Source organism: Anas acuta, chromosome 2 (assembly GCF_963932015.1).
Source record: "Anas acuta chromosome 2, bAnaAcu1.1, whole genome shotgun sequence".
NCBI classification, from domain to species: Eukaryota; Metazoa; Chordata; class Aves; order Anseriformes; family Anatidae; genus Anas; species Anas acuta.
In genome coordinates, this window is record NC_088980.1 from 143,520,573 (window position 1) to 143,646,714 (window position 126,142).

General features: G+C 40.7%; 2 protein-coding genes and 1 long non-coding RNA gene across 3 annotated transcripts; 2 read left to right on the forward strand and 1 right to left on the reverse strand.

The window, feature by feature from the left end:
* Positions 1 to 3,630: 3,630 nt before the first annotated feature.
* On the reverse strand, positions 3,631 to 86,723 carry EIF3H (eukaryotic translation initiation factor 3 subunit H). Its single transcript, XM_068672537.1, has 8 exons — positions 86,565 to 86,723; positions 66,140 to 66,296; positions 20,167 to 20,334; positions 18,591 to 18,690; positions 17,064 to 17,213; positions 9,077 to 9,197; positions 6,267 to 6,399; positions 3,631 to 3,892 (listed from the first exon to the last, which is right to left on the reverse strand). Exons 1-8 carry the CDS (start codon positions 86,682 to 86,684, stop codon positions 3,795 to 3,797), a joined length of 1,047 nt encoding a protein of 348 aa, XP_068528638.1. The 5' UTR covers positions 86,685 to 86,723; the 3' UTR covers positions 3,631 to 3,794.
* A 6,470-nt stretch (positions 86,724 to 93,193) lies between these two features.
* Positions 93,194 to 94,815, forward strand: LOC137851844 (uncharacterized). Its single transcript, XR_011093532.1, has 3 exons — positions 93,194 to 93,357; positions 93,718 to 93,785; positions 94,472 to 94,815. It is a non-coding gene; the product is annotated as an uncharacterized lncRNA (long non-coding RNA).
* A 2,417-nt stretch (positions 94,816 to 97,232) lies between these two features.
* UTP23 (UTP23 small subunit processome component) lies at positions 97,233 to 101,007 on the forward strand. Its single transcript, XM_068672538.1, has 3 exons — positions 97,233 to 97,465; positions 99,428 to 99,602; positions 100,512 to 101,007. Exons 1-3 carry the CDS (start codon positions 97,278 to 97,280, stop codon positions 100,890 to 100,892), a joined length of 744 nt encoding a protein of 247 aa, XP_068528639.1. The 5' UTR covers positions 97,233 to 97,277; the 3' UTR covers positions 100,893 to 101,007.
* The last annotated feature ends 25,135 nt before the right edge of the window (positions 101,008 to 126,142 follow it).

Consider the following 126,142-nt stretch of genomic DNA (forward strand, 5'->3'; position numbering starts at 1 on the left):
CCTAATGACTTCTTAACAGAGCACCAAGAGTTTTCTCAGTCCTTTGACTATCAAGTGAGAACCATTATAAAGCCTCTTGCTACTTAAAGATGTTTCGGCTTGTCATTGGTGATTTGTCATAGCAAAGTCATCAGAAGGCAAAAAAATCAGGCAAGAATCACTGAGATTAATGAATGACTCCAGGCTCAGGAATTCACACAGCAAAAGAAGCAAAACCAGAAAGATATTAGATGTTGTTTATACGTGTATTGGTCACCACTGCCAACCCCATCCAACACCTTTGCTTGTACAAAATGGGACATCTGCAGCATCCAGTCCTCCTCCACTGCGCACTCCGTGCAGATGCAAACATCCCACAAACGCTACCTGTCCTTAGCTGGTAGTACCTTATAGTAACTCTGTTCAGCTCTGCACAGAAGTCCTAATTTCAACAGGATGCAGAAATGGAGAAATTCAGGTTCTAAAACATTTAGCCATTTGGAAGAATATTGTGTGGAGGTAAGAAGAAAATGGACATGATAACGTGCATAGAATAATTGGGGAAGCCGTGGTTTCCTCCGTGGGAGCAGTCTGCTGCAGAATACTTAAAACTCAGTGGAAGTTGCTCCAAAAGGAGTGTGGAATAACTTGGGAGTGTGGAATACTGCTTCATAACTTGATGTGGAGATAACGGCACACCAACTATGTTTGGATTACAGAAAAGTTCTTCCCCATTCGGTTTAATTTACCTTAAATATTTATGTTAGGGATTTGTCACTGATAACAACTGTGGAATTAACTAAGGAATCGCATGTATTTTCTTAGTTTACCAAAGGATGATCCGAAGTGCAACATCCTTTCCTACTGCCTGTCCTGAAGATAATTTCAGAGCTGTCAATATCATCAGACATTTCAGCACGTTAGAAAGACTCAGTGATTATCCTGCTCCACTCTGTGCTTGTGTCAGAGCAGGAGCACAGAGTCCATTACGTGAGTCCTCGGAGAGGGCGTTACCTCTAACTACAGGAACAGGAACTTTCTATTTATGCAACACCAAACTGCACCCACCCTACCTTACACCAGCAAAACCTTGGGGCCTCGGAGCACACCCCGCTAGCAGGCAGACCCAGCGATGTGACCAAGCTAGAGCTGCCACTTTGGGCGAAGGCACTCCCCACATAGGCTCAATTATGCACAATTAGTGCATCATAACAGCAGCAGTGGGACAGAGGCAGTGAATGTCACAGTAAATTGGGAGAAGAACCCAAATATCAGCCACCCAGAATAAAGATGGCACATTTTGTTCTCCACGTGCATATGCAGTACCTGAAGACGGGGGACGGAGATGGGACCTCTGTGCAGAGGCCTTGCTGGCCAGGTCCACTGATGGAAAAAAAGTCAGTGCTGACAGTAAACAACTCTGTTACTGTCTCTGTGGAACGACCATGTGCAACACAGAGCTGTTCTCCTATGCAGCTCCTCTCTATGTGACTCTATGTTCATAGGTTTCGATGCATATGTGAGCTACTTTATGCAACAGCAAAAAGATTTTGTACTGCAGCTCACTACAGATATTAGAATTCACCATCTTTTCATTATTAATGTGGAGAATTATAGGCAAAGAGAGCAGAGCAGGTACTCTGGGAAAAGAAAGCAGGTGGGTTTGTGTTTTTGTTTTTTTAAAGCCTAAACTCTGTATGACTGCTCAAGAAAAAGAAGTTTTAACTTCTTTAAAGGTGAATTATAAAGATTTTAATGTCACTGCATATTTATTAGTATAAAGAAAAGCCTTCCGCAGCCAAGGATGTGGAAAAATTGTGCTGTGATAATTAGAAATGGGAAGGACATGTCTTACAGAGAATGAGCTGCCAAGCTCACTTTAGGTAGAGAGTGTATAAGAGCCAAGTTCCAGGAATCCAGAGATTGTGGGGAAATCTGACACAGAACCCAGCATGGACACACAGCCCCCTTTAATTCTTAACACCCACAACATTTGTAGACTGACAGCTTCAATTGACTCCACCTCTCTGGCTCAGGTAGACTTCCCCTATTATTTTTTTCACCATGACAAATGACCCAAGTATGATTCGGAAGTCAAATCACCTCCAGAAATCTACTTATGCTTTACCTGCCTTTGTATCTCATTTCCCTACCTGACTCAAATCCCTACCTTGAGAAGCCACAATTCTCTACTTAGGTCTTCCATATTTCTTCGTAGGCTATAACTGACATCAAGCACACTCAGTTTAGCTGTATTAAACTCACTCATCTTGTTAACCCCCAACACAGCAAATTACTGCACTCTCTCACATTTACATCCACAATTAAAGACCTGATTCACACATGTACTTTGTTTTTAACCTATTCCAAGTATTTATTTTGCTAACACCTTTTTGTGTAGACCTAGTATGTATGTTACTGCTGCTTCCTTCTATAGACAGCCACTACAGAGCCAGTCCTTTATTCCCAGTTATCCAGAAGATAGTTTACTTCTATCTCAAATGTCCCATCTTATTCTAATTGTTCCTACTCCTCTTCCCTAGTATTTTTTTTTTGGTCCTTCATAAAACTAGAAAATTAACACTGTTTGAATACTATTTGTATAGGAAACAAAACAATCCCGTGGCACTGCAGCAGGACACTTAACAGATCTTTGTTTTCAGATAAGTTTACTGTGTGAAAGTCAACACAAGGGTGCCCAAAGTTTCCAAGTCAAAAAAAAAAAAAAAAAGAGACTGGAAATTTGCCAGATATTTGAGGGCTGAAAAAAATTTGCATACATATTTACATAAATACCACAATCACTATAGTTAAGACTGACAAAAACAAGGTCCTACTCTAACCCCCAGTTTTCACACATTTCTGACTTTTCAAAACATTCACCTTGGAGGCTGAAATTTCCCATACTGGGTTTGTATTTAGAGGACGTTATTCATTTACAAAGAAAAAAAACCTTCAGCCATTTTAGGCTCTCAGAACTCATCACATCTTGACATGCAAGAACTTTTTTTTTTTTTCAAAACGACAGTAACATGAGAAATTTGCCACATATTAAACCCTTTAATCAATGTTCTTAAAAAGTAAAGTAGCCTGAGTTCAGGAATAAATACACGTGCAAAGGATCAAGTTAATGCAGAGTGGTGTAAATGGACACAATACCTACACTAGCTACTCCAAGTTAGCTAGTTCTACAAATTCTTTCATGAAGACATCAGTAGCATATCACTGGACAACAGTCCAGTTGGTGGTGACAGTGGAAGTGGGAACACAGCCTAGCGTGATATGGTGGGGATCAATCTCCAGGGAATACTAATTTCATATGCTGCAACCGTGAAGCCTATGAAACACTTGCAACATGGAAGATCCAATGTGCCAGACTGTCCAAACAGATTAAAATAAAAACAAGCAACTGTTCCAAGTGACTGGCTTATTATGGCTGTAAGTTCTCACTCAAAACTGGGAAAATGTAAATTTCTTCTGTGAAGTCAGCTATACTGAACATTTGTAATAACTTATTTTTATTTAAGATTCCAAGTTAAACCTGTATTATTTGCTATGACTAAACACGAATAACCGCCAAGCACTTAGCAAACCTGAGTGACCACAGAACATTCCAGCCCAATATGGCCAACAAATAAGGAAATACTAAAATATCATTAAAATTTGCCTTTTATTTTTCTTACAGGAGAGTTCTGCACAAACCAACATGACTGTTTTACAAGACTTTTTTCCCAATATACCAAATTTTCAAAAGGATTATTAACAGTATAAAACTGTAAATAACTTTTTCTGTTGAGGCTCATAGCAAAGTTTCTTCAGTTGTTGTAATCTTGGAGAGCCTGAGCCATGAAAAGCTTGCCCAAGTTCTGTGCATTGAACTCCTTAATATTCTGACAGTAGGTATTAATTTGACCTGTCAAGAGGAAAGAAGAAAAAACTTTTTCAGTTGTGAAATTCCGGAAAGACATCCTAGAACATGATTTTTAAAATGCCCCCCCCCCCCCCAAAAAAAAATCAGTAATTTATTTATGTTATTTATGTTATATTTATTTATGTTATATACAATTTCTGAAAAGACATATGACAGTAAAATGTACAAACATTTTTTGTGGCTGTATTAGAAGCTTAATCACATTAACCAACTGTTCAACTTAGTTGCTCTATAAGTACTATAAAGCTGATTTTCAGTTTTGTTCCTATGCATCTGCTGCCCTATTAAAATACTATAACAAATATTTTCCACTAGCAGATTGAAAGCTGTAGTACTCCTGTTTGGCATTATGCTAGCCTTTTTTTTTCCATCTAATATTTCCCTTTATTAGCTATTTCAAAAATCATCAGGGTATGGAGGCTTGTCAGTGCTATACAAATCAAATGCGCCCATCAAAACATTTTTATACAAGAACTGCTACAAGTTATTTCCCTTGTTAGCTAGGAATAGCAAAACATGAAGCCAGTTTAATCAAAATTAAGACTCTTTAGAAGGCCAATAAACTCTCAATCTAACGCTCTTTTTAAAAAGTTTTTTTAATGCCTCAGAGACAAAAGAGCTAAGTTTCATTCTTTATCCACAAACTTTACTTCATCTGAATTGAAGTGAATCCTTCAATTCTTCCCCTGACTACAGTAAAAGAATAAATGAAGCTTTGGCTGACAACTTTTTTTTTTCCTTGAAGTATAATAGTTTTTAATTCCTTCTCTTCTAGGAGATGATTCATCTGAAACATATCAACACTACCATAACACACGTGTAACACACGTGTGCACACAAACCTGTTTTGTATATTCTAAGCTATGCCAAAGCCAAGTGTGTAAATACGTTACTGCTGCTAGGTTTCATTCACTGTTAAAAACTATCAAGACAATAGTTTTCTGAAAGACTCTGGATTGAATAATAAATCAAGAACATTACTCCTTTTAAAAGCAGCACTTATTAGCAGTGTGAAAAAATATCAATACTAATCTAATTATTATTTTTTTAATGTCAAATTACTTACTCTTTCAATACTCTAAACTACCAGGACTTCTATTTAATTTTCTCTCAGTGCAAACCGATGGTGAAAACTATCTGATCTAAAATGCCTCCTGTAGTTTAAAGAAAGAAAATTGATTTCTCATGACATTTTCCAAACTTAAATTACTTAGCAGGACATCTAAGTTTTCTGCTCTCTGCTCTCTGCTCTCTGTTGCCATTGTGAAATCCCAGCTACTTTTGCTTTTGTAGATGGTAAGGGGCAAACAACAAGTTTTGGAACGAACTGTGGCTACACAATGCAACACACCAGAAAACTGAAGGAATATGGGGGGACAACCAAAAATACTGCTGCTTTGTTCCCGTTTACATCTTCCTTCACCTTGAGGTCTGTAGAGATGGGGGATTGTTTCCCTAGAACTCTGTCCATAAAGATTAAAGAAATTAGCTCAATTCTATGGGAACTTAAAAATATAAATTCTCAGCTTTTGCAACAGCCAGTTCAACACCTAGGGATGTCCGTGGTAACTTAGGGCTGCAGAAAACGAGGCAGAGAACTGCTCTGACTCAATAGTTACAGCCCGAACAGCTTATTCCTGCCTCCCATCTGTACAGCCCCATAGCTTCTGGAGTTGAGGGAGGAGCTGGGCTGAATGCAGAGAGCAGCTTGACTGAAGCAGTCACTACACCCATCTGCACAGAGAGCCACGTTCCGTAGGGCATTTCTCTAGCTCTGCTTTCAAATCCTACTTCACCTTCTCAGAACGGAGCAAGGAAGAGGCTCTTGCTGTTGCTCCTGCCCTTTCCCAGCAACCCATGAAGCACATATGGTCAAGCAGGACCTAGCTACTATGTCTGAGTAAGAAATAAAAGGACCAAGGCTCCATACATCAAGTTTAGAGCTTTACACAGCCATTCTGTTTAAACACGGTGGTCCACTTTTATAAAAACACTTATGTTCTTATCAGTACCTGTAACATGCCTCAGTTACTTCCCTAGATGGTTTAAAATTTTTCTGTGTGGAAGCTCACTTTCTAACAGAGGCAAGGACTTCCTACGAGCAGTAAAGTTATTATTCTTAGCTACCTTTTTTTTTTGTGAATATTTCAGGCACCAGGACTGTGGATCAGTTTATTGAAACCACTGCCTTTGACCAAATGAAATAGCATTTGGAATGCAATCAATGCCAAGTTACCACACCATAATGTCAAAGGTAATGAACAATTAAGATGACTTCTAGGGTAACAACTGCATTTTCCCCCAAGATAACATTCATATACAAAAAGATGATTAAAAGAGCCTTCTTGGACATTACCTGCAATAAGGAGCGATTCCATTCTTGCAGGGGGCTGTGGTGGTTTAAAAAGTTTATTGATGTCCTCTTCAGGAAGAGGGGCTTCCCCTCGACTTTGACGCTGCATGTTTTCTTGCTGACGTCTCTGCTGGTACTGAAAATAAAGCAACAGAAACAGAATGCAACAGGACTTCCGAAGCACTGATAAGTATTTATTTTCAGATGCTTTTTGCCCAACTAGCAAGTGTGTTTTCAAAACTGCATTTATCCATACAGGATAAAGAGTCAAGTGAACTGCAAATACCCCCTTATTTAAGAAACAAAATGACAAAGTGAAAAAGTAGCCCAAGCTCTAAAAGGTAACCCCAAATGCAATTCGGTTTATTTCAATTCACTGGTAACAGGTTTTTGGTTTGTTTTGTATTTTTTAAATGCCTCCCTTTAAATACCACCCTCAAGTCAGCACCTTTAAGAAGTGAGGCACTAGAAAATTATGCAGTGCTGAAGTGGTATGGATTGCTTTTTTTTAAAATGCTTTTTGTAGATGTAAATACTGTATCTGACTGAAAGATTTCAGCATAGTAGACAAAACCTCCCCAAGAAAAAAAAAAAGAAAAAAAAAAGGAAAACTAGGTTAGAATATGAAGATATAAGAAGCCATTACCTCAAATAGTGTTATAAAGATAGAAATTCCCAGTTTTATGCAAGTTAAAGGTCAAAACAATATTGATGTGAAAGGGGAAGAGAACTTGATTAAACAAGGTATTTAAAGACAAAAAATATTAACTCTAAACTAAGAACAAATTCATGGCTGCAACAAAGTAAAATGGTTCATTTTTCCATTTGAGTTATTTAGATATTCTGCCACTTCCGTGTCATTTCTTTGTAGGTTACCACAGGATATACTAAGGAGCAGTTTTTAGAAATTAACCTGCTATTAAAAAATACTGAGATTTGTTTTCAGCACTTCCCTTTTCCATGTAGATTATTCAAACAGATTTTGTGGCAGCTGATCATTTTTTAAGCTATTAGATAAACATTTATTCTTGCAGAAGAACATAAGTTCAAAAACACGTATGTGAGATTTTGTACTGGATGTCAGAGCCAGGAATTAAAGTTGTAAGCTTTGTCCACCAGAGTCCTCATACTCAACACAAAAAAAAAAAATCCTTAAAATAAACAAACCAAATTGTACAGGGTGTTTTCTCTCACTTAAATGTATCTGTGCACAAGAGTTTTGAGAACAGTTCATACTTGGTGGCATACTGAAATGAAGTAATTTTTTTTCCAGTAGTAGTGACAAATACATGTTTTTGGACATTGTTAAAAATAAAATCTTAAATGCCCATATTTGTATGTGAATTTCATGCAGCCTCTTCTTTCTTTGCATTACCCCATTCACTTCTCAGCAGTCTGCCTATTATTCTCTATTGAAATGGCTTGCTCTTAATCACAATTGCTCCGTTTTAAAAATGAAGTTAAGACCACTAACTATGCTGCAATGAGCCACTACTAAAGCAGTTATAGTTAGTAAAGCAACGAACTGGGACACCATGGAACCTACTTAGGTCTGCTTTTCCAAATAAATAGAACCTCTTGTTATTCACAAAGCCTTTGAAGTGTATGCCATCTTTCTACTCAAATTAGGCAGCAAAGGAAAATAAATCTTCTGAAGATAACATGCAGGAAGCTTCTATGTCCTCAGGAATCACGATGCCAGGACAGACCACTGATCAAGTACTGCCTCCTTAAAATACTCCCTATTCAAGCTATATCTAAGTGAAAAAAGCCAATTTTGATTTTAAAGTAGTCAGTGATGAAGCATTTCACATGAACCATAGGTACTCTCTTTAATAATTAGCTACTTTCTACAGCAATACCTGCAATATTTTATCTGCAAACTGGCCTGTCCCAGTTTCAGTTGGCCAATATTGAATCTTGTCATATCTCTGTTAGACTAAAGAGTTCAAATTTATTTTTCACATAGGTACTTCTTGAGTAAGCAGGTCACTTCGTAACTTCACTTATCACATGAAGCAAATTGCATTCATTAAGATCTGCTTTCAAGGCTTTTAAATCATTCCCATAGAGCTTTTTGCCAATTTACCAGCCTTCTTCTATAATTAGACACAGTATTGCTTTATCAAATGCAGCAACAGCAATTAAAGTCTCAAAATCACAGTATGGTTGAAAGCTGGAAGAGACCTCAGGAGGTTATCTGGTCCAACCCTGCTGTTCAAGCAGGGCCACCTAGAACAGATCTCCACACTCAGTATTCCCTAATCAGATTCTTTTGGGTTTTAAACAGCTCTTTTGGCATTAGGAATTAAAAGCCAACATCACCTGATCAGTATCACTGTCTACTGATACAAACACAACTGAAATGTCATTGCTGATAAGAGGACAGTCCGCTGTCTTTTCCGTCCGGGCTGTTTCTTTACTCCCAAATGCATGACTGTATGTGATGGTATTAAAACACAGAGTTTGCTTTAGAACACTTCACTTGAGATGAAAGAACAGGAACTACACTTACTAATCCACTAATCCTCATGTCCACAGCACATTTATCAATGATTTTGTTTATCATACATCACTAACAAACAAGTAAAATAGCAAAGACAAGCCAATCCACACCACATGTCAACAGAACTGAATCCATTTCATGATTCCCCACTGGCTCTAACATTTTATAACTGCATTTAATGGACATGTTTCTTTAAGAATTTTATCTTGCGTAGATCCAGACCCAAACCCATCCGTCTTGGATAATACCCATCAAAACGATCTTTCATGGAAAAAGTCCTTTCATTCAGGTTTTCCGTATTACCAACCTGGTGCTTTTGCTGTTGCTGCTTGCTTACATTCCTCAGGTAGGTATTATATTTAACAATGTCCTGGCTCATCTCATCCACTCTGTCCATCAGCAGCTGCAGACTCTTCCCAAGGTGATTACTAAAATACAAAAAAAACATTCCTAAAAAACTGAATTTATTAAAAAGCACAAAGTATTGAAATTGAACACTCAAGTCACTTGACAAACTTTTCTGCGCTAATGGCAAAGTTTGCAATTTTTATTTATTTATTTTAGTTCCTTGTTATATTTGTTCATATATATATATATGCGCATATATGATATCTTACCTGGTGTCTCCTCCTCTAGTGTCTTTGCCACATTGAAATTATCACATTTAAATGTTTTGGTCTTTGCAAGGAACCTCATAGCTATGAAAAGCCTTGCTTGAATTCACTGATATTACAGATCCATGTTAAATGTTTAAAAGAAAACATCTGACGCTTTTGTGGCGACATGCAACACTGAACGACGTTCCAGGAGATGTTTTATTTCAAGTTATTGTTAGGTTTTGTTTTTTTTTTCCCAATATTTCTGACCCGCAGCAGGGATAGTTAAATATTCTTCTGAGCTCTATCTCGTTCACTAAACTATCAAGCTACGCCTGTAAGTTCAGCAGACACCACTTGATTTTCGCTGTTGAGAGGGAGCGTTGCATCCAGCCCAGCCAACTCCACATTCCATACCATAGGCAACATGGAAGCAGCTAGGCTGGGCGCGTCCAGTTCCAGTTAAGCGATCTACAGCCTTGGCCAGACAAATGCAGTCTGTTAAACAACTTTTATTGTAACCATTTTTAGCAATCGATTCGGTATTTTGCAGGAACTTAAAGGTATAGCTTCCAAGTCTAAGTTTTGGAACTTCTAAGGTTGGTGCCCATGGAGACAGTATTCACCCTAAATTGTGTTTACAGGGTTAGTGCAGTAAAAAGAAGGATACTCACTGCACTGTATTGATCCCTCTGACCAGAACCTAGCTCGTTGGCTCCAGTCTAAGCCTTACCCAGTCCTCCTTGGCTGAAGACCAAGGACTCAAACAGCTAAACTCCATTCTTCTCCTCCTCAACTGAAATCCGCTAGTATTCGTGGAGTTTCTTTCAAATAAAAGCTGTTTGGCGCACTTTTGTCAGAATCCTATCATTCAGTTGTTGCTTTTCCTCATTATCTGAGATTCCTACAGCCTTTTACAATGCATTCCCACCAGCCTACGGACTGGGGAAACTAACTGGAAGAGCCAGTAGGAAATAGGAACATGATGTGAAAGGGAACCACACATGCAATAGTACACACATCCCTTTTCAAGTGCAAATTACTCACCAAGTCCACAAAATTGACAGCTGTAGACAGACATTGGTAATGTACTGAGGCACTAGAGGATACCTGCTGAGAATATAGCTGAGGACACTTCATCTACAAGTACTGGAACAGCTATTTCACTAGCTGAGCTGCCTGTTCACCCAACAAAACGCTGTATCAGTAGTTTCCAAGCACAATTTATTTACAAGCCAGAGTTTTAAACCTCCAGTTGACTACAGGGGCAGATGGTGACGAGGACTTCAGCTACACACAGCAGAAAGGCGCCACTATAATAATTATTTTTAAACTTAGAGTACTTTTTCCTTTCAGTTCAACATTTCAAGTATTATGATATTTAGAACCGTGGAATATTGCCATGGCCATGGGTGTGCATATTTTCAGGTTTTTATAGAGTTTATGTTATAGCGAGTTAGCGTAAGAACTGGATATTATCAGAAATGCCTATGTAGGTACACACAAACGGCCTTGTAGGGTATGTGGACATCAGGAATACGTAATTATTTTACAGATAGTGTCCGTATGAAATATAGCTGGTTACAAAGAATGATTTTATGTGAATCTCTCTGGGACCAGCTTAGTACAGCAGAATACTGAAACAGGGAGTTATTGTTAGACATTGCAGTAATATAGTGTTTGCTCTCATTGCCAGGGAAACAAAAAGCTAAAAACAGATAACTTAAACAGATGTGAACTGAGACATGAAGTGATAAGTATGCTCCAAATACAGGACAAGCTTTTTCCTCAGTTCTCATGTGCTTGATACGATACCCTTTTTCATTCCATCTCTTAAATAATATATAAAAGCAAATAGAAAGTAATTTGTAAAAATCTCTAGGTGCAATGTTTAGGTAAGTTTTATTTAGCAGAAGTTTATTCTGGTGAGATTTAGAAGGTTAAGTTGTGTTGCTCCAGCCCATAAAACTCACCATACACACAGAGCCCAAAAGCTCTTTTAGGCATCTCCCTACCTTCTGCACTCCTATAGAAAAATCTTTTTAAAAAAATATCACACCGCTCAGTACCTAAACTTCTTTAAAGCGATAAAGAAAAAAAGTGCACATAACTGGTGTTCACATAACCATAAAGACTCAACTTTCCTACAAGGCTCTGTGACAGTGAAAGGTAGACAACAGTTCTGCACGTGCATGTGACAAGTTGTTCTGACAGCACTGGTCACACAGAAACTGCATTTCCAATAGATGCAATTCAGTTAGCTGATTTAGTGAGTCAATTCCATCAAGATTAAATTTAGATTAGAAAGAAGTGACCAATAACAGACCTGCAAAGCAAAAACAGCTGGTGCTGAGAAACCAACGTCCATGCTAGATGTGTTTCAGGTGGGATCACCTACCCCTGGTCACCTATCAAACTTCCAGAAATTACCATTTGATACTTATCTGTGTGGTTTGGATGGCATCATCAAAAATGAGGAAAAGAGGCACACACATACAAATTGTCAAAGAGAAGTCTTGTTCTTGTAGGGAAAACAGGCTACAAAACATGGCCTGCAAAGTAATGGTTGGTGCTGTGCACTTCTGTAACAGCCTAATACTCAATAGGGTATTACCCTTCAACAAAAAGGGCCTTGACACACAGATTACTTCCCATTTCTTATTGAAGGATTATCAAAGATCAAATAATTCTGAGGGTGAGAAGCAAAAACCTGTGACTGTACTACCCTAATCCCTATGTAAGTCACAGTTCTTGTTATTCTGGCTGATGAGCACTGCATTTGGCAGTGTCATGGTCCAGCTTCCATGAGGAAGAAAACATCACCTACGTATTAACTGCACTCGTGTATCACTCACTGCATGAGTGCATCCTGTTAGGATACAGATCTGGCTAAAAGACCTGACTGTAAGCTTCCCTCTGCGTGCGGGAATGCTCGTACCACCGGAGCCTCCCTTTATGGATGCATTTTAAAGAGAGCAAAGGTGCGGTTTGCTCTTGCCAGCACAGCCAGTTTAAGAGGTTCCAGCATCAGCATCTTCCTGCCTCTCCCTCTCCCTTTGCCCAAGGATTACAGCACTCTCAGCTGTATGGATTCAGCTGTTTGCGTGGGCACACTTTAAACTGTTTCAGTGAAATAGTCTACTGTAAATGCAAAAACACCCTCTGTTGGGGTTTCAAAAAAAAAAAAAAAAAGAGAGAGAGTGAGAGAGACTGAGGGAAAGGCTGGAAGGGAAGAAGAGTGGGAGCCTGACTTTTTCCACCAGACTATTCCACAAAGCTATTTGTGCAGCCATACTCCAAAACAGATGAGGGAATAAAAATCTTTGAGGGTGGGAGGGTTGTAGAGATGAAATGGGGGTAGTGGGGAGGAATGATGCAAGCAGCTGGGGGCTGGAACCTCAACTGGCTCCGCTTCTGTAGGATTCATAGCGTGGAGCTACACATGAAGCCCACATTTCCCTCAGCATCTTTAATCGAGAAAGGACTTCAGATGTACTTGCTGAAGGCCTGAAACATCCAAAACGCAGCCCTCAAGTCAAACACCAAAGCTTAAAAAATAGGCAGCAATTCCCATTGTTTTCAGCTTCCCATGTCCTGCTCATCATTTCAGCTTTCTCTACACACAGGGCCTGTGGGTCTCATAGTTTGCCTTTCTGGAGAAGCCCGCCTACCTGCACTGGCCCAGGAGGGAGCAGAGGCACACAGCCTCAGGAATCAATAACCATGCTGATCCATGGACCTAATTTTGGACTATGGAAACACTGAAGCTGGAGATATCCAAAAAAAGATGACCCTGCAAAACCACCCACAGTCACCCTAAAATAAAGTAGGTGAGCGGGTCCATTTGTTCTGCTGGCATCCTGGCTAAAGATGATGAGAACAGGGAGCACCAAGAACATGCTGTATCTGCTGCTCTCATTTTCCACTTTCCATCAGTCGTGCTGAGGCTCCTCTCAGTCGCTGCTTTTTGGGAAAGGTGCCACCCTGCACAGCGTTTCTCCTCCTGGGAAGAGCTGCTTTGTGTGGATTAGAGAGGTACTGCTGGGCAAAGCACATCTTTTTGATTAAATATTTCTAAGGAACGTTCCCACTCCACTGCTTAGCAGAAGAACTTGTTTACATCTCAGTGTTTCAGCCTGAATGCAACCTGTGCTCTTTTTAAGAGGATTTTGTTTGAATGAGATATGTAAGTCAGGAGTCTCGAGCTCCATTCCCTTTTCTACTCTGACTTTGATGTGTGCCTTTGGGCAACACATTTACCCTCTCTGTGGCAGCTTCCCCCATCTGCAAATTAGAGATTTTCATAATTATCTTAATAATCCGTTAAGCACACTGCAATTTCTGAATAAGCAGTACAATGTATAAAGGTTATATCGCTTCTGAAAGCCAAAGTAACCCTCCTTATGTCACTTTTGCAAAAATACTGCATCTGATGTTTGAGAAATCTATCTGCCAAGGAGATGTTACTGCAGTAAATGTTCAGCACATGTTTGCTTCTACTGACGCACACTATTAGAAAAATTGCTTGAGACAAATTGAGATATTATAGAACAACCCTATTATGAAGCTAGACCACAAAAAAGCTTTTTTTAATTTAAACTAGATCATCAATAGAATAGGGAAGAGATGGATGAGAATGGGAAAGTTGGTTGTAATTATTTCTCTGAAGATCTGGAACATTATCTGACAGGATTTTAATTCTTGAGTCTCTATCAAAAGACTGGCAGTACTCCAAGGTCTTCAAGACATTTTGGTCCTTAAGGGTAGCAGGAGGATAACAGTTTGAGCAAAAGGCCTTTACTTGCTATTACTTGCTGGCTGTATGCTATTCTGCCTCTAACTTCTCTCCCTAGAATATTCCAGTCAATTCACATTTCAGAAGAGAAACACAGATTTATGCTCAAAAAGTAAACTACTGAACTACTACTATACAATTATCACAAATGTACTTCAAAAGGAAAAAGATATTAAGGTGCAGTCAAAGTACCTCAAATAGGTACAGCTTCAAACTCAGACAAGGTGGGTGGCTGAACATGTGAGAATCGTGATGAAACAAACACTCCAGAGGAGAATAACCATGGGTAAATAATTTCATTGCCAAAACCATTGCTTCAGAAGATTATAAAAGGTTCAGGGATGCTCCCAAAGGACCAAAACTCCCACCCCAAACCCTAAAATAAAGTAGCCTTAAAGTTATTGCCAACTAAATCTACAGTGGCAGCGAAGTTCAGTGAAGACCCATATTGACATTAAAAAAAAAATTGGTATCTGAGATGGTTCAGCCACAACTATCCAAAGACAAAAATAAGGAAATACAAAATGAAAATAAGAACTCCAGAAGTGCAGCGGTTTGAACTCCCCTACTTCAGGCAATATATTCTTTGATAGAGAAATCTTGGTAATTGAATTCAAGTAAAAACGAGTTAAATATTTAGGCAAGCAGTATAAGTCACCCTAACAAGAGTAAATGAGCATTTAAATGTTTCTCATTTGCCAGTTGAGTCATACCAATGTAAGATATCATTGAAGGTAACCTGCGTGGTAACTAAAAGCAGCTACAAGGAATTAAAAAAAAATGCACATACAATAGCCTCCAAACAAACCCACTGGTGTAATTTCCAAAGCTTTAGCCTGCTTCAAATCAAACTAAGCACCTTAAGCTCCTCCAACAGACCAGGTGAGCAAGAAAGAAATGCTGCCAGGAGAGTCCGTTCAAGAGATGTAATTCTGAAAACTGATGAATTGGTTGAACTCCCCGTTATTAGGAAGTTCTAGACTTCGGCAAGCTGAAGAAATTACTGTCAGGATACGGGATAGTAACTGTGTAAGCTCAGAGAAGTACAAAAGGCACTTTCAACCAGATTTATCAATAATCTATTTCCAAGGGTGTCCTTGTCAAGAACAGCAAGAACTGGTCTAAGAAAGCACCTATTGAAAAGAAACTCTGATTCAGTAAGAAAAAGCTCCCCTTTTTTCCCTGTTGAGAAGGATTCCTAAGCACAAATGATGGAGAGTTCCCTCTTTCTCTTCGGCTCACGTTTTTCTCTCTCATCTCTGATGCGTGGACCAACACAAAAGCCTGCCTTGTACCTGCTACAATTCCAACACTGTTATTCCAGAAAGAAAAGTAATCTGTACGGTTACTACCTTCTGACTTGAGTCTGGGTAGCCGTACAGCACAGTTCTACAAAAGGTGACGAGCTGCTGAAAAACGACCTGTGGTTTGTGATCTGTTCAAACTCGTTTCCATTTCCAGGATTGTGTTATGTGACTAGTAGCAGCCTGTGTTAGGACCCAGGTCGCTGGGAATCCCAACTCTTTTCCTTATCCTTTCCTGTTCCCAACAGGAACAAACCCCCAGAAGCAATCAAGTCCAAAACTATCTTGTCACCTGGACACCTGGTGCATGCTCAGCGTGGTCCTCCTTTTGCCTGTAAAGTGGTAGATAGAGCCCACTCATCTCCCACATCTAGCACTCACCGTCTCCTCAGATGGCAAAAGTTTTGTGATCTTTGACAAAGCAAAGAGCCTGATAAAGTCTGGAAGTTGGGCAGTTTGGATATCTCAGCAAAAATACTTTGCCAATCAATTAATTCCAAGGTGCAAAGACGCAACAACTGCACTGAACAAAATTATCAATTAAATATCCTTTGTGACATTAGTAAATTCCCAGGCAGAGTTAGATCTGTTCTCTTGCCCAAGTTCTCTCAGTATCAAACACCTCAAGACGTGCATGTAAGCTCTGGAAAAGGAAACCGAGCAGAAGACTGCTGCCTGAGTTAGCAGTGCATGGGCTGCTAGCAATACCGAACCATTAACAACAGCCTTACGTGGCAAGGTTGCTTGTGTGCTGCTAATCTGGTTGGCAGAGTAAGGAGAGGAGATCAGAACCTTTGCAGATAATACCTTGAGGTAAAAAGTATTACACTCCGAAAACACACTGGTGAATAAATCCAGTTTCTATGCAACAAGATACTGCATCATTTTGTGCATCGGGTTATTTTTATCAGCCCAATAATAACCAAATTAACTATACTGCATCGTGTAAGATTTAAGCACCACCAAATTTCTGATCATACTGCTGGAGGCCACGCCTACCTTGTTATCACAAATAGACTTTTGGAACAAAGTGTTACAAGAACAGAATTATTCTTAGATACAGTTATGAGAAGACCACTCTAAAAACTCTTAATTCCTGACACCATGAATGCTGATCGTCATAAAAATCAAACTGAGCATGTTTGCCAATTTTTCAGACAGATGATTTTTTTTTTTTAAAGTGCAGCCTACAAACTAAAGTAGGACAAATGTGATTTATTTTTTATTAAAATCGTATACAGGATTACCTAAGAAATACTTAATAAATTAAATAATATTTAACAGATTAATTTGCCTTAGTTTTCTGAATGCTGGTATTTTCTTGAAGTGAAGAAATATCCGCCACTGGAAGAAATACACTGTTCAAGTAGTACAGGTAAATAGAGATTGCAGACTGATTTTAGTCCTTGAATTTAATGCTATTGTTTTACCACGCAGCTTTTCCTTCAGCAAAAACATACGAAGGGTAAAGTCTTAACCCCATTAAAGTCAAGGCAAAGCTTCCATGGACTGTAATGAGACTGGGATTTCACCCAAGGTGTTAAACTGTGGTTTGGGAAAGCGAATAAAAATACATCCATTATTGTAACAAGTACTTACCTGCTAGCCAGACTGAGCAATTCATGTCTATCGGCTACTGCGGATTTCTTTTCCAGTTCCCACAACATCACATTGATCAGGTATGAATTCTTAATTACAATGGGCACTTCTTCAAACATGTTTTCATAAGCAATATTTGCTTTTTTCAAGCTGTGAAACAAGTTAAAAATATTTATTAAAATAACCAGTAACTGCCTTGTTCATTTTGTTGAACTGTTGCTCCAGCTACATTAAATAGGCGATTTTGTTAAAACTCACGATTTTCAGAGTTCCATAATCAAGCAAGAGTCGAGTCTTTTGGTAAGAGACGATTTGCATAGCAAAACCTCACGTTTACAAAGACTAGGAAAAGCTGCTCTAGCAAAAATTCTCAGAAGTCAAGCAGCTGCTTTGCTCGCTAATACATTACTTACATGAAAAAGCCTCCAGCAAGACTGCACTGACAGGATTAACTCTGCCCCTTCCAAAATGCTTTTTTGATTTCCCTACCATCAGGGTTTCTTAAATAGAAGTGAACGGTTAGTTACCACATGACACTGAAACAGCTTTAAAGTTGTAACTGCTACGATGTGCATGTAAAACATTTTCCCCAATACCTAAATAATTAAGAATTTTACTGATCAAAATCAGATTGACAGAATAGTATGTTTTGGAACAATTAAATTCTATGATGGATATTAAAACGTAACTTTGTAGAGTATTTTTTAAAAATATATATAAAATACTTTGATTCTTTTACAATGAAGTAGATACTGACAACCTTCCATAAAATCCAGAAATAAAGGCATGATATATAAGTTTCTAAGCAAATATATCCTTAACTTCCGTGTGTGCAGAGGGAATTTTGAAACAAAAACATTTGCCTTTTTTTTTTTTTTATAAGCACCAGATTTGTTTGTTCATTATGCTAATTTTATCTTTAGACATAGAAGAATGAAATGATTTAGTTTCTCCTCAACAAATGAAGTTTAACAAGTGCTTGTGATTTTGCTGTTGAACATCAAGCTGTTTGGGGAAAAAGAAGGCAACTCAGTGCTACTCTACTACAAGCAACTGCTCTTTTGAAACAGAGTAATTATCCTACTTTTACTCCAGAAGATTGTGTCCACATGGGGGAGTTAATTTGGAATAAATATAGAAGACCAGCTATTCCGGAATACCTGTTCAATTTTCCTTCTGGAAAAAAAGAGCTCAAAGACAGACCAGCTATTTCCCCTTCTTCCCCCTTCCCCAATATTTTTTGACTCTGTTCCCATACACAGCTACCTTCACCATGTTCCTTACAGCTGGCCTGCTGGCCATCTCCAAAATCAGTCCAAGTTCCCCCACTTCTGCCTTTAAATGCCCAAAGACAGACTTTCGTTCCTTCTTGGCACACTGTATCACTACACATAATCTATCCAGTTTCCCCAGCACACGCTATTACATGAGATTTTTAAAATACGGTATTTCATCACCCCACGTACCTTCCTGCCTACCAAATAATCCAGGTAAAGCTATGAGAAAACATTCTTCTCAATTACTTACGCTTCTGGAGAGAAGTCTTTTTCCTTGCAAACTTCCATCAGCTTGGGAGTCAGCCTATATGCCTTCAGTGACAAAGACCCTTGGGCAGTCTTAATAGGATCTGTAAACAAAAATGGAGGAAGATTGTTATAAACCCCAGACTGCTTTTTATTTCAGTATATGAATGACAAACAGGAGGAAAAAAATCTAATTCTTATTTTAAAATTCAGACTACACACAATGGAGACTATTGCAAAAGTATTGTACTGAAAGGTAAAATACAGCTGAACTGTATACAATGAGGATAACTGATAAACATAACTTGGCGAACACAGAGGGATATAGACCCATTCTACTCATAACATTATTTCCCCATTAATGGTCTAATTCACGTTTTCTTTTTCCTTAATGTGAACTATCCACATAACTCGTGTAAGAGCTACCCTCATTTAAATATTTTTCCCTCTAGTTATTATGCAGTAAATCAAAATATTCTTTAAGCAGCATTTTACATTAAAAAATTATTTTAGAGTTGCAATAATCCAATTCAGATCAAGTTGCCCCGGTGCTTCACGCACAACAATGTAACCGGTCCATAGAACGATTAATTTTGCCTTGACACACTATACGGAACTTAGGGGGAAATTTTCTAAACAAACTGTTACATTCCTAGGACAAAGAAGCTTAACACTTGCTGCATGATAACGGCTGAAGCATGCCAACATTAGAATAAAAGCTGTGTTAACATTCATGTTGTCTGAAACTTAACACAGTAAAACTTTTAGCAATCGGTGATAAAATGAAAACCAAAATAGACTGAAACAAGTGGAAAATTCATCAAGGTCTGATGATGCAATGTTTCCAGCCAATATAAGTATACTTTAACAACTTGTTCTTTACTGTAATCCAATTGTTAACATACTGAAACAATTTTGGGGCAGCTCATAAGATTGATCGTATTCATTAGTATTTTTTCTGACAGATACTCAGGACGTTACATTTACTTCTCAGCTGGAAACTATATGCAAGTCTGCCAGATATGGCAAACTGTGAGTGTTTGGGGAGGGGGAAGGCTATAAAGCTGTTAAATTGCCTACGGTTCTGATACAGCACAGAACATCTGGTCTGGAGAGCTTGAGGAAACACCATTAAATAGGCAGAAAAGAAAAAAATCTTTGTGCTAAGAAACAGTCCAGGTTTTGTATGCTTCTGTCAGAGGTATAAAAAAACTTGGCAATTCGTGTCATGATTGGTCAGTCACGTACAGAGCCAGACACGCTAGCAATCGGGGTTTGTTAGACATCTGGTCGAGTTCCACCAGCCCCTCCGACGAGGGAGGGGAGATGAAGGAATAAAAATGAAGCAGCTACTCCAGCATTCCAAAACGTACACATCAGGGCTCTGATAGCAAGAAAAATAAACAGAAAGAAGGAAACCCTGTCTAGACTTAGCTGCTGCTGAGGCTGCCGTAGACACAGGGTTGGTATTTACTTGAAAAGGCCTGCCAGGCTACTCTTACAGGCAAAAGACAGAATACAAAAATAGTAGTAATAATATTAAGAGGGGAAAAGAATAATAAAGGAAACCTCATACTAACCGTAAATGAGAACTACAGACTCCTCAATTGCGTGCTGGTAACTGAACTGGGAGTCCAGGAGGGCACGGGTGACAAAAGAGCCATAGTATGTGGACTGGTACCAGCCGACGTGAAGATGATCAATGTTTACGTGGCGAAGGCTTCGCATCATTTCCATCTGGTATTGAACTAGATTAAATACAAAGTACATTTGAAAAGTAAACTTACACAACCCGTACTATTTCTAGAGAGAGTTTAATATTAAATGACTGAACCGTATTTATTTATTTTTTTTCATTGTTGCAACTGCATAGAGGTTTGTTTATTCACTACTGGACTATCTGCAGGAGAGTCCAGAGCTTCCTCAGAGAGTAAGACTAGCCTAAGTAAGCAGACTTGTTCTTTTTTCAGCTGTACTTAATTGTTAACATGATCAACAAACTGTTACGTGTCATTTACACTGTCTATTACCTTGCTCATTCATAAAAGAAATTCAGATACTGGGTTTCATTAAGCAGTAGCAATCTACCATTTTGTAAAAAAAAAAAAAAAAAAAAAAAAAAATCATGAGTTAAGTTATAATGCTGTCAGGGATTAGATAATTTTTAGAATGAAAAGGAAAATCGTTTAATGTATATAAGAAATAGGAGAGAAATCATTTGAGTCTTCACCATAATTGAAAACTGCATTTTCAGTATTGTAGTTTGGGGCACCAGCTATAGTTGTCAGAGAGTTTTGATTCCATTTATTCTCAACTTTTTAACACTGTTTCTTTTTATACACACACACAGAGTATATAAAACACACATCTTAAACAGTAGAGAAATTTCGTTGATTTTTACACCAATAGCTGTAATATTTTATTTTACCAATGAATAAAATTTTGTTTTTATCACATGCCTCATGAAAACAGATTGCCTTGATGGAAGAGCATTCTATGAAGCAATGCTTAACATGATCCTAACAAGCAGATCCACACACCTTATCACTTATCAGACCTTTTAGACACTGTGCCCGCTGATAAGGGAGCAGATTTCTGTGTGCCCATGCTCACAGCCAACTCCTAGGAAATCAGATGCAACACTACAGAATCCTGAAGTTTTGTCTGCAGCTGCAAATTCGCAAATATAAAACCAACTCAATCCTGTGCATTTATTTTTGTTATTTTTTTCCCATGGTTTCTCCTTGCACAGATGAAAATATGATATTCATTATAAAAGAGAGCAACAACTTAATTAGAGGACAGAACGTGCTAAGTGTTCAGACCCCACTTCGTATCATACCCAGGAGAAAAAAAAAACAATTATATTCTTTAAAGATATAAAGAGATTTTTCAAGAATGGCCAAACATTTTCCAACCTATCACAGAAAACATAAACTAAATTCTGCAGCCTGCTAGCTCTTTTACATCGCCATATCTTGTTAATTGTATTTTTAAAGAAATCTACATACATCTACATGATCACTTCCAGACTTTTTCCATCAGCATATGTTGGTGCTTGCATTCTGTTTCATAATCTCAACATACATGACTTACAATTTGTGTTTCACCCGGGACACCAATGATAATCTAGCATCCCAAACTAACATGCAAAACCATCCATGCTACAGTCTGAAACCCCACGTGCTGCATGCAGGGAAAAGGCCTGCACCTCTTGGTGTCAGCAAACCAAGGCAGATGTAAGAATGCCACTACACACCTCTGGACAGACAGAATGGCTTGAATTGATCAAAACAGCTATTCTGAAGTCAGTATGAAAACCTTCCCCCTTGCCAGACTGAAATAAAATAAATTTTAATCCTCCTTTCATCACACAACTTCCAGAAATACTAGCCACTTCCAAAAATCCTCCTTACTCAGCAGCCTGTGCTGCATTAGGTAGTATCTCAAGACATTTCCCACTTTTCTCACAAAAGCAAAGCCAAGATCTAGCTTGTCAGAGAAGCTCCTTCCTTACATTTAAAAGTTTTGTTGTTTTCTCTTGTGTGCACATCAGGGGTGGGGGTGTTAAGTCTACCTTTTAAAATTAGAACTCATTAAACACAAACTTTGCCCAGAACTATAAGATTACTGCAGGGACCATGATTTTGAACAGAAAAAGCATATGATACATTTATTAAAAGTGGAAAATTCAGATGGAATAGGCTTCTTTGGTTAAAAAAAAATGTTTCTTAAAGTTTATTCTGTGTAGAAAGCGAGTAAGACTTGCTTTTGAAATTACTTGCTAGGACATGCTAAGACATGAAATTATGGTTAAATTCTTTCCAGCTAGATGAAATCATGAAAACGAAAAAAAAAAAAGATATGGATTTTCAAAAGCAGTTGGGAGAGAAAAAAAGTTTGAGAATTAAATTTAGTGTGGATTAAATTTAATGTGGATTTTTAGATAGCTGAGTTATACTGCTCCTGGCAGTGGAGTCTCTCCTATAATTGAGGACACTAAGTACAGGTAGCCACATGGTGATATAAAAAAGGTATTTTACATACAGATTCCTGTGAAATCATACGGTCAACACATTCAGATAATTTCTCCCTTAAGAGATCTTGAGGAGATGCTGAAGACCGGGAACACCCTAAGAAAACATCCAAAACTTTAAAAACCTGAATAAGGCATAATCACACTCTTAAAGAAGAGGTAACCTGTAATTAACTTCCAGGACAGCTTCTTTACTAAATGCAGTATAAGCAGCAGCGTGTGACTGAACATAAGTTTGAGAGATATCACGTAGAAGAAAAAGGACTTGCTGAAAAGCATCCAGATTCAAGTCAGCAATTCCTCCTCCGAAGACTGTTAGCAGTTAGATGATAATGAAGGCAATAGCGGAAAAAATCTCAAAGAACCAATAAAGCATCAATAGCTAACATCTCTGCCTTGGGAAAACAACTGCAGAAATTAAAACATGATGCAGTCCCCACCAGAGAGAAATGGAAAAACTCTTTTAACCAAACATATATATTTTGTAACACGTATTAGCTGCTAGATAGCTCCAACAAGCTGCCAACTTGCACAAATGGGTAACAGCTCCCAAGTTGCTTTTGTTGTTATCATTACCACCTTTTCTTTAAATTTTTTTTCCCAATCTACAGAACATCATCTTTCTGCCTACAAGTTAAGCACAGATTAGGCAAGAGGTTTTTTCCTATCCAGTCCCCACTCTGCTAGGACTGGAGAAAGTCATGCATTTCACCAGGGAGTCCTCTGGTTCAACTCACAGGATTTGGAAATGTGGGTGCCCTCCTCCTTCCTGAGCCATGCAAAAGAGGAGCCACCAAAAAGTGCCACCAGGACTGAGAACGCCCAGAACTTACATGAGCAAGGAAAAGGACAGGGGAAGGGTCAACCAGACTAGAAGACTGTTTTCACTTAAACAGTGAAACCTGTGTTTGAAGGAAATTATCTGTTCAGAAGCTTCGTTATGATGAGGCAAGCTATCAGTCACGTTTGCACTTCTCATTGCTTCCTGCATTGAGAACAGGAATACCGTAATGCAGGATGCTGCCTCCATCTCCTGAGCACCTGCAAGGTTGGATTTTTTCAACAGAGCTCTTTTTATTATTATTATTATTATTTTATTTATAGCAAAAAAAAAGTATTCTTCCTCTAAAATTGTATTTTTTGCACATTTGCAAACAAATTTAACAGGTAGGCAGAAGGAAAGAAAAAAAATCAAGGCACCTAGTAAGCATAATTCTAATTCATCTACAGCTGGAAAAGAGAGCACAGAACTGTACAGAATGGGTGCTTTGCTTGAATCTGACTGCTACTTGTGTGGATTTGTACTAACAAAATCCCTTAACTGAACACAGAAACAGAAGAGACTACTGAAGTAGTTTGGTGGGTATTTTTTCCCTGATTTATACTAAGTTTTAACAAACCTGTTGTACAGGATTAAAGAAAATATTAAGATAGCATCAACACTTTCTCCTTTTCCAAAAAATACTGGCAACATTAGAAACTACCTAGGATTTAACATAGAAGAGGTATATCCCCTATGTTAACAATAAGAAAACAACATACCCAAATTTATTATATAAACAGACACACAGCCAAGAACTGAGCACTGATGTGGTGACCCATTTAACACTGTGGACAACTCAGCCATATTCCTTAAATATCTTAAAACATCTTTGGTCAACAATTTCACTATTCAAGCCTAAATTCCGAAGAGGAAAAATTAACTGAGATATTATTACAATCAGTGAGATGCATTCCCAGCTGCCCATCTTCTGACTGCTGGCAAATACCAGATGTGCAATCCTGATCAATACATTTGATGGCACCTTAGATGCACAGGACCTCAACTTCCAAAACGTATTTCAAGTTGTTACATCTTAGGAAGTCTGGTTTGAAGAGTGGCAACCAGAAGAGAACTTTGTACCAGTGCCACATGCTGTGGACTGGTTTGACGCCGCTGCTTGTCCTGCTCTCTGCAGTGCCCACTAAACACCCCTGGCATTACCAAAGAAACTAAAAACCTCAACTGTTAGCATAACCTCTGGGCTGGATTTCACACTTCGGCATCTGTCTTGACTCATATTCAGCAAATTGGTGCTTCAACTACAAATTCAAGCAGCAGAAGTTACATGTGTCTTCACGGGGGCACGTCAAGTGATTTCAGGAACAATTTTGAGACCTTTCCTACACCTTTCACCCCCAAGGGCCTTCTCAAAGACTGCCTGGACTACCTGAGAATGAATATTATTTCCTCGCAGAACCTCGGGAAGTCAAAAGACAGATACAACACTGAAGTCTCTCAAAAGACAGAGGAACTGCCTTCTGCACCAACACGTCTCTGAATTCAACCGACGACATGGGCATGGCCAATTTTAGTTATTCTGGTCAAGCTACATTGAAAACCAGCCAAAACATCCCTTTTGTATCACCGCTTCTAACATGGCTAGTATTTTTCAGGCAATAATTTGTCTCTTTTGAAGTGCTACCATGTGGTAGCGAGCATTCTAAACAAGTGCTATACACTCCACGGTACTTTTTAGCAGCACAAAAAATTCTGGTTTTTCTATGCATATTAAGCTCTGCCAAACCACATGTATGCTTCAGACAGTATCTTCAATGACTAAAACAAGTTAGCAGATGCTAGTTCAAGGAACTAGCGTATGCATTTGAAAAGAAGGAAAATTGATTTATTTAATTTAATTAAGCGCAGAGAATTATGGAGACAACAGATTAATTCATTTCCCTCCACACATACACTCTCAATTAATTGTCCAAAAAACGAAGAATCACACGGACTGCCTCCATCGATAACAACTCGGATTGCGAAAATACGAATGTGTCGCAACAGCCAACTTATTCTGGTGAAAAAAATAAAGAAATAGGAGGGGTTGGCAAAGAAATAAGAAAACAAGAAAACAGTTAATTCCAGCGATGGCAATATTTTACCTGAAAAAGCCTGCAGATACCACTGAAACGTATGTCTTAAGCTTAGGACTACAACACACATGTATGCATGTATTTGCAGATTTTTATCTATATCCAACCCCCAACTTCTCTCAAGACAAATGCGCAAGCTTAGTAACTCAACAATTCACCTATTCAGGGAGAAAAAAAATTAAAAGTAAATATTGCCTTCCTCAATAATATTCATTTCCTCCTCTGAAATATCAAGTCGGTTACAAAACAGTACTCTATTTTATGCATTTTTGCTATAGCAGGCTGAAAGCACCTGATCTCCTCTAGACTTGGAAGCTAAGCAGACCAGGGCCTGTGAATAGCTGGATGGGAAAAAAATCACCTGAAAGCAGGCAAAAGTCCAAGAGTCGTAGTCAATCACAAGACCACAAAAACAAAAGTGAGTCAAAAGACTTAATTCAACTCCACTTCATTTGCTACATTCAGGGATTAAAGAAAGGAGGGCAGAATAAATTTGTCCAAAGTGAATTAAATTTTTTCTTAAGGAATTGTTACATTTTAATAAGTTAGGAATTCTGGTGAAAAAAATGCATGCCCTTGGAAAAGCACGAATGTTTTGGTTTCTTTTATTTTAATAGAGACTATGGGATAAATGGAAACAAATCTGGAGCAATCACCTCCATTTATGACATTGATGTTGCTGCTGTATGAAGAGCAATCCCAGCTGTCTTCTGAGTACATGATCATTTGCTAGTTTCTCAACACTTTTTAAGCCTGAAGACCTTCATTTTATGAGAAAGAAGGGGAGAGGAACAAAAGAGGGAAAACTCAATTAACTATTAATTGTGCAGGCTCAGCAAGCTCATTCATTGTTAAAGCCGATCACAATTCAACCTTAGTTTGACCACAGCGCAGAGTGATGTCAAGTGAGAGCTGTGCAGAAAAAGCGTATGATAGCTAGAGGAGGTACCTTAATCTGTAGGTGAACAGGAACAAGGAACAAGAACGTGATGATGGGAGGCTTGGCAGTACCTGCACACGCAGGGGTGGCTGTCCTGGAGTTTGGGACCACACCAGGAGAGGTGGTGATCCCCAACCACTTGCTCAGTACTCCGAGACGCGGCCCAGCGCAAGGCCGCGCTTCCTACCAGAGAAAGCAAGGCAGGAAGGGACAGCTGCCAGTGGTGGGAATAAAGGAGGATACGGACGAGTTTTCTGAGGAAAGGAGTAAAACAAGGGAATGGGGAACGTGGGGATGTGCGTGACAGGACAACGTAAAGCAGCAAGTGGAAGCACACCACTTCCTGCACATGTGCTGGCACTCGCCCAGTGCTCACTGACAGCAAGCTTGGGGCTCCACTCTAAGCACATAACCACCGAATAAGGAGGCAATCAAACCAATCAAGCTATCGTGGAATTTTATTAAAACATAAGTGAATGCTCAGATAAGCCTTTGGAAAAGCTTAATAAATCTTACTGGCCACAAAACTCCCTACGCAACTCAAGGTAAAGGACACTTGTGCTGTTTCTAAACAAACACCCAAACCTCAAGAGGAGCCTAGAAGAGTTGGGCAAGACCATCAAGATGACTTCCAAAATTGTCTTTTGAAGTATGCAACAGCATTACAAAGGATAAAAGCATAATACTAACACTTCCAGAAATACTAAGACACTCCAGTCCTCTAAAAAACATTTTTTTAATGCAGAAATCCATTCTAAACTAACATTTTGAAGTTGAAGTCAAGCAATACAAATTTTACTAGTTTGTTAACAATGATCTTTAAGAAGGAATTGTCATAAGACAAATGGAACACATTGTGAACGTCTTTTCACTATATATCTGGAATAGTTTTCTTGACATTTATATAGAGAGCTACATCTTCACATACCATACAAACACTCATCACTTAATCCTAAACCTCCTCCTATAAGGCAGGTAAACATATCTGGTATCTAAAATTTCCATTTGGCTTACTACACTACTATTTTTGGCTGTTGGCTGGAGATGCATCTAGTACAATATTGAAATCTCCATCAATAAAAAAAGTTTCAATCAGCACTACATTGTCATGATAGCAGTAAATTATACTACTAAAAACTGCCATCTGGCCAACCTAATTGTTGCTTTCCTTGTAAAAGAGCAAGAAGATGCAATCTGATTTCCTAATAAAAATCAAATTCCTAGGGAAAGCATCAAATGTTTTCTATTAGGAAAGCATTCACATAAATTTCAGCACCTTGAAGCCTTTACTTATACAATTTCAGTCTAGTGAGTATGATTCTAGGTGCTAAAATGCAAAGATTAAAGGCATGAAAGGGAGCCAGTATGGTCAAAACCCAAGCTCAACTGTTGGTACAGTAACTTATTTGATTGAACACCTCCTTTACAAAATAAATTTTAAGAACAGCGTAGTTAAGAGTCCAAATTCCCAAAGAAACTTCTTTAGTTTCTCTACTGGCCATTGATTTTTGCTTGTTTACTCACACAAGGCTATGTTAACAGTCAAAGGAGCTCACTCTTTACAAAATATTGTCAACATACCTACCTTGGTGCTACAAGTTAGAAAGCAATTACACAATAAAACAAGAAAGTGTTGTGAGAATCTAACTCCAAGTACCAAAAAGATTAGCGGATACAATCCAATGGATTTTTATGAAATTGTCTATCACAAAACTGTTCTAAGATCTTATTAAATTATCTGGGGAAAAAATGAAATGTTTGAAGATTAATGAATTACATGACTTTCACTTTTTTTTAATTTAACACAGATTTTCACGTCCAACAGTTTGAAAGCAAAATCAAGACAGACAGCGTAATGGAAACTACTCAGCAATCCACTGCATTTTAAAAATCTGTGGTGTCATGCAGTATACATCACAAGAAGGACTGTCTCATTTCGTTAATACCTTCTCAGTAAGTGAAGAAAATTGATGGTGACTTCACATGAGAGGTTTTCAGGCTTCTAAATCCCCCCACTCCCCCTTGAAAAACAGAAAGATTCTGTTTTTGTAAAACTTGGTAGTTTGTGAAACTTGTACCATTACATGTTTGCATTGCAAAAAGTTGGGAGATACGGGAAATCGGGGCATCTTCAACAGCCAGATCACCCTTCTCATCTTACCCGATACAGTGAAGCAAGGGGTTTTCTTCTGGCTGGGTATTAAGCATCCACACATCTAGTTTTGAAGAATCTCTTGCACTGTTCTCACGTTTCAAGCTCACAAAATGTGGTCCAGGCACTGGGCAGACACCCCACTCACACAACAATTTTCATGGGTTGTTCTTACCGTAAAACAGGATTTATTAAAAAGAAAAACATTGCTACAGACTATTTCTTCAGTTGGAAATTACACAAGCTATTTGTTTTCTGTGACCTCCATCAGCCCATAATGCAGGGATAACACTGTTGAAACATTTGGCAGGGAGAATCAGTCAAGAAAAGTTCTAATTTTTGGCAAAGCTTAGGAAGAATGTGGTTGATACCCCCTTAAGCACGCCTTTTGAATCAAAATTACACAAGTATCTAGCTTTCAAATGTGTTAAGTGCATTGGGGAGGAAAAAAAGAGACAAGCATGTCTTCAGCCTCAGGCTTACAGCATCTTCCACTGGGGCCCTATTCACACAGGGCAGGATCCCACCACGTGCCAGAAGACCAGAAATAGTTACCAGGTACTGCTGCCATCCGGAAAGAAGGAGGGGCCCAGGGGCCCCACACAAATTCCCCCCCAAATTCACGCTACCTTTATAAAGCCTCCTAGTTTTATATGGTCCATGTGCTGTTACTTGCTGATAATACAGTGTTTATTTCTTTTAAATCAGTAAGTAGGAGCTCTGTATAATACCTCAATGAACAGTCACAAGGACATTCCAACCATACCTCTTACAATACCTGACACCCTTGTAATGCATCCCATACAGCATGTAGCCATTCATCTGTCCACCTTGCAGAGAACAACCACGACACCCCATTCAGATGTCTTAAGAGAACGGTGAATAAGAGCCATGAAAGCACCAGAAAAGGTTTTCTTAGTTTGGATCTCAGCTGTACGCTATGAACACTCATCATCTCTACCAGCCAAGCCCTCAAGCCACGCACAACTGCCATCCGCACAAGGTACGAGTCAGCCTGATTCCAAAAAAAGATGCCAAACCACCTCTCCACTATGAGACGTTGGGTCAGCCCCTCACTTTGTCAAGCACTGACTTTCAGATAAAAAATCAACTCTTCCTGCTTGGCATCCCTGCCACAATAAGAACCTTTATTCATCTTTGTACACAGAAAGGTCTGAGAGGGGCTGGTTCAGTTCTCAGACTACAGACCCAACGACTACATGGGAGATGGACACATTCACCTACATTACTTATTACCACTGGACAAAACTTTGATTTAAAGGGGAAAGAAATGCTGATTTTTACTATAAAAATGCTAACAAAAATATCTTAATATGTAGGTTTCTGAAAGGATAACTAACCAACCCTCCAGATACTATTTCTATAGATGAAATGAAAGGCTTGTGCTGCACATGTGGAGGTTGTGGATCCGTACTTAGCTGATGCCTAATGAGAGCCAGAACTGAGAATAAGAAATTTCCTTTTATATATATATATAAAATACAGTAAAATGTTCATAGGGAATATACATTACACTGGTATTTTATTGTAGCATGTTGGTTACCAAGAGCTCTTCGCAGTTCTCTCTTCAGATAGATTTTAGTTTGTGAAACAGTACTAAGGGAATTGTTTGTAGATGGGCTGAACACTCAAAGACCGCAATTAACATGTAGGGAGGTTAAAAAAAAACACAATTTTGCAGGACACATAAGTAGTGGACAGTGGTCCCAAAATTGTGAAGGTATTTGCCTGGAAGCCTTCTAGATAATTGCAGTTGGACAAGACATTTTCACATCTCATGTAAACCTGTGCTTTTTCATTTTTTAATCAAGTCCTGCCTGCCAGAAGCCATGGCACAATCGTTTTGGAAGCTGCCGGCTGCACCAAGGAACAGCAGTTGAAATCAAGCTCTGACAGAGGCAATCCCTTCCTGCCTGTGGAAACTAGCCTCCTCCAATTCCCAAAGCCAAATAATATTACACAAATGTTGACATGATAGGCAAATGCATCAGCAGTGAACTGGAGATGCAAAATGCTATTTAGTGACGACAGATGCTAGCAGGAAGCAGGAGCCTACAGTAATGAGAAAATAGGATATTCTTACCAGAGGACTGTCATACAGAATGATGGCATCCACATTTACTTTTTAAGACACTTCCAACATCACTGCTTAGCACTGATGGGATAAAGAGAAACGTGTTACAGAATCTTGGAGCTGATCAATTGAAGAAATGTTTTCTGTTTCATTAGGTGAAGCCTTGACCTTACACCAATTCCAACACAGAGACGTTCATGGAGAACATCACTGCTACATCACTGTACTGTTTCCTTATATCACTGCTGCCACAACATCTATTGATTAAGCAGTGTGTGCAACATTTAATTAGTGCATCATCATTAAGGTACTTAAAATGTTAAGTGTAAGCTTTCAGGCATAACTACAGATTTCTCCTTACAACACAGATGCCAAGGAAAGCCAGCAGGTAAAGTTTTGAAAGGCTTGCCAGCACTGGAGAACTACACCATTCCACTGCAAGAACCGTGGAAACCAATTTTTTCCAGCCCCTGCTGCCTTTCTATGAAAATGCTCTCTCCCTAATTGGGGCACAGAAACATTTTAGCATGCCACACTTGGGAGGGGGAGGGAAAAGGAAGAGCCAGTCCTCATTTTAACATGCAAAAATCGCTGAAGTACTTAAATAAGCATTGTTGAGTCTTCAGAGGCTTTCCACACAGATGTGGAGAAAGTAAAACCTGGTATAACTAAATGACATTTCAACTGGCCACGACAGATCCAGCCCAACTGTGTCGATGCATTAACATTCTCCAAATCCCTGAACTATTTCTGTACCAGACTTCCAATCTCATCTTGGACAACCCAAGTTGTTAACTGTTACAGGTCAAATTTTCTTCCCAAGGAAATCAGATTGCTTATCACTTACTGTTTCCTTGTTTTCACTTGCGTGTGCACATACACATGCATGCACACAAGAGAGAAAGGGGATGAAGGAAGGAAGGAGAGAGCAAATATACCAAAATACTACATTTTGACAAGCATTAAACCAAGAATCAAGATGAATACTGTAGCAAACGTTAATGCACAAGGTCATATTTTTGTAAGTATGGAAAAATGGTGTTGTAAAGCAAGTAATTCAGCAAATACCTTCTGCCTTGAAATAAACTGTAAGAATGTATCTATTACTACTGCATTTAAGTTCAACAATGAGTAATGAAAAGGGCACTGCCCAGTAACGAACATGACAGAGACCTCATTGCAAGTGATCATTTGCAGCATTACATTTACCTCTACTCAAAAGCAAACACGAACAAAAACAAAAAAAATATGATTTCATAGCATTGGCCATATCACAAACTGAAAGCTAGGACATTCAAACCAAGGCAACCCAATACTACAAGATAACTCCACGTCACTGCATGGTATCACAGTATTGAGAAGCTTTCACACAGCAAGGTACGTACTGAGCAGCACTAACATTGGCATTCCTTGGTCCTAAGGCCCAGGCTACCACCAGGAATGCCCTATTATTAGTGCAAATTCTTCAGTGTGTCCTCAAACAATGAATTCATGATGTTACAGACAACGCAGACAAGCTTCAAGAAGCCTTTTCCATAGCACAGCAAGAGGAACAATAAAAACAGGAGTGGCTGGATATTTGAGGTGAGAGACAGTCATGTCTTCTCACAAGCAGCCTTTGGCATCTGACAACTTGAGATCACACACTATAATCAAATGCAAAGATTACCAAATAATTTAAACAAAACTCAGACCTTCAAACGCTGAAGAATATTAAATTTAGAAAATAAAGCTCTTGGCTTTTAGACTGAGCTGTAAGACAAAGCTAGGGTGAATTTCTCCCCTTTCTAGGGTCTGTAACATCATACAGCACAATTCTGCAAGCCAAAGCTAATATTTCAGCAACATAACACTTGCAACTTTTATATCTAAGTGTGGCTTGTTCTTTTAAAGTAGCCAAGAACTAAACTCACACCCTGTTTAAACAGGCAGAAGACGTACTCTGTGCCAAGGAGGAAGTTATAAACTTCAAGTAGGTTTTGTACACGGGAAACAAGTTGGGAAGTACAAGGATGGATCCACAACAATCAGCTCTCTAATGAGTAAGAGAAAGCATGGTGAAGCTTTGGAGCTCGAGGCAAGAGGCGGCTGTTCCATTACTTGCTCAGCTGACGGACCCTCTGACAGGCACTAGACGAATCAATACCTTCCACTTGTGCTTCTCCTCTGAAGACTTTAAGCTCTTGAGACAGCATTCACCATTTATTCTGACAGCAGCCAAAAAGTGCAACACCCCAGTTAGAGGAAAAAATGAATCACGGCATCACCTGGTGGTTCCTCTACTTTCACAGGCTGCCAAAATGCCTTCATAACTATAATAGCTGGGTTTTTAAGAAGTTCATCAAGATTAATTCAGTCCAAACAGACTCAAGGTAAAAGGCAGAGGGGCTGTAACCAGCAGCACCAGACATGCACGTGGGGAGGAATAATCCCAGGCACCAACATGTTTTGAGGTTGACCAGCTAGGCAGCAGCTCTGCAGAAAAGTCCCTGCGGGACCTGGGCCAGCAGCATGCCCTTGCAGCAAAGGGGGCCGACAGCCTCCTAGGCTGCATCAGGCATCACAAGCAGGGCAAGAGAGGTGATCCTTCCCCTCTGCTCATCCTGGCGAGGACACCCCTGGAGTGCTCGGCTCCTCAGTACGAGGAGGATATGGACAAACTGGAGAGAATCCAAAAAAAGGGCATGAAAATGATTAATGGACTGGAGGAGAGGCTGAGAGAGCTGGGATTGTTCAGCCTGGAGAAGTCCCAGGGGAATCTTATCAGTCTAAGTACTTAAGCAGGAAGGGGGCGAGGAGATAAAGAAGGAAAAAAGAATCTTCTCAGAGGTGCCCACCAATAGGATCAACAGTCAAGGGCACAGCAAATTCAACTTAAAAGCCACTTTTCCTAATGTTAGGATGAGTGAATTGTGGAACAGGCTGCTCCAAGAAGATGCGGAGTCTCCATTCTCAGAGGTAACCAAAACCTGAGTGGACAAAACCCTGAGTACCCTGACCTAGCAGACCCTGCTTGAGCAGGGCAATAGGACCAAAGACCTCTGGACATCCCTTCCAACCTCAGCAGTTCAACGCATCAGTGACTGGAAAGATGGCTTAGTAAGTTAGAACCTTGTTAAGAGGGAGAAGGAAACATGAAAAACACCAAACACTAATCCAAGTCACAAAATATCATTGTTTGCTGTTTTAAAAAGGGACCAAGTTCACAAAAGTTCTGCTACGCACTAGAGAAAAATTATGGTGATCCAAGTTGTGTTTGAGTAAAATACAGGCTTTTAGAAACAAACAACCATAGTGTGAAATTTCATCAAAGGAGACTTTTTCTGTTTCAAAAGCAGTTATTTTCATTCTGCATTCATCTTTTTGTTAGTTATTGAAAACGTTAAAAGCAATTATGCAGAGCACTATATAATTCTCAAAGGATTCAGCCTAAATACTTTTTCAAATGCAAACAAGACACTCGTTACAATAGGTACAAAATCTTTGGTTAACAGCCACATACTATATTTATTTTATTCACTCTCAATGAATGTCAAAAATGCAACAGAAATGGTTTCAAAAAATTAACATGGCTAAGACAGTCCCAAAATATTTTTTTCACAAACTGTGCTTAGATTTGCAACTGCAGTTCAATATGGCAGGCAAACACGAAAATACAGAACTGTCAAAGGACAGAAAGGAAACAAAGCCAAGGACTGAATAACACTGAACTGCAATGTCAAGTGAACTTGAAAAGAGAGGCCTAGAGAATTCATTTTGTTCAACAGACAGGGAAAAAGGGCAGAAAGAAATATGCTATAACAAATTAAAAAGCATCTCAATACAGTGACCATGAGTACCAATGGCTAAAATTGCATTTAAATCAAGAAACTTGAGGAAGACTGTTGCAGCCATCAATAGCAAAGTCAGTAAATTCCCTTGAAAAATATTATAGTCAGTCTAAAATCTAGATAAACTGCTGAATACCCTTTCTCTGCAAAATATTACAAAGAAAGCTATTTTCTGAAGTAATTCACTGAAAAAATGAACGTTTACACGTGTCACAGATATATACACATATCAGAACGCAGCTCAGAATAAAGAAGTTTTATGAGGTGAACAGTGCTAACTGAAGGGTCTGGAAAGGTGATAACTCAGTAAAAATAAGCTCAACTTCTGTTTAATTGAAAATAATTATTTTAAAATTCCCAATTTGGTTTATTTTTATGTATCACAATCATAATACCCGGTGCTAGCAGGAAATATGCAAACTTCATCAGAAGTTCTCTCTGCCTCAGAGGAAGGCGATGTTTATATCGCTCTCAGTCTCCAAACACCTACTCAAAAACTGCAATTTGTGTTTCTAACACCTCCTCCACATTTTATCATAAGAATATACCCAAGGGGACTGCCAAAAAAAGTCCTCCTTTCTGTAGGAAGACAGCGAGCCATGGCTCTGCTTGGTAGAGAGCACCGGTGCACGCACACACACAGAGCCCTTCGCCATAAAACACCGACTACATCACACCGGTCGCTGGCATGAGGAAGAGGGATTTTTTTTTCCTGCCTGGTAAATCATGTTTTCCAGTTACTGTTTGGTTTAAGAGTCTAAGACACTCACTCTTTTGACAAATAATCCTTCTTGAGCTTTCACGCATAGGGTAGAGGGGTTGGGGAAACCATGTCCCACCCCTTCGGTGGGTGGATGAGAAGGCCCCATGTGAAGATCACAGAATCACAGAACTGTAGGAGTTGGAAGGGACCTCCAGAGATCATCGGGTCCAACCCCCCTGCCAAAGCAGGTTCCCTAGAGCAGGCTGCCCAGGTAGGCGACCAGACAGGCCTTGAATATCTCCAGAGAAGAAGACTCCACAACCTCCCTGGGCAGCCTGTCCCAGTGCTCCGTCACCCTCACCCTGAAGATGTCACCAGGGCCCTCCGGGTTAGAAATACTCGGCCAACTGACAGAAAAACAGCAGATACTCAGGTGTGGGAGAGCTGAATTCACAGCAACTTCACAAATTCAGGCTTCCATGAGTCTCTCAGCAACGGTAAATGGTTTCCTTTCCTCAATGGACAACCCATCAGTGAGATTTTCAAACCGAACATTTACCTGTTCCACCACCATCCTTTAAAGCAGGAGCCAAGCCAAGTCTGTTCACTTTCACACTCCTTAGCCCCACATGTTCACACAGCAATTAAAAGCTGTCCTCCCGGCTCATGTCCCTAGGGGTTACTTTGGAAGCGTGAGGAGGAACAGAGGAACCACCCCAGATTCAAAGACACGCCATTGAGCTTTTCCAGCAGACTTCCAAATTCTGTGTTAGGAGGAACTGCTGTTCGCACCACGCTGCCTCTTATTGCCAACTGTTATTTAAAAGACAGCTAAAAATACATTAATTGCTCTCCCAATGTACTTTTCTAGGTGAGCAATTGCAGTGGTTACGGAGAGGTTTTGTAATTAAGTCCCATAGGAGAGAGACATTTGCACGGTCACAAATGAGGAACTGATGAACAAGGGATCGCAGGCACGGAGCAGCCTTCGTTAAGATCTGCTCCACGTTACAAAGAAGTTCACAAACTCTTGATCCAAAATGTTATAAAAATGACGGTCTTGTACTTCTCATTTCAAGGACAAGAGCAAAAAAGATCTGCTGTTTTCCAGTGCTGCATTTCTAGAGAATAATTACACTTGATCTGTTTGATTTTGCAAACTGACAACATTTTATTATTATTTTTCTCCAGAACTTGTCTAATATTCACAGAGTCAGGTTAGAATATTTACTTGGTTCCTCCTTACTTTTTAGTTGGAGTTGACTAATAATTCACTGTGCTTTTTCATTAAGTTTTTAAGTGGGATATTTCTTTTACAGGGATCTAAAACAGCGATGAAAGTAAAGACAGAAGGCAGAGAAAGTGCCTGATGAGCAAAGCTCCTAAATGTGCCTGACTTATAGGCTTGCTGTCCCCTACAACTTTCACCGGTAAGACTTTCCAAAATTTGCTTTTGTTCTACTCTTACTAATCCTGCCTTGCGGCTCAAGTGTTTCATTAAGAGACACCAAACAGACAGCAGCTCTAGGACAACCTTGTAACTCAGGGCAAGGATGGCATGTGGTTTAAGGACGTGAGCAGGCGTAGGAACACAGAAGCTGAATTTCTGACCTCACTGAGGCAGTGGCCATTGTGCAAAGACACATAAATGTCCCACAGACAAGTTTCCTTCCATAACCACCAACCGAATCGCCCTTCTCTGTAGTGCCTCTTCTTGAAATTCAAAGTTATTACTGAAAACACTGAGCTTTCTTCAACCTGAAGATTTTTAACTAAACAAATTTTAACAAATATTTAAAATATTAGAACAAGCTATTAGTATAGAAATACAGAAGTAGACAATGAGCATTCACAAAACACACTCAGTTTAAGACTACATTTTCTTTACAAGCAAGCTTGGTGTAAAGAAAATTGGATCAATACACGAACTTATAAAGTATCTTATTGAAATACGGTTTAAAAGAAAAATATATTAAATATGAGACATCATAATGCTTCTTTAGGTTATAAAAGGGTTCCTTTATCTCCAATGCCCATAACATGTTTAAAATACATTCTGAATTTTGATTTCTCACAGTGTTTGATATAAAAAACAAACCAGAAGGTTGCCCTAAAGATAAATGAAACATCTGGTGAAACATGTAATAAGCTTCAGGCTCACATCTGCTACTGAAGTTAGTATTCCCGCACCATAGCTACAAGCTCTATGCAAAGCTCTATAAGAATAACTGAGAACAGGGAGGATTATAAGGAACACATTCCTCAATCTAAATTGATATTTCCTCTTCCATCTGAATCAACATTGTGCTTCCATATGTATGCATTAATGTCCAGAGCTAACCCTCAGCGGAAAATAATTCCTACAAGTAAAGTTCTCACTTAAAACCTACCCCAACACTTGATATCACAGGCAGTTTTAGACAGTTTTTACTCTTATGCAGCTATCTAAGCATATTTATATTTATTTATTTATATATGTAATTTTATCTAGGTGCAAATGTCATTTTCTCTACTTTTCACTAGTCTTAGACCACAAGCAAGCATTCAACAGATAGTTCTTCCGTATGCCACTGCATTTGACAAAGTTACTTTCAAAAAGCAGGAGTACACAATAAAAGGCACTACTGTAATTATACAAAACCAAAGCCCCAAGGATTTTCAAACAGTAACTGATAAAACTGAATGTAAGATATTTCCTACGAAATAAACTATGTGTAACTCGCATTCTTGTTTCTATAAGAAGGTTGCTCAATATTTATCTTTTTTTACCCATTCCCTCCTAAACTTTCAATTTCTTCCATAAACAACCACAGCAAAATGTTTACATTTAATGCCAACATAAATTGCTTTGTATTTGTGACATTTTAAAAAGACCCTTTTGTGCCACGGAGAGTTTAGAAAAAGGCAGATATCTGCACAGCAGGGAAAAAACCCACTTACATTTTGCAACAGCTGTGAAAGATCAGTCCTCCGGAGTAACCGAAATCAACGGCAAACTGAGAAGTGTTTAGGAAATAAAATGTTTCCATCACCTCATACTATCATTCACTTCCATTAGTACTGATGAAAGAGAGACTGGATTTTACACAGTGTTATAAATGGTAGGAACATTACTGACAGTGGAAACAGAGCTTGGTCACTAAACAATTCTAACATCAAGCCTGGGACAAAAATCAGAAGAATAAATACTCTAGTGGGCATTTTGTTAGTCCAACTTAGACGATGAAGAAACGATATCCAGACCCAAACTTATTTTTCCTGGATAAAAGTTTCACAGTAGAAATGAACATGATTAAAATGTTTAATGCCATCACAGGAACACCAAAACTTTTCCACTGAACAGACCACACGTTAACACAAATTGCTGCAGTGACCTCTCTCCGTACAAGGCCCTCCTCTCCTACTTACCTTTGCATAACAGCTTGCATTATACTAATCGAGAAATTTTACATGTACTTAATGCAAGACAGGAGACAAAAACAAGGAACAGATGAATGTAACGTGATCAACTAGGGAAAACAGAGATTAAGAACTGGCCATGGAAGATATGTGGATAAGCCAGTAGTGTCATGACATAAATCATGCACGATACCAAGAATCTATCATGCAGAAATAGAGCTGTGATACCAAGCATACCAAATTATTAGGTGTTGATATTAGGCTCGTGTCCTGCTCCTTGACACCCTGCAGAAACGTGCTGAAAGGTTCCAGAGGAAGAACGGATAAAGAAAGGGACCACCTCTGACAAAGCAAGCTGGGGGGCAAGAGGAGGGCAGCTTGAGTTTATTTGGCTTTAAAAAAAAGAAAAGCAAGATTCAACTTCTGTTCCAAATAACTGTTGCAAATAGTCTACCTTGCAATGCATCTTTGAAACACTTTGAAGACAAGAGTGATGCAAAAGCCTTTTGTAACTAAGATCAGCTGTTAAAAAAACAGTACAAATAAGAAAAATGTTATTCTGACAAAGGCACCCGTATGAAATTGGTACGCTAGGGTCTATAAATCATTATCTGCTTACAGCGCCTTGTCCATGTAGAGCAGTTTGGAGGAATCTCATGGTAAGTATCATATAAGATCCATACTTGGCAAACCTGTCAGCGAGTTCAAATTTAGTTCTCTCCTTAATGACAAACGTAACTGCTCAGGTTTTCTGCATGGTCTGACAGATGTGTCTCTGCCTGTGATATGATATTTTGCTCAAGCTTATTTCTGAACAACAGTAGTTAATGCATTATCTAGATATTTAGCTAAAAGAAAAACAAGTCACCCCAGTAGCATTTAGATCTCTCAATCCCTTTATGATAAACTCCGCACTGTGTTAACAGACAACAAATAAATAAGCCAGGAACAAAACTGATATTGTTGCACGTTACGCTCAATCCTATTTACCACCAATTACTGCTAAAATGGGTGGTCCCTACTCATTCCGCCTCTTCCTCCAGCTACATGAGCTGCATCAACTTGTTGGATTCCTTCTCCGGCGGATCAACAAACCCATCTGAGTCAGTCTGCGGTCACGCAATCGCCCGATCCTACGCAAGGGAGGAGGCAGGAGCAGGCAGCCAAGTGCGCAGAGGAACGGCAGGGTTCCCACCCTGGGCTGGGAGATGAGATTGCACGTCCTGTGGAAGTTCACCTGCAGACAACAAATCACTCCTTCCAGAATAACAAGTACTGGAACCAGAAACAGCCCGTTTTTATTTTATTTTTTTTGGTATACATCAGACAAAACCCCTTGTCCTACTAGAATAACAAAGAAGGGGTAAATTACATGCTATGGTTAATTTACCGTTCTCCAAACCATCCAACTTAATCAATACACTACTGCTTCCAGGCCGCAATATAAACGCCTCTGTTACCTAAGATTTACTTTGCCAGGGAGCGAGCTCTGAATGACAGACGCTTGAATTACAAAATCTAACAGCCCAGAGACTGCTGTAAGAACACATCGAAATTAAACATTACCTACAAAAGCCTCCCTGTAACAACGCTCATTTGCTTCAGAAATGGCAGTGCAATAAAGTGATCTGCTCGACTGGTAATATGAAGCTTAACAAGAACTATAACCAATTTGGGGAAGTCGCAAGAAAAAAAATAGAGTAATTATTTAAAGTAATCCGAAACTTACAGAATTAATCAGATAATATATACGCACGGCCTTAATTTGTTTTGCACATGAGAAATTGAAAAAAGGATTGTAAAACTCAAAACAAAAGGCCTGTGACGTTAACTTAAAACTATAATTCACTACAGTTTAAAATGTAAAGGAGGACAATTCTGTATTCAGTGCCCTACATACGGATGCAGGATTTATGCAGCGAATTATTAAAAAGGAGTGTCAGAATTCTGAAGGAATAAATCTTTTCTGTAAAAATAAAAAAGTCTTCTGTGTAAAGAGTAAGCAATTGCTTTGTCAACTAGAGCAGGTATTCTGGGGGTAGTGTGTATTAATACAGAAAGAGCTCTAATGATAAAGGACAGCTCCAATACTGCTTGAAATAGAAACCCATGCACTAGAAGACTTTGTTAGTTCTCCAGGTCTACAGCTTGCAAGTAGCATTTCTGATTTGGGTGTTTTTAGATAAATTAATAGGAAATAGTTGCTCTGAAAATTTAAGCAGCCAAGGAGAATTTCAGGGCTCCAAAACATTGACATACCTTGCTTTAAGCCATTCTGCCTCTTCTCCTGATCCCTCAGTGCATCCAACCACTCACCCCCATACAGTTTTGTGGTGCTGTCAGCAGGTCAAGTAGGATCAAATTGGGCAGAGAAAATAATGGTGCACATTGTATTTCACCCTATGACCAATCAAGAACTGCATGAAATAAGTCAGGACAAGAATCAAAGAAAACATCCTCCCCTCCTGCAGAAGCCTATGCAGACAAGATGAATCACGAAGATGACTGCTTAAACTGCAGCTAAATTGCATTTCTCATTTTTCTTATTACAGATTTCTATCCTTGGGAGACTGGTAAAATAGCAAAACAATTAAAAGGATCGAAGCATATATATATATAATTCTGCAGCAAATGCAGGATCAAGTACCCAAATTGAGTTTGATGGCTTCAGATATGATCGTAACAGCATGAGATTTCCCAGAGCACCAGTCAGCGCTCTGTGCCTTCCTAGAGATGTGACATCTTAAAGCATCTTCCTACTGAACAAACACTACTTCACCAGCTCAGGCCTTATACCAACAGGCTGAATTACTTTTTCTCCTTTTCTCAAAGCCTCTCAATCGTCCCTCAAAATAGAATAGCTGGTAAAAAAAAAAATAGCAGGTATATTTTCTTTTTCTTCCCAGTTGGCCTTCCTCCTCAATGTGACCTGCCCTACTGCTTTTCTTTGCAATCCAAGCAAGCTCTACTTTGCATGAAAACCCCTCGCCTTGGAATACATCTGCCTTTATTGATCCATAAAGCACGTTTCGGTGTGTAATGAAAAGCCTAATCAGATACAGTCCCCTACGTTTCACCAGAACAGTAAGTGCAGTTGCAGTTTAAACTGTGCTTAAAGGAGGATCTCGCTGGGTCTTTTGCAAAATGATCAAACTGTGTCAGCTAAAACATAGGAAGAACTTGCTTAAAAGCTAGTACCTTATTTTAACAGAAGTGTTACACTGAAAGTTTGTTATACTTTGAGAAATAATTCCTGTGTCTAGCAAAATACAGGGATATCTCACCTCACCTTCTCGTTGCTTTCACATTTCTGTGAAGGTGCAACGTCGTGCTGCCTTACAAGTTTGGAATGAAAAACAATCGTTCCTCCAGCAATGCTGCGAACATTGAACTGGTTAGTTATACACTGCATTAAATATTTATTTTTACTATTTGTTACGCAATTGCATTCAGCGTTATGCCTTTATTAGGGTCAGATCAGATGCTCACATTCTCAGTGTGGGACCACGTTGGAGCTGAGACCTTCCCTGCCACCCCATGAACTATTCAGCTTCTCCCTCTCATACGTGAGGAGCAAGCCTAGGAAGATCTGTCTCCACAGATGAAATGTGGCCTCTAAGATATTGCTGAAGAACATTCACAAGCTACTACCCCATCCTTTCTACTGTTTTGCAAACTTCTCCCTTTGGCTGCAATTCCTCAACACTTCCACGGCAGCAATAGTAGTTACCACATACCCAAAAAGTAAAGGTACCAGAAACACCTACACATCATTTTAATGTAAATTTAAAAAGCTCACAAAGCAGCCTGTGTTATGTAGGAATCCTTCAGTTCACAGCATAAATGTTTAGTGTGACGAGATGAGGGTCAAATCAATTTGTCAGTGTCCTGTCCCTCAATTATCTGAGGCTGGTAAAGTTTGCAGAACTGAATAGGTCTTGTTCTTATTCTAAAGAGAAGCACCCAAAGCCCACTCCTCTCCCCACCTCCTTGCCCCCCAAAAAAACTACTTCAATCTGCCCACTGCAAGGACCAGTGCTGTTACCAGACTTAACTCATCTTTTGTGAAATTTTATATAAAATAACTAAAAATCTTTTTTTTCCCTCCCATTAGTTGTAATTACACAAATTATATTAAAAAATAAACCAACTTAGGAGTCATTAATTAATTGCACCTAGAAAAACAACACGTTAAAAAATGTAAGATTTCACTTTGTCCCCCTTCAGCGTCACACAGTAAGAACCACCAGCTTTATTTATTTTGGATTGACTTACAAACCATTATCCTTTAGCTGCTTGTAAGATTGCCTACTGTCTTCTAACAGCTATTAAGTCTCATTTTTTTCCAATAACAAATTATACAATCTATTAGCTGGTCAGCTGTTTTTCTTTCTTTTTTGACTTCCCTGAAGGCCATCCAGGTACAGTAATTTCCAGCAATTTAGTTTCTTCTTACTTGTAAACTTTCACATCAAACCAGATATTCCTACCAAAAACAGCAGGCAGACCAAAATTCAAATGCTGTCCCTCTCCTGTGCTTGGGTCTCATTCTCCAGTGGGTTTTACAATAGTTAAACATCTCAGACACAATTTTTAAAAATCAAGTGTGAGTTGGGGGAAGGGCAGCAGTATTTACATGCCCAGTCTTCAGATAAATTATCTGTTTAAACTAAAAATCTGGCCCGAAGTATCAGACTACTAGTAAGTACGGTGTGCCAAAAACACATACCACCATCTGATGGCACCTCAGACAGATTCATCTAGTCATTAAATTCGTATGTATCCTGAAGTGACAATATTTTGTGTAAACAGCTCTCTTGCTCAAGAAAATAATCTGGTTTTCTTGAGTAGAAGCAAACATCTTTCCTTCACTACCACAAGTCACCTTCACTACCATCTATATGGAGTACAAAACCCTTTGTATTTCATGATAAACACATGTAAGGTGCAAGTACACTGTCTTCTATGATGGATCACACAATGATGAAGTGTTTTTAATAATTAAAAAAAATCATACAAAGCATGTTCCTCTGAAAGAACAGAGGGGGGAAAACATACTTCTTCACATGAAAAACTACTTAATGCTCAAGAAATGAGGCATTTCAAAGCTATTAACTTCCCTTTTATAAAAGTAATACACGAAAGAAAGACATGGTTTAACGTGAAGGGAGATTAGTCTATGAAAACCTGAAAAAATCTTTAACAGAAGATGCACGCCAAATATAGAAATAAGTTATTAAAAAAAGAAGTCACCAAATGTTCCAGAGCAGATGCCCACATTTTGATTTTGTAGTGTTTATGTAACTGAAGAATTAAAAATCAGATTAGGTGACACAAGGCAAAGGATTACTACCCTCTTCTCTCCCGAAGAGCAGATTATTACAGGTTTATGGTGAAACGCGTTCATTGCTCTCAGATGGTCGGCAATTGTGTTACTGGGAGCCGCAGACAGGCCTCTACGAAACATCACGGCTGCGCTGCTGGCATGACTAAAGGAACACGTGTATTAGGTTTCTATATGAAAGTTCTCTCTTTACTTAGGTTAGCAGCAGGAGTTATTTTAAAGAATTACACATTTACCTCAGCGTCAAAAACTGGAGGGCCCACAGGGTCCCTCGCGGAGGTAAAATAATCACTTCCCATGCAGTTCATCAAATTTCTCAAATGCTGTTTTTATGCGCCGAATTAAATCCCTCAGTTTTTTACAATCTAGGAAATCAACTTACCTATTTTTAGCCTTTATCTTTACAAAGAAGGAGACTATGCTCAGAAAGACCGTGCTCCAAAAGCCTACTACTTCGCCTGATAAATTCCACTTCCCGTAATCATTTCCCTCCCAGTAACCCCGAATTACAGCTCGCACCACGGTAAACACATTATTTCTCCACGTATAAATTCTCCTCTTCTCATTGCTGTGATCTCTCTCTGCCAATTAAATCCCTCTGTTTCTTTCCATTGTCCCTGCTGCTTAAGCTTTGCCTGTTTACTTTCCTGGGCAACTCTTCCCGAGTAAACATAAGAGTAGTAAACCATCACCTGCCTTTCCTCAAGTGCTGCTCCTTGGTATGTTCTGCCAGCCCTCCTTTGTCTTTCTATTTCCTGTTGGCTACCTGGGCTAATCCATTTAAGATTTTCTCCAAAAGCCTTCTGAAGACATTCTTTTCCTTCTATAAACTGTAGGTAAACACTGCCTACTAGCCCATTTGCTATTTAAAATTAATATCCTAGCTGGCCTGTTCCAACAGCTTGGACCACATCCATTCCTCAGCAGGACGGGCTTCGTAATACCCACTGACTGCTATGGTACCAATTAATTCCTACATAAAGTCTTCGTGATATAACTCCCATTACATGGCATCAAAATGAATTGTTATCGATAAAAATATGAACATCTATTTCTAGCAGAGGTGCTTCTTAAAGAATGAAAATGTATTGATGTATTTTTAAAGTCTAAATTAATAGCTTATAATCTTCAAATCGATACCGAGCCACTGTGAGCCTACTAGTATTTTACTCTTCTTAGGGGTAAAATCTAATTAACTTGCACTAGAAGTCGCCGGTTCGGGGTTTGAAAAAAGCCACCCCCCACACACACACGCTCCTCCAGGGCTGAATCATTAACTACCGAAAACTTCATTTCCAGCCCACTGCGAAGAGAAACAGCAAACGTGCATTTCAACTAGGTCAGATGGATTGTTCCCTGCAAAAACTGTAAAACTACCTACAAAAAGCTGAGTTTTAATGGGCATTATTATTTTCTAAACCCTTTGTAAAAGGGGCAAAGCGAATAAAGCTGTTCTTCAAATGAGCCCTCCAAGCTTTTAAGTGAGCTCTTCATATTTATTTTTTCCCTGTATCTTTTAAAAATAATTGTGTAAAGCATTTGGGAGGCCCTACGACTTAGCATGACACCAATTTAAAAGTAGGAAACAACATATTCTTTTGCCAGATTCCGAATAAACTCGATGTCCAGGCCAGGAACAAAGAACCACCATGCTCTCAGATAACAATTTAATAAAATTTGTGGCATCTGAAGTAGCAATCTTTAACTCAGCATGATACTCACAGGCATCAAATTTAATAAAATGACCCCAATAAAAGTTAATCAGAAGTGTTTAAATGTATTGGCAATAAAACAAATTTTATGGCCAGTAGAGTCAGTTATCTTCTGTGTGACAAATTAACTGAGCACTGAAAATGGGTGATGCATCAGTACCACTGCAGCAGTGAAAAATGCACAAATGGGGGAGAGAAACCCCAAGCAGAAGGAGCATGTAAATGAATAAAAGTCCCACAATGCCATATATTTTGTACTACACAGAGGAAAACAAACAAACAAAGGTGTTATTCTTCAGATGAAGACCATAACTTCACACCAACAGGTGCCCCAATAATGCCTGCTCTTTAATTACATCCTGAATGCAGAAATGCCACGATTAAGCACTAGGAGAAAACAGCTATGATCAAAAGGTCTGCAGGTATAATTACAAGACAAGGGATTAATTCTGCTCAGTTATCACTCATGCAAATTTGAACACGTACCCGTACAAACCTCTAAAATGTGTAACACACCTCATGTGACCCTAATTAGCTGACGTGGAGGTAGGGTAAGCTAGAGTGAGCAGGTTAATATTACACGTTTGCAGTACATCACAGGTATCAATGCCTCTTTTCCAAAAATGTTGTCAGCAGATGCATCTAGCACAAAACTACTCAGATCATTTTTGAACTCTAAAGCTTTGGAGTTTGCTCCCTGAAAACAACATATTACCTTCCCAATCACAAGTCACCTTTGTACCACCTAAAAAGCTCCTAAAATTGTCTCTAGTAATAGAGACAAGCTCTGTAAATCTCATTTTTTCTTTTTGAAAAGATCTCTAAAAACCTAGTTAAATTATGTTCAGCTCCAGTTGCTCTTATTTCAAGGAGGAGTTACCATATAACTTCACTTAAACAAGATGCAGATGAGAAAAGCAGAACGATTAAACAGTAGGTTTGGGATAAAAAATACATATAAATCACAAAAAAAAAAACCTTTGTCTATCTTAAATACGTGACCTTCTGATTCTGCCTTGCAACATGAGCTGCTTTACTACTTATTAAATAGTCAAAAAAGAAACGTTCTCTTGTGAGGCAACAGCATCTGAAATGAACGATTAAAACCAATTATCAGGCTTGTCAAGTCCACAGTATCTTAAGGGAAAGTCCTGCTTATTTATTTTTCTTCTCCAATGCCGAGGTCAAAAATATGGTGTTTTTCAAAAATGTGTTTTGCTTATTGAGCGCATGGCTCATACCAGCTTCCTTTCACCACCTCTTACTCCGCGTCTTAAAAATAGAAGAAAATCCCTACTAACAAGAACTGGTACATGGAATAAGGAAATCACGTTCCACGGGGGGAGCGGGGCGAGTGGCCAGCTTTTATCCACGTGCACTTCGAACCAAAATAAAAACTGTCACCGCTCCAAACGTTTTTAGGCACTCGTCTATCTTAAGCATTACTGTACTCAGTCACGTTTCTAAAGATAGCGCTCTCTACGTATTACAAAGGATGCAGCCTGTAGCACAGTTTCCCTACAGGACAAATTTAATTTTCATATTCCAACAACTCTTCAACTTAAATACCCCATATATTATTTCCTGGCACATAGTAGCTTCTCCTCAGTCTTGTCTTTATAACCAGTATAGACGAGGAACTTTATACAAGCGTGGCTAAAACAATTAAAAAGATAGCTCCGATTGCTTTATTCCTCAGGTGGAAAAGGCCAATTAGGAACAAACTAACTGCAAAAATTGTTTTCTTTGGAGCATGGAGAGGTGCGTTCCTATGCTGAATAGCGTTGCCACGACTTGATGCCTGTAAGGTCTAGCAGAGACAAAGCCCTGCCTCACCGTCAGCTGCCAGACCCTCGCCCGCAGCCTGGCGAAGGAGCAGGGTAACTCAGGCACTGCTGCTTTCTGTTTGATCGCCTCTCAAAGGGGAAACAAACCGGGAGGCTCTGAGCCACCTGTATGCTGAGAAGGGGAAGAAAGCAAAAAGATTCGAAGTCGTTTCATGGCAAAACTCCGCTCTTCAGGGTCTCAAAAAGACTTTTTTAGTGAGCTGCAGTGCTTGTAACTCACGGCTAAAAGCGCGCTTGGTTTCCCCTTCCAGCAGCTCCCTTCAGTTGCCACCTGGAAGACCACAGTTCAAAGGAGCACAGAGGGGGGAAAAAGCACAGAAAAGGAGCCCACACAGCCGAAGAGCTGGAGGAATAAGAAAGCGAGGGTAAGTTATTGCCTTTTGTTTAGGGAAATTAAACACCGTGATGTTTGGCATTCCAGAATTAGCGAGAGAAAAACTTCACGTTTCTCCCCCAACTACCCAGGCATCCTAAAGAAGTTACTTAAATTCTTCTATGCATCAGTTTTCTCTGACTGTAAACTAGTGATAGTTTACCTCACAGAGAGGTTATGAGGCAATTAACTGATCATAAAGTGTGCCAAGATCCTCAAATGAAAGGTGCTATGCAAGTGCAGGGTATTAATCTCACACTCTAGGTACAAATCATTCTCTTATCCCACCTTATACCTCGTGTTGGCAGCTTTACAACCATTTAAACTCTCTACTACACCGGCTGGCGAGGTGCCCCGCAGCAGACATCTTAGACACAGTGCACTTTTGTGGTTCGGCTACCTACCCCTCACTGCATAAAAGAGGGCATTTGGTTCAGGAGATCTGCAGCTTCGGGTTGAATGCCCCAACACGCAGCCTGCACGCTGCACACAGACAGCAGGGTTTCAGCTGCAAGGCGAGGAGAGCCATGAAACTTCTGTCAGCTGCATGTAAGGGAGATGCTGCCAGATACCATCAAGCTCGTATAAAAGCTGTAGCGTAGGGGGAGCACAAGGATCACTGGCCATCTTTGTAAGTTTGGCTTTTAATTGCATACCTTTCAGGCTGCACCTTGGGTCTAGAACCAGTTTTAACACTTGCACTTCATTCATCGTAATGTTTTTTAAATAATATATTTGAAGATGATTTCCTTCTAAATTAATGAAACGATCTGAAGGTAGGAGCAGGCAAGAAATAAGCACTGGAAAATTCGCAGTCGAGATTCACCAGTGATATGGATCCAGCAGAGGCAGCCAAAGGGACAGTGCAGCAAAAGGAGCTTTTATCAGCCTGGCCAACAGGTCAGGGTATCAGACAGAGAAAACGGTTTCAAAGGAGGAAGTGCAGGGAAAAAAAGAGCAGCAGTGCAAGCAAGGGCAAATCTGCTCTGCGTTAAGAGGAGAAGCAGGGGGAAGGAAAGAGAAAGATCAAGGAGAGAGCAGAAGATAGCCGTTAATCAGCTATTACCCTCGTGCCATCATTCGGATGGGAGATGGGAGAGACTTTGGGAAGGAGGTGCCAGTAAAAATGAATTTAGCACAAAGTGGTGCTCTACAGAAAAGACAGAAGAAAAAGCAACTCACTTCAGGAAGTTAAAGAAAATGCAGCATTTTGTAAGGTTCCAGATAGGATGGAAGAGCCACAGTTTCAGAGCCTGCGCGTGTGGGTGACACGATGACAAGGAAGCCGACTCAAAGACAGCCCGATGGGGCACTACCAAGGAAGTGCAAAACAAACCATGGTGATGATCAAAGTTCCACGACACCAGCTAAATACACTTCAGTTCTGCATGCACTAGATCTCTGACTTCTGATTTAGTTGTATAAACAAAGCCTTCTTTTTTTTTTTCTCTTCCAACAGCTCAGAAATGCTTTGCCATTCCCCAAGCCTGAAGCAGAAGTCCATTTCCATTCTCTTCTTCCAAATCTCTTTTGAATGTTTTTCCCTTTCCATGGAGCCAACAGCAACAGCGTTTTATAGATGTTCAGTGTGCTATACACCTTTCTGCCATGCAGAAACAAAAAGGAACACGCGTATACATTTACAGAAGCCCTTACTGCAGAAGAAAAGTATTCTGCAAGAAAAATACTGACTGCATTTCTGAGTATTTAATACATTTTTAATTAAAGGACTGCTGAAGTATTTAAAAACACCTGATCTGTTATGTTGCTCATGTCACAATACATTAACTCTATTCCTACCTAACATAAGTGATCATTTGTTAATTTGGAAGGCTTTGAATTGATTTACAGACAAAATACAATTAACATTAGTAAGTAAATTTAATGAAAGCTTCAGTTATTTAGCTGTGCCTACAATTCTTTAAACATTTTAGTGCTTCTTGACAATACCAGGAAAGATGATCATGTTTTATTGTGGTATGATCGTTACCTTTCACGAGAGTGCAAGATACTTCATTCCCTTAACAGTTTCCTGTCATTTTCAAGAATTGGGGAAGGGCTTTTATCTGAGCCAAAGATCTGCAAGACTTTACTAGGAAAGCAAATCAAGAAATAGCCTACAAGAAAAAGTCTACCTGAGTCAAAAGACCAAAATTTGGCAGCATGTTTCCTACTAACGGCTTACACGAAAGTGTGCTCGTAAAAGTAACTAATATCCAGTAAATAACCTACCCAGGCTTACAAGAAACAAATCTGTTAAACAACTGGTTTCCATAGCTAAACACACACATGGCAGAAAGGCTTCGAATACAGCACAAGTCTGTGCCTCTTGTGTAGCTGACATAAGACAGTAAAAGGGGACGGGCGTGTGTATTCATACTTGGCTTTGACACGAAGATGAAAGCAAACAGAGGATGATTTTTATTTGCTCAATTTATTTATGTACATAGCGTTAAGCATTGTGTCATGTTTAAGCACTCAGAGAAGCAGAGGCATTGCATGAGTCAGTGCGGGTCCCGCAGTCGGTCACGGACCTCCCCAGGTTTACCTGGGATCTGCCACCCACAGCACGCACTAAGCACAGGCGAGAGGATCTAGGGCCACCAGAGCCAGCCCAGCACCTTCCGTGGACACGTGTGGAAAGAGATTTGCTTAAGCCTTGCAAGCAAATCAGACTATAATAACCACGTGAATTTCTGAAGGAAGGAGACAGGAAATAAACAAGCTGGCTGCATGTACACACTGCATGTGTATAAGCTGAAAATGCTGGGACTGCAGCACTGCTTTGAATGCAAGAAATGACATTCAAACTCATTTAAAAATTAGCCTCAAAACTAAACTTGCTCTGAAAGAAAAAACACGGATTAGTGAAACAGTTGCATGTATTTAATGAACTTGAGTTTTACATTCAAGTTACTAAACACGATAAAGGAAAACTACATACAGCTTTAACTTCTGTGTAAACAGGCAACAGAAAAACAATACAGGATCTTTTTTTTTTTTTAGTAAGGGGGGTGATTTTACCATATTTCCCCCACACATGCTAAAATAATCCTCCCCAAATGACCCATTATTTTCTCATGTACTGTATCTCAAAGTCATTAGGACATTATACTCTATTTACCATGTTCACATCAACTGCATTCCTCTGTGTCAAAAGGGAAAACCCTGCAACATATACAACTGAGTGAAACGCCAAATAAAAAGTGAAGCATTATTTCTTTGTATTATTCAGAGATACTTGAAATATAGCTTGAGAAACTTTCACACTACGCAGAGTTTTCCATTTCAGGACACCAAATATTTTCAGTGAAATCGAGCTACATTCCCATCACTTGCTGTACAAAGGCAGAGGAGCACACGGGGGTGGGAGGGTATGGAAAAGATTACCACACAAGTTGATCACATTACAGATGTTAAAAGGCATAGATTTGAAAAGTTTAAAAGTAATTTAAGATCTTTCAAACTCAGGATAAATAGAATAGAATAGCAAGATCATAGGGACAGAGCTGCAAGTCGTTTGATACCCGTTTCATCCCATTTTGGTACAGCTAACTCTTGTTTCTGGTGAGGGTTTGGCTAACTCTGCCCTACCCACCTCCTTCAGCGCACTGTCATGTTGCACCGTCCTTACAGCGTTCCTCCTTGCAACTCCTCTACCCCTCCCTTAACAAAAATTAAACCCACTGCTTTTTGTTGTTGCTATCTTGGACATGCAGCAGCTTTTTTTTTTTTCCTTTTGTAGAAACCTTTTCCTTACTGGAGCCAACCAAGCATCCTTTCGCTGTCTGCTGCAAAGATCCCAAAGACCCAAGAGAACCAAACCAAATCCCAGTTGAGAATTATCATTATCCTTAGCATGAAACATCAGCTATCATCCTCTTAGCTTTTTTTTTTTTAGTAACAGTGCTGAGTACCTGATCAACAATGCTACTTTTCTTGCTCAGTTTGAGTCTGAATAATATTCTTAGGTATCCATTCCCAAATGTACAGATGCTATCAAACAAGGTGGTTCTCAGAGCTCTGCCAGTCAGCAAAGCCTCAGAAAGTTACAGCCACCTAGGTGTTTAGGGTATAGTGAAGGTTTTATTTCATCTCCCTAAAACTGCATCAAAAAACATTATCAGAAAGAATAAAGACAGGTATTTCCCATATTCAAGTTGGGAAAATGGATCGTTTTTATGAATTTGTTACCAAATGGACTTAAGCATCCTTTCCTTTATGTTAGACTTAGCTAAATAAGTGAAGGGAAAGCAAAGAAAAAGCAACAAGGAGCATGCCAACATCACACGGAGTGCAGAAATAGAACCTGAAGCTGGACCAGGACCCTCAGTGTGTTGAGGAGCTGCACAACCACTCGAGACGAAGCTCTGCGGCTACTCTTGTTCACCCCAGCCCCTAAGGGACCGGGCACAGAGTGCCAACACAAGCACACCGCTACGGCCGGCCCCACTAAGCCCTCCACCCAAATGGCAGCACGGAAATCCTGCCTGCTCACAGCCCCCTTGAGCTCTCAGAGCGTATTAGGATGCTCTTCATGGCCTGATGCAGGGGACGCCCAGCTGAAAGCTATCTGCTGCTCCTCCTTCCAATCCCATGTTTTGTCCTACAAGTGGCTTTGTTCTGAGGTGGGCACGCTGAAAGAGCATCTTTCCACACCCATTTCTGGTCTGAGTAGTGCCTTGCTTTTTCTAATCCTTCCTATTGTGTGAGATTAAAATAGAAAACACAGCAGCGACAAGGAACACTGACAATATAAATGGATAACTCCAAATAAAGTTGCAATCAAAGCATCAAGTAGCCCATAAAACCCAGGTGGCTCCAGCTTATCGCCCACCATATTACTAATTTCAATCGGTCCATTTATTAAACTTCCAGGTGTAAACAGAAGGTTTGCTGCCAATTCCTTCATTTCTGGCTCTGCTTATGTATCTGGTATATTTTGATAAGGAGGTCTCAGAAACAAACTTATTTTAAAGTCATACTTTTTGCCACAGTTGGCAAAATTACAGAAGCCAATGTGGCTTTGTATTATTCACTATCTACATAAAGCTAAGCTAATTGCAAAAGACGTACCAAATGACTCATGCTTGCCATAGCTTTGACGGGCCACTGTGCTTGTCCTGGGAAGTCCCCAAAAAATAATGGCAACTTTGAGACTTCACTTACAAGTTTCATTTTAAACTTTTAAGATTTTAACAGGAAGAATATAACCTCTGACAGCAAGCACACAAAAGAAATAGGACAATCTGAAATTTTTAGCTTTGTGCTTTATGCATCCAAATACATCGATTAATTTCTCACTTGGAACATCACTGTAAGTGGCTTGGAAGGTTCAAACAGCACAGACTGGAGCACTGAGTAACACGAGCCCATTTGCAAATGTCATTTTGAAAAGCGAAACCAAAAGCTCGAATTTCTACATTTGAGGATGGAGGGACTTTTTGCTTTTAATTCTGCATAATTGTATCAAAGTAAAATTTCACAAAGAACTCCCTCATCCCTCACCCTGCAATTCATTATTTCAAGTAGTGTCTTGCCTTCCTCCCCCCCTTCCATGCACATTTTAATTTCTGACCCACTATTTCAAATCCTTTTCAAACAAGACAGCGAGTAAAATTTTTGTGTGGAAAATGGGTTTAGAAGTCTAACTTTTTTTTTGTTTTTTAATGCTGTGCCATTTAGCCTTCTAAACCCCCCCATTTACCTGTCAGTACTACTGAAATTTCTGTTTCCGAATTAGCCAGTTACCGACAGGCCAGTATTCCACCAGGAGACCTGGCCACCTCCACTCCCGTGTCATTTCTGAATGGTTTGAGCACGTATGTGTTTGTACAACGTTCAGGACACCCGGAGCCAGCAGTTGCCTCCAGGCACGAGCACAGTCAGGCATTAATCACGCTGTGCTTCCCAGCTTGAGCTCCACGGCTTTCAGGACAGGAGCTGTAACCTTCTTCCAGTTTACATCTGCACACATCTCCTCACTCCTCTTACCTTTAGCACTTGGTGCTTATTGAAAAGGATCTTTATATGCCCAACCCTAGTTTCTGTAAGCTGATCAACCACTAACCCATTCTTCACGGTCTCCTTCAATGCAGTTTTCCACCAGCAGCATACCACCTCATGATTGTTTTTAACACTGTACTCTTTTAACAGCAATAAGCCTATGAAAAAAATAACACAAAGATGATAAAATTTGAGGGAGGCATTTCATTCGTACTTTACTTCCAAATTCCTCTTCCTATTTCTGAGGAGAATTGTTGTATTTGGTTTAGTTCCCCTATTCCTGAACACTTGGTGCTGTAATCTTGTCTTTCTTGCACATGATGGAAGCTATGTAACTAGATAGCAAGACATCAAGTCCAGAAAATCATTCCCATCACGATGACAGAAGAAATAAAAAAAAGCCTTGCCCTTGTAAGCTTTAGTTACTCCTCACAGGACTGAAGAATATGTTTTTCCAACCAGATGAACCTCTTGGCTCAGAGGACGGGGACCTTCAGAATTTTATGAGCATAAGAGACCTCCATTTTTAAGAGCACTCGTTGTTTCACTGCACGAGGAAGGCTTTCCAGCCTCTGTGTGTACCAGGAGTGGCACCCAGTGTCCAAACTGCATTCTTACAACAGCGTCTTCAATTTCCTTTTCAAGCCGTCTTCCCTCGCTCCTTTCTCCCCGACTGCAGCCGCAGAAAATCAGCAGCTCTGTGAAACGCACAGCTTAAGCAGAAAGCACGCTTTAACTAAAGCGGTTTACACGAAGCTTTTACCAAACTGTTTTTAATCAGCAGTGCATGGATGAATCAAATTTTAAACTATTTCATACAGAGAGTAACTATCAAGTCTGGTAAAATTATTTAATTAAGCTACGTAGCTACGGATTTCGACTCGGAATAAAATCAACATTTGCCTACACCATGGTCTTTCAAGTATACTCAGCAAGTGGCTGAACAGTCACAAGCTGATTTATTTCCAATCACTGTTACTACTTTAATAGCCCAAACCCATTTTATTAAACATGTCTTGTTAAAGCAGAACTAAAAATCACCTAAGGAACTATTAAAAAAAGTACTTTCATGTTTTGCAGCTATGTGGGATTTTAAAAGATGACCTGTTGTGCTTGGCTAAGCCACCTGATTAAAGATGTGTGACAAATCTAGCAAATGAAGTCCTTTTGTTTCCTCCCAAAATCAGAGGGATAAGACTTAAAAAGAGATTCAACACCTGAAGCAAGCTATAAAGAAAGCTTCCCCCAGCTTGCTATAAAAGCCCTGATTTCTGCTTTTGTTCCTTCACTATCAAAAACAGTTGAGAGTTACAGAAACTGGATTAAGATAAAACACTCAATAATTAGAAAGATTACCCTAAAGCATCAGGTATTAATTTATCAGTAAGTGAGTCCACAGTACAGAGCAATATGAACCACTAAAAACCAAGATTTTTGCACACACAAAAAAAAAAAAATGGTGGGAAGATGTATTTCCATTTACATGGGGAAGTCAAATTGCAAGGACCTCTCAGGAATTTTGCCAGTCTTTCAGCTGGTCCTTTTTTCCTCTTTCACTGATGTTAAAACCTAAAACACAGAAGCCTGCCATAACCTCTCCCCCCCAACAACTCAGCCTCGCGTTGCCCATCTCGCTATTCGTCTTGTGCGTGCAAGCTGGAGGAATATTACCCGCACCTCTTGAGGAGTCAAATGCCTTGCAGCCGAATGCAATTCTGGCTTCATGCAAATGTAAGATTAGATCTCAGTTACAGCACAAAGATCTCCAAACAAGCTTTCCCTTCTAAATCAAAGGCACCGAACTGGCACAATATAACAGGTTATCAAGAACCCTAAATTCCCGAAGTTCAGTGTCTGTTCTGTCTCCCTACCTTACCCCTCTAATTTCTCTCCTGCATAAATGCAAGCTGTAAAAGCTCCAAGATGTATCCAGAGTTATTTGCTTATAAACACACACACTGAATGAAGAGAGAATTCAAATCTTCATTTCCACATTAAGATTTACTTTGTTTCAGTAAGACTTCCACTTGCAAACACACACAGTAAGTATCTCTCTGTTAGGTGCCTAATATGGCCAGGGAAACCATTTTGATTATTCTGCGCCCGTTTATGCATTGTCCTCCAAAACAATAAGATAGAACAGCGAGAAACTAGCAATTAAGAGAGTCTGAATGCACATCGGGAATCACTAAAATCCACACCAGCCAAGTCAGGAACAATATGACTGATGAATAGGCCATATTATATTAGGATTGTTAGCAAGTGTTAAAAAAATTATCCTTAGCAGATGTCCCTTATGACCTAAATATATCGCACAAAGAACATGCCTTTTTTTCCCCTAAAAAAAAGTTTTAAGAAATGTTTCCATTTCTATTATTGAATAAAGCTCCACAATGCTGCATGTCAGCTATAAATATCTGCACTGAGGATATCATACTAGACCTACAAAAATGCACGAGCATTTTACTGAAGAGTAAACAATCTATTTTAATGTGGATTTTTCTACTGCATGAATTTATGCTGAACTCAGGCATGTAATCCAATAAAAGAAATCAAACTGTGTATTCAGCAAACAGCGAAACAAAAGACAAGCTGTGTACTATAGAAACTTCTCAACCAACACACCACAAACCAAAACAAAGCAAATGTCTTTAGGTTTGATGGGCAGGAACAACCTTATCTCCAATAAGGGTAATTTTGTACGCACAGCTGATGAGAAGTTATATACATTTACCATTAACTATTATATCTGCAGCTATGCACCCCCAGGTCATTCTTAGTACAGTTTTAAAATAAATTTTTACTTCCCTAATTTTGTCATTATAAAGATTCTGCACATTGACTCAGACTACAGCACTAAGTAAGATTTGCTAAGTTTGAGCTCTTCCCGTTTCCTCCACATATTTTTGATTGCACCACTGGGTTTAATAGAATTTATTAATCACAAATAATGATAAAATATAGATCTATGCTCTGAGGATTTTTCTCCTTTCTATCAAAGGCTGATATTTCTCCAGAAAATCATTTAAGTTCAGTAATCTTTGAACTGATTTCTTATCCCTTCAAGTCCAGCACGTCAGCAGGTTTCCCATTAGGAAGACAGATTTCAACCAAGTCTATTGCTCAAGGATTCAATTCAAGATTTGGTACTGAACCTTGGGCCAGTAACACATCTTAGTCTATTAAGAAATACAAACACTATACACAGAAATGGCATAATGTGGATTTAATGGAGTTTATACGTTGACAACTTATGATTTTTTTCCAGAAAAGAATAACACTATTTAATTTTTCTAGATTATGCAGTCGTGGAAAATCCATAAAACATTATTAAGCGAGAAACAAGAACTGATGCCATTTCCTGCTCACTAAAACATCCTTGCTGATCTTTAAAAAAAGATTACGATGACTCTGTTGCAATGCAAGATAAAAAGTGTATTCCTCAGGGAAAAAAAAGTAATAGAATAATGAAGTTCATATAAAAAGCTACCATTCTGACAGCCCCCAAACTGGAGGGATTCACGTTGTTTCTGTTCGCCCTGAGTGCTGTTCCCAGCCTCACTGCTCAGCAACCTCTCAGCACCCGTGGGGTTCAAAGCACAGACACCCACCACCACACACCAGCCTGAGAGCAGGAGAGGGAAGCATCACTGAGTGCACTCCTACCTGCCTGCAGGGACCGCTGCCAGTTTAAGCTGTTGCAAGACGCAACTGTCAGCTCAAAAAAAAAGTTTCATGCAGAAGTTACATGCAATTTCTGCAAGAAATCCACTGTTCAATGCGTTTTTCCATTTTTTTTTTGAATTATGCAAATTATGTCCCCAACAACGCTCTTGTTTTCAGGAAAAAGCATCTATTTTAGGTAGTAAATTCAGAACATCAGCACTTGTGTCTGGCCACAAAACAGAATACATCTGATAAGGAAGATACCTAAAAAAAGACCTTTTGTTTTATATTTACTGCTAAGAATTATTTCAACCCATTTTCATTTATTTTTATTTTTTTTACCCGAGATTTCTTGCTTCGAATGGTTGCTCAAAAGAACTACCTGCGTTTCCTTTATTTTGACTCTTGGAATAAGATCTTGGCACGTGGGGTTTGTGCCGTTTGCTGTGCTTTTCTTCAGCTCCCTCAAGTTTATTACAGCATTCTTTGGGGAAGGAAATGGCTAAATACTTGCATTAGCAGAAAAGGAAAGGGGAGGGGGGAATGGAAAGAGGCAAGAAGGTGTTAAAAGATCATTCTCTTCCTTTTGGTCCAGACGCACTGGGAGAAGTGTTACCAAAAGAACAAATGAGCTGAGTGTCAAAATAACTAGCCAAAGGCACATGGCAACACAGGGACCATGAAAATTCAGTCTCTTAAGAAAGGACCTGCTGGAGACCATGCACAAAGTAGAGATAGAGCAATCCAGGCAGTCTAAATGAATGGAAATTTCCACTCCTGAAGCACCTTGTCTAAGACCAAAGATTCATAATCAAAGATGAAGCAGAAAGTTTTACCACAATGGACACCGCTGTCTTCACAGGGTCTGGGTTTCCTTCTGGATGAAGTTCTGTTTCTGTTTCCACCAAACACACAGGTAGCCTAAAACTGCTGCTTTCTTAACTTTTCGGCACCCAGGAAGGCACCTACCTCTGTTTGATACATGACTACAAGCCTGTCTACCAGGATTTCTGTATGTTCTAGCAACTGCCTGAAAAAAAATCTCCTAAAAAACAAATGGCTATATCCAGACTTTTTTCATGGTACAGCGAAATTAAAATGTTTGGTAAGAAAAAAAAAGCAAGTTTCACCCTTGCCATATGTTCGGAGTAATATTGTTTCATAAATGGATCTGTAGTAAAGCAGCTACAAGAATTAGCCGGGACTCTGCTTGCAGTAGGAACTAACACAGTAGATATTCTTTACCACAATATTTCAACAAATTAATGATAAAATATAAACATGAGGTCATTTGTATCTGGGTGATCTGAAGCGTGGAAGAATATATGATGCTTTTACATTAAGTTTGCATATACCCAAAACTGAACAAATAATACACTAAATGAATTTGTAGAAATCAAAATAACCTTCAGACTCTATACTCATCAAAAATGAGTTGAAAATACCTTCTGAGTAGTCAGGGAAAATAACCTGTACATTTTTTCTCCCCTAACAAACACGGAGCATAAGGCTGAATATTTTCAAATGACTAACATGAAATTCATAAACTAAACTAATACCTGAAATTAAAAAAATATATATATGTAGATTTTTAATATTTTTATTTGCTTATCCTCTTCTGTACAATTTGATTTCTTTAGTTAGAGTTGAGCCTATTGCATTAGCAAGAAAAATCAAATTCAGAATCTGTCATTTGCAGTATTTTACCTAAATTGAAGAGAATAAGAAAGAGAAATTGGGCTTTCATATTGCTGACTACATCAAAATTGCTGCATTTCTGCAAGTGTTGAAGCTATATGAAATATTCATCTAGCAAACCAAACAATTGTATATCGTGATTATAAATAAAGAACACAGTTAAGAGCACACAAAGCACGAAGAAAAATCTTTTGACTTTAAGTTCAAAACTTGCACCTCGAGAAATACTTGAACGCAAAATTTAGGTGGATACAAATCTTCCAGCTCATTTTAGTGCTGCTAAAAGACAGCTGCCTGCAGCAAGCTCCTAACAAATTACTCGCTTAAAAGAGATGCTTCTCTAACCTCCTTTTTCAGACTACCAAATGAGCATTTGAAAGCTTAATTTTCAGTAAATTTCAGCGTAACTACAAGCAGCTAGAGGTTTTTTTTTTTAGGGGCGGTAATAATATCCACCGCGTATGTGGCTTGCAGAAATCAAACCGACTGAAGCTGACAGGACGTCGGCAGCCGTAAGGTTTGCGTGTTTAAACTCACTCAAGGAAAAGTGTCACGCAGTTTGTGTAAGATCAGATAAAGGATAGCACGGCGCGTCTGTGCTTACAGGCAAAATTGCACTGCCTCCTTTCGCAGGGAAGTCTTAATGGGAGCGGACTGAAAATATAATTTTAACATCTGTGGCTTTAAAGAGCGAAATGATTTCTGTGTTTTGATACAACGCTAGATGTTGAACAGAAGGATTTATGTGCTGCTGAAGCATTAAAAATCAATTTTCAGCCCCAGAAGGGCGACAAACACAGCGTTTCGGGGAGCAAGCCCCAGAACGGCCCCGTCTCAGGGGACGCAGCCCCAGCAGCAGGGAAGCCCCCCGGGGCCCCCCGCTCTCCTCAGCGGGCACCTCCGCACGGGAAAAGGAAAGGAGGGGAAGGGAAAGAAGAGAAAGGAGGGGAAAGGAAAGGGAGAGAAAGGAGGGGAAGGGAGGAGAAGGGCAGGGACGGGCAGGGGCGGCCGCCCCGCCGCAGCCCCTCCGGCCGCGGCCCCGACACGAGGCGGGCTCGCAGCGCCCCCTGGCGGCGGCTCCCCTCATGCCGGCAGCGCGCAACCTCACCGGCCCCTCGCCCGCCCAGCGGCCAAAATCGCCTCAGCTCCTCACCGAGCCCCACACCAAGCCCACACACCGCTTCGTGGCTCTGTACATCCAAATAATAAAGAAAAAAAATTCTAACTTGCGGTTCAATATCCTTTTTACATAGAGAACAAACTGAACGTTCATAAATGCATGAGCAAACCTGATGTGCCTTTGCCAGCACTTTAACTGAAAATTCAGTATTTCCGTGGTGTAGCTTTCTTCACAAAATACTATTGGTACTTACAGAAAAACACGGTTGAAGAATCGAGGTAAACAAACAAACAGAGCCAGAACAAAGGTTGTGATTTTCATTTTAGGAGCTTTGGGTTCATCTGTCCTGACCTTAGTAAAATAACATTTAAATTTCATATATTCAGTCATGGATTTGTTTTTTATAATCGTTCTCTTTTCTTATAAGAAGAGGAAAAATATGAATGACCCTTTCTATTTTGGCCAACTGTTATACCTACATGCAGAAATTTTATCTAAATTATACCTGCCTATTCAGAACAGCCACGGCATGTTCACATTTGGTCCTGCCAACAAGGACAGACACGAGACAAAAAGTCTTGTGTCTTGGCTATGATTTAATGACATTAGGATTTTTACAGCATTAGTAACAAAAGAAATCTTCCTTCACGTCATCCATCAGGTCCCTATAGGTATATATGTACTGTTTGGGAAGATTCTGGCTTGACAATACAGAGGCTTCAAGCAGCTTAGGGGTTCATACCACCTCTCCAATTGTACACACAAGGCTGTTTGTGGAGCTACACTATTAATTGAGTAAAAAATACAGCCTCAGAAGATGGTAGCTTTTTTGTTAAGACAGTTTTTAAAAACCTGGGCCAGTCCACTGAGCACCACCACATCTGCACGCTTTGACAGTACTCTGGGAAGTGTAAGACCTCTCACAGCTTTCATCTTGAAGTCCCTACGGTGTCAAACCACAGGCTTAACTTCAAGAAATGCAACATCAAGTCCTCCAACAAGACAGGAAGGAACTTAATACAGAGAACACTTAGGTCAGCCTCACTACAGTAGGCAACAATTCAGAAGCACCCATTCAGTCCATCTTTTTATCTTAAATTACCACTTCTAAAGCCATGTTTCTTTTAGCTATGTAAAGTCCTCTACTTCCACAAGGATCATGTTATTGCAGGTCACTGTGCTGGCAACACTGGAGATAAGGCTCAGTAGTATGAACTGCTGATACCATTGTCTGATTAAAAACCCTGAAAAAAACTCAGTATGGAGGATACACATTTCTCTACATGTAACTGCATTCACTCGAGGCTAAATAAAAGCCATAAAAAGGAAATAGTGCAACATTTCCACAAAACACTCTCTGTATTATCTTTAGTTGTTACAGAGTGATAATGCAAGTAAATACAACCTACAGCACAGACTAGATAAATACAAGTACTAGAATCTTTACATACTTCTACTCTGAAAACTGACAAACAAAATTAGCCTTCTCAGGTAAGGATGTAATCATGAGAGTGGAAAGGCATCACCTTTCAATCTATGGCATTTCAATAGGATTCTGATGAAAACATTGTACAGTTATAAAATGAGAAAAATTTATAACCTTCTAGAACTTTTCATTTATAATTATACAATTGTCTCAAAGTTGCTATTGGCACAATTACTATAGCACTTTAAAAGCTAAGATAAATTAAGGTACTAAAATGTATCAGGTTGAAAAAAAAAATGTTTCAAACAACCTTATCAAAATAATGTCTCAAAATTTATAGTGAATTACAAGTTGTATACTACATCATTTTCCTGTCCAATGCTATTCATTGAGTACCTTTTCTTCCTGTTTAAAGAAAATTTATACTCCTTGCATGAAAAGCAAGAGTTAATAACATTGATTGAACATAACATGCCCCTTAAAGACACAATTTGTAGTCCAGAATAGTATGTATTTTCTTCCTAAGAAATAAATCTCTCATGCATTACACCTTTTGTGTAAACCTTAACTGAAAGAAAAGCAGAACTTCACTCAGACAAAAGCTTTCAAGTGCCCTAAAGTGAAAGGGGTTCTCAGGAAACTAAAGAATCACAAAGACATGCTTGGGTACTGCATCATTTCACTGAAGTGCTTTCACCAAAATTAGAGCAGAAATCTGATGTTCTCTAAACAGCTGAATCAGGGAGGGGGGAAATCTCACAAACATATGTATCTTTTCAAACTTAAGGGATCTCTGCTTTGAGAAATCATTTCAATACCTGTGAGCATTTAAGCACATTAGGAATCAGGAAAAAGCTATTTGAAAGTAAATTGCGGAACAAGAGTCTAGACTACAGCCCCAAAATATGAAAAACTTTGTGCTGAAGCATATTTTGCTGAAGACTCAACAACATAGAACAGTTCTGCAATTTTCCTCCATTAGCTCACACATCAACTGAACTTCACGTACAGCTTTCTAACACAGGTTGTTGGGCTGAAATTCTCCCCAGAAAATACTATGCTACAGCAGGCCATTGTACGTGTTTAAGACTTCCCTGACAGAAAAATCTAGCAAAAAATATTATACTTCATAAAAAACAATCTCAGGAAGATGACACTACAAGAGAAACTTTCTACAATGAGAAATACATGTGGATTCGTAAGTGTTAGACAGCCTTCCAAATTTATAACAATAAATGAATCCTAAAAAAAAAAAAAAAACCCTCTCCTGCTTTCTGCAGTTTCCAGAATCAGTCCAAACTGCTCTGCAAAATCATACACAAAAAGAAAAAGTGGTTGTTTTGTTGTTGGTTTTTTTTTTTAACTCCAAAATTTCATTTTTGAAGGAATTTTGTTGAGGCTAATAGCCAAAACTTAGTAACAGCTCAGGTATTAGCCATAAAAGACAAAATGGCACCATTTTTGAAAAGCATATTTGAAGAAATACATGTAGATTACTAACTGTTAGTAACAGCTATCTTCTTCCAACTGATTCTTAAATATTATATATTTAAGTACCTATTTCAAGTTTAAGTTAAGGGCATTTTCTTAGCACCCTCATAAATGTGCTTCATATTAGGTTTCCTCAGTTTAAAAAACAAATCATTAGCTTTAATGTCTCTTGCCAAATACTCAACAATTTGTTTGCTCAAGTATCACCCTCTCGTGTGCAAGGTTCATACTCCTAACAATGATCACCTCAAGACCAAAAGGTAAACGAGTATTTTTCAGGTGACACATTCCTAGAGCTCCTGCAGAATGATACAGAAGAAAAACTTTAGTGCATTAACTCAGTTCTCACCGTAGCAGATTAGGAGTTTGCCAACACATACCTGCACCCTCAATGCTCTTCCTGCAGGAGGTCAGCTGGGGTAAAGTGTCCCTTCGACCTGTGCTACAGTCCCCAGATTAATACAAGATCAAGTATGGCTGAAGACTGCCAAGAAATGTGTTTCTCAGGCCCAGAAACATACACTCAACAGGATTGTTTCTATTCCAATATCTTAGATAAAGGAAAAGAGAAAATTCAAAAGATACACTACACAAGAAGGAAGGACAATATTCAGACTAAAGAGAATAAGAAGTTGAGCACCTTCCTGGGTGACGGGGCACTTAAGTGCAAGAATTTTTCTTCTTTCCCTTGGTATCTCTGGCCCTAAATTTGTGCAGACACAAAGCCTGTCGTGGCACTGATTTAACTTACAAGTCTTGAGGGGAGGGAGTTGCTTGTTTGGCTTGGGTTTGAACATCCTGAATTTCAAGGTTCTGGCAGATAAGAGATTTTCCTGCTAGGAAATTTGCACCTAAAAAAACTCTTTTGATCTGGCAGAATGCTTGAATAAGAAAACATAGCTTCAGGGAAAACAAACAAGGCATATTTACAAAACATTGCTGTTTTTCCAGGTTGGCAAGACAGAAGACAACTCTATATTGAGGCTAAAAAGGAACCAAATGCTCAACTGGTTACCTCAAGAGCCATTTTCTTTTGGTTTTCATCTTCCCCAGCCTCTACTACATGGGTCAAAGTGCTGAAGAGGCCCTAAGTAAAGGGAATGCAGAATGAACAAGAGTGAAGTGTGAATAGTTAGGTCTGTTTAAGTATTTTACCAAGAAGGCAAAGAACTTCTCTGTACTCTTACAGGGCTCAACACAGGCAAGCCCCATTTGTGGCTGCAAATTCCCTACCGATATCAGACCCATGTATCAGCATTACTGTGATAGCTGCATTTCCTATGCTGGCTCCAGTCTGCTTTTCTTCCCTGTGCCTGTAAAACAGGAACAGAAGTCTGCCAAGCTAAGGCATCCCGGTGAGGGAAGCTCCAAAAGCACTGGCTTTTGCACCTTACTTTATGCCAGGATCATTGCTTACTTACACGATCATAGAATCACTTAGGTTGGAAAAGACCTCCAAGATCATCAAGTCCTACTTGTTGAGAAGAGAAAGACTGGTAATGAGTCACTTTTTTTTTTTTTCCAAGCAGGAATAGCTGAACCTTGCATGCAAGATCACAGGCATACAGTTTCTGTATGGCAATCATCTTGTGGTGAGATTAATCCATCTCAGAAACTAATTATTTCACTCCTTGCTCATCTATCAGCTACACAGAAACAATTCAGCCTTTTTTTTTCTTCAGGAAGAAAAACTGAAGCAGTCTGCAATTAAAAATTTAGCTTACTATAGCTCTTCAAAGGCTTAGAGAAGAGAGAAACAATCTTTTAGGCTTTCATAAAATGTAATTCTGATTCTCACACCATATTACTCTAGAACAATTAATATTCCCTTGTTTTGTTATTCTTGAAGTTGTGAATTGTGCAATCTCACAACAAAAGCAATAATCAACTAACAAACACTACCAAGCTGTAAGTTTTAAAATATCTGTTTTAAAGGTACAGTCTAAGATTCTTTTGAAATAAGATATTAATTTAATAATACCTAATCTTATTACAAGCAAGAAAAAGCAGTTTATACTTAAAAATTAAGTAATCTTGCTCAAACTGAATTACCAAAATTAGATAGAATCAAGCTTCCAACCACAACTACTTTTGATTATATTGCCTCTTTAGTTACTCTTGAAGTCAAACTGTCTAAGCTCTAACAAAGAAGCATTTCTACATAGTATCATTAGATAAGCACACACAAAGATTATAATTGTAAGCCTCTGAAGTTTACTTTATAAATTTTATATCATTCTCTGTCAAGTTGACTATACTGACTGACTTTGACAATAAGGAAATATTGCTGGGCCAGCAGGGAAACGCTGAGCCAGATATAAACAACTGATGCTACTTCTGGGTCACTTAGAAAAGCAAAAAAAAAAATTACACATTTTAAACAGTGCTTCTTAAACTTACCAAGCCCTGCCCTCCAGGCTTTCAGTGAGTACTTAATACATACAAATAAATCCACAGGCAGGAAACCTACATTCATAGGTGCATGTTTGTGTGCATTCACACAAGCACACAGGTATTTCCATAGAAATATGTGAAGTCTGTACAAATTCTGTACTAGAAACTAATGCAATTTCCTGTGTGACAGTCTTACCCTAAAATTTGTGTGTGTATATATAATACGGTAGCACTATCAATTTCCTTATACTGCAGCTGGACACGTAGGATGGGATTTGAAATTTATACCTCAAGTCAGACAAAAACACTGATCATATACAAGCTTCCAGTTGCTGAGGAAAAACAATCCTTATTTTGCACACGTGATTTTTTTTACCTCAAGTTTTGCAGAACTGTAAGCATTACCTTCATCAAAGTCTGCATCATCTTCTGTATGCTGAGGAAAAGGGAAGCAATTGGTGATTTCAAGTCTGTCATCCACCACAAGACCCAGCAGCACTCCCTGGACCACTTCATTCCCCTGTCCTTCTTCTTGGTAATGTTTAATGATCTTTAACACAACCTAAAAACACAAAGACAAGAAAAATCATAATAGGTAACCATTTTTTTCCTCCTACAATTTTTAAATTCCAAACAGAAAGTCTTAAGTGTTGCATAAATTGGAGCTGCACACCAAGTAAGCTACTGGCTAAAATAGCAGCAACTTCAATACAGGTTAAAGAACAGCCATTCTAAAATTACAGGGGAATTTAAAAGACCATTAAATGAACAGTCAAAATGCAGTTCTAAACCAATTTTCTGAAACACCTTCTAAAATGAAATATTGATTTTTGGGGGGGTTGAACTTTACTTTCTTGCTGTATCCGTTAAAAGCTGCTTGCAGGGGCAATAAGCTCCCTCCTGAGGGAAACGTTGCACAAGAAACACCATCAAAACACCTTGAAAATAGTTATGCAGAAACTGGTAGGAAATTTTTACAAGGCAGAAAATGCATGTTTTCAAATTATATCTTCTTGCAATTTTACTTCAGATGCTCAAGTAATTTGTATTTGGTAAACTGTGCATTTTATAGGATATTTAATAATGAATGATAAAAGAAAATAGGAGCACAAATTACTTATATTTTTAATAATGCATTTCTCACTTCCTTCCATAAATTTGAGCTCTATGATGAATGATTCCCAGGAGATGATACTGGGAACTGGAACAGTATGAACAATCATCACTCCAAAAGAGTCATTTGCTAGAAATGCTTTACACAAGTAAAATTTTGTTTAACAAGAACTAGAATAAGATAAGATACACTAACCACAAAACACAGACTTGAAAAAATATATATATATTTGGCCCAGCACAAGTGGATTTTATTTCACTATATCCTAATCCATCCAAGCAAAATGCACCAGAAAATGTCTGATGACCACATTGTTGTTACACTACTGCTCTAACATGCACTGGTAAATGCCCTGGTATAATGGATTTCAGCTCAATCAATTTGAGAACAGATTTGGTGCAAATAGTGGTATTTACTGATGGGGGAGAGCTCATATTTACTTATCAGAAACATGTATTTATCCCTGTAATTTTTTCTATAGCTTCCGCCTAAGTTAGCTAGCATAATTATGTCACAATTTTAAAAACACCCTTAATGAACCAGAACCATGGTATAGGTTAAATGGGAGATCAAAAGTGATTACAAAAAAAAACTTTACAAATAGATTTCTTTCTTGGGGCAAAATTGGAAGTGAAATGGAATTTAATGCTGAAAAAAAGAGCAACAAACAAGAGCTAAATCATCTCAACTTACCAAATGTCTTCTATCATGGAGAAGACATAAAAAATATTCAACTTGTGTTTAGCATAGATTAGCTAAGGTTTACCATATATTTGCCACAAGCTCCATCTTCCACAGTCAAGGAATCCATAAAAAAATATAATCCATAAGTAGCCTATTAATTAATTACAACATAGCACGCTCTCAATTTGCTAAATAGCTATTTTCAGTGTCTTTATAACCCTATAAGCCTCATATTTTCCACTGATACCCTCTTCATTCGTTCTCGAGTTCTCTGTGCGCATTGACTGGCCCCATTACTATAATTCCTGTTTTCCCACTGATTCTGCTCCAGAAGCATTATATGATGTCAATTTTATCACAGCATTTCTGATAATAATTGCTCACAGAAAGCGGCAGCAAATTAAAAGCGCATGGGCTGTCACAGAGTATCAATGATTTTTCAGGAAGATAAAACCAGGCATTCAAATGCTAACCAAGTCCTCCCATACACGATAAAGCTGTTACCTAAATCAGCAGTTTTCCATCTTCAACCTGAAGACCGCAGCAGAGATACAGACCCCAGTTCAGGCTCATCCAGGCAGATACAGACCCCAAATTAGGCTCACTTACAGGGTTGTTTTCTAAAGGAGTCTTTAAGAAAGGTAGCAGAAAAGTAGCTCATGAGCTCACTTCTCTGGATTTCACACCCGTTAACAAGCTGCAGAAGTTACGGTTTATGACTGCCCTGGAAAATACATTAGCTACTGAAATCATTTATGAAACGATAAATGATCGTGAAGTCTGAGAAATGCACCCGATGACACATCATCCTTGTTTTCATTCTGTTCTTTGTTCTGGAGAGTTTCAGTTAGCACATAACACACAAGCCTTTAGTAGAGCATGCTCTTAAACTTGGATTGAAAAACCTGCCATTAAAACACTACCATATGACCGATGTGGAAACAGGCACCAAAATGTTTCAGTCCTAAGAGCAGCCCTCCAAATGCAGAGTTTGCTAATCCAGAGCTGATCACGGTACAAGCAGCAATGCCACGATCTGACTGCATAAACAAATGCTTCAGACTGAGTAAACCTCAAAGAATGCTAACTCGTACCTAGGTATTTCCCAGAAAGATGCTATGCTTATAAAGCATCAGAACAGGAACAGAACGGTTTGATTGGTCTGAAAAGAATCGCACTGATGAACTACAAATCAGTTCTTCCAAATGACACAAATATCCCAAAGAAATCTAAATGAACACCAGTATCACCAATCTCTCATCCACTGCTGATTCACTTTCCAAATACTATAATTCCCATCTACATATTCATCCAATAAGACATGCTGCCTCTTTGTACAATCTGTTTTAAATACCCTTAGACCCACCACTTAGACACACCACTGCTTTGCCACAGCCACATGAAACGAAGAGCAACCAAGCCACATCCCTGTCATTGCATCGCAGCAACAGCACGTGCAGGGCCAGCCAGGAACGGCTACGTACTTGAGTAAAAAGCTTATCAATTAATTTGACTTCCTATCAAAATACACATACTTAAAAAAATTCAGCTGATACCTCTGAACATACAAGTCATGCAACAATCACGTGTGCAACTTAGCAAATACAATTAGTGTGTAAGAAATATTTAGGCGTACAACAGCTCTTTAGAGGAGGTTATACAAATAACTACTAAATAATACTCAAAAGTCCTCCCTGCCTTATGAAGTTAGTCTTCAAAAATACCAAAGCAACTCAATCACTTGAAGCAGCCAAGTTGACAGATTTTAACAGTCATTAATCCGTAATTAACCAAAAAAACATGCTTGCAATTCAGCAGTGCTTCTAATCTTCAAAGCACTGCTCAACCATTAAAAATGAAGTCATACAACAGAAAGAAAAAAACACTCTGAAACTATTAAAATGCTTAAAGACGTATATTTTAGCTGTATGATGCCAAATTTTAACTTTGGATATAATCCGATAGCGCAGCTGTTAATTTCAGAAGTTTGTATCTTCATACAGAAATCACTATACCACGAACTGTCAACCAAAACATCTTAAACCCATGTGGGGATCCTAGGAACCTTCAGTTCAACAAATATGCTAAGAGCTTTGTGTTTCTCCAAAAAAGGGAGAACACCAAATCAAAGTGCTGAAGGTCACGGATGCAATGTGGAAACATTAAGATTTCCAGTATCTCTGTAGTGCTTTGCCTTAAAAATACACAACAAGAGACAGGACTATAGGAAATGGCCTCGAGTTGCACCAGGGGAAGGTTTAGATTGGATATTGGGAAAAATTTCTTCACGGAAAGGATTGTGAGGCACTGGAACAGGCTGCCCAGGAAAGTGGTTGAGTCACCATCCCTGAAGGTCTTCAAAAGATGCATGGATGTGGTGCTGAGGGACATGGCTTAGTGGTAGACTTGGCAGTGCTAGGTTAACAGCTGGACTTGGTGATCTTGGAGGTCTTTCCCAACCTAAATGACTCTATGAAATCAAACAAAACAGAGCTTCTGGACACATGATGAACCAAGCTGATTTACATTCTTAAATCAAGTATTTAAACCTTTTTGAGTGCTTAACAATGTTTCCCACCCAAGAAAGCTTTATCAGCACAACCGCTAGCACCAGTTGCCAGTATCCGGGAAGGGGATGGCAAGAGGGTGTGAATAACCATTTATTACTTTGCTGTTTTCAAATCAACCGTAACTGAGATGGTCATCAAGTACAGATGGTCCCACAACATGTCCATCCCCTCAATATTTAACACTAGGGAAACTGCAATCAGTATTTAGCCTGGTAAAAAAAAAAAAAAAAAAAAAAAAAAAGTCTTGCAAGGTTTTATTGCTAATAGTGTCTGAGTGACTTTGAATGCATTCTGTCACGGTCCTGCAGCCCTCCCCATGGTAATTCCTAAACCTCAAACCACAAACCTTTACATTTAAACAGCACAAAACAGGAATGGCAATCTGACTTAAACTCCTAGTCTGGAAAAAGTTACAGAGCAAAAACATCAACGTATTTTTGTAAATGGATAGGTCTGAACTAACAAAACTAACAACTCACGCAGCTGAGTTTCAACTGTCCTACACTCAAAGATGTTTGCGATGCTGCGAAGCTAAAATTTAGACACCTACCCAGCACCTGTTAAATGAATTTATAACACCTCTGGAAGAGTTAGTTGATGTGTTAAATAATGTCCAAATGGAGACATACCAATTTGTACATACCCCTAGCTTCATGGCCCTGCCTGCTTTTTCTGTACGCACCACACCAAAAGCAAATCCACAGTCTGTGTTGTGCTGAAACCAATTAGCTACTCAGAAATGAAGTTTAATTAAGCAGTTCTGAAAGTCCTCAGGTAAGCATGGAATGGCATTGTCTTTAACAAAGACCTGGAGGGTTCAAGGGGTAGAGGAAGATACGGTGAAACATTATCATTTCTGAAGAGCTCCATGAGGCTTTTCCCCAGGCTATGCGAGTGCTTATCCTACACTTACAAAATACAAGTTCTGGAAGGTGACCAAGCTGAAACTTGCCTCGAGCTGATTGTCTCCTGGCTGTAGCACTGCTTGCTAAGACAGTACCAAAGTACTGGCAGGAAAAAAAACTCTGAAGAAATTAAGGATACCACTGCAATGGCTAAGAGTAAAAAGACAGACATGCGTGTGTGTATAGAATATATATATTTTATATATATGTGTGTGTGTCTAATACACTTACTACTCTCCTGGATGGTTAAGGTGACAGATCTTCACGTGCATACACCAAAAACTCTGAATCTGTGCAGTCCACACAAACTTCTCCTAGAAGGTGTGGACAGACCACATCAAAAGCACGACTCAACAGGTTGATGTCCTAACCTTTTAGTTGGTGTACATGAATCCTCACGAGACTGCTGCTACAAAGTACTGCCATCAGGTGAACTGAAGGTGAGGTGGAACTACATTTTCCACATAATAACATTGAAAATTTTGTTTATTTGTATTGATAATCAAACCTTGAATTCACTTATGTACATATTCTAGACCATTTGAATTTTTTATCTTATTCTATGGTGCAGATTTTTTCAGCATTGCCAACATGAAAGGTTGGAAACCACCCACTCCACCATCTTAATGTTGGAATAAAAAGCTCCTACAACAGTTAGACCACAATTTTAACTCAGAAGAAGTAAAAAAATAAAATAAAAATGATCTGAATAGACTGTACAAAATCTAAGGCCAAAAGGACAAGACTTAGTAGACCTGAAAACCAAGGTAGCTTTAAAACAAAATTATTTCTGAATTTCTGTTCAGCAAGAAGTTCAGATATAATGAGACCAACCCTCACTGCTCTGTACAGTGAAGCATAATAGCTGTCCTTTGGTTCGAAGGCCTCAAAAAGCCCACATTTTACCCTTATCTTGACTGACTAAAGCCTTAATACCAACATTTACAAAGCCTTTGAAAATGCAACTCCTGGAATCGTAAGCTTGCATTTTCTGTCACTCAGCAGCTAATAAATACCAGACGTTAAAGCCTCATTTCTGAGCTTGACAGAAATTTGGTGCTTAAAACCAGGAATTCCACAGGAGGCAGAGCAAAGCCACGCGTGCCATTTCAAACCATCGCAGTCAGGTGCAAATATCAAAATCTCCCTTTTGATGGGAGACTGGAAGTTCCCTGGAGCTGAGCTGGAACTCAGCTGCTACGAACAATGCAAATTGATCAGAGGTGGCCCTCCAGCAGGGGGTACTGTGTGGGTTTTCATACTAAAATTATGAATCACAGAACTCCCTGGGTTTTGCCTCACACAGGTCCTCAGTGCCAAATAATCTGATGGGAAAGTGGATGGAAAAATACTGGATCTTGAACTGTAGGTTTTGAAAAACTACCTTCAATGTTCCTGTACTATTTGAATACTTCTGGGTACTGAGAAACATATGAAGAGTATCTAAAATTTATTCCCTGGGCGCATTATTACATCAGTTGGTACCACATCACCTGCTTGGTTTATAAACCTCAAGATCTCAGAAGATTTAACTACAGAAGGGCATCAGCAGTCTTCAAAAAGGAGTGCAGCTTCAGAATAATCCATACATTGGGCTGAAGAAAACTACCAAAACCCTAATGGATTATTGATTTGACATCAGTTATTTCGAGTCACTTCTGCTTAGTTTATGAACCATGCCACCGTGGAATTATAGGGCACCTGAGGAATCTAGATGACTTTCTGTATCATCTCCTGCCTCATATGGTGCTTAAAGCCTCTAACACCGCTTTCCTGTGGGTTTGTTTGTAGGGTTTGTTTTTGCTTGTTTGTTTTTATTTCTCCCTCAACAGAACAAAAGAGGCAAATACATCCATACACAGCATTAAGTGAGAAGAATGCACCTCGCCACTTGCTCAGTAAGCGGCTGAATCAAAGCACAACTCAAAGGCAGTGGCAGTTCAAGGCCATTATCACTGCTTCCTCTGCATTAACTGGTTATGTGAACTTGTAGGCATAGTTGGGAAATTGTATCCTATTTACCCTGTAGCTCAGTCTAGGAAAAGCAGGCTGGGATGTTAACTTTGCCTGCAGCAGCCCATGCAGCACTGTGCTCTGTGCATGTAGCTCGAGCAGCAGTGGTATCACAGCAGGGTTGTGCCTGCTGCTGAGACCACATCAGGACTCCCTCCAACCCCTCCAGAGCCAGCAGGGGCTGGGCAAGAGGGGTGGAAGGGACATGGGCAGGGCAGCTGGCCTAAACCAGCCAGGGGGGTATTCCATACCATGTGGTGTCACACTCAGCAATAAAAGGTGGGTGCTCTCCTTAGGACGGTGAAAAACTGCTACATGTATTGAGACACTTCAGTACATGGCTGAACATCACTCATTGATGGGAAGTAGAGAAATATTTTTGTGTGTTTCCATATGGCCTTTGCTTGTTTTCTCCCTCTCCCTTCTCCCTTTAAATAATTCTTATCTCAACCCATGAGACTTTTTTTCTTTCCAGCATCCTTTCTTCTCCTCCTCCTTGTCCAAGGAGGGGCAGTGGGACAGCAGTTGTGGTGGAGTTCAGCTGCCCAGCTGGGTAAAACCAGCACACACATTCATTGAAGACCAAAAGGTTCAACTACCACCAGGCAATGCCCCAAATAAAACACTTAAGCATCCCCTCTTCCAGTTGTTTTATTTCTCCTTTTAGCAGGAAAAAATTCCAAACTGCTGCAGTACAGGAGCTCTGGAATATCCCTGCAAGCAAGAGGGGAAACCCACCCCAACAAAACCAGGTCTTCCTCTACAGCAGGTAGAGCCTCCTGAAGGCAGCGGCCATTCACACAGAGCAAGTCAGGCTCACTGCAGGCACTGCCAGCTGAATTGACACCCATTTACTGGAAGCACACTCACCCACTGCTCACACACGCTAGCTTCTCATCCAGTTACTCAGACACTTCAGAAACTGCAGGGATTTAAGACTATAAAGCCTATAAAAAAAAGCTGCTCCAAATTATAAAAATAACTGATTCTATTCAAAACCAGGCGTATAACATGAAACAAAACATTAGTTAGCAACTAGAAATAAATCTGGTAAATATCTAAAATGTAAAATGAAAAAAAATCACTGCTGACAAACAGGTAGGTGGAATTTGGCTTGCAGAACTGAAATAGTACAGACACAAAGTCTGCTGCTGTGCAAATATAACATGAGAAGGGGAGATCGCTGGGTAGAGGCTTGTCGTTTTGTCACAGGCTGTGGTTTTCTTCAGCTCTCTCAGGAACTTGAGTTAATCAGCTAATGTCTTGTAGGCACCATGAAAGACCTGTTTAAGTCATTCACTTAGGTTCAAGTGAGCTGCTTGTTCCTGCAAGGGGAGGAAGTTAAAGGCAAACTGCAACGCACCAAATGAGACTGTCATTAGACAGTGGAGAAAATAGTATTAAAAGGCAGAAACATACCAAATGTAAATCAAGGCATCTTTTAATTAACAGACCAGTCTCTTCCTGATTTCTGTGTCCCACCACATTTTCATTCATCTTTTTTGACTGCACAATGGTGCGGGTTAATAACCATCACCATGGTTATCTACAAGCCATTAGTATACTTTAATTATTGCCTCAACATCAGTAAAAATGCACCATTACATCCGTGTATTTAAGCTCTCCATCGCCCTGCTCACACGCTCATGTAAGGCGTTTCTCTGCGATGCAAAGTTTCCTAACAAATTTCACAGTACGTGGATCCATCCTCATTTCCATGGAAACCACCAGGGCCATGGGCACTGCAGAATAACTTTCTTGTAGAAACATTTCTCTAACACAGCCCCAGGATTTCAATCGTGCGAGCAGCAGGGCATTAGATGTTATTACCACGCTGTTAGGAGGCAGCGAGAGGGCTGTAATAAGATAAACGGCCCAAATCCTACTAGTTACAAGCGGGACGGAGCATTTCACCAGCACTACTTAGCGTATTATTTCTATTTCACAAGATTCACAGCGCTCTAATCTTTTGAAAGCTGAAAATTTAGCATTTTAGGCAATTTTTCTAAACTGCCACCACAGTTCAGACTCATTATTTTTAATGAATTCAATACACAACCCTCATTTTTAGGGTGAGAGCTGATGAACACGCTCCTGTAGAGCGCACACAGAAATAGTGAAGGCAGGCACAGTTTCAAGGCTTGGTACACCAGAGCCGTACGCAACATGTATATATTGTGTAGTAGTAAACTGCCATTGTTGAATTATTGGAGTGTTTATTGAACTAGCAGTGCATTTGCAAGCAGGTTTACTCTTAAGCATCAACTTCCAGCAGTTTCCCATTAAATGATTTCAAGATGACAGCCACAAGCAGCAGCAGCCAATTTTACTAATCAATATTTTCAATCAAATTGTGCAAAACTACTATCATTTTGAAGCTGAAGAGAAACTGCAAGAAAGTCACCCTTATCTATTTGGCCTTCAAAAACTAGTGAAATAGGGTATAACTTGGCAGGGGGAGGGCTGGTTTTTCACCACCAATTGGTCTTTTGCAAAGTCCATCATAACTTGCCCAACACTACAGGAATACATGTACTGTTTGACAGCATGTCTTAAAAAAGATGACCTCCACGTGCATTCAACAGATGCTTTTAAGTAGGCAGTAAAATCCCTGCTAGATGTGACTTGTATGACATTTTAATCATTTATAACCTTTTGCGTGACTTGTTTTCCACATTCAAGCACTTACCCTTTTGGGCAAACTCTTGGTTATGCACTAAAGGACTGAGATCGAAAAAGATTGTCCTAGTAACAGTAGCGCAATTCTGAGAACAGACTGGACAGGGTCTCAGCTTTCCTGGGGACTTAAAACATAAAATTGCAGGAGGAAAGAAAAGCCACCAATAATGAGCTATTGTTGGTAACCTTCAGCTTCCCCATCATTCAGAGAGACTTGCTTTTGTACCTCCATCTGAAAAAGGAGGTGTGAAAACCACTTCTGAAAGAGCTCATTTCTAATAATAGCTAATATTGTTAATATTAGCAGGGAGATTAAACACCATTCTTATTTTCTCACCAGGAGAACCAATGGATAAGGTAGTACAGCCTTCTGTATTATCCCCAAACACTGACTTGATAGCTGAAGTAAATACTGTGTGCCATCTTAAAATAAATTTAAAAGTTTTAACACTGCTGATTTTCAGTATCAATAACGTAACAATAAAAAATGGAGTGCTAAGTGCTCAGAACCCAGCCCTATGTTAACAAAAGAGCTTGCTTATTGTCCTCAGATCTGCATATATAAAGAATACAGACAAAAAGCAACTTATACCTCCAACAAAGATACTGAACACGAAACACACTTTCTTAACACAAAAAAAAAATATGTCTACTACATACTGTACAGCTACAGGGCTCTGTGGAACAGGAAGGATGTGCAGCAGGCAGACAGCAAGGCAGGATATAATGTTTAAGAAAAACAGCAGAAACTGCTAAGCTTTATCTGCTCAAAGCAACATCCCAACCCTCCTTTTCCAGTAAAGGACCAAATATTCATAATAGAAAATTAGCCCATTATTGCATATACACAACAAAATTCAGGTGCATCTTCAAACTCCAGTGAACAACAAGTCTTTCTTTATTAACTTTAAAATTAGGTTAAGCCATAAAAATGAATAAAATGCTTATCTGAAACAAGCATACACACAAGTAATTCGAGAGTATTCCTACACTTATTCCTGAATAACCTTGTGCATGCATGTTACACAAGACATTATCGAGGTTAAATAACTTATATTGTCTTTGCTTCGCATTCTTGATTTTGGATTATTGAATAATCCTACAAAACACTAACAAGACAACTACATAAGCATGAAATTTTCCAATTGCACATAAATATGTTTACTTTCCATTAAGATGATACCATGTAACATGCAGTAACAATTGAACTGCTAAGCACTGGTGTTAAAGCAGATGTGACATCTGTAATCTTAACACTTCCCGAAGATTTAAAAATGCAGCATGCTCAGACTGCCATCACTGAGAATACATTTTGAGCATGCATGTAAATAAGGAAAAATAATATGCACAGGAATCAGATCTAAAAAAAATATCTGGCAAAGAAAGATTAATAGGAAAGAAGCCAGCAGCAATAAATTGAAAATACATTATCTTTTTTCAAAGACCAGAAAAAGAAAATGACTTTCTCCTCTTCCAAAACCTCTCATGAAGTCTGTAAGATTTGTTTAAAGGGTGGAAGAAAAAAAAACTATTAGATAAGGCACAAAAGACATTTGTTTTATATGTACCACAAAAGGCCTTTCAGCATCTCTATCTCCTGCCAATGTCCTGCTGGATCTTACACTTCCCTGAACTATATCACGCTGCATGACAACTGCAAAGATCTAATTTTATTACAATAAAACAAAAACCAAAGGAACATGTTTAACAATATTTCAGTGTGCAAGAGGGCAATGTACTGCCTCAGCAGCTAACCCAGCTACTGTCTCCTCTCCAGTCTTAGGCAGCTCAGTCAAAACTAACACCTGCAATAAGAGACAAAGGTAATGTTTACTTGCTCTTTTGTTTCTGATGTGACACTTTCATCATTAGAATGTAGTGAATTATTTGATATTTGGTGGCAATATTCTCCTTAATATTGAAACAGCCCAGTGGGAACCAACAGAGCACAATACACTGTTTTTAAGAGCTATGCATACACAAGTACAAGGTGAGAGAGACCGATGTGCACATAGCAGGAACAGCAAATAACAAGGAGTTTGACTGTAAATGACAGTAGCACAGAGGGCAACATATTATTTCTCCTTGCACACAGGAAAGAAAAGCCTGTTTTGAAATTATATTTTCCCCTTCAAGTCTGAAGCCTAACACTGTTCAACACATTTAAACCACCTCCACGTTTAGATTAACTCCTTTTGTCAGCACACTAGCTTCACAGTATGAAGTGATACCAGATGTTTTAGCTTTAAATGCCTCACTGGAGTATACTTACCGTGACATTTAGTAGATGCTGAGTGCTCCAACGCATTCTTACAAATCATTTAAAGTTTGTGCTTTGTTAGCAAGTATACCTGCTACCCACTGAGAAGAGATGCTGAAATTTTAATCCTCAAACCACCTCAGTGTAGGTGCTTCAGCCATTTTAAATTAAGAAATCTCAAAGGGGATAATGTCTATATTTAGGAGTGAAATTGATGGCAAGAGCAACAGCTTGGAATAAATAGAAAGTCTCTTCCACACTAGAAGAAACCACTCACAGACCGAGGACTGAAGGAACACTAGGTTAGCAAAACAACAACAAGAAGATTGTTTTAAATAGGAATGTGCCAACATAAAAAGGGGAATAAAGAACACAGATCATATTCTTGGCACACTTCATTCAACTCCCTACCACTTGGATTTATACGGCTGTTGCTGTGGTAACAGACAAAGCTGGCTGTTGTGGTTTCACACTGGTAGGCAGCCAAGCACCACGCAGCCGCTCTCACTCCCCCTCCTCAGAAGGATGGGGAGGAAAATACAACAAAAAAACTCATGGGCTGGGACAGGAGATCACTCACCAATTACCTTCATGGCCGAAACCAACTCAGCATCAGGGAGATTAATTTGATTTATTGCCAATTAATAACAGACTGGAGCAGGGAAAGCTAAAAGCAGACTAAAAACACCTTCCCCTTGCCCCCCCATCCATCATCTTCTACCTCCCCCTCAGTGGTGCAGGGGCATGGGGGCTGTGCTCAGTCCCTGACACTTCGTCTCTGCCACTCCCTCAGGGTCCCTCTCTGCCCCTGGTCCCCATGGGGTCCCTCCCACGGGATGCCGTCCTTCCCAAACTGAGCCTGCGGGGGCAGCCCACAGGCAGCAGCTCTTCAGGAACCGCTCCCACACGGCTCCATCCCACGGGGTCCATCCCCCAGGAGCAAACTGCTCCAGCACGGGTCCCCCACGGGTGCTGGCAGCTCCCCCCAGCCCCCCTGCTCCTGCGTGGGCTCCTCTCCATGGGCTGCAGCTCCGGCCCGGGGCCTGCTCCTGCGGGGGCTCTCCATGGGCCGCAGCCTCCTCCAGGCCACATCCACCTGCTCCACCGGGGGCTCCTCCACAGGCCGCAGTAGAACTGCTGTTGCATGCACCTCCTCTGGAGCACCTCCTGCTGCACTCACCTGCTCTCCCAGAGGCCCAACCAGTGTCATTCCCTGGCTCAGCTCTGGCCAGCAGCAGGTCCCTTTGGAGCAGCTGGAGTTGGCCCTGCTCTGACATGGGGCAGCTGCTGGGCTCTGCTCAGAGGCCACCGTGCTCCTCACTACCAAAACCTCACCACTCAAACCCAGCATACTGATTCTCAAGGCCAACAAGTCAAACACTGCAGAACATTTTCCATAGAGTGCTATTAATCCTACCAAAGTGTCACCAACAAACTTAGCTACCTGGAGAAGGAAGGGGTGAGGAAAAAAGCCTCCAAATTTCACTGACACTTCCACTAAGCCTGAAAAAATTGAAGGTATATTCCAGTGAGGTTCTTTCCTTTACAACTTGGTAGTACACACCAGTACTCTCCCTTCTGAATGGAAGCACTGCTTCATCAGCATGTTCCCTCTAGGTTATATTCATGCAACTCATCATACCTGAATATTAATACAATGTGTGTGTATATAATATGGAGATATGTAAAATCACCCAACCAATACCAAATGTTTGCATGTTCTCCACCATTCAAGTTTCCAGGAAGACATCCAGCTAGAGTTCAGTTCACACTCTCAGTCTCTAAAATGTAGGTCAGATTAAGTAAAGAGACCAAACTTAAATTTAAGATACCATTCAGACTTCTTTGGAAGGACACAGAAAACAACACAGCTTGAAGGACACACAGTCCTAAAATCCCTTTCTTATTACAGCTGTGCAACATCAAGGAGCTGTACAGAAAGCAGCAAGCAGAGCACATAGCCTGGGCATTTTTGCAAAGTCTTCAGATTGGATAAGGAGAGAGGAAGAAACCAGAAGGAAAACTGGAAAAGCAGTCTTCAAAACTTAAGAAAATGTCAAAGATTTTTAAGGCAATTCAAAACAGGCCTCATTTATTATAAATTTTAAATGAAACGTACTTAAATGCTATGGAAGTGTATTGCTTTCCTTCTGAGCATCTCAAAAGCTCTCCTTAAAAAGGTATTTGAAGATGAGTCTCAAGAACTAATTACCAGGAAATGTGATCTTGTGTTTTCATTTACTGTGATCAGACAAATCATCTTCAAGAGCCCCTTACCCCAGAAGCTACCTAGGCCTTCCTTATCAACAGCTGGGAACGTGATCCTATTTATCATATACTTTCAGGGCAAAAATAGCTGGTAATCAGAAACAAGGTACAAGCAACTTAAATACCATGACTGCAAGTAAAGTAACTATGGAAAAAACAGCTCAATTTTATTTTCTTTAAGGCAGGCTCACAAGCTTTTATGTAGATTAGAACATAAAAACAAAGCTTTTCATACCACAAGCAAGAACACAAACCATTAAGCACACTACATCACCAACCCAGGGATAATGTAATGAAGCTTAAAGTAACAACCTTGGAGTGAATCAGTTAAATCTTGTATCTACACTATAGCCACACTAGTGCAAATGTAAAGCCTATGAGTATCTCTAGACAATGGCTAAAAGTTACATTTAGGCCAACATGTGTTTATATTTTATTTAACTAGACAAGGATATCTTAAGATTTAGCTTGAGTTCTAGGCGAATTTTAAAAAATGTGCCTCAATACATATTCAGAGAATTAAGTAGATGGAATATTACCTGACACTGGAACATCATCTGGAGTATTAATAGTGCCTCAATACTTCACCTCCAAGTTTGATGGCCTAAAGATTCAGGCATGCCTCACCTGCTGCTATCCACAAAGGCTTCTGCTGAAAGCTCAGGCAGCACTCACTAACTCCAGACTAGCAATTTGTTACTAGTATTAAGGTTTTCCACATTAACAACTACAAAGATAAAGGAACAGCAACCTACAGTAGTTTTGAGAAGTCTATATAAGTTTTACTACTTCCTACAACATGTAAAATTTATGCATAATGGCCATAAATGTGAAAATGACTCCTACACAATGGTTTAATAAAACAGGAAATATCATTTCTTTTAATGAAGTAATAAGAGCAGCTAGCATTTTAATGCATTATCATGTTGTTATGGTTGTAATTACATCGCTACGCAGGAGCAATAAATGAGGAAGCCTTATTGTCCAGTCAATGTTCTCCAAAAGTATCTCTGAATATAGTTTTTGAATGCATATGTATATATTCAACAGAGGTTAGAATTAGATAAAAAAGTCATATATTGGTGTTTAAGGATTTACTTGGTTGAGAAGCTGTTTTTCTGCAAAAGACATCTCTGCTGTTACTCATTTTATGTTTATTCCTGGAATAGCCTCACATAATGCAGGATATGCAAAAAATGAAACAGCTTCCCAATAACAATGTATTTTTGTGTGACTACTCAGGAGATAAACATGATAAATAAAAAGCACTTAGCTGGTCTGACAGCCAGGACACTTGCCTTACTAAAAGATCCCCATTGTCCAACCCACAACTGTTATTTTTGCAGAAGAAAGCTTCCATGTGTCCATTATCCTCATACTAATGGTCTGACATGGCACATGGCCAGATACAGTAACTATGTTGTTTAGTATTAGTTCAATTTCTACATGACATCAGCTTTCATGCTTACCTAGCAAAAATGTTATTCACCCTACCTGATCTCATGTCTCCAAGAGACACAGCAGCTCGTCCCTGTTTTTACAGCTTTACACCTTGCCTGACACTACCACTGAAATTGTGAGATGTGCAGAAATGCAGGACCTTGGTGCAATCCTAGCTGAATAGGATTAGAAATTTCACTACAAAAAGCATTCTAGAAAAGTCTCCAAACCTTGGTGGAAATTCAGAAGCTCTTATTAAAGCTACGGCACACTTCAAGAAAAATTTAAAAACTGGACGATCTGTGAACTTTTTCATGTCACGCCTGGAAGTTTCACTTTGTATAAGCTTACCCAAGACTGCAAGTTCACAAGATGAGGCTATGAAGCAATGGGAAACCAGCACACAAACGAAGAAACACAGGGTCACCCAACAGCCTGCTGCAGGCAGGAACACAATGTTATGCTGAGCCTAAATAATATTGGCATGCATATGATTACTTTATTAAAAAAAAAAAAAAGGAATACTGCAAAAATTAAATGCTGAAGAGTTACTACAAACTTGAAACAAGGTTTGGCTGCAGACTCCCATTGCAGTGATGCGCCCAAGTGGAACACAGAGTTTCTTAAGGACAAGCTTGCTCCAGTTACTCTCACAGTCACAGTGCAGTTGTTTTAGTATCTGAGTTTGTCCTCTTTGCCTCATTTACTCACTTTGTGTGAGATACACGATGCAAAGGGCCCTGTAGAGCAAACAGCTGGCACTTGCACAGTTAAGGGCTATATTCTAGTGCATGCGTAAAAGACCCCAAATAAAACTGCAAGAGCAAAACACCCATTCTGAGAAAGACTTAAAGGGATAACGAATCCAGCAAAACAGGTATTCACAATATTTTTTGTGATGGCTCTTATTTAAAATGTCAAGAAAAACTAAAGTACCTCGATCATTAACCCAGTGGGTACAACAATAATTTCCTTGTCAACCTCTCTCATTTTAAATTCTCACCTGAAGATTAGACAGTAACAGCATTCTGAAGAAGCCAGCAACATCCCACAAGTGTACTTACATCTGAAACTCTGCACCACACAGGAGCATCTCATGGTATGGTCCTAACACTGATCACAAACAGAATTTTGGCATGGAGATAATATAACAAAAAGTCAGATCCCATATGAGTACAGGACTTAAAGGAAAAAGAGGAAAGATGGTGTTTGTTAGCATTAAGGAAACAAACATGAAGATTTGGAAAAAAAAATCAGAACATTTAGGTTGGAAATGAGCTTCAGGATCATCAAGTCCAACCATCACCTAACACTACAAGTCCACCACTACACCACATCCCTAAGCCCCACATCCACATATCTCTTATATAGGTCACTTAATTGCACAGGTGAATAATAAAACTGCCAGCTCTACTCAGCTAGTCCCAAAACCTCTTTCAATAAAGGAATCAGTACTACCAATATTCCAAAATTCATCAGCTTACAGATTGAAGTTTACTGAACCTCATGGAAGCAAAAATTATCAGGTCAGTGAAATAAATCAGATTAATTACAGCAGCTAACTCTAAAAATTCAGACCAGCACCCCCAGAGAATTTGAATGACTGCGATAAATAGGAGACCAACAGCATCTCTTTGGGGAAATAAAAAAGCAAATTATGAAATTATGGCATTGCTTTATATTTATTTCAGATAGGGTAAAATAATAACTAACCTCTGGGGTCAAATCACGAGTGACACCTGAGGTGTTTGCTACTAAGAGCCACCCACCCATGGAACTGAAAAGCTGGCAAGCTTAGAAGCATGGGAGAAATACAAGTTCCCAAGGTCAGGCACAACCTTCTCTACACTACACCCATAAATTCTGTCAGAAACACTCAAGCGTTCAAGCTCCAATATTGTGCTCGTGCATCTGGACACCACTATCTACACAAAAATTCAGAGGCTTCCAGCAAACATACAAAGCTACACAATGCTGCTACTTCTCTATTCAGCAGGGAAAAAAGGGATCAAAACCTGTTGAAAACAATTAACTGGGCAGAAAGCCTTTGTCCTTTCCTTCCATGCATCCTTCCCTCGCCCACATGTGCACCCCCCAGGTCTGTGCTTCTCTTCCTCCTCCATGCCTGAAGCTTAGGAAAAGCATGCTATAATCCCTGCTTCCCGTGAACCAGTGAGCAGAGATAACATTTAATTACCTACAAGGCGCAGAACATCCTTGGTGTCTGGTCACAACTACATCTCCTTCCATCTCTAAGCAATGCCCCTGCCATTAAAGGCAGTTACAAGCAGCTGTGAATGCAGCTGGACATCTGGAACCAGCTGCCCTGAGCCACCCCCAGGCAGGTGACTGTGCACAAGTGCCAGAGACAACCAGAAATCTAGGCAACTTTTAGTCTTCCCAGGTCTGAGTTGTTTAACATCCCATTCTCAAGTGTCAAAAGGTGATTATAAGGTGACCTTAACTCTGTCACAAAGAAAAACTAAACCAGATCTGCTCAAGCTAATAAAACAATACAATATTTTAAATCTCCTCATCTTGCAGCCGAGCAGCTAGTCATATGTAAGCATCACTTGACACTTGAGTTCTCAGCTGTAGTAGCAGAAAAGGGTACAGACTTGTGCTCTTCTTCTTCCTGTCAAATTGTGAAGGCTGAAAAATTACATCCACATTTCATTTCAGAACCACTTCATAAGAAAAAGCACTCAGGTGCTTCATTCAAGTTACCAAGTGTCTATAATGTGACACCTTCCTGAATCTTCCTAAGCTTTTGTACTATTATTTTGTGGAGCACACTAATAGAGCGCTAACATTTTTTTTAAAGTTACATGGACTTAGCCAATCTTAACAGTCAGGATTTCTTTGTTCACTTTTACTTCCACCATGACAGTGGTTTTTAATTTACTCTTGCACTACCTGAAACAAAAATGCACGTGATCTAAATCCAAATGGCACCACTGCATAATAAAATAAGGAAATCATCAGATTAAAATGAGAAAGAAGTTAAATTAGGCACAAGTAGAGTATTTTGTAGTTAATAGGAAGCCAAAAAAGTAGTTTTTTCCTGCATGATTCTGTATTGTTTTACGGTAACACACTGACATTTAGAACTTCTCCAGTACCAATACTATTTTCTTTTACTGTTCCACTGAAATCCTTCTTTCTGGAAGTACTTCCGTATTCTCACACACAGAAGACTGATGTATCTTCCGTTTTGTATAAGCAAATCCAAACCAACCTACGTGTCTGTGCCTTTGTTTTCAGAGCAGCTCCATCTGACAGCATTACTGATGTCACCAGCAGGACATGTGGCGCCAGCAGAGGGAAATAGATCACCGACTGCCTGACTCCCACCACTTCATCCCCAGTTGTGGCATGTCATTACTCTGGTCAAGGCTAATTAAGGCCCATGAGCTTGTGAGAGCACAGATGAGACATTTAAATCAGCAGAAGGCTAGAAAAGTTTTTAGCAGAATTTGAGTAGAACAAGCTTAGGATTTGCAAAGGGAGCCACTTTAGTTACAAGACGAGTAGATTTATGCTTCTCTTCACCCCAGGCACCACAGCAGGTTGTGAATCTCACTGCTAGCATCCTGAGAGAGCTCTGTGTAAGATCCATTGAGATCATCTGCAGGTGGAAGGGTGAAAGCTTTCCAGTGCTTTCAGTAAGCCACCTTCACCTCTATACAAGAGACACCAGCACAGTGTATCTGAGTAAGAAATGAAGACAAGATTAAAAAAAAGCAAAAAGCATTGATGAACATGTGCTGGACAGTCAGAAGTAGACCACCAGGGCCACTCGCACCTGATGTGAATAGGCTGTAGTTCACAAGGTAAATTACCCATCTGAGAGAGAACAGTTTTGAAACATCCGTTCTTCTTAGTTAAGATAGAGACAATAGAAATCAAATCTAACAGTTTAAGATGTTGCTACACTCAGAGAAATGGAATTACAGGTACCAACCTGTGTTCTGCTCACTTTTTTTCTTTCCAATGTTCCCTCAAGCTTGTTAACAAGAAGCTACACACATATACACTGGGGTCCATCCTGTTTGTAACGGCAGTTGATGATTTTAGCCCACTGATGATTTTAGGACTAAACATAGCAACTGGCCAGTATTCACTACCCCTTTGGATAAGCCATGTGCACCAAAGCCGTAAACAACTGGACACTGTGCTGCAGAAATACTCAGCCATTACTTCAAATGTTCTCTTTCCAATCATAAATAATAATGTATGTCTCTATACAGGTTCTTATCTTCCCAAACATTTACTGAAGTGTAACTCTGGGATAATAAGGGAGTCTATCCCTAATTAATGCCAAGCAGGTTTTTGAACGCTTGTCCCAAAATGGTGAGCTGCTCCCATTACTATTATATCAACCTTACACAGTGCTCCAGTGACACCTGGCAAAGGTAATGAAAATGTAAACAACATTTATTCTCTTAAACACTCAATAAATTATTTATTTTCCCCACTCTGTGATATTTCTGAGTACTGCCAACTGCAGATAGTAGCTGACACAGAAAGCGCCAGCTGCAAGACTGAGAACCAGCTTCAGCAGACACTTCTGCTCAAGGTCTGGGTGGTCAGTTCAGAAACAGCCCCGCTAGAACAGCTTCACTCTGGCTTTTTGTCTCTTACTAATAAGACACGGTGAGTTGCGGCCAGACGGACAAAGAAGGTTAAAGGCACAAGGGATGAAGGCAAACCCAGCACGCTTCCCAACACCTCCCACACCTCCCCGCAGCGCTGGGCACGCACGGAGGAAGCACCAAGCGAGGGCCCTGGAGCAGAGCAGGGGCAGGGACAGAGGCAGAGGCTGACAGCCGCCGAGGCGCTGCGGGAACGAGCCCGGGCCGCGAGGCCGCCGCTGCCCCCCAGGGCGGGCACTCACCAGCCCGTCGATCTGCACTTGCTTCACGGCCGCGTCCCCAGAGGCAGCGGCCTTGCCTTTGCCCTTGGAGGCGCCGAAGCCGCCGCCGGCCGCGCCGGAGCCCTCCTTGCGCGCAGCCATCCCCGCCGCCACCCCGCCGGAAAGAGAGAAGCGAAACCCCGGAAGCGGCGCTTTAAGGCGCGGCGGTGCGCGGCGAAAAGGCTCCGGGCGGAAACACATCGGGGGGGGGGGGGGGGGGGGAGGGCGCATGCGCGGGGTGTGGAGGTGGGGGGGGAGGAAAGGGCTTTGGGAGCCTTGGATTTCAGGTTTAAAAAAATAAAAATATAAAAAATAATAAAATAAATGGAGTTACGTGAATAGCTGTCTCGAGCGTGAATAACAGCCCATGTTCAGAGGCAGGATGCAAAAGCACGACATTACGTACAAAGCCCCGAAATACCAGCCTCTCACCTCAGTCTCAAGAGAGGGTTTAAGGGATACGTGAACCATCAACTCTCGATATTTGCTTTTTTTTCACCCTCGTTTTAAGTACTCCAAACCCCACTTTTCAACTTTTCAGTTGAAAAATTAAATGGTCTGTGAAAGGTAGGCGTACCAAGCACCCCAGCGCTCTCCAGATGCTCTGCCGAGTATGTAACCTCATAAAAATCCACCGTGAACCTTTTCAGCAGTGTGATTGACGCCAACTTCTAGCTGGGGAGGGGGAACATACCAACGCCAATACCGAAATTATCTGTGTTTTCCAGCAGACAGGCCCGGCACTTGTCTGTTCCAATAAAGTGGACTTAGCATCACTGAGAAGGCTCCCTACCAGCTGCCCGCATGAGGGCTAGGAGAGATTCCAGCAAAGAATCTCGTATAATAAACATACCCAGCGGGGAAATCAAAACCTAAATGCCACTGATATCACTGACAAGATCTGTATTGACTATAACAACAGACACAGATGCCTGGCTTAGCCATGAACACCTCACCACAGATGTCTGAAGATAGGTGAGATGAAGCCCACTTCAGATTTCCCACTGGGGAATATCCGTCAAGTGGAGTTTGAGGGTGAAGTTCAGAATTTGCAGCATCAAGGAGGTCAAATGTGCCCCACAGAGACTGAAGTGTGCATGTGCAGCGGGATTAGGGTGCTGTTCTGAAACAAAAAAATGCTTTGCACAAAGGCTGATGCAATACCAACCTGGAGTTTCACAGCGGCGTTGTGTGGCCAATGAGCTCAACCATCATGTAGGTGTTGCAAATTGGAGTCCTACCCTTAGCAGCTTTCCATGACTTGCACACCCACTGGCACTGCCTTTTGAAGTTTTTCTAGAGAACAAAGTCACTTGATTCAATATTAATGCTTCACGGTGCTGTTATATACACATGCATACCCAGATTTAATTTACAAATATAATCAAATAGCTTTAATTGAAGAAAACTAAGATTAAGAAGCAATATTATGGTAATGTAGTGGTTCTCAACTACAGCCTTCGGACTCCTGGAGATCTGTGGGCTACTTCAAAGATGTTGGTGAAAGGTATCTACAAAGAAAAAACACGCAAATGCTTTTTATCGGTATATCGGTAAACACACAGAGCTTTACCACCGGCAAATTCCTAGGGATCTGAAAAGGAAATGAAAACCCCTCGGATAACATAAATGTGATTCATTATTCATGCCTATCAGTTTTTAAACAGAAAGTCCACATAATTAAAAAAAAAAATAGTATCTACAGCACAGAACATCAGCATGTTCAAAGCCATTGTTGTGGGCACATAAGAAAGCCATATTCTATGGACTTGCACATTATTTAGTGCACTGCCAGAACAGGCCAGTCAATTTGGTTAATTATGATTAACATGAAAAATGAAACAAAAATATCAACTTCCTACTATATAGAACTCATCACATCACTGGAGGCAAGAGGTCATAGAAAATTTCACCACTGGAAATACCGATTTTTTGAAAAAGAGGACATAAAAAGGATGTCAAACTGGAAAAAAAAAAAATGAGTAGCATCACCCAAGCAGCTCAGGAAAACCACAAACATAAGACTTCCATCACAAAATAGTTGAGAAAACTCAAGTGGTGCCTGAACTCCATTAGTCATTTTTAAATGATAGTCCAAGTCAGAAGGCAGATGGAACCAAACAAAGCCCCTTTATTCCTCACTCCTGCATAAGTAAGCACCTTGATAGAATTCAGATGTGTCATCTCCCTGCACAGCCTCACCGCACCGTATCAGTGCAACGAGCAGGAGGAGCGCTGCTAAATGGAAATTATCTGATTAAGGCTTCAAAGATGTAATCCCTTCCAAATCGGCAGACTGGCTTTACCTTAAGGGCTAAAACAACCTGAATTACTTTTATACATGCTGCAGGCTAAGACCATCCACATGAATAGTTACCAGAGATCGGCTAACCTGCAATGACTTGTTACCAGTTGGTTAATGAGTTGTGTCTGAATTCTGTGTTGTTTTTTTTTTTTTTTTTCTCCCTACCCTCAGCAATTCCAAGTATTTCTGAGCATAATGAATGCCTTAATTTCATTATCACAAAGTGTACAGGAATACAAAAGAATCACTTGGGATACGCAGATAGCAGTCTGTACTTGCATTGAGACACAACAGCACCCCAAATACAAAGCAGCATTAATAGCTCCAATTGCCTAAAACAACATTAATTATCTACAAACAGAAACCATGTGCATTAAAGTAATCTCCACTGCTCAGTGGCAAGAGATCCTCCTAACACCGAGTTAAAATTGCCTTGTAATATCTTGTACCCTCGCAGAAGTTTCCAGTTCAGTTATCTGGAGGAGATGAGGTATTCGGGCCTCTTCTTTTAAGCGCAGTGGAATGCAGGCACCTGGCACGTCCCAGCAGAGCTGCCCCTCTTCAATGTGCCATTACATGTAACACTGACGCTGCCTTAGGTCAGGCGTACATTGCTTGAAAGAGAAGTCAGCATCTAACATCTTCCCTTTGTGGAGCCAGGTTTGTATCTGGGAGCGAACCGTACCGCTGTCCTTAATGGCTGCATACAACAGCAGAGCTCATTCCACATAACTCTGCCCGTGCTAAATGGCACGGTCTCTTCTCTCCTTTTAAAATCCTTTTTGTATTCACAGCCTGCCTTTTGATACTATCCTCTCTGTTACTCACCACTCCCTTATCCCATAGGATATTACATTAACTGCAGCTGTGAAGCATGGAGCGCCACATGAAGGCAATTTCAGAAACTCACAGCTCCTGGAAGCAGAGCCATGTGTAAACCCTCTGTAATTCAGGGTTTTTAGCCATTTGTGTTCTGCTGACCTCAGCATTTCCATTCTAAGGAAATATTCCCTGGCACACCAACTCCAGGGTGACAAAGGCTCTCGCTGATAAATAACGTAGCGCTCTCCACCCTCTTTGTTCAGATATAAATCCCTTCACCGAAGTCAGGCCCTTTGCATACTTCTGTCTACAGCATCTACAACTGCCTGTCTCACTGATAAATAATAAACTTCGGAAGGGTCAGGTATTCATCCAGTGCTTACTGCTGCCCACAGAGGAGCTCAATGCGAAAATTTAACGTCACGTTATATAGTTGTATAGGCATTTTGCCCCAAAGAATAATAATTCTAAATACTAGGACTTGTCACGGGGCCAATTGTGATTTTAGACATTATTGGTGCCAATACTGAAATCCATTCCTTACTTTTTTCCTAATTTTCTCCAAGAGAATCAAAGTGAAGAAATTGGTTTTATTGGATTTTTTTTTTTTTTTTTGAAATAAGAAATGGAAAGTAATAAGGTTCAGCAGTGATAGAACAATGGTGAAGGTGGGAGCTACAGCCACATGGAAACCCCTGGAGACAAACATCAAATGCAATAAAGAAACTCCAGGGCCAGAATGTGAGCTCTGAAAATTCAATTTCTTTTCAAGAAGAATGGAGGTTTCAGAGGTCATACGTGATTTCAGCCATGCTGTTAAACAGATAACCTTTTAGCATTTGTTTGAATAAATGTAAAAGCATTACATTAAAAAAATAATAATGGAGCAGCTATTCTGGGCAGTAGCATAATAAGATATTTCTGCCCATGAAGGAAACATTTAAAAAATATGAGCTCTTCTCTTGGAACACTTTTTTTTACTGCTCAACTTTTTCTCTGCCTTTTTTTTTTTTTCAGTAACTGTTTTCCAATAACTGTTTTCAGTTACCTTCTATCCTTACCCACTCTTTTCACATTCAAGTTGTTCATAGCTACTTTGTGTTATTACTAATGGATCATCACTATAGCACCTCAAAACCTTTAGCATGCAACTAACAGAAACAAAAAATGACACAGAATCTAACAATAAAATAACATAATCTAGCTGATGAAAAAGATTTTTTAACATTTTAACTGCTAATTTGGGCCTGCAAATCAAACAAAATAGTTATTTGCACAAACTTATGGGAAGTTTCTAAGCAGATCCAAACTCTTACTGTAGTAGAAGGTTCAAGTTAGAAGATTGTGTAAGTACGGGGAATATGTATCATTTCTCTCCACATTTAAAGAGTCCATTTTTCTGTTTCTATTTCTACCTGAAATCAATGAAAGGGTGAAAAGATATGTTCAATATCTCATGCAGCAGAATGGAATTCTCTCCGACAAATCAGAATTTTGGCTATAAAATTAATTTCTCATCTCAAGTAAGAAATTAAAGAAATTAACCACGTAATTTCACTTCTGATGTCAATTTGTTTAGCCTTATCTTTGTAATCAGCTAATGTACCTTCTGATTGCTGATGACACGCTTGCTATCACATGCAGAAGATAACAAACTTCAAGAAGAACAAGAAATCAGGAAACAGATGGAAGTAAGCATATAAAAAATATAAAATATTTTGTCTTCCAACTTCCTCCAGTCTCCAAAGTACAACAGTGAAGTCATCCAAAAGAACTAAAGTGGACCAGATATATTTATTTTCTATCACAAAAAATGAAAGAGGGAGAGGGATGCTCTTCTGAAAAAGAAATAATGGGTACTTTCATAGGCATAACAGGAGACAAAGCATAAAGCAGAATAAAGACATTCTTCCCCTCCATCTACCTTTCACATCAGCTACCACACAGTGTTAAATACCAGTCCTGTGTACTCTACAGACCTGTTATTTTTATAGATTATGGCACTTTGATATCACACTTTAGCTCAAGTTTGTCTACAGGCTCTGCAAGTGCAGAGGGAGCGGTGCTGCAATGTCATGCGTGGAGCAGAATGGCAACCAAGGAGTGCACGTCTTGATGAACGGTGCAGGAGGAAAGGCTGCTCTCAGTGGGTGCCCCTGTGTGTACTTGCAGCAGCATGAAGATTTTTGTTTGTATGTACATGCACATCTTAACAAGCTCCGTCAAACAAAAATGCTGCATAACCTAAGTGATGTGTGTTAGTGTATCTATTCTGAAAGATAAAAGATTTAGTTAGCTGATGTAACCCATTTTGTTTAGCACCCATAGAAATTTAGCTCAAGGTCAAAAAGAGGGAGAGAGAGATAAAAAGGTTGGGATAACATTTGAGAATCTGTCAAGAATTCCACTGATTATTTTCAGCCCTCTAATTTCTTTCTGCCCCAGTAGGAAAGCTAAAGTTTCCTGTGAAATCTTTGTTCTCCAGAGCATTCTCCACATATTTGCTACTAAGCAGCCACTTAAAGGCCCACATAGATGTCTGCTGGATTCTTTTTCTCACCCATGGAAGCCACCAGTATGTAGTGAAACTAAATATCCTAACCTACACATTAAATGTGTCCTTTTTATGATAAACAGTTTACAAGATCATTGATGTGGGATGTACCGTGATGGGTAGTTAGGGTATTTAAGCCAAAAGTAATTTCCAGTTAAGGAGTACAGTAACAGTCGGACCAGAAGGGTTCTGAAGGCTTTATCACATGGAAAATTCTCATCTGCTGAGTTCATACCAATCCGTAAAGAAAAAGCAGGGATTGTCACAGCCGTGTTTATTATAAATCCAGATGCTGCACTCCCAAGAGATAATAGAAAAATAGGTACTGTAAAAGATGAATGTACATGATGAAGGGTAAAATTCAAAAGCTCAAAACCAGCCCCAAGGTGATGAAAGGAGCAGCCAGCAATGAATAATAAACATTCTGACAAATAATAATTTAGTGTATTAAATGCTGCTGAATCTTCTTCTGTGGCCTATTTATACCTCAGGAGAAAAAAAAAAAAAATCTAAAATACCCCTAGGAAAGTGTTTTCAGACATATTCCAACCATGCTTTACTGTCGTGTGTTTATTTATGATAGTTTTGATTCCAAATGTTGTAAAGGAAAACCCTACCCCTTTCATTTCTGTAAATCAGTTCATTTTTCATTTTTAAGTATGTCTGGTGCTAGGACTTATTGCAGATAACCACAGAGCACAACATGTGCCCAAAGGCAACACATTCAGATTAAAAAGGTCTGACACAGGACAAGTTTGGGAGAATCAGGAGCTGAGATCTTTTTTCCTGCCAAGCTACAAGCATTTGCCAAGTGCCAGCTATTAAGGCAAATCTTTGTTATTAGGCCTACATCAAAGCTTTTTTGATAAAGAACAGCTAAAGAACAGCCGTAGCTTCAAGTAATCCACATGTCACAGCAATTTTCTGTTACTTAATTCTACTCTTGCCTTACCTCGTATCTCAAAACAAGAGCTGAACTCGTTTATGCCAAGAGACGGTCAGCTCTGCAAGGAGCTAATGCTCTTCTGGTGCAAGTCATTCTGCGTGCAAGCAGAGAAGCCATTTCCTCTGAAGCACGGCTTATCATTGCTCAGGTTTGGGAAGTTCAGTATGAAGCTCTGCTCACACTTTTGGTATATATGTCTTCTTCTCTAGTGTGACAGCTTTTTTAATAAAATTTGTATATTTGTAAGTACTTATTCTCATAAATACTTACCCATAAGATATTAATATTATTGCAAAAGTCATAGGAAATGTTTTGTTAGATCAGAACTGTATTCTCAACCTGCAAGTATTCTGGCAGCAGTCAGGGACCGGTGTTTCAGACAAAGAAGTTCCACACTTCAAATTCTGTTTTCTGTCTTTCAAAAACAGTTCCTGCAAGTTAACAAAGCTTACAAAGGCTACAAAGTGCTTCAGCACTTTCCACTCTCTTCACCTTCTTTTCCACAAAGATACTCCTGGAAGGCAGTCTCCTGTTAATGCCAGTTCTTCAATAAAATGCTGACTTTAAAATAAATATGTAAGCAAGTAAGTAAATAAATAAATAAATAAAGCTCTTAATCTAATAGTTGTGCAGCCAGATATTTGATGAAACTTCTCGACTATACAAGTATAATAACAAGTAATTTCAAAGAGGTATCTTCCACTAAGCTTTACGACAAGTTTTGTTGTGCTGCAGACAGCCTCTGTAAGAGTATGTGGAATATGAATGAGGGCATTTGGTTCACTAAATAATGTGGTTAAGGACAATTCAGTACAAAAGAAATAACAAATAATAATTTAAGTGGTAGATTACACACACAGAGATACACAGAAATTACCAACTGGGTGGGTGGTAACAAAGACAAGAGTGAAGAACAGCACTCTTAAGTGATAAACTGATGGGCCAATAAAGGAACACCCCAAAAAGCCACATTGAAGAGCATCAGCCTGTGTCATTGATAAAAAGGGGAAAACGTTATTATCTCAATGATTACAAAATATTTGAGGGGGCATATGGAACTGTGCAAAACTTTTTTATGAGGTGTCAGCAGGGGCTTGTGAAGTTATGTAAAATTTACAGGGGGTGTTCAAAGAAATGGCCAAAAGCAGGAAAGGAAGAACCAGGGTGGATCCATGAGCAAGTGTGGAGAAATGGGGGGAGAAAGAGTCTTCTTATTAAAATTCTTTCTTAACTATTTCTTCTGTATAAACTCACTCTCCTAGGCAAGGATATCAGATGGGCTGGGGGACTGTGCCACTGTGTGAGGGATCTGCAATGCGATGTGAATTGGGAATTCCAGTCCTGAGCAGCCAGGCAGGGAGAACAAGACTTTGCTACCTTATCTACAATTTCTGGTAGTGTTGTATGCATGGCTGGCTGTGTCAGTGTCCCCTCTATGTGTATGCAAGTGTAAATACTTGTCCAGCACCTGGTTGTCTCCTACAAAATGTACATGGCTCCACTACAGCAACCAGGAAGGAACAATCCCCAGGTCCTGGTGACCACAGGATTCAGCAGTTCCTATAAGAACCTTCAGTTTCTTGTTAAAACATCCACTCTATGGAAGACTCACAGGAATAATAAAATAAGTGAATGTAAAAGGAAAATGCTGAGTTTTATTATATCTATAGTTTTATTATACATATAATTTTATATTACATAGAATACTATCAAAATGTTGAAGAAAATATATAGTACTCAACTGCTACAGTGTTCTTACAGAAACTACTTTTAACATTTAAAATGTATCACAAAGGAAATTTTAGAATAATTGCACTGAAGTGAGATACAATTCACTGAATGGTATTGCAAGTAGTCTATCACGCAATTAATGCTATCTTCCACACAATAAAGGAGAAATCTGTGCTGTTGGTTTGCCTGCCATCCTTCCGAACATCTTTTACCATACCAATTGCATTACAACGTGTCTGTGATGATACTATTTACCAATTGAGCTGTGGGAAATATCTCACTGCAATGGTATTTAACAGCCAACTCTGGATTATATCTCCCTTTGCATTTAGCACAGAATTATGACTAGTTCAAGCTCTCATTTACTTGCTTTTCCTTTTTATCTCATTGTGTATTAGCAGCTGTTATCATTGCAGTTCTGTATTCTAGCCGACACCTCTAGTGTGTGATGTGCTGGCAAAGTGTTCTTAATGAGGAATAACTGCCTGTCTTTGGCAGTTAATTTTGTGAAAGAAAAAGAAGGAGGAGGAGGAGATTACTTCAAGAAAAATAGAGTTCATCTACTAAGGTTTTGCTTTGGAGTCTTTCTGAGTGGTTTTGTCTGATTTTTTTATACAATGAAACTAAGAAATTAGACAAACTGGGATACCATGCCAGTATGAGAATAGGTCAGCAACACGAATGAAATGTAATAAAGCACAACAAATTCAGCATACCACTTAGCTCACAGATCAGGACGAGTACCCACGTATGCCCATGACACTCATGAACACACGGAGCTACTCCCTGAATACTGCTGGAAAGGACTTAACAGCAAAGTACTGCCAACAGCACACTCATATCCCATGGAAAATACTTTAAATCACCTGTTCTTTGCACTTTTCATCTTGCAAGCACTTTTTGTCCCCATTTAAATATTTTAATTTCTAGAACAGTAACTAATTGCATTGCTTTTCAGCTTCTTTTAACAGTAAGTAACTTTTTTGGAAGCAGACGTTCCCAATACCTATTTGTTAACACAGAAGCAACAACAATACAGTATGACAGGTGGGTATTTGCCTAAATGACCTTAGAGCAGACTGACTGATTACAATGAGCAAATTGGCAGGTACCTGCAGTACCTTGCTTGTAATACAGTTGTCCCTGGCATTAAGATATCTCCTGTTGGACCTGCACAGAGCCAGATGTCTCTAATTATCATTTCGATGGTGTTAAGATATCACATTCTCTTTGCATGCCTAAAACACTGGCATTAAGTTCTGTTTGTTAACTGCCAAATATCTGGTGCGCTCAGGTTTTCAGATGAACAGGGAGAGGTTTGTGCCATCCAGCTTTCTGAATGGCAGCTGTTTCCCCATGCCACAGTGAAATGGCATTGTTTATGCGTTGTGAAAAAAAAAAAAAAAAAAAATATTAAAATGCAGAATACATGCGTTTCAACTTTAATTTTGTGCACATAGAACTTGATATACATAAACATATCTACTACAGCCAAACGTTGCAAGGAGGAATTGAATAATCCTGCCGAAAAGTATGCCAATGCATGACTGAACTACACTGACATTGAATTCTCTGGGACTCTAATTATGGTTTAATGATTATACTGATTTAGGGGAAAAAAAAAAAAATGCGTATTTCTGCTCTTAACAAATGGTAGGCGCTAGAACAGTGTCCCAAAACACAGAATAATGAACTAGTTTACAGGTAATCTGCGTGCCTGAGGCGACTCGCTGGCCTCATACAGCTGTCCTGCACCATGGGCAGGACACCCAGCTGGCTCTCCTCAGCTACACACCCGGCACAGCAGATTCCCAGAGGTGGAGAAACACATGGGAGCGAAAAAACGAGGCCGAAAGAGCTGGGCCTGTTTATCCTGGAAAAGAGAAGACTGGGGGGAGACCTCATCAATGTGTGTAAATATCTGAGGGGACGGTGTTGAGAGGACGGAGCTGCTCTCTTTTCAGTTCTGCCCAGTGACAGGATGAGACGCAATGGGCACAAACTGAAGCACAGGAGGTTCTGGCTGAACATGAGGGGACACATTTTACTGTGAGGGTGACAGAGTGCTGGGACAGGTTGCGCACAGAAGTTGTGGGGTCTCCTTCTCTGGAGATACCCAAGCCCCGGCTGGATGCCATCCCGCACAAAGTGCTCTAGGTGACCCTGCTCGGCAGGGGGGCTGGACTAGGTGATCTCCAGAGGTCCCCGCCAACCTCGGCCGTTCCGTGACTGTGATAAAGGAGAAGGAGACCCGATACCGACGGACACGGAGGCGGGCGGCACCCGGCGGGGCGGGGGAAGCGGGGCGGGCTCAGCGCGGCTTCCGCCGGCGGCGCCATGAAGCTGCGGCGGCAGAAGCACGCCAAGAAGAACATGGGCTTCTACAAGAACAACTTCCAGTTCCGAGAGCCCTTCCAGGTGCTGCTGGACGGCACCTTCTGCCACGCCGCGCTCCAGAACAAGATCCAGATCCGCGAGCAGCTGCCCGGCTACCTGGGCGGCCCCACGCAGCTCTGCACCACACGGTCGGTACGGCCGGGCAGCGCGGCGCATGCGCGGGGTGGGAGGTGCCCGACCGGGCTCGGCTCCTCCTCAGGCAGCGGCGCCATTTTAGGAGGGCGGTGGGGCTGGGGGCGGGGGGGTACGCTCAGTTAGGGCGTGGAGGGATGGGAGATTTTTTCAGAAGCAGCTGGTTTTTTGTTTTGTTTTGTTTTGTTTTGAATTTATTTCTTCAGATGACAAATATGTCAAATACTGCGGAAGAGATGGTAGGGCGGGGTTAACCTGGTGTGTCGGTGGCACGTGGCTCAGTTTCTCCCAGTGCCCAGCGTGGTTTTGGCAAAGTGAGGTCAGCAGAGGCAAGCTCAGTCTCGTGTGAGGGTTGGAAGTAGTGCTGGGCTGGAATTCCAGCCTGCCAGTATCATATAATCAATAAATGTGGAAAAGACCTCCCAAGATCATCTGGTCCAACCACTCCAACCACCCCCCTACCACCAATGTCATCCACTAAACCATGTCCCTAAGCACCACGTCCAACCTTGCCTTAAACACCCCCAGGAGCTCCACCACTTCCTTGGGCAACCCGTTCCACAGAGTGGCTGCTCTCAAGGATGTGCTAGACAACGATGTGGAAGCAGAGCGTGTAAAATAAAAACTTGCCTTGAAGTTGCCATTGTTTTTATTTGACTTTGCGTAATGCATGCTATAAAATCGCTGTCACCTATGGATGGAATAGCCTGCTGCCCATCACAGAGGCACATACTGAAAATATCAGGAAGATGTATACGCTTGAATAAAAAAATAACCACTCTGCCATCCTATAGCACACATAGAACTGCCCCATACTTCTAAACAGTTTAAAGTATCAATTCATACCTCTAGTTTTTAAAGGTTTACAAATCACTGATCAAAACGTTATTCCAATTGTTTAAATGTCACTTCATCCTTCTTTAAACACTATACATGGGTATTTTTGACCTGTTTTTACTTAGGATAGCAGAACAGACTCATTTTCTTCTACTGCAAGCACACTGTAGTAGGTGAGGAAGGGCACCTATTGCATGACCCGGACTTCCCTAAGGAAGTGATCTTGCTCACTGCGGGTGTCTTTACAAAAAGAACAATCTGAAACCTCCATACTTTCCCCAAAAGCTTAAAATTTCTTCTCAGGAGAGAAGAATGCTGCTATTTAATATCTTGGAGTTATTTCTAAGATAACTGTAAAATAAACAGTTATCTTAGAAATATCTTACATTCTTAAAGCTGTATTTCAAGGCCATACATACATGTGGAAAGAGGTAGGAATGTAATAGTAAGACTCAGTAGTCAAAGTAAGTTAGGTATGTTAGGTTTCATCCCCTCCTCATTTCTGAATTTCATGCAGTTAGGATCCAAGCTAGCATCCTTATAGACTGCTATGCTGTCCTGTACCCATGTTAGCTCTAAGCAGAGTCAAGAGGAGGACTCCAGCTTTGCATTTTACTGTCTTATTGGAATGCTGTGAAGCCATAAGCTTCCAGATTTTTAATTATGTGGAGAACCTTTTAGCTTCTTTTGCGTGATTCAGCTGGATTCTGACACAAGTTTGAAGTGAGGTGATGGATACCAATGCAGAGTTTAACTTGCATGTAATGTTTAATCAATTTGTGCAGATTCAGATAATTTTATTTGTCAAGTAGTGGTTCAGGTGCATAAACATTAGGATTTAGCATTGTCTTTGATACAAAATATCTTAAAATCCATTTAATGTAACTTAGTGTTGTTATCTGTGTTCCTTTGTTTGGAACCAAGGAAGTGTCAATGAAGCATTTGGGGTGGTTAATCCTTTCAGATTACTGGGTGCCATTTACAGATCACAGAGCCTGACTAGGTGGGCATTGCTCATTCCATATTAACTCACATGCAACAATTAATGATGTCAACCTTTTACTGTTGTAAAAAAAAAATTATTTCCTTGTTTAGAAATCATTGTTACTTTTGTTTTTTAGATGTGTTCTGAAAGAATTGGAATCATTGGGGAAACCGCTGTATGGAGCAAAATTAATTGCCCAAAGATGTGAAGTTCAAAACTGTTCTCACCAGAAGGATCCTGTGAGTGGCTCGGCCTGTTTACTTTCCATGGTTGAAGAAGGCAACCCTCATCACTTCTTTATTGCTACCCAGGTAAATGCTCATGGGAAACGTAATACCATTTCAATTGATGTTATCCTTTGATACCTAAAGATAATGAAACCTACGGAAACCTCAATTACGAGATTTTTAAATAGCCTGTGGAAATTAATCTTGTAAAGCCTTCTTCACTCTTAAATGTAATTGCTAATTATGAAATAGAGAATATTCTGTATTACTTGATATTACTTGAACAGTTTGTTTGCTTTATCCAAGAAGCATATTACTTAGTTTAGCAGAAAGTGGAGAAAATGCACTGACTGCCTACTGACATGTAAAAAAAACAGTTGAATGTCAGTTTGCCTATTGCTTGTGTGTGTATGTGCAGCCCTAAACTGCTGTGCTCAGTAGTCTGAAAAGTGAAATGATATTGTGCTAAAACACCGTATAACTGCAATTTTAAGGATTTTTTTTTTAACTAAAGAATAAAGGTAGAAGTTGTGTACAAGTAAGAAAGGCAAGGTGTTTTTTTCTTAGATATGGTATTGAGAATGTAGGCGTAACATATATGCAAGATATTAAATGGTTAACAGTAAAATTCTTTATCCCTAGGTATGATATAGAGAGTTTTAAATGGCTTGGTATAGAATGAACTAAGTTCTTTGTGAAATCATGGAATAAATACCAGTGAACTGGGACTTTTTCTCAAAAAATCCATATATGCTTACACGTGCAAGAAAAAAGGAAACAATAAATTTTCCATCAGAAGTACAGCTAATCAGAAGGCAAAAAATTTAAATTTAAATTGCTCTGAAAGACTCTGCCAGTTATATCTACTAGATTAGGTTTCTTATCTTTTTTGTAATGTAATTTATCTTTATAGTTTTGTATTAAAAGTAGGTGCATTTGAATTGCAAATATTGTTTAATCCCAAAATATTGACTAAAGTATTTAATTTTACAGGACCAGGATTTAGCAAACAAAGTGAAAAAGAAGGCTGGCGTTCCTCTCCTCTTTATTATTCAGAACACTATGGTGCTAGACAAACCCTCTCCTAAGTCTTTGGCATTTGTTCAAACGTTGCAGACAAGTCAGCTTGTTCCAGAGCACCAAAAGCAAAGCATTGTGCAACTTAAAGAAAAAGAAGGACTAGCAAAGCAAGAAGGTGAAAAGAGAAGAAAACGTAAAAGGGCAGGAGGTCCCAATCCTCTCAGCTGTCTGAAAAAGAAGAAGAAAACACAGGAGAGCAAGGAGGCTTCAGCTGAAAAGAAGAAAAGAAGAAGAAAGCGAAATAGAGTTAAAACAAAAGCTGTGCAATCAGTGCAGAAGAACGAGGAGGAATAGATCCATGTTTGTGCAACAGTGCAGGACTAGAGCGTTGTTTGAACTTTGCAAAAAGCGAGATTAAACTGCAATAATTGCAATTAAGTTGTTAATATTAAAACTTATTTTTACGAGATGGTACTGCTTATTATTGCATTTTAAACATTTTGAGGTTATTGTCCTAATAATTTATTCTGTTGTTTAGAAATTGGGTGTGCAACAAAATGTTTAGGAACCTTTGAGTTTCATTGTTCTCTCCAGCTTCGTGATTCCTGCTGGAGCATTCACATGATCATTAACAGTTTTTAGAAATATTTCTTTGACTTCATATGTTTTTTCTTTTTGTAAGATACTAGACTTCTTTCTAAATCTAGTTTGCTGTTCTTACTAAAACTAGTTTTGACAGTTGTTCTGTTACAGAATATGGAAGTGACTTAAAAGAGCATAGCATTTTCAGAGAATCGTAAGGGTTGGAAAGACCTTCAAGATCATCTGTCTGGTCCAACCATCACCCTACCGCCACTGTCACCCACTAAACCATGTCCCTAAGCAGGAAGTCCAACCTTTCCTTATTTATCAGTATTATTTGAATGCAGATCTGCTTTTACAAAAGGTAACACTTCTGCAAAATGACTAGGTGACCTCAACAAGTCACTTCAGGCATGAATTACTTTGTAAGCTCCATGTGAACTGGTATGTCTGTTCATCATCTTTATTAAGGGGATCCTGGAGTGCATGTGATTGCATTGGTATACCTGACATTATTTTAATAGCATCTAGGTTTTTTTTTCCTTTTTAAATGGGAAGAATGCAAATTTAAAATGCTGAAATAAAGCACTGACTCATAACTAGAGCCATCACAGCACAGCATGGCTGTGGAGGAGCCCTGAGACAAAGCAGCTGGCCCTGATGGGCCTCGTGTGCTGTTGCTCTTGTTTCACTGTTCTGTAAGGTTACAACCGGAATAGAACTGCGTTGGGGGAGGAAACTGCCAAGAATGTTTTGAGTATCTGACTTACCTGAGTAGCTGTTCCCTGTACCTTGCATGTCTGGTAACGTTAGGCAGAAGTGAGTAATTGAGATGATGTAGTACAGGGACCAGCCATATAATGCGTATTGTGCCATGGGTGCAGTATTATGTGTTGCCAGCCATCCTTTATCAGTTGTTAAACTTTTCTCCATGTATTTCTACTCAACAGATACGTAATTCTTAAAATGAAAAGTTCCTTCCCCTATGTGAGTTTAAGGCATGTTTGTAAACAATCCCTCAACGTGTGCATCATATGTTTGTAAAAAAAATTCTCACCTGTGCATTATCTGCACAGATTCTTAAATATATAGGGTCTGTACACAGCCATAACAGACAATGCCTTCTATTGGCTTTTCAGAATAGAAGGGCAGTTACTTCATGGAGTTTAAGAAACCAGCCCGGGTGGTTGGATTTGGCTGGTGTTAGTGGAAACTGCAAGGTCAGTCCCTAGAGTCTGCAGATTTCCCTCAAGGCCATGCAAGAGAGGTTTATCGGTGTGCTCTGCTTACAGCACGGCGCGCTCCCGCTAGGGATGTATTGCACCTTTTATTTTTCTGTATGAAAGAGTACGTGCACCTTGGGAACTGGCTGCCAGAGATCAAAACAGCAAGGAAGGTTAATGTGCTTGAGATGAAAGCTTTAATTAAAACAGTCACACTCATCATGGCATTGTTCTTCCACTGATTGCTAATAGTGAGTGCTGAAGAGAAATCTAATAATTCCTAGAAATTCCTTAGAGCAGCATGTTTATTTAATGCGTATCACCTTTTGCACGCTGCCCTATTCCCTTCCTCATTTATTTGGGCACAGTGCCACGCTAATGTAGTTTGCTTCCTGTTCCCCCTTGAGTGTTGTTTGTATTTCTTCCCCACTCCCAAGCCCAGCTCCAGAAAGCGCTGCTATAAGTAAAGTTTGGAGCAGACATCAGAGGTGGCTCATCTTTAAAATCTCCTTCTGAGTAAAAAGTATATTGAAAACAATGGCTTTGCTATAAATTTTATTAAAAAAAAAAAAAAAAGGAGGCAGAAAATAAACCCTTATTATTTACAACAGTCCCTTTCAGTGCAGTTGGACCACAAAACTTAAACACACCTTTGTGAAGACAAGGCAGACAAAAAAAAAAAAAAAAGATTAACATAATTACTGCAAAAAGAATATTGTAACAGTCCTCGAATGACTCCTACCTTAAGAAGTTTAAACAAATATTTCTCTCTGTTTCCTTAGTATTTTGTTAACACAGACTGAGTCATGATGCCATTGGGAAGAAATAGGATGAAAAGGGAGTGAGCTCTTAGGAGAAAAGCTGTAAAAATTCGTCTGCAGCATAACAGCAGCTCCCGACCAGCAAGGTAAATAATGCGCCTTCCAGTTCTGGAGGAGAGCTCCTGCCCAGGCAGCAAGCAGAGGCAATCAGACTGTGTGTTGTTACCAGTTTGAAATTTAAAAAGAAAAAAATTTAGTTTCCAAGTAAAACAAGTGTACCAGGCCAAAACTGAAGGGATGTATTTATGTTATTAAACCAGGAGTGCTCCAAGCAGTCTGTAAGGCAGCCCTGCTGGCAGGGACCGGCCCGTACTGGGTGTTCGCAGCCCAAACTGGTGGGGCTGGGCTGGGCCAGCCTGGAAATGGTGCCAGGGTCCCCTGCTCATTTAGCCGTGCCCATCACTGGGACTGTCCCTAGGTGCAGGGTACAACACCCCTGTGGAAGGAAGGATCTGTCGGGCTGCTCACATCTAGTTGGTGTAAGCACCTCAGCTCCCTGCTCTGCCCAAAGCCACCCACAGTGGCCAGTCCCATTCCCCTCGTTATTTAAATGCTCTGAGGCCTGGCCACATCTCCCCTACAGACAGGGTCACCCGTGTGACTTTTCTGATAAAGATTAGAGTTGTTTTGCGGCAGCATGTCGGACAGACTGCTTTTGTTTTCGAGCCTACAGAAAGCTAGAGGTAAATGAAAAGGAGCTTGAGCGAAAACTTCTTCGGGGCTATTGATTTCTTCTTTACTCAGACAAGATAAATACCTGCCCCCCATCCTCTGCAGCACCTCACTAAATCTTTTCTTCTAAAAGAGAGAAATAACCAGCGTTGCAGAGTACAGCTCCGCGTGCACAGCAATAGAAGGAGAAAATAATGCTCCAGCCCCAGCCTGCAGAGCATTAATAGTGCATTTAGGACAGAGCCTCATCCACCAGCAGCCGAAGATATTTACCCAGCCTGCCTGCCAATTCAATTGGCTGGATTTATACGTTGGTGCGATCCGGTATTGTACAATAAATCACTCCCCGAGCATCTGTTAACAGCACTAAATAGATGAGTTAATTAGAAGCTTCTGGAACCTGGGCTGTTTATGAACCATTAAAGTAAATATGAATGCAGCATGACTCGAGGAATAAACACGCGCCGGTGCTGAAAGGAAAGTAGGGTGTCCAGAGCAACCCTGCTCATCTGTTTTCGGCTACGCTGATACAGCGCGAATGACTTCTTGATCATCTTTAGTGCATGCCCGTGGTTTCCCGAGCGCGTTGTGCCAGAGGCGAGGTGAGGGATGTCAGAGCCCCGCCATCCCCTGCGCCCCCTGCTCGCGCAGAAGTTCCCCCGCACGCTGCAGCATATTTCATCCCGCCGTGTGGGCGGTAATATCTCACCCAGGGAGCAGCCAGAGATACGGGGAACGAACAAATCAGAGCCCCGCAGGTGTTATCATTTACAATTTCGGGGAGAAAGATTGCAGCGGAGTTGGGGGGGAGGATGACAGAAAGCAAGGTTTTCGCACCCAAAGCGGCGGCAGAGAGACGGCACCTGATGGCTGAGGGGGGACTAACGGATGCATTTCGGGTAATTACTGTGTCTGTGCGCTCCGAGTCCCAAATTTATCTTGGAGAACTCAGCCGCCTGCCCGGGGAGGCTGACATTTCTCAAAAAGTTGCTTCAGCTTGTTAAGGAGGAGAGAGGCTGGGCTGTCTCAGGGGACTGCGCTGCCTGCTTGCTACGTCTGCAGCTGTGTGCATGAGCGGGGGAACAAGCAGGCAGCTAACGAGGGCCCAGGCACAAACAACCCAGAGCCAGGATGTGGGAGGAGGAGAAGAGATGGCGAATTAGGCACTGGGGTTTCAAAGAAACCGAGGGAGAGAGGAAAATGTATATATGAAGCTTTCCAGGCGTTAAGCTGAGGAGAGGATTGGTCAGGAGGGAAAAGTGAACCAGAAATGACTTAGCTGTAGTTGAGAGTAGGGAACAAAATGATAAACCATAAATAAATAATAATAAAAAAAAAAACCTTTCTGATTCCCTTAGGAAAAAGTCATTGCCTTTTCTGACTCGGTTCCTGCATCCTTAAAACAGGGAGCTGGACTGACCAGCCCTGCTGCAGATCCCACATTCGTGGCCTTGGATTTCCAGCAGAACAAGCCTCTCCCTGTGCCAGAGGCACCTCGGCTTTATGGTTTTTCAGTGTTACACTTTGCAGCACTGGCAGGTTTGCAGCCAAATCCTTCTTGTGCAGAGCTAGCCTGACGCTGCGTGTGGCTCGCCTCCCGGCAGGCAGAAACGACATTCAGGAGCAACCTTCTCCGTGCCACCACTGATGGGGTGAATCTATGGAGTTAACTGCTCCCGAGGGTACTCGCAGCGAGATGCAGGCTTCTCTGGCTGCAGAAATCATGACCCAGAGCATGGTTTGTATTTTTAAAGTCTAATCTTCCAGGAACCCCACGGGGGACTTTGAAGATTTTCATTGCAGTCCTGACTTCTCGCTGATGCAGAATGATCTTTTGGCCATGTTTGCCCCGTGGGGACCAGAGATGCTGCTGGTCTGACTCTTTGGGCTGGTTTCTCTTTTGGGATGTCGTGGATATATTTCACTGTGTGAATTGGCACCTGTTTGACAGGCAGGTTTTGCAGAAAAAATAAAGAAGAGAGCAGTTTTCTAGATTTGCTGGCTCCCTCTTTCCACCTCTGACCTCTCCAGCAGCTCCTAGGAATACGAGCATGCCTGCTCGGGGACAGTCCAAAAATCTGTTGAGCCCAGCATCACGCCTCCAATAGTGGCCAAAAGCTGTTCCCCAGGAATGGGATGGAAACAGATAAAATGTTTCTTGGTATTTCCCCAGATTACTTTCCAAATTTCTGACAATCTGTTAGGGAGTTCCTGACCCAGAAAAAAATGTTGTTTTTAACAGCACACAAAAGCTTTCAGTTTCACTAATTTGTCCAGTCTTTCCTTCTGAGACCATGTCAGGGTTTAGCCTCTATTATTTTCCGTGGCAAGGAGTTGCACAACTTGAGAATATTTTGTTAAAAATACCTTCTTTTGTCTGCTCTGAGTGTGCTACTTACTAGTTAGCCTCTGCAATAGAGGAAACATTACACAGGCATTCCTTAGTCATCCTTCCCATGCTACTCATGACTGCACAGAGCTCTGTGATTTTTCCCCTTCCATCTCTTTTCCAGGTTGAAGGCAGAGCATCTTCCTCTTCTTGCCACCAAGCAGCAGCACCTAGCAGGACAACAAGTGTCATCTTTTTCAAGCCCACCCAGAGACCAGCATGTCTGCTGGATATTCTCCGAGTGACAGCATTTTCTCCGAGTGAGAGCACAGACAAGAAGAGTCTGGTGAGAAGAGGCTCAGGACAGGAGCTCTGCATTTATTTCTTCACTTGCCATGAGCCACCCAGGTGCCTGAGCTGTGTGTCCTTGGATGTGCATTCCCTGGGGACGTGCCTTGGCTCCTCACCTGTGCAATGATGGTGTAAATGTTTCCCTCAGCTCCCAGGCTCTGCAGAAGTTGTGAAAAGTAGAATACACAAGTCAACTAACACTGCTGTAGGAGACCAGTCTTAATCCAACAATTGATAAATCTTTAATAAAACTTGGCTGTACACTTACCACTTATACCCCTGTATCCTAAAATTAGTATTTAAATGATAATTTGAATGAAATTATTCTCCCAAACTTATAGACCTCACCTCTCAGTATCCAAAATGAGCTTTCAGAATTAGAGCTTCTTGTTTACTTGAGATACTTTTTATCAATTAGCCATTAATTAATTAATGACATAAAGTTTCTGCATCACCAGTAGAATGCTTACAGAACTGTGTTTCCTTTTGCATCACGCAGAAAAGGAGTCAGATCTGTAGCTGTCCTAAACAAGAGCAATACCATCAGTGTCAAGCTTGAGACAGAGAGAAATTTGCATAAGAAATCCAAAATCGGTGACCAGGATACTACAAGAGCCCAGGAAGGCCAGCCGAGCTTCTGCACTGAAGACAGTAAAACTCAGATGGGGATGCGACATTCATACAAATCACCTCTTTGTGGTACTTGGAGAACTTGATTTCTTGTCTGTATTTATGCTCTTAGTGCTAATGTGAGCTAGAACATTGCTATTACATATGCTTGACCATATCAAAATGGTAGGTAATTAGTTTCAGTTATGTAGAATATCTGAGGGATGTTTAATTTATTAGATTTTTAATTGGTCTCTGTGTGTAATGGGCTAGAAAAAAAGGTAAGAAATGAGGCTGTATAATTCATCTGAAAAAATCCTTTTTCCTCCCCTCATTCCTTCCTTTTCAACTGTTGAGATTTCTTTTTGTTATTTATAACTTATTTAATTATCTGCTTTGGAATAATTTTTAGTGGATACTTGCCAGTTTACTAATATTCACTGCCCACTACCTGATGGTGTCAAAAACATACCATCTGTTCACTTGTGCCTTCCAAAGTCTCTGAAGTAGCTAGCTGACTCAAGCTGCAGGTGGTAGGATTGCTCAAAGTACATAATCTCCAAACTTTTTAATAACAAAACTTTTCTTTCATGTCTGCTTTTTTTTTTTTTTTTTAACTACATTCACGACTTGATTAAGGCTTTCTCAGCCACCCTTCTGCTGTACACAAACCTGCCTCCACCACAAACACACCTGGTACCTCTGTGCTGAAGAAGACTAGTGCCCTACTTTCACCTTTTTTTTTTTTATTGTCTTTTTTTTTTTTTTTTTTTCCTGTTACACACACACCACCACGTTTCCCTCCAGGAAGGATGTCTCAGCATTTTTGCTGTGCTTGGGCCAAGACTATGTGTCCCAGTCCCTGATCACATTTCTGTTGATATCCTACTCAATTCCACAGTGGTGACCACCACTTGTTTGGTATTTTTGAGAGACACGAACGCGGCTCCTCTTTGGCTGGACCCCTGCACCATCATCACTGTATCAAAGCTGGATCCCCCGGTCTTTGCAACTCTTTTCCCCTCTTCTCCTCTCCCTCCTCCTTCCCCTACCAGGTTCTCTCCTGCCTGGAAGCCAGGGAGAAACCTGTGGCATTTAGGTGCAGATGTCTTCTGCATGGACGTACGAGGTGTAATGGGGCTGTGAGCCAGGCAGAGCTGGCACTTACCAGGTGGAGATGAAAATCTGAGGGGGGCATTGGGTGCATTTACATGTCCAGGTAGACTGGGCCTTGAAAATAAGATCTAAACTAAAAATTATTTTATAACTGTAACAGTTTCTAAGTTTAAGTAAGTTTATTTAGTTGCTAAGTTTACTCTAAGTTAAAGCTTGAGACAGTGGAATTTCTGTGGGGGAGCTGGGAGCAAAGCAAGCAGCTGAAAAATGTGGAGCCTGAAAACATTCACTGTTCAGTAATGCCCTTGGCTTTATGACTACCCTTATCTGGCTGTCTTGCTGGTAAACTTTTGCAGGAACAGGTTTGTGATCAGCATTTCTTTCTTAGAAATCTCAAAATCTTAGATTTCTTAGAACCACCCAGGAGTTTCCCAGTCCCCCTGGGAGATGACCTGTTATGTTACCTTGGATGAGCTCCCCAAGGGTGCTGGGCACCTAACTCATGTTGCAGGACTCAGGCGTGGTAAATGACCCTGTAAAACCCAAATGTGGTTCATCATTCTGCCAAATTAGGACTGGGAGAGTGGATCTGAAAGCTGGGAATCCTGGCTCAGCCTGCTGCTTGTACAGGACAATCACTCATGAATTAATCCCTGTTAAAACATCTTAAATTAAGAGCTATCAATAGGTTAAAAGGCTAATAATACAATAAAAACATACGATTTAAAAAGGGAAAATACTTCAGTGGTTTTGGTGGGAGAGTGGCTATCTCTGCAGGCTTTTACTTAAACTCCATGAAACGCCCAGTGTTATTTCTGCCACTGAAGATTAATTTCAGTGCCATTATCAAACGTAACCATTGAGGAATTAATTGCATTTATATCTCATATCTAGGTTCTATTTATATAATCAAGCAATCTGGAACAGATAAGCTCCTTCTTGAGAAACCTCTGCTGCTCAACAGCATTTGACTTTGCCTCAGACAGGTTACGGCCCCCCGGGACCTGAGGAGCTCACTAAAATGCCATTTGTAATGCAGCATGACAAATCCCGGAGCCAGGGCGATAATCTCCAAGAACTCTGTTCAAATCGTCCCTCTGTCTCTGCAAAAGTGATTAATGGGCTCTGCAGAACCAGCATACGGCCCTCTGTATTAATTACTTCAGAGGCCTGCTACATGCAAACCCCAAAGCCTCGCAGGGAGCCTTGGACTGAAGCACCGAGCTGCTTCCCAAACGTGGGCTTGCAGCTCTGCTCCCTGGGGGACTTCGTGTCCCCAAGCCAGGACTGATGGGCTGGTGGATGGATGGGAAAATGTAAGAGGAGCCTGGTGTTCACGTGAGGACGGGGAGGACGTTCAGGTGGGGACCAGGAGCCGGAGGGAAAGGGATGGTCCAGAAGGGAGCGTGGTTTTCAATATTCCCTCTGTCTGCCATAACTGACATGATTTAAAACGCATACGCCCTCTGTAAATCATTGCAGCTCTACTGCAACGAGTGAAACTATGCCAATTTATCTCCAGGGAAGATCTGAGCCTAAATGTTTTACAGAGAGGGAAAGGAGATGCGGAGAGAAGTGTGCATTTATCTTACCAGTACGTTCTCTGGGCCTCATCCAAGGGGAAAATTTCTACGTCTTGTCTCAGGACCTTTAAATCCCGGCTGTGGGATGTTGGTTAGAGGCCCCATGGAAAAGTCTTAATGAATTTACCATGGATTTTTTTTTAATTCATTAAAAATATGTTGGATCCAGTAAAGCACACCAGTCTGCCTGCGTATTTTTCACTTGTCCCGCAGAAGCCCATGGCAGGGAGATCACTGCCTGCCCAGCCCTCAGGACTTACCGGGTGGTGGCACAACCCCAACTGCCCTGCCAGATAGGATGTATTTGTGCTCTGCAGTCTTAGCTCCCAGTCATTACACAGTAAAAAATATTTCAGCTGGAATAAATCACTTGGCCGTTCCGACTGTCCTGCATGGCCTGGTGACCACATGGAGCTTCCCTGCAGTGAGACAGGGATTGTGCTGATTACCTGTGGTGCTGCATCAGGTGTGGGGCCACCTCGACCAGGAGAAATCTGCCCCTCTCTCCCCTGTAACGCCACGTGCCAGGGATGATGGGCCACAGCAACGGAGGGCCCCAGTTCCCTCCCTTGCATTATGCACGTGGAAAAAAAGGCAGAAAGGTCTTTTCTGTGTAAGAAAAAAAATATAAATCATCCTGTACTTATTGTAGTGTCCTAATGAATTCCTAAAGACCACATTTGTCTGATGATCACCCTCTAGACTGAAACAGTACATCAGAATGGATAAACATAGGAAAAGACACCCACCTAGCCACCCTGCAGCTAGCTGTGTAGTACCAGAAATATTCTTTAAGCATTGGGAAATCCAAAGAACAATTTTTCACTTAGTCATAGCACCCACTCACTAGACATTAAACCTGATTTCTAAAGGCACTGATCTCAGTGAGAGTTAGAAACTCAAAGAATTCACAAATCACCCATAAATTGGTAGTAAAAAGTCTTGCAATTCATCTGCCGATATCTTCAAGCGTCAAAGCATCCTTAAAAATCTGGTTCTCAAAACTTCACTGGTGAAGCCTGAACTGAATTTCCACAGATAAAAGCTCACTTTTCCCTGTACTACTTTGTCTTGAAAGGAGTGTTTGTAAAATGGCAGAGCATTTAGTTTTGCAGGGTATGCTCCCCTGAAATTGCCTGGATAAAGGCAGTGCAGCAAGAAAGCCACAGCCACACCGAGGAGGCTGCGGTCTCTCTTCTGAGAAACAAGACAGCTGGAAGTTAAAGGGACTTTAAGCAGAACAAGCAACAACACAGAATAATTATTCCAATCTCTCCCAAATTCTTTTTGCTCAGTTGGCTGATTAGCGGGCAGGGAGCAGTGGCACTTGGTCCAAAAGGTCTGGGGGCAGGATGCGCCGTGACATCCACATGAGGGGCTCTCTGTCTGCCAGGAGCACTCTGGTGGACGTCTCATTCTGGAATAACAAATTCCGAGTAATTTATGTTGACTTGTGGATGTACTCAAAAAGCAAAGCATCTTTAATCTCAAGTAACTTTTCCATTGCAGAGCTACCCAAGTGGAGCAATTAGTGCAGGATCTGTTTACCTCTGTGCTGGGGCAGCCTCCCCGCAGGGCAGGGGGGTTGGACGAGCACCGCCTGGCCTTCTGCTGAGGGGAACAAGTGCCCGGGGAGTGGAAAGAGATGTTGGTCCAGGGGTGGCAGGCTCCTCTTCGTATCCCTTCTTCTCCAGCTCATGGAAGGAGTCTTGATTCTTTTCCGAGAAGTTTCTATCCGTTGTGCTGCTCAGAGAGAGCAGTTAACCCGTAACTGCTAGCAGCAGCCAAGCATGAAGAGGAACCGCTGAGAACCTCCTAAATTGCATTTCCTTAAAATGAAACAGGATGGGATTACCACGTCTCCTTGGCATGGGCCTCAAACCAAAATGATTCTTCACCGGCTAAATGATTTCATGCACTGGTTAGACTGCAGCCTGCAGCCCTAGATGGAAAGGAAGCTGGCTTTTCCTTAAGTTTTGTCTCTTCTCTCAAGAGAACTTGAAACAGGGCTATTACCACGCGATTCCCTGCATTGCCAGCCTGATTACCTGCTGCATTAATGTAGCAATGCCATGGTTTCAATCCATTGGTTTATTGATTTAGCCCTAATTGGAAGCCTGATGTAATCACTGCGTTGTTCCATTTTTAATTAACTTAGCAAAATTGCAGCAGGTTAACCCTTGCTGCCTTCACAGTGTACTCCCTTGCTCATTGTTTTCAATAAAATCCATTTAAGAGAAATCCACCGCACCAGTTTATTCTGTCAGACTGCACCATGGGTCAGAAACCCAAGTGCACATGCAATTTAAAATAAGGTATTTGCAGGCCTCTTGGTTCCTCCCTCAGATTAGTGTGAATCCCTCACATAATACTTGGAGAGTGAAAGCAGCACAGAAGGGAGCATGGAAAACAAAGCTGAACGGGAAAAAAAAATATCTCTTTTCTCATACTGCTTATTTTTTCCAGAAACACACTGTTGAATCATGTAATTATTTCTAACTTAACTACTTACAGATTGAAAATGCTCAGAAATATGATTTCGGCATGGACAAAATAACTGTTCTTACGGGTAGATGGATTTCCAGGTATCAGACTATTCAGTAGGGTGGCTTAAAATAGTGGTCATAGTTCACACTTCTCCAGTACCTTAGAGTCTGCTTTGCCTTCTGTCATTTTTGATAAGGAAATAGTCCATTTAGTGTACCGAAATTTCAGCTGCAAGTCTCTGGTGTGGAGAGTAATCAGACATTTTTAGAGCATTTTCCATTCTGGCTATCTGGTGCTATTACTGAACTTTTCAACAAGTTGCCCATGCTTTTTGCAGCGTGAGCATCCCTTTTCTATCTTCCCCGGCAAGCTTTCTGTTAGCTGTTGTTCACAGAAATCTCCAGTACCGAACACACAGGTGCAAAGCAAAGCTGCACAGTCCAGGACCTCTGTTCTTTTTGTCCCCACCTCTTAAACGGAGAGCTCCAGCACTTGCTGTGTGCCTCCTGACACTACCAGAAAGATGCTGCTCTGCTTCTATTTCCCCTGCCCTACCGGTATTATATTTACATCTGGTGTTCTTGCTTGGATGAACCAGAGACAAAACAAGTCACCATAGTTTGAATATGTGAATCTGTAGATTAAAAGCACAATGAGATTGTTCACAAATTTCATTTTCTTATTTAAACAATGCATACAAAGAAGGGGGATAACGAGTGTCTTGGTTGCCTAGAAAAAGTAGGCTGTCTCTAAATGAAAAGATGGGTAAGAAAGCACCAGAAATTACCAGAATGTTGATGCAGCTCACTTTGAGTCTCCAAAACTACAAGCAAGAAAACGGGCTGCAACTCAACAACTTGTAAAAGAAACTGGGTCATTGACTGCAAGGAGCCTGAAGCTGCTCTAATGGAATCATTCCCTCAGATGGGTGTAAACAGCTGGGAGAGGAAAACAGCTGGTAGAAATAGTAGAGATCCCAGAGCCTGGGATAAATTGCTCACCAAAGTAATAGGAACTGCAGAAAAAAAACGTCGAATTTGCTCAAGTTTCAAGGAGAAAAGACAGCTGCTGACCACACTGGTGCAAAGGACAGGGTTGCTGCCAAGAAAAGGCAAAGGTTATGAGCCATGAAACGTCTACGGCGTCAGCAAAACAGATCCGCTCCTCTCAGCGGCTCGCGCTGGGAATTTTGCCACTGCTGGGAGCTCAGCAAACAGAGGCTGAGCCCATGCTGGTCCTGCACGGCCACAGGGAAGGGATCCTCCACCGCCAGCAGGGCTGCTCTGCTCACACAAAGCCCTGCTGGTGGTGCTGGGACGTGCTGGGAACTGGTGGGGTCCACACTGGGACCGTGCTGGGACAAGGGGTGGTAGGAAGGGAGGTGGCTCTGCTCCCCCCGTGGCGTGGTTTGCCAGAAGCTGGAGCGGCAGGCTTTTGTTTTCCTGTGTTCGGCGTGTTATGCTGTCAATATTTGAGCTAATTTTTGATGCAGAACAAGTCCATCTGCTCTCTGCTAACGGGAGTATTTCATTTATCGTCACGCTCTTCCCCAGTTTTCAAACTTGCTCTGCTAAAAGAGCTCAGAGGTAATCCCGTGCATCTTGTGAGTGGGATAGAGCAAACAGAAAGGCCACAGCTCTGCTAGCTCACCCACTCATCCCTTTGTAAATCTGCGCTTTCCTGATAAAGTGCTTTACAAACTAATATTATACACCAAAAAGATTAAGCTTTTGAAATGAAGGAAGCAGCTGGACCGCAGCTCAGTGTGCAGAGCGTGAGTGGCAACTGGAAAAAAGCCTGTTTAAAGTCAAATACAATGGGATCTTTGCAGCGTCTTGTAGGAGACGCTTATTTTAAGACTTATACAATGGACCTTCCTTCCTCTGGTCACACACCCAGTAAACTGGGTGATCCCTAATCTCCCGTGTCTCCCATAAGAGAGGAGGAGGTTGGATCAACTCAGCCACAAAAAAAATGTGATTCCAGAGAGTCCCCACGGCTTCGATTCAAAGCTCGGATCAATAAGGCATCCCTGTGCCTCCGAATAAAGGCTTGTAAATATGTACTCACCACCTGATTCTCTTTGTAATACGGCCAGGGGGTATGTCTCAACAAGTGATAATTGGAAAACAACCATGTGTGAGAAATCGCCTTCTTTCAGCAAGGAGACGGCCAAAAATAGAACTGAGCAGATCACAGCCCAAGGCGCTCCGGGATCTTTCCACATGAATGAGAGCAAGTGGAAATGAAATGGCAAGACCAGAGCTGATGACAGGCTGCCTGCCTGCGAGATGTGACCTGCAAATGGATTTTAAAATGTTTCCAACTACTATCACGATTCAGGCTGCCTGGCCCTGTTACCTGTGGACATTTTAGAGGGAAAGGGGTAGCTTTTTCCTGGCTCCCTCTCAGTAGGTGTGAGGTATCCCCAAACTCCTTGGCTTGATCTATGCTATCTGTCATGCATCTTTCTGTGCTAAGCACCCCACTTCCAAGTTCATCAAATCATTTCAGGAATAATGAAACATTTCCATCAGGCATGAGTGCTGAGCCAGCAACGGCTTGGTGCTGGGAGGCAGGGTCTGAGGTGTGGGCTGGAGCTTGGGCAGGAGAATGGGAGCAGGATGGGTTTCAAGAAAGAAGCAGGGTATTTAAGAGCAGGATACCCAACCCAAGCCCATTCAGTCCTATACCCTGCTTCCAAGCACAGCCAGAGCTGACCAGAAGATATCTGGAGTGTGGGATTTGAGGACAGGCTTCTGGTAGGGGCCCTCCTTGCCCTCCTTCACATCAAATATCTTGCGAGGAGAAAGACTGAGAACCTTGTAACTGGGCATGGAAGCAGCTAGCAGACAGCTAGAAGAGAACAGCAACCTAGCAGAGAACCCTTAAGAAAACAAGATAACACACTGGTGGTCAGTACTGAGCTGTGATGCTCACCTGGCAGCTAGTCTCTCCCCTCAACCATAGGATCACAGAATCATTAAGGTTGGAGAAGCCCTCCAAGATCATCTGGTCCAACCACCTCCCTACCACCAATGTCACCACTAAGCCATGTCCCCAAGCACCACGTCCAACCTCTCCTTGAACACCCCCAGGGACGGGGACTCCACCACCTCCCTGGGCAACCCGTCCCAGTGCCTGACTGCTCTTTCTGAGCAGAAATGTCTCCTCATTTCCAGCCTGAACCTCCCCTGGCACAACTTGAGGCCATTTCCTCTAGTCCTATCACCTGTGAGAAGAGGCCGATCCCCAGCTCCCCACACCTTCCTTTCAGAAAGCCCTTTGCCCATGTCTCCCACCTATCTTGTTCAATCTGTCAAAAATAAAAACCTCTCTTCCTTCTCTGGACTGCTGTTGGCTCCAATCATTTGTGTTGTTTGTTAGGTTTCTGCTTCAGGGGAAGGAGGAACCCCTGCGTGCTCCTGCTTCAAGGAGCAGTCATGGCATGGCTCATGGCTCATGGGTCAGACGAGGAGGCCCTGATTTGGATTCCCCCAGCCCTTCCCAGCTAAAACAAAAGGGCAGCATGTGCATCAGCTGACCAAATTGGCACGTGGCTGTGATAATGTCTGGATGCTATCTGTGTTTCCTCAGCATAAGAAGCATCCATCAGTTCCCTTAATCCTGACAAAACAGCTTTTTATTTTCTCACAGTGTCCCTTTCTGGTCTTGTTGTGAACTACCATGTCTATAAATATCCTTTCAAGAGGAACATTGGATGCTGTCTTGGATGGATATCAGGGTTAAATTACTAAGCCTTCTCTGGCACTGGGAGGAATAAGGAGCGCGTGAAACTCCAAGTGAGTGGGCAGCCACACCACCATTTCTGCTCCTTCCAGCACCAGAGGTGAGTGAGAGACAGCAGTGACATGCAGCCAGGGGACACGGCCTCCAGCATTTCTCCAGGGTGTCCCCTGGGGAGCCCAGCTCCATGGTGTCAAACCCAAGGTGAAGCACTGGCTTCACTGAAGTCCAAAGGGAAATCTCTCCTTTCAGCAAGGCTGGCATTCCAACCCATTTCTGTTTCATGTGACCAGGTACCACACTTCTCCATTTGTCCCGTGGTCTGAGTTTCATAAGGGAAAATAAAATATAAAAAATAAAAAGAAATAGAGGAAGGCAGAGCAACAGCCGAGGAAGCTAGGAGATGTGAAATGAGAAACTCCCGTGGAGATGGGGTATTAGGAAGACAATAGGTAAGAGCAGCACGATGAATTTATCACCAGGCTGTTATTTTTTACAGAGTTGTGTCATCCATCACAGGGGTGTTTCCTCTACATGAGTGAAGTGTATGGCAAGCTCCTCTTACTGTTACAGGCACGGAGAGGAGTGAAATACCTTGTCCTAATTTTCACAAGAACTTTCTGAATTTCCTAAGAATGCAATTAGACCTTTTTTTTTTTCTTTTTTTTTTTTTTTTTTTTCTTCTTTCTCTAGGAGCATTGTGCTGTAGGAACATTTTCCCCCACTTTACAATAACCCCGCTGTGAAGGTGGGACATCAGTTGGATTCATTGTACTTCATTTATCAGGTTTGCAGTGATACACAGAAGATATCCCTCGAGGGATAGGAAGTTCTGATACTCACAGAAATAAAATTTAATATCTACTTTGCTGGTGTAATGGAAAATTTTATTACTTTCAGAAATATATTTCAAGCTGGGAGACAAAGGTTTTAGGCAGATCTTTTGGAGAAAATTGTGTTTTATTGAACATGGATATAAAAGTAGATTAAGCCTCTTCCCATACACTAATGCAACATTCTTTGGGCTGCTTGAAGAAGTCTGGCCAGCTGGTGAAAAATCTGAGCTTGTATAACTGACAGTCACGTTTATCAGGAGACATCCTACAGGTAAGCTCAATATTTACATTAAAGCATCCTGAACCCTGGGAAGCATCTGTAACGCCAGACAAAAGAAAATAAAACTAAACAATTAGAAAATCCCTAGTAACTGAAAAAAAAAAATGCATATGACAGACATCTGGGCAAACACTCAACCGCTGGAAAATAATGTAGCAGCAGTAACGTCAGCAGACAGAGTGGAGCTGGCGTCTTGGATACATAATCACAGTCTTGTCTTCTGCTCTTCTGGCAACACCTCAATAGTCATTCAGGACTTGATACCACTGCCTGAAAGTTAGTTAATGTCTCAGACCAAAATGTCAGCCACGGGTGTTAATGTTCTTCTGACTTGGCAGTAGGCTTGTAAGGCAGAGGGCAAAACGTGCTTAGATGGGACTCTTGCCACCAAGAGTAGTCTGAGATACCCATCTCAGTATCACGAAGGATGCAAAGGTAGGTATGCAGCAGAACCCTGTGGTGGACTGTAACTGGCACCACTGCTAGGCAGGCTGGCTGTCTTGGGAGAGTGACAGCGCATGTCAGGCCTGCCTCAGCCTCCAGTAACAAACAGGTCGGGAGATGACAGCCTCCAGGAGAAGAAACAAAAATAATTTATATCTGAAGGAAATAAGGATAAATTGTTAGCCTGGTGCCATAAAGGAAACAAAAAGGAGAAGAGAAGAGAAAAAAAAAAAAAAAAAAAAAAAAAAGGAAAGAAAATAAAACCAAAAGAAATTAAAAGAAAAAAAAATGAAAAGGATAAAAAGGAAAAGGAAAAGGAAAAGGAAAAGGAAAAGGAAAAGGAAAAGGAAAAGGAAAAGGAAAAGGAAAAGGAAAAGGAAAAGGAAAAGGAAAAGGAAAAGGAAAAGGAAAAGGAAAAGGAGTGGAAGTGGGAGAGGGAAAGCCTATGAAGCTCCTTGGCTATAGGTAACCTGTTGTTCCTCCCCAAAATTCTCCTGAACAACCCTTTTTTGACACTTGCTGCCAATACCTACCAATATGAACTCCTCTGTACAATTCTGTCAAACCCTGTTGTGTGTCAGCAACACTGTCTTTGTTGCCACCCTTCAGGTGCATCCCACACTTGGTGCATCGACAGCACGAACAGCTCCCTGTGCAGGAGGTGTCCCACAACAGCTGCCTTGCAGTGAACCATCTTCCTTCCTAACGCTTCTCTTAGGACTTGGCACCCACCAGCTTCTCCCATACGTCCTGGAGCTCCAGCCACTGGGCAGTCCTTGTAGCAGGGAACAGGCCCCACAAGCACCTAGATGTAGCACTCATGTACACTTTCAACTTGATGGACAATCTGAGCAGATTCTGGAAAAGTGGGATGTCATTTATATGCTGCCTCCACTGCATCTACAGGAGAAAAATGGAAATAAAGTGATTTATATGGGGAAAATGCAGGAGGGAACTCTTCTGTGCTATTGGAACTGCATTTATGATGCTTTGCTAAGCTGAGCATTGCTGTTGATAGCAGATCTGTGCCAGAAGTGCCCTGGGACGGGAATTTATGGTAGTGGAGAGAGAGCGACTGCCAGAAAGGGTGGGAAAAACAGTCCTCCAAGGATTTGCTTGTAAAGAACATTCCCTGCTGGGCGGTTTCCTAACTGGAGAATTTTAAATGAGATTTTAAATTCTCTGTCTAGGATATTTAGCTTTTATGGGTTGTTTTAGCAGTTGAGGAGTCTGGGTGACTCCCTTTGCTAGCTGTGATTATCTCCAGGGCAGCTTTTTGGCCTTTCCTGGGAGGCTGTGCCCCAGCACTGACGTTCAGCCACCTCCTGAAACCCCCGACACCTCCCCTTGCTCAGGAGCTGTCCTTTTCTGGCCCACCTGGCTGTAAATGCCACCCTGAGAACCACAGCTCCTTCAAGAACAAGCTGGTTGCTTTCATCACCAGTGGCTGCTCAAATACATTTTGAATATGCAGATGACCTTGGCCTTCAAGATTTCAAATGAAGGCTCCAAGAAAAGCTGGTTAACCTAAATCCAAGTCAAGAAGGAAGTGGGCAATTCCTTTCAAAGCTCTGCCACATATCTAAGTTATGCGGGAGCACTTTTAAGATGTGGTCTGGTCCTAACTAGCAGGATGAATGGGCCCACAAAGCCTTTTCTGCATAGAAGACCGCTCAGATTTGACGGGAGAGGACGAAGGGAATAGAAAGAGTCTCAAAATCTGTTTTCCATACAGCTAAACTTCTCCATGGCAAAGAAAGCATATGGTATGAATGCAGAAACTCATTAGCGCAGACCTTTGGGAGACACCACGATTAAACAAAACAGAGCCAGATGAACATTTGAGAGAAACAACAAATTGCCAGTGCTGGAGAAAAATAACTGAGCGCCAAATGACTACAGTTGCAGACTCATGAAAAGAATATTTAGGAATGTGATTTCTGAGAAAGATGATTTCTGAGGAAGGTTTCTGATCTGTGAGACCAACCCAGGCACAGAAGGAATAGGTTAGGTGCCTCAGAGGTAATGGGGGCTGATATTTGGGCTGACAGCAGGTAGCTGATCACAGTTTTCTATGGATAGTCTCCGTCTCATACTACCTTAAGTATTTCAAGAAGTTAAGATCCTTCCATGGATCACTTAGATTCTTGGTTCTTCTTTTACACCAGTGTCCCCTGAAATTAAAACAGCAGCACAGAAATGCCATGAAGACAAGTTCCCTTCTCCTTCCAGGAGGAAATACAGAGTTGTGATGGAAGATAAATATGTGACCTCATACACAACCTTCAGTCAGCAGGAAATTAACTCCTTTAAATCTTCATTTCTTGGCCTTTTGCCCACCATTACTTGGCTTTCATCAAGCACTCATACCTGCCAGACTATATAGTGCTTCGAAACCATAAGCCTGAAAAAAAAAAAAAAGATCTAATTTAGCTGATTGGGGAAAAAAAAAAAACATAGAAATTGTAGCTTGCAAGGGGTTGGTTTAAATTCTAGCTACTTCTGCTACATTTAACTGAGACCTAGAAGCTCCTTGTAGGAGGACATTTTCAACATGCCGACTATGTATTGTACTGATGACTTGTCAAATTATGAGCCAATTAGTTATGCAAGCAAACTTCATAAACGTAACGCCTCATTGCTACCTGTACTTTTTGGTTAAATTGGATTTCTCTACCCCGTTTAGAGCAGAATGATTTTGGACAGCATTAATTGGAAACTGAAGCTTTCAAACAATAATCATTTTTTTGTGACAGGCTGGTCCAATGGCCTTAAAACCCTTTTTTTGTTTTGTTTTGTTTTGTTTTAAATATGAGTATCAATTTTACTGTAACATTTTAAGCTACCTCTTTGCATCTAAAACCTGGTGCTGATTTGGTACCTGTTCACTGTAGTAGCTGGAGGATATCTGTGTGATGTGCAGATGAAATTGACTGGCATCTTGCACCTCAGTCCTCACTTCCAGCTCTGGCAGGTGAAGGGGAATAGAGTATTGCCTTCCCTCTGCAGCTGTGACGTGCTTGAGCTGATGAGACACAGGAGTGAAAGGGCAGAACACCTTCGTGGTGTTCTTCATGTGAGCTTCCTCTGGTTAGCCATGACCTGGCTTTCCAGTAGGACAGGCTGGGAAATTCTTTTACAGGAGAGGAATACCACTGGGCATTTCATGTTCCGGGTGAATTGCCAAGTGCAGTTCACAGAGGAGTATTTCCACATGTCCTTGCATATTGCTTACCAAGAAGAATGTCAGTTCTTACAGAGCAGGCAAACCAAGGCTGTGAGGGAGCTCTTAGCAGCTCACAGGTTAAGTACTAAATTTGAGGCTGTAGCATAAAGGCATCCATCTTCCATTTTGACAGAAGAAGACTCAGACCAAACTTTTTCCCTGTGTACTCAGAAATTGTGTGTGAGGTGGTCATGACACTACAGGAATCTAACAGCTGTGATGTACCTCTCTAACAGTGCTGTCTCCTTCAGCCAGACACAGACATCGATACCATGTGCCCATTTCCTTCCCAGATGGCAATCACACACGCTGCACTGCCATGTGTCCAAGCACATTGTAACCAAACTCTTCTTGCCATAAGGAAAAAGTGTTAGGTTAAAAATAAAAAATGTTGTTTAGTTGTTAACTAAAACCAGACATTACTACAAAAATGGAAGCACCATGCTTAGTAGGTAGGAGCGTGTAATCACCAGGATCTAAAGAGTTGTCTCCTTTTTCCTTCTAGTACGGTAAACATGTTTTGATTGGGGTTTTCCAATGACAGAGCCTTATTTGCTCATGAGGTAAATGTGTGCTTTGCTTTCCAGTGCAGAATGATTTTCTTGGGAGTGAGCACATGGAGCCTTGGTTCCAGAAACCTGGTCCTTTGGGAGAAAAAGTCTTGGACCGAAAATTAAGCAGGAAACTCGCTGTTACAGCTGAAAAACTGGGCCCCAGGGATTGCAGAAAAAGAGGGAGGCTTTGAGGAAAGACCACCGAGACAACACACATTAATGTTTGCACCTGTGAGTCTTTTGAACAGAGGGAGAACTTTGTCACATCCTGTCCCAGCCCCTGGGAGTAATGTTCAGGTAGGTGTTGTGGCTGCAGAAGCAGCCACACTGCAGGCCCTGGCATTCCTCCTGCTGAATTTGTGACAAAAACCTGCAGTCCTCTCAATTTCAGACTAGCCCCAGGGCTTCAGAGTCCTACGGCTCATTTATATGTACGCTGGATGTGGTACCTGCTGTATTTCCTGGTCGAGTTAATGTTCTGTATGTTTAAAAATACCTGAAGTGTGGGAGACAAAGGGATTTGGCCAACCTCTTTGCAGGGGTTTGTGGGGACAGGACAAGGGGCAATGGCCATAAAATGGAGCCCAGGAAGCTCCACACCAGCATGCGAAAGAACTTCTTCATGGTGAGGGTGACGGAGCACTGGGACAGGCTGCCCAGGGAGGTTGTGGGGTCTCCTTCTCTGGAGATATTCAAGGCCTGTCTGGACACCTACCTGGGCAGCCTGCTCTAGGGAACCTGCTTTGGCAGGGGGGTTGGACACGATGATCTCTGGAGGTCCCCTCCAACCCCTACAATTCTGTTTCTGTGAGCTGCACCTCACACTGACCCAGAAGGGCCTTTCCGTGACAGAACCCGTGCTGACTGAGTCATAAGAACAAAGCCTGCCATAACGGCAAAACAGCTTTGGGTAGGGATATGCGTGTACCTATCTAGCCAGATCTAAAGCTCCCATCTGAGGTAGGCTCAGCCTCCTTCCCCTGGGCTCTGCGTGTTGGGAGCAATCTGCATCTCCCCGCGAGGGAACAGCTCTTGGCAGCCAGGACGGGGCCTGCTGGCTCCCGGGATGAGCCGCACCAAAACTTCCTCCGCAGTCGTGCACCAGAGGTTGAGCTGCTTGCTCAGCTGCGTCTCATCAAAGGAAGCTCATCGGTAATCATTAAGAACTGTCTAACATCTGCAGAGCTCTGATGATCCTATCTCTGCTGCCAAAGAGACAACACAAATGAGACAGGGGGATGGCAGTCGCTCCAGCACAGAGTAGCTAGGAATGGGTTAAGCGTTCCCGAGACATTCCTCTCACGTACAGCAGGTATGCTGCTGGTTTTGGGTCTGATTTTAAACCTTTTTAAATAACAGGGCTCCCTCTTCAGCTCTGTGCATAGCCACCGTGTAATTCCAGACTCGGGGGTGAAGGCGACAGAGATCCCAGCCCCAATTCACACCGCAGGGAGCTGACTGCCACAATTAACCAACTGGAACCACTTCTGACAGATGTGAAGATGAAACTTAGCACTGGAAGCACCCGGTGTCTTCCGCACTTATTTCAGTCTTGAGAAATGATCGAGAAAACCTGCAGCTTGTGTTGCTAAGTAGCTGCCACCATAACAAATCTTCTCGTGCCTTTTCTGGCTCGTTGCTGCCTCCCTCAGCTTCATCAAGACTATCCACAAGTTTGCATTCACACGATTACAGAACTCAAAGGCGGATATTTATTTTATTTTCCGGATCTCTCATCGGTTATTTGACCAATCAAAGAAACATTCCTATGCTAAGCATTGAATTTGGCTTTTGTATCCAAATGCTAAGCTTCCTCTATTTTATTTTTTTTTCCTCACAACATTGACTGTGGTTTTTCATTCCTTAAACATCAGCATTTCTTTTGTTTTGGAGATTAGTTCTCTAGTCAAGGAACATGAGAAGCAGTTTAATTTGTACAATAACAGATTTGGCTGAACTTTTCTGTAAAAATGCTCAGCAAGGGAATGGTTTATGCTATCCCTATCCCTTCGTTTCAGAGTCAGCAATCCACTGTGATGTGTAATCCACACTGCCTGTAAAGCGCACGTTGACTCTAATTCTGGCTTACTCTGAATTAATGAGGACTGGATATATTAACTTTTATGAAATGAATAGGAAGCTAGTGCAGACATATTCTCTGGCGCAGGTTGGATTTGAACTCTGTCACAGAAATATCTGATTTGAAGGAGAACATTCAACTTTTGCCTCGAAAATGCAGAATATTAATAGTTGTCCGCAAGTTGATGAAAAACATGCCAATACACCACTTTTGGCCAGTGCTAGGACTCCTGAATTCAAACAGCATTATTATGAATAATTTTCTTAAACTAATATAACACACATGTAAAGTTGGCACATTCATCTAAAAAAGCAGTCCTCATCCCTTCCCTTCTCTATTCTCCTGCCTGGTGCTTCTTGTGTTATGCTGGCACAAGTTTTTGTAAGGCTGCCCAGTGAACAGGATGTAGGAATTGATCCAGCTGGAAAAAATAAATAAATTTGGTGGGTTTTACCCTGAATCATTTCCCACCATCCCCAAACTTAGATAACTAGTACAAATAATTGCCAGCAGTACCTATGCATTGCAAGACAGGGAAGGGGAAAGCATTCCAAGAAGGAAGCAGCGTAGTTTAATTTAGAGAGGAGTCCATTACATAAAGAACGCTACTGGCTTCAAAACCCCATCTGCTCAAGATGAATGTTAAGTGTCAGGAGCAAATTCAGTGTTTCTCATTGCATGCATTCTTGATCAATGTCAAACAACATTTATAAACATCCATGATTAAAGGTCAACCACATAGTCCTCAATTATTCAGCCTAAGTTTCAGGATACATTATGATGTTCAATATTTTTATTGAAAACAAAAGTTGGGCAAGCAAGAAAAGGGGGGGATGGGGCGGGGGGAAGAACATGTAGAGACCTAGCTCATGACAGCCAAACTACTTCTTGCATCCTTCCTGGCTGCTGGGAAATAGCTAGGGCCAAATGAAATTGGAGGGTGTGTTCTCCCAGAAAGTTTCTGGCACTTTACTTATAACACATTAACTTTAGCATTTGGCTAATACAAATATTTTCTCCTAGTTGCGTTTTTGGACTTTTTTGGACTCTATGCATAAAATGTTTTGAACTAAAACAAAAGTAAAAACAGCTCCTGAGAGAATAGCAGGGGAAAACTTTCCTTTTTTTCTAGTTCCTGTTCTTGTCTTTCTGGTGGACTTTCGGAGTTTAGCAAGAAATGGAGAGAAACATCTTTTTCCCCTTGAGATTGGACAATCAATTTCCAGGTCCTTCAGTTTTCCATCATACATCGCAGAAGTTCACAATGTATAATCTACCCATTTTTTTTTCCTATGTTGAATAAAAGAATTGTTAAAAAACATAGGCAAGAACATCAGATGAACCTGAGGAATTAAGCGCCACAAGGAGTGAACGCTTGAGAAGTTCCCAAATAAAGACTTACCAGAACCCCTGCTCCCTCTCCCCCCCCGAAAGTCATCTCATGTACTGCCACACAGACACATCTATGGCAATGGGATGACAACAGGGAGTGGAAAATAACCTTCTGAAATTTGACTTTATTTGCAGGTGTAGGAGTATGTTAGCTCAAAAGACCAAAGCTGAAAAGACAATCTAGTGAGCGCTTAAAAAGATGGGCACAGCTCAACATACTTCAGGGTCTATGTGACCCTCCAAACAGTGCCTAAAGCAGAATTGCATGGGATGGTGGCCACTCAATAGGATTTCAAACCAACTTAATTAGCAACCTACATGTGAGTTCTAATTATACTTTCAGCCAATACTTTTAACTAAGTTAAAACTTGCCTCATAAGATGTCCTGCCAATTATGAAGTCCTCTATACATATCCTTCCCAGAAAGAAAGGGCTATTTAACCCTACAGATAACATTCCCTGCCTGCCTTCCTTCCTTCCACCCCAGCTAGAGTTTTAGCAGAGCTTTCCCAATTGGAGCAGTATGTCTTCAAGGTGGTCAGACACGCAGGGAGAGAATTAATTTCACAGCTGGATCCCCTTCCAGGAATGCTTTCCTCAGATTTACTAACTGCTTTCCCTTTCACCCACCAAGGAGGAACAATTTGGAAAGCAGTGCATGGATAGTAATCAGTGATGTAAATACTTCAGATTTGAAGACAGAACAAACCTGCTACTGATGATGATTGAGCAGTAACAGATTCACAGCAGTTTCTTCCCCTTGCTGGTGTAGTATAACGCTACAGCCAAACAAGCTGGAGACATTCCAGCCTCAGTGTTAAAGCAGCAAGGAACATCTTAAAGGAAAGGTATCAATCAAGTCTAAATCTCTCACAAGATTGGTTTCTGAGAAGTAGCTGCATTACTAAATTGCTAGGAAGGCAGCTTCTTAGCTAGTAAAAACTAACCAAATGCTTATGGCGAAATCTTTCAAAGTCACAGACATTTATTTGAAGAGTAACTATAATAAAATGCAATTTTTTAAAAAATGCTCCAATATCTGTGTGAAGAGCAGCAATCATAGGATAACAAAATAAATGCTGTGCAACAGATAGCCCTTCTGCACCTCATCATCTGTCAAAGCTAGGGAAATACACTTCTTGTAGATATATGAAAGATATAGAGAGTAAGTTGTCTATCATCATTCCTTAGACCTTATTCAGTAGCTGATCAGTATATTACTGCGAAGCCTGCTTTCTAATAAACGTTTCTCAGTACTACCTACAGGCCATG

Bases quoted from the DNA above. Each gene is read 5' to 3' on its own strand.
- EIF3H (XM_068672537.1), bottom strand. From the start codon at position 86,684: ATGGCTGCGCGCAAGGAGGGCTCCGGCGCGGCCGGCGGCGGCTTCGGC. The intron at 66,297-86,564 runs GTGAGTGCCCGC...TTGTGTTTTTAG, and splicing joins AAGTGCAGATCGACGGGCTG to GTTGTGTTAAAGATCATTAA. The intron at 17,214-18,590 runs GTAAGTAATTGA...CTTGTTTCACAG, and splicing joins AAAGACTTCTCTCCAGAAGC to CTTGAAAAAAGCAAATATTG.
- UTP23 (XM_068672538.1), top strand. From the start codon at position 97,278: ATGAAGCTGCGGCGGCAGAAGCACGCCAAGAAGAACATGGGCTTCTAC. The intron at 97,466-99,427 runs GTCGGTACGGCC...TTTGTTTTTTAG, and splicing joins ACGCAGCTCTGCACCACACG to ATGTGTTCTGAAAGAATTGG. The intron at 99,603-100,511 runs GTAAATGCTCAT...TTAATTTTACAG, and splicing joins ACTTCTTTATTGCTACCCAG to GACCAGGATTTAGCAAACAA.